This window comes from Melozone crissalis, unplaced genomic scaffold (assembly GCF_028551555.1).
Source record: "Melozone crissalis strain CALT ecotype California unplaced genomic scaffold, PUWL_Pcris_2 ptg000057l_1, whole genome shotgun sequence".
Classification (NCBI taxonomy): Eukaryota; Metazoa; Chordata; class Aves; order Passeriformes; family Passerellidae; genus Melozone; species Melozone crissalis.
The window spans coordinates 11,425,605-11,567,447 of NW_026535835.1; the positions used below are offsets into that span (position 1 = coordinate 11,425,605).

The following is a 141,843-nucleotide window of genomic DNA, read 5'->3' on the forward strand; positions in this document are numbered from 1 at the left end:
CAGGGCAAAACTGCTCTGACACTTCCTCTGGCAAAGAGCCCCAAGTCCTCCTCCAGCTGCCATCCTCACCCCTGTATCCCAATGCAGCCAGATTTTTTTCTTCTATCATTGCTGGCTTTTCTTTTTTTTTTTTTTTTTAACGGGGTGGGGAAGGAAGCAGAGGTGACTGAAGCCAAAACACAGCCCCTGAGGCAATGAACTAAAGGCAAGACACGTTTTCTAATTCTTGCTCAGCAGTCTCCTACATGTTGGCTTCCCAGGGACAGCCCCGAGCTGGGACCCCATGGATCTGTGTGATGCAGTAGAATGGAAGAGATAATACAGCTTGCACCTCAATTTCCTTTCTTTTTAGGGAATAAAACCTCTGCCAGTGAAGCACCAGGGATGTGCTGAGCCAGGCTCTGGGCTGCACCTGTGGCTCTGGGAGGGGAGAAGCTGAGCTGCTCCGTGTGTCAGACAGGGGTTTCCTTACCCTCCATCTGCTCCAGAAACTCTGCCCTCCTCCTCCCTGAGGAGCCCTGAAGCCCGTGTGCCAGAGGGAAATCAGCTCTGGGCTCTGCCAAGGGAGCAGCCCTGGCTCAGCAGAGGCTCTGGCAGGAAAGGATGGGCTCCGGATCCTTCACCCTGGGCAGGAGGACAAGGGCCGGCAGCCACAAGGAGGCCTCCTAGGAAGCACGTCTGCTCCATGGGAAGAGCCTGGAGAGGGGATCTGGGCACGCAGGGGCTGCTTGGCAGGGAGTGCTGGAGTGTGCTGTGCAGCCCGTGGAAGCTCTCCAGGAGCTTATGAATGAGCCATCTCCTGAGACCTCATTCATTTCACCCTAATAAAATTACCACTTTCCAAAGGGAAAAGCCCCTTTGGAGGGCTTCAGTCAGAGCACCCGTGGGACAGCTCAGCTCCGTGGGCCTGTGCTCGGCCTCAGGCCTGAGCCAAGGATTACAGAGCTGCTCAGGGGCCACTGCTGGATTTATGAGCAGCAGGACCTGCTCCAAACCCAGCACAGCTCATCCCCAGGTCTGACAGGGCACCAAGCACCACTGCCACAACCTCCCCTGGGCCTTTCTGGACTTGTGCCTTTTCCAAGCAGTCCATATTGAACTATAACCTTCCCCAGCTCAGCAAATCCACTCACCTTTATCCATAATACAAAACAAAACCCAAACCTAAAATAGCCCCCCGTATTTATGCTCCTGTATAGGCTGAGAGTTGTGATTTTAAAGAAGAAAGAGCTGTGTATCTGTTACCTGCCAACACCTCCTTATTTCAGTTCCTCTCCCCCTGCAGTGTTCTATTTTACTGCAGTTTAAAAACCAGGCAGCTCTCAACACAAATAGGAACAGGATGTTCTTCCACAGTGCAGAGCCAGAGGAAAACACGGAGCTGGTGCTGGCAGAGCTCCCCATCCCTGCTGTAGAGTCCTGACTCTGACACCTCTCAAAGAAGAGAAAACACCAACATTCAGACAAGTCAAACTTTGCCATGAACAATAAGCAGTGACACAGCCACCCCACGGGTGCAGAGCAAGGAGCCCAGGGCTGCTCTAATGGAGGCAGGAAAGGAAGGCTCTGAAGTCATCACAGTTTCACTAAGATGGCTTAAAATTCGAGCTTTAATTGAAATGGAAAGAAACATTCCAAAAGGATATATTTTTTATATATCTGAGTTACCCAATTTAGTTTTCCTTGGATGTTACTGCAAACATGAACATTAAATCAAAGCATCGACTAGGAGAGAACTCCAAGAAAGGATATAACCATTCCCTAGCACAGGGGATTGGGCTAAAGGCTGCTGTAGGCCACTGTCCAAATGTGTGATGCCCTGGCATGTCAGCTCACAGGATGTGAGCACATCCTTGAATCACCTGAAGCAGCTTCTGAGGACTGACTACATGAACAATTTCTGGCAAGTGTCTTCTCTGCCAGCAATAAATCCCAGCTCAATCCATATCTAAAATGATACACATTAGAGGGCATGTCTTTAAGAGCATTAAGTCAGCTTAAATTACTTGAGCAAAATTTTAAATACGTAATAGAAATCTAAAAAGGAGCAACAAAAAAAAACTGAGAGAGAACACCACTGCAAGAGTAATGCCAAGTTGTTACTTTTTTTTTTAAACAGATCTGTACAGCAACATAGCAAAGGATGCAGCGATCACAATTTCAACCAGACAGCAACCTAAGGGGACACTAATCCTCATACAGCAGAGCTGAAACACTCCCAACATTCAGATGCTCCAAATAATTTGGCTACCCTAATGAGCTCCATATCAGTTCTACCTATATAGGACATTTTGGTGTGAAAAAGTTTCTGTAAAGTTCCCTTTGTTTCCAGTGTTTTTCTTGTACAAAATATTACAATGATTTTTTAATATATATTTACAGACTTGCACGGCTAGAAAAATATAAACTACAATTGGGCTTGGCAAGCAGTTTCTTTTCTTTAAATACATGACATTTCAGGGCAAAAATTGTAGTGGTAACATCCCGCACTCCAAGCCCCTGCAGGGACAGCAGATCAAGCCTAAAATCCATGATTGCAGTGAGACACAGGAACACAACTCCTCCACCTCCTGGCGCAAGGAAGACACAAGATGGATGCTGTTTGTGCAGGTTACTGGCACAATACAGAAAAATCCATAACTGAACATTAAATTCCTTAATAACATTCATTAATTTCATAGGCAGGGCCTGTTAAAAAGAGGACAACCGATGTAACTTTTGGGAAAAGCAGACACCGAGTTCGCAGGGCGCGACACAGCCGGAACCAAAGCGCGGTTACCGTTCTGGGGGCTCTGCCCCCTGCCACCCCAAGGCTTGGACATCTTTTCCATTTAAAATTTGAGCAGAGGCCAGGGAGGACTTTTTGCTTTAAAGCTACAGTATCTGTCATTATGGCTTTGAACACCCCCTTCCAGGAGATGAGGTATCTGTTCTAGTGAAATGGTAACAGTTGAGCAAAACGTGTTTCAATGGACCACAAAACTCCGCAGGCAGGTGTGAGCGGGTCTCCTCGGGGGAAGTTGCCAAACCGAATTGTAACAGTGCAAAACAAGATTTTGTCTTTTGTTTTTTCTCTGCAGAAAGAGTAGTCAAGGCATCTAGGACATTGCTAGTAGTCGAGCCACCGAGCAAACCCTCTTTCCACCAGAGTCCTGTTTATTGACACCACCTAAAGGGAGGGGGGAAAAACCCAAAGAGTAGATAAGTGAACAAGCCACAGCAACAAACACTGGTTCTGAAAATTCCTAATCAACAATAAAAGGTTTATGATTAAAGAGTTTTCAGCATATACCCACCTCATCTCCCATCAAGTTCCACAGCTGTATCAGCGGCAGCCCTGTGACACTGTCATAATTTGTGACCTGGAAACACAAAAAAACATGAGTGTGCAGCAATTCTGGTGCCAAGTCCCTCACATGGACAGCCACAGCCACTACCAGAAGCACTTCAGAAGAGGTGAGCACTTCTGGACTGCAAGCAGGTGCTGCCTGCAAGTCTCTGGGACATCACCAGACGTCCCAGTGCTGCCTCTGGCCAGCTGCAGCCAGATCCCACATGTCCATGGTGTAAAACCAGGGAGGACTGGCAAAGCAGTGCACACCCAGGGGACCCCAGATCTGCTGGACACCAGGCCCTGCTGCGCTCTGTAACCATATCCAGGTTCCCTTCCCCCTGCCTGCATCACAAACAAGAGGGAACACTCATCCCTTCCAGTTCCAGGCAGTGCTGATGGGAGTTCCCAGCCCCAGCACTTCCCAGGAGCCAGGCTCTGGCTTTGGGGTTTATGTAACACACAGTGCAGGGCAGAGGACACCAGCAGTGCCCCCAGCAGCAAGGCTTCTCCAGACAGGGGCTGTACCTGTGCCACGAGGACAGCACCTCTGGTCATCTCACTGACAGCGGCGTCGGCTTCCGGGGAAAAGCGATCCTCATCTGTGGGAAAAGCAGAGCAGAGCAAACACATGAGGTCCTGCACAGGCTTTCCAGGCCAGAAAGGACTATTGAGCTAACGTTCTCTGTCCTCCTAGAGACAGAGATCCCTCACAGCCAGCTGGTCCCATCCCTGGGGCTGTTGGTTCTGCAGGGAAAGGAAAGGATGAAGACCTTCCTACAGCCACCAGCCACAATCATGTAAACAAGTAGCTGATGAATCAGGAGGCTTTAAAGACAGCAAAGTACATTTCTGCAGCACCTTGGAGCTGCCATTGTCATTCTGATCCTCAATAAAGCAAGCTCAGGTCCCTCAGGGCTTTGCTGACCCCTGGCACTGGGAACCCCAAGTGTCTGTACCACAGGTGCCCAGCAACTGAGCAGACCCAAGGACAAAAAAAGCAAACCAAAGTGTTTCCAGGCAGTGACTGACATTCTCCCAGTGCTTGCAGGCTTGGAGTTTGAACACAGAACTTTACAAATCAGTCATTTCAGGAGGAAAATGTCAGGTATCTGTGTGCAGATTAAAAACTAAGTTTGCATTTACAGCAGCTCTGTGACAGAAGAATTAGAGCAGCTACAGCTTCTGCACCTACACCCTGCCAGCCCTGCCAACTTGCTGCTTAGGACAGTAATTCATTGTCTCCTCCAAGCAGGAAAAAGCCTGAACATTTATCATCTTTCCCCTGGATTCTGACAGGTTATGCCATGCTAGCACATTTAGAAGAATACAATACTATTTTTCCAGTCCTTCCTCTTGTCACATCAGAGGCTGCACTGGCAATAGGAAGTGGAAGGTTTAGACAGAATCATGGCTTGGACACATCTGGCATCCATGGAAACCTGCAGGAGAAGGGCCAACAGTACATCAAGAGCTCCATTTACCTGGAAGTGGCACCACATTGTCAAGTAAAACTTCTGCTCCTTGGAAAGGTAGTGTTAAAAAATCAGACCTTAAAGAAAAGAGGATCAGAGTAAGAACAGGGCTTTAAATCACTCCTACATTCTTCAATGTGACATTGATTAATCAAATTGCTCTTACAGGAATTCAGTTTTAAATTAATGACAGTCAAACAAAAAAAATACAAATCAGACAATTCTCCCAGCAATCTAAGAGCAGCAATAAATTGTCTGATTAACATGCCAAGCTGGATCAGGCTCTAAGCAAAACCCACTCCACCAGGGAGGCTGTGCTGCCTGTTTCCCAGCTCTGGGGCACAATCAAATATTTAATGGGCCTGTGTAAGAAACCCCTGATCCAACACAGCTGTCCCAGACAGAGGGGCTGGAGCACAGAGAATCAGGAGCCTATTCCTGGCTCAATCAATTGCACTTCAAGGCCTCCTGAAGGCATCCTTTTCTTTTCCTCAGCTTCCACACTGAAGTGGCAGAAGCTGCCATTTCCTCTCCCCTCCCTTCAAAAAAGCCTTGCAGGCTCTTGCTGTGCTCCCAAGAACCCACACTCATTGCTGAGCTGAACCTTTCCACCATTTCCCACCTCAGCTGTGAAAAACCTTTAAGAATTCAAACCGTACAGAGTCCTGTGATTAGGATTTGAGGCAGACATGGCCTCAGGTCATGGGAGAGGATCTACAGACCTGATTTGCCTGAGTGTGTCAACCTTCACTTTATCATATCCTCCATAGTCCACATATTTGAGCTCCACCTCATCGGTCTCCTCGAAGTAGCTGATGACTTGAGCCCGGAGCCATGCCCCATCCAGGCCTGGAGCTGCACAGATAATGCCAACTGCAAAACACCAGAATGCAGAGAAGAAAGGCTCAGGATAAGTGGATTTCCAAAAATCAGCACTTCAGCCACGAGCAGGGCTGCTCATTTATCTATGGAGAACCAACAGCATTTCTTAGGCTGCTTCCATCTTCCTGCAACACCCCCCACAGCCCCAGCACACCAGGCCTGCAGCTGAGACAAAGGACTGGTGGGTTTTACTCTCAGCTCTGTCTGCCACAACCAAGCTGCCCTGCCCAGGTACCCAGTTCCCTTCCTGTCTCCACACAGGAATACACAGCCCCTTTCCATGTGATGCACCCTTCACAGCAGGTGCAGACACGGACACAGTGACACTATGAAGGTGAGGGAGCAGATCCACACTCTGCCAGCAGAAATACCCCAGATGCCAGGTTGACTGGAAATAAGCTGAGACAGGCTTGATCTCACTTTGAATTTCAACATGCAGCTACGTGGCTTGGGAGGTACTCCAGGGATGAGCAGGGTAAGGGAGAGCAGAGCAACACCTGTACTCTGGCAGCAGCTTAAAGATGAGATGACACGTGAGCTATCACATCCTCATCCAATGGAACTTCCCACACCTGACTCAGGGACAACAGGTTTGCACAGGAGCCCAGAACTTTCTCAACAGAACAACGTGTGAGCATTCATGACTTGCCTTCTACTGGAGTGGGCAGGGTTGGGATTTCGGGCTGGGAGTAGCAGGCGAACATCTGCTGGTCGAGGCTGCGCAGCACGTGGAACGTGGGGTGCGTGTGCTGCTGCAGGAACATGTGCCCTGCGTCCACCTGGTGTGCCACCACCACCTCCACAGTGACTCCATCGGGGAGGAACAGCTGCCACGGGGAGGAAAAACTGTCGTGAGTGCTGCTGGCAATGCAAGCTCCAGCCCCAGCACTGCCAGAGCCGGGACTCACCCAGGCGGACACGAGCAGGGAGTGAAGCGGCATCGGCATCGGCGGAGGGAGGGTGTAGATGTTGGTGAGACACAGCTCTTTGAACTTCTTGCCAATCAGGCTCAGGACTTTCTCCACTTGCTGAGAGGTCCCTGGAAGACAAGAAACCCATGGGAAGTCTCTAGCATGGGCATGCTGAGGACATCTCCAGTCCTGTCACTTGAAGAAATACAACTGCCAGGATCCTCCTGCACGATGTCAACAGTGTAAGTTTTAACAGGCTGCCCAGAGGAGTTTTGAAAAGCACTGGACTCAGAAGCCACTAAATCCATTTAAATTCCTTGCTCATCTAATTAAGTCCCCCAATAGACCATGAATAGAGACATATTCCACTCACCTTCGATGTGACAGACTTGGGAGTCACGGAAATAAGGTAGTGTTGAGACATAAATCTTGGCACCAGACGCTTGTCTCAGGTAGCTCATAAACCTCCCCTGTTTGCCAATCAAGCGGCCAACCAATTCCTTCAGGAAAGGGACAAGAAAGCAACAGTCAGGAAGGGAAACACAGATCAAACATCTCTGCCCTCTCTGCGTTACATCACCCACATCCTCAGCTCCCCTGTCACAGGCAGGATAAACACAAGGCAGTGCTGGACCAGTGCAGAGCTCAGGGGGTCTGGGATGAGTTTAGACCAGTAAGCACAGCTCATTTTGATAATCCCCTGTTCTGAATACTTGTGTACCCTCAAAGCCTCCTGGATGCTTTCAAAGCACTGGACTTCCCAGCTGGATGGAAGATAATGGGGAATAACAAGTTCAACCAGCACCATGCCCCTGGGTGTAGCCCTGGAGCGCTGCATGTTTACAGCTGTGCACTGGCTCTTCACCCCTGTGAATCCTAACGGGAGCAGAATGCTCCAGCTGTCCTGGACTGGCTGCTGATCTCCCTGGGATGGCACAGAGCCAGCAGCAGACCAGGAGGTGGCTGTGGAGGGCAGGATGCTGAGCAGGCCAGCAGCTGGTTACCTTTGGGACCTCGATTTCCCAGATAACGAAGTCTGGCTTGCTGGATCCTCCTTCCAGCTTCGCGTTCTGGCGAGCCACCGTCTTCCTCATGGCACTGCCACTGTCCACAAAATCCACACTATTTACATCTGAACCTACGAGACAGACACAAGCATTCAGACAGCCCCCGAGACCCACAGTTACATTGCCACCCCAAAGGGAAGGGCTGCAGAGTGACCCCAGTGCCAGGTGTGCCCACTGTGAGGCACGGTAGGGGGCTGCCTTTTGCCAAATTTGCCCTATATTTGAAGAAACAAGGTGCAAGAGCTGAAGTGCATTTTGCTCCCAAACCATCAGCTGATACCAGGAACATTTCTGCCTGGGAAAGGGACAAACTCCAACAGCCTCCTCCTGACCACATCCCCGATACAGCCAGTGTAACATGAGCTTGGTCCTTCCTCCCATTAACAAGCAGAAACATGAAGATCCTCACTTGCTTGCAAGTATTCAGACCATGCAGTGAGACCAAAGAGAAAAATGAACCCAAGAGCTGCTTCACATTTGCCACATCTTAATGGGTAACACAGCACAGAGGCCAAGGAAGGCCAAGGGTGCAGCTGTTGGCATCGGCTTTGTAGGCAAAGAAAAGATTTAAGACTCACAGCCTGGACGTGAAGGTCAGCTGGGTGACCTGCTGTCCAACACTGCCACCTTATCAGCTTTACCTGCTGCATTCCCCTCTCCCCACCTCAGTGTCTCAGTGCCACCAGGCTCCACAACTCATTCCTGGGCCTTCTTGTCACACCAGCACTCGCAACAAGGCAATACCTTCTCCTCCTGGCTTACTCTCACTAGTGAAAACATTCCGTGGGTTCAGTCCTTCATTGCTGGCAAACTCAACCCCCATGTCTTGCAACAAGAAGCGTTCCAACTGCTTTGTAGCAATTACTAGAGACATCCCCTGTCATTAAGGGCTGTTGGCACCACAGGGTCCTACAGAGGATTTTAACATCCCTCCCCAAGGTCACACAGGCTAATGTTTGCTCAGACAGCTTTGCATGTACTGTGCCAGGCACACATCATCCAGCATCTACAAGGGAAAAGCAGCACAGACAGATGGGGGAACTCCATGAATATTGCTCCCTGTTGGGATTTCTTGGCATGCACCTGCCCCTGCAAACAAAAAGGCTTCAGGGTAATTGCTCTGCAACCAGCTGATTCTATCAGAATTCATCAGAGCTCTGCTCTGGCTCCTCCAGCAGCACCTCAGAACCTGCTTCACCTTCCTGTCAGCAGCAGCCCACAAACAGGGGTAAGCACCCAGGGGGTCCCAGAGGTCACCAGAAACCACTGGAATGAGGTCTCACACCTGCAAGGTGCTCCCCAGCAATGCTTGTTCACTACATTTTCTGCCCCAGCAATGCTTGTTCACTACATTTTCTGCAGGAGGATTTTGCAGTCCCTTACCTTCTGAGTGATCTCCATCTGTGCCTGGAGCACTGCTACACTCCTGACTCAGGTCTGGCCCATCCTCTTTCAGGATCCCATTGCTGTAGGGCACCGTGCTGCCCTCGGGCAGCCCCGCAGCAGAGGGGGTCTCCCTTGGTACCAAGCTCTGCTCAGCAGACGTGTCTGGGGCTGAGGCTGTGCTCAGTGAGTCCGAGTGCTGCTCTGATGTGACAGACAGCACTGAGCTCTGCAGGGGCTCCTCCACACTCGCCCCACCTCCAGGTGTGTGTGTGCCATACCCAGAGTCCTCCATGGACAAAGGTGACTTTTCCAGAGAGTTCTCCACATGAGTCCGACCAACTCCTTGGGACTCCCTGCACACGCAGCTCTTCACCTGACAGTCCTTGGTGCTCCCCTGAGCAGGGCTGGCCCAACAGCCGTGTGATGAACAATCTGTCACACGCTGACCGTGCTCCCCTGCAGCCACACCCTCATCAGCTGCTGTGGCTCCCTCCACAGACACCTGAGCAGAGGCAGCAACACTCTCCATCCCCAGAGGAGCCTCGGCCCGGCTGGCCTGGCAGAGCCAAGGGGATGCATCGCCTGCAGAACCCGACAGCACTTCCTCAGTTGCTGCCAAAATGACCTTGGAAATTATCTGTATTGCTACCTGCTCAATTTTCTCAACTTCCTTGTCCAAACTCACTCCTCCAATCTTCTCTCTTTCCAACTCATCTCCTTTTGGCTGCGTGTCCTTCTGACACACTGGTAGAGCACCAGTGATTGACTCGGACATCTCTTCTTCCCTGGACTGCTTTGGACAGGTAGACTCCAAACTCCCTGGTAACACACTCACTGCAGAATCCTCGTGACCTGATACTTCAGCTTCATTCAGAAAGGCTTGTGGGGCACCGGCTTCTTTCTCCAATCCCAAGCAACAGGCTGTCACAGAGCCAGTAGCTGACTGCACAATTCCTGGCATCTGCTTTTCCTTAGGGGGCTTAAACGAAGACTCATCCGACTGCTCCGTGTTGCTGGTGTCCTCCGTGACTCCCAAAGACTCCTGTGTCAGGGGTGGCTGCTGGCCTTGGTTTGTCCCCGAGCCTTGCCCCAGCGCCATGTTCTGGTCACACTCTGAGCTCCCAGCGAGCACAGGGAGCGAGGCACGAGCAGGGACACAGCTTCCCTCTCCAGATCCTACCGATTCCAGCTGCTCACTGTCGTCCTCGCGGGGGCTGGGCCCAGCTGCTGTGGCTGGCAGGTCTGGGGGGTCCCGTGAGAGCTCTGGCCCCTCATGAGCTGGGTGCAGGGGAGAGGGCGTTGTCAGCCCCACGGGCAGCAGGGAGCTGGGGGCTGGTTGCTCCAGGCACTCCTCTTCTGACAACAGAGGCGCTCTCCGAGGGACACACGCTTCTGCCTTGGGACGTGCATCACTCTGTGATACTTCCTCCTGCTTCTCCCTTGCAATGGCTATTGCTTGTTTGTTGCAATAGCCCGAGTGTTTTTTTCTCCAGGAATAGATCCACCAGCAGCCAAGAAGCGCCAGCACTCCGGGAATGGCATACGGGACGAAATTGCGGAAGCGTAAAGCCATCTTACAGGGCTTCAGCAGTTACACCTAGGAGAAACAGAAACAGCATTAAAATAGTCCCAGGGAAGGTGGCAGGAGGTCCCATAAGTGCCCCGAGGTACTGCTATTAGCATGGTCAGGCTTGTTTTCCAGCTGCTCTAGAAATTCACATCTCTGCTCTACCAGCAGACCACAGAACAAGATCTTTACCCAAGATTAGGGATATCTGGACATGTCTCATCATTATGTTCAATGATTTCACCCCTCCTCACCTCTGCCTCACACCTCCACAGCTCAGTCCTGCCCCCAGGACAGCCTCCAGCACAGCAGGTTCCTCCAGCACCAGGCTGGGCTCCCAGCCCAGGGGACCACAGCATTCCATGGCAGGGGCTTGGCACACAGCAGGGCTTCCCAGCTCTCCCTTGAAAGGCAGCACCCCATTCCCGAGGGCTCTGGACTCTGACAACACACACTCCTATGAAGCCTTAGGAATGCAGCTCCAAAGTTTATTCTACATCCAAACTCACTACACTGACAGCTGCCACTCCCCTGACTTGAAAGCTGACAGCTCTCCCTTTTCCTCTGCAGGGCCTGTGACCTCCTTCCCACCTGGACAGCCAGCCGTGCTCCTTCACTGGCAAGCCTCACCCGAGTCACATGGGGCAGGGCTGCCATGCCTTCCCTTTTCCTTAAGGAATGTCTGCAACAGGAATGCACAGCTAAACTGTTACCACATCCCTTGCTGCAAAGCACTTACAGCTTATATTTTCACTGCACAGGAATTAAAGCAAAACACCACGTGTCTGAGGGTGCTTACACAGACAGGCTTTAATCCAAACAGCCCTCAAGACTCTTGCCAGCAAGGAACAAAAATAAAGATTGTTTTCAGGAGATAGCAAAATCTTAGAAATGGGAGCCACCCACTGAAAAAGAGCATTATCTGGCTCCTCTTTAGAAGGATAGTATTTCTATGACAAGAGAGGACAACCAAGGCAGTTGGCCCCAGTGTGTCTCAACCAAAAAATCCCTTCTGTTATCAGGACTAACACCCCAGCCACAGCTCCCAGTGCAACACTCCTTCGGGCCACAATCTCCACAGGAAGCTGATGACATTCTAGCTGAGGGACAAAACCATGCCTCCCTCAGGCTCAAACCCAGTGTCAGAGCCTCAGATAATCTCATATTCACCCCAGATTTCTCACCTCCTCCAGCCACACTCTCCATTCCACAGGAGCATCCACACAACTTCACCCACACTAGCTCAGACTCTGCCTTGCTTCCTGCAGGGCCCAGACACTGAGGCACACAAATGAATGAAAGCATGGCAAAGGCAGGGACTAGAAAATTGCTTGTTCAATCCCAAATTAAAGGTCAGCTGCAGAGACGATTTAAGTTCAGTAATATTCCCAGTACATCACAAATAAGGCATTTATGCTGTTCTACACAGAGACTTGAATGTCTACTGGACATTTGTATCTGATTAAATAAACTAAGTAACTAAGAAGTAACTAAATCCCAGTTACTCCCAGCCGGTTGTATGCAGTCAGGGAGCTCTGCTGAGGGTGAGCCCTCTGTTAATGGCAAAGTCTGGGATCTTAGAATTAAAAACCCAACAAACCCATGCAATACTGTGGCTGTTCTGTGTTTGGAAGCTGGCAAATGGAAAGGGTGAAGCCTCTACATCCCCAAGACAAAAGGTTCCCCTTTATGCTGCCCAGAACAATGGCACATTGTGAGCTGTGAGTGCTCATCTGCTGCGTGCCCAAGTTGTTGTAATTAATGCAGAACTACCCTACAAGCTGTCTCTCAGGCACACTACAAACCCAAATTAAAGTAGTTCACATAAGTCCATTCCCAGCAAGCATTCCCAATTAAACAGACAGCCCTATTATTATCTGATTCCCTACTAAGTTGCACCAACTGTCCAAACCATAGCCCCACACAGCTCTGCAGCACAGGGAGACAGTTGCAGGATGCCTCAGAGGGACAAGCCTGTCCTGAAGTCTGGCAGACAAAGCAGTTCTGTGAGTCATTCTGAACATTATCATCATTTAGGACACAGATCTTCACTGCTCTATGATACCTGGATGAGTGGGGACTGCTGGATTAGCTGATGGCTCCTTGCAAGGCTCATTTGATTTCATGTTTTTGATTTCTTATTTAAGCCAGAGCTGCATCACTACCAGGATCGTGTGAAACGGGAATTCCACACCCTGCCATCGGTTAGAGCAGGCTGAAAGGCAGTGGCTGGGCACGGGATGCCAGCAGACATCCCGGAGTGCTGGGTTGGCCGGGAAACAGCTCAGCACCAACAAACATCCCCTCACACAGACCTGGCAGGAGCTCTGGCAGATCTTGCCATGCTGGTCACAGCCTGGCTGCACGTGATGCCTGAGGACAGCGGATCAAACTGCCCATCCCAAGGGCTGTGACACCGCTCCATGTCCACTTCTACCCCAAAGCCACTGCCCAACCTGTCCCAGAGCAACCAAGTCATCCCCCCGCTGCCGATCTGACAGCCAGCTCAGGACTGCAGCGGCAATGGCATCATTTTAACACACTGGGGGAAGAAAGCCTGGGATTTTCCTGCCAGTAGCAGGACAGAAAATGGCAACTTGTCAAATCACATGCCCTCAAGCAGTGCCAAGAGGGAGGGAGCCTGGCCCAGCAGGGCCTGCACCCTCCCTCTCCGGGCAGGAGGAGCCAGCTGGGAAATGCAGCAGCTCCAGACAGGAGAGGAGCAGCCTGCAGCAGCCAGAGCCCCCAGAAAACGCTGCATCTCCAGCACCATTCCCAAGAGGCAGGGCCCCAACAGCCCTGCACCATAAATAGTGCAGAGCTCATGCACTGTATGCGCTCAGCCCAGCACCAGCCACTTCCACTTGCCTCTGGCACGCCGGGAATCCGGCCTAAATGTCACACCTATCATGGGCTGGAGAGCTGCAGCTAGGCCATGAGACTTCTCCAAACTGCTAAATAATTCCCTCTACACGTCAGGATGGGATCAAGGCACCAAGGGGAGAGCAGGGCTCCGTCAGCTCTCCAAATCTGTGTCCCGACTTGATTTATGGAAAACTGCTGGTAAAGAGCAAGGAGATGAGGACAAGAAAGAATGCACACATTACCTACCTGAGAAAAAAGCCAAGGACAGCCAATTTACTCTACTGGTTTACATTAGGGTCCCAGAGCAGTTCTAAGCCACCTTGTCTCCTGGCCAGGACACAGAGCCCTCAGCACTCACAGCCTTATAAGGTCAGAAATGTTCGCAGCACGAGGTTCCTGGGGACGCCAGATAATTCATTCTCCACGTCCGAGAGGAGTTCAGCAAGCACTTGCTCAGAATCTCAGGGCTTCCTACACACAAGGAGGTCTGTTCTGAAGGCGAGCTGGTTCGAGTCTCCACCAGGAGAGAGGCCAGGATGACTCCCAAGTGCCTGAGCCCCCATGCTCTGCAGGGACGTGCCCTCAGCCGGTCCTGGCTCCTCCGTTTCCCTCTGCCCCTGCACTTGAGAGGATCCAAACCCTGAAAGCTGTGGAAATCAAGGCTGGAATTAAAGCCCGTCCTAAAGGATCACAGAGCAAATTGGAAATGCAGCTTCAACAGCAAGGCCAGGATGCCTCCTGACAAACCCTGCAGATAGTGAAGCAGCACTTGGGAAATAAATACTATCTGGGTGAAAGAGAACTGGACAGGCTGGCATGGTTCAAACGAAATGGGACCACGTGGGCTCTTAAATTTTTCCATGCTAAAAATAACTGGTAGCACATGCTCTGCCTTATAGGAGACATAAGAACAGGAGTTAACAAAAACCTAAGGAACTGGGGGCCCTACTGTTAAGATTAAAATAAGAAAAATTGCTGCACTGAGACAGACGTAAGGACTTACATAACCCACCCTTGGCATGAGGCATATTTTCATCGAAAGCTGAACCGGCACGTGGCACTGCATTATCTAACTGCAGCTTCTTTGCGCTTCACACAAGATGCAGGAGGCAGAACCTCCACAACAGAGGGCCCTCCTGCCAGTCCTGCTGCAGCACGTGCTCCCAGCTGTTCCAGCTGCAGAGCACTGGGGGTTTCCTCCCATGCAGGTCAGCAGCAGCCCTGGCCTGAGCTTACAGGAGGGAGCTGTGAAGCCACAGCAGCCTGCCAGCCCTTGCATCACCAGGGTGTCCCTGGGCCACCAGATTCCACAGCCTCCCCAGCCCTCTGGGCAGCCAGCCTGGAGTACCCCCACCAAACCCAACAGCACCCAGAGCCAGGAGCTCAGGCTGCGTGACTCAGGAGCTACCAACACCCAGAGACAGGTAGGAGCCAGGCCAGCAAGATCTCAAACTGGGTGGCACTTGTTTTAAAAGAAGCCAACAGGGAAGTCTCTCTGTACTTAACTAATTAAAGGCAAGTGCCGTGCAGCAATTTCTGCTTCAAACAGTAGCACTGAAAGACTAGAACAGCAAGAGATAGCCCTTAAGCAACACCACCTTTTCACAGCCCAGTAAACATGGGCTATGAGCCCAAGGAACAGGCTCCTCTCTGAATGAAACCACCACTGAAGCCACTCCACAACCTTGGAATATTTAGGAACCAGCAGTCTCCTATTTGCAGAAGGATAAATTGCAACTTAAGTAAAAGGCTGAAAAAGCTGGTTGATGTAGAATTAAACTAGTGCTCTGGAACAAGAAACACCATTAACACCAGGCTGTCTTTTATCTCTGAGATAAAAACTGCTTTCAGTGTAATCAGCATCAGTGCTGTTCCTACAAGAGCTCAGTCCCCCTCAGCTGGAGCTGCCACACTGATTGTTGGTTCTGTGCTTTCCCCCACTCAGCAGCCCAGCCCTGGCCAGCACAGCTCCTGCAGCAGCCTTTGCACCAATGCAGGACTCAGAACACTCCTATTTATTTCCACACTCAGAGCTTTACAATAAAGAATCAGCGGGGCCAACCTGTAGGGTTTTTTAATACATGTTTTGGAAATTAAGCAGCTCACAAGGACACAAACACCAACCCCCAGCAACCCTCAGCATTGCTCTCATGGACTCAGGCACAACCTTGAGTGCTCCTGCTCTGCAGGAATGAACAGTTTGTAATTAGCATTAATCCTATTAGGTTATTGAGCTCCATACTGCTCTTGATATCTTATTACCTCCCTACTCCAGTTGTTTCATTATTTATAGTTTCCTCACCCAAGTTGGTTTCTGCCTGTGAATCCTCTACTGCAGAGAGCTTTTTCTCCACTTTCCAGAAAAGTCTTTCAGATACTTCAGCAAGAACCAAAAACTGCTTCTGCACCGCTCTACCTGTACCCCCACAGTACAGGTAAAGCAGCTGTTATTACCTTTATAACCTATCAACACATTACAAAGGTCTGCATCTGGGAAAAGTTTTATCTTTCATTCTCTCTGCATTTTCACTCAGGCTGGAGAACAGAACAAATTATTTCCCAGAGTTTCAGAAAAAACACATCCAATAATCAGCCTTTTGTGTTTGCTTCTATGTAAGGAAGCCAATGCAGCCCTTGCTATGGGTAACACAGGGTAGTGGCCACTACATGCACAGCTTATAAATGAAGATTTAAAAGCAGCCACCTGAGTCAGATGGCTGGCATCTCTATCAATTTCCACAGAACACAGACTAAACTAACCAAGGGCTTCCAATATACTCTGCACAGGAGACAAAAACAAGCTGGAATTTTCAAGGAGACAGGACGGGGAGTTTCCAGCAAACACACTGATAGGGCTGCAAGAGCCAGGAGGACAGAGACCAAACAGGTCCCCAGGTATCTGGGGAGCAGCAGCAGCTCTGCTCACGGGATGTTTGCTGGGCACAGCCACGAGACCTTGACAAACAGCTTCCCAAAACAGGAGCTGCACCAGGCTTAGGCAGAGAGCAAAAAGCACTGCAGTCTGGTTGGCAGCCTTGTGGCCAAGGCTGGGCTGGAGGAGAAACTGCAGAAGCACTCCGAGAGGAAGGGCAGCAATCAGCGAGGAGATGGCCTGTATTCACCTGTGCTGGGAGGGAACAGCAAAGGCTCCACTGAGAGCCACTCATGGGAAGGAGCAGGAAGACACCTGTGTGCATGAACAAGGGCTATGAGGAGTGGCACAGCACACGCCAGCCTCGCCACAGAGATCTCAAAGCTCCCCATTCCCGGCTCATCCCCAAGCAAAGCTAAGGCCTCTGATACCAGAGGCACATGAAAATCATGAACTTTTGCCAGGAACTGCTGCTATTTATACCCAGAGTCAAAAATCAGCCACAGCACATGGCAAGTTCCTCATCCTCAGTGCCAGGTGGGCAGCAGAGGTCAAAAGCAACCCCGACCAGGACAGGTCTGCTGCAGTGATTTGTTTGCTCAAGAATGATTTTAAATGGTCTTTTATGGAATATTCATCTCTGCTAGTAGTAATGTACAGGACCCAAAAATCCAGTTAGCTTCCAGCTGACAAAATGCAGGACCAGAATCCACAGAGCGGACAACAAAAAAAATGTACAGTGAACCAGCTGAAGACAGAACACCTGAAAAAGCAGTTTGGGACATGCAAATATCTCCCCTTCTAGCAATCCCCATGAGAAACAACTGCAACAGCTTCAATTTCCAGGAAATATTAAACACCTGAAGAATAAAATAGCTTTTTCTGAATATCTGAGTGTGGCTGCCTGAACTTAATCATCACTTCATGAAGTCTAACCAGCCATTTGCATTAAGAGCTCCACAGAAGCACTGCAGTTAGAAATCAGGATTTAAAAAAGACTAATCATTAGATCTGAAACATGAAACAATTATAAGTAATTAATGCTGCAATTAATGCTTTTTATTAGCTCTAGATGTTGCTAGGGGCAACTGAGGTATCAGCCCCAATCCTATTACAGGCTCCCTGGACGCTAGAAATACCTTAAATCGTTTTTTCACATGAGTTAAGTGCACACGAACAAGGAGAGGCACAGATAAGTGGGCTATGTTGCTTTAAAAGCATTATGCTCTTCAGATAACTGCTCCTGCAGAAGTGCACTTGCTCTCCAATCCCCTGCAGCCAGCCTGCAATGTTTTCAAAGTGAAGAGAGCGTCTCAGCCATCACAAATCCAACTGCTGCTGGCTCTGAGAGCCCTGGCTGCACTCCTGCAGCAAACTCCTGTCACAGTTAACTCCACAGGCAATCTGCACCTTTGGGAACAGACAAATCGTGGTGCATCCGAGCTGCAGGTCCTGTCACCTCACACCCTGGGCAGTCAGGGAATTCCTCTTCCCCCATTTCAGGCGTTGTGGAGTGTCTAGGTTAAAGCCAAGGCTTCCTAGGCAGTCCATAATTTCCAGTATTAGGATCTCAAAGCATCTCCAGCGTTCTTTAAGAAGGAATCTGGTTCCTTGGATGGGTTTCTAAACCAAGGCTGATTGGTTTAGAGCACTCCCAAGTACAAAACAGCTGCTAACACACAGCAACTGAGCTCCTGCAGTGCCATCCACACAGACCCTGCAGCCCCAGCATATCATTAGCTTCATGTCTGAGAGCAAACAGCCTGTTGCAGAAGATACTGCTACAATTGCAGTGAGAGACTGACCTGCATAAACCCCATGAGAGCTTTTAAAAGTCCTTCAAGAGCTCAATGAAACTTAAGCAGGAGCTGAACGACTGTCAGGTGAGCAAGGCTGGGACAGGAATCAAGGCATGAATGGATTCCAGTGGATTCCATCCTACTTCAAGCACTGCTCAAGCTCTACAGACTTTTCCCTCCTCACTTACTTGAGAGCTGTCATTTCCTCCAGTGCATTTGCACTGTGCAGCATGTGCAAGCACACCAGGGAATGGAGAATGAGACACAGTGAGGCTGTGCTGCCCTTTTCCAGAATCACAGGCCCTTCACCAGGTGACAGGTACAGCAGGTGCCTGCACAGCCCTTCGCCCTTACACAAGCAGCTCATTAAAGAATGAGGAGGTTAATTGACCCGAAGTGGGTCACACAGTGATCCCAGCAGAGGAGCCAGCTCTGTTCAGCTGCTCTGGCAGCTCTGGCCCAGCGCTCCCGAGGAGGGAGAGCCCCGTTCCTGGGTTCCGGGGAGCCGTGCTGCACTCCCCGCTCCACGTGCTCGGTAGATCATTCACAGCCACAACGGTACACCAGCGCTACACCTTCCGCAGCACCAGCCAATTCCTTTCACTGAGACAAAGTCCACGGGCCCGATAACACTCGGCAGGTGCAGCACAACCCCGGCAACACGGGAAGGCCCGACTTCTGCCATCCCACAGCCCCTGGCCTTGCCCAACAGGTGGGCTGCAGCCAAACGCAGCTTTTGGTGCCACCTCCTGCTGCTATGGATAACATCCACGAAGAGGATGCCCTTGCTGAGATCCCTGTCCATTCTGTGGCCATTGCCTCACGGAATTACTGGACTGCAGTAAAGAACTCGGCCAGGCACAGAACAAGTTGCCCACTTCTGGAGCAGGAGTTACTTAGATCTCCCTTGCTTCAATTAGGGGGAAGAAGAAAAAGAGAGAGCAAACAAGGATTCTCCCAGGAAAGCAAGACTACAAACATCACTTCCTCAGTAGCAATATAATTTAATTCCTCTGCTCCCACCTGTATTCCATGCTGGCTTACGGAACAAAAGGAGTCACTACAGCACATCAGAAGTTTTGCAAATAACACTTTTTACGGCCATTACCATAACACAGGCAAGGCTCGCCAGACCAGACAGCACAAGGTGCCTTAATCTTCACCGCGACTCCGCACTGCCCGCGCCACCGCCGGCCCTCACGGCGGGCGGGCAGCCCCGGCCGCAGCGCTGCCCTCAGAACGGGCGAACCGCCCCGGCCGCAGCCGCCCGGGACCGCGAGCAGGGCCCGGAGCGGCCGCTCACCACCTCCATCCCGGGAGCAGGACACAGAGCGGCTCCGAACGGCCCGCATCCCGGGAGCGGAACACGGAGCTACCCTGAAGGGCCCGGACCGGCCCCTCACCGCCCCATGCCGGGAGCAGGACACGGAGCTGCCCCGCGGGGCCCACACCGGCCGCTCGCCGCCCCGCATCCCGACACGGCCCCCGCCCGCTGCGGCACGGCCGGCCCCAGCCCACGGCCGCGGTCACGGCGGGGCCGGAGCGCTGACCTTGGGCGGCGCGGGAGCGCTCCCGCCACGGCCCGCGCGCCGGCACCGGGGCAGGCACGGCCGGGAGCGCGGAGCGGGAGCACCCTCAGCGCGCCCCGCAGCGCCGCCGCTGACAGCCGCGGCCGCGGGCCCCGCCACTCCGGCAGCGGGCGGGCGGCGGCCCAGGGCGGTACTTACGGATGCTCCGGCGCGGCGGCGGAGCCCGGAGCGATGCCGGGCCCGGTCCGGAGCGGTGCCGGTGCCGCCCCACGTGCCCCGGCCGGGCCGCCCGGCTCGGACATGCAGCGACACCGCCCCGCCCCGCCACGCCCCTCTCGCGAGAGCGCGGCGCCCCGCGAGACTGCCCCGCGCGCGCGCGCAGCCCCGCCCCGTGGCCTGAGGGAGCGGAGCCGGGGCCGGACCGCGGCCGGGATCGTTCCTGGGGCCGCTGCGGGGCGGGCCCGGCCGGGAGCGCTCCTGGGGCCGAGGCTCGGGGAGAGTCCGGACGCGCCCCCTTCCTCCCCTCCTCCCTCTCCCGCGGTAGTCGCGGGACGGGCGCAGACAGGCCCTGTGGGGCCGCCGAGGCCCAGCCCGGCCCGCTCCCGCCATGTCCCTCATCCCGGGCCTCTCCCGGCCCCTGCCCTCATAGGAGTTTGATTCCCACAGCCCTGCGGGTCCCCGCAGCCCCGCTCCCCGCTTGGCCCCGGGGTTTGTGCCGGGTGCCCCGGTCGGGCCTTGGGCACCTCCACAGGTCGCTGGGAATGGCTGCTGACACTGCTGCTCAAGGCCGCTGCAGCACCCTCCGCCTCCCGCCTCTGCGTTCTGCTGGCACCTTCGGGCTCGGCCCCGGAGCCAGAGCACCTCATTGCCTGCTAACACAGCCACACACGCAAACAGGTGAATGTGAGCTTTAGACAGAGTTTTACACAAACGTTTGGCCGGTGGTGACACATTAGTGAGCAAATATTAGCCAGGAGCTACAGCAATAGATTGGAACTGCAAGGCTGAACTAGAATGAGAAATGCAAATCTGTGTTCAGGCAAAGTTATTGCTCAGCTGCAGCAGCACCAAGTTGGAATTAATAGAGACTTTCCATGTTATTGTGTAGGACTTGTGACATTTCCCCCCAGGGCTTTTGGCATCCTTGCAGAAGATCCAGTGTGTGTGACTGGTTTCTCTGTCCCAAGGAAGCTCTGAGGTTTTGGGGGGATGCACAGTAGAGCAGCATGGCTGATCAGTGCCGGCACTGCCACGCTCAGTGGGCTGTGTGACAGCCGATTCCAGGACAGCTCTGGACAAGGCACTTGGAGGAGACTGGGAAATATTCAATGCTCTTCAAACCTGCCCGTTTCTTATTGACACGTGCCTGCAGCAGGCAGTGGGTATGTGAGATTGTAAATGAGTGACTTGGAGAAACCACAGTCATGGGCAGGATTGTCCTTCCTAAATCACTGATTTGTCCAAGTATTTTTCTGTGAAAAGTTCCTGATTTGCCTCTTATCTTTTTGTTCATAGCAGTTGGGAATTAATACTAAATACCCACTTAAAAACTCCAAATTGTGTCACACATGAAGTGGAAAAATCCATCGGTGTTGGGACTTTGCCCTTTCGATGTCCCTAATCTGAGGCTCTCAGAAGTTTTTCCGTTAGGAGTTCCCAACGGACAGGCACCCTTGGCTGTTGGGCAATCCCAGCGTGTGCAGTGCCTGCTGGTCAGCCACAGGGCTTTGTCAGGGTCCCAGGCCCAGCCTGTGTCACACACACAGGGACCAGAACTGCTGGAGCCTCCTGCGGCTTCATTCCTCACAGCCCGAGGAGGAGGAGGAGGGCTGGATGAGCAGCTCCTCAGCATTTGCACCGTGCCTTGCTGCACAGCCGGCTCTCCTGGGCAGACCTTGCTCTGCCAGTACCTAACTGGGGGTGGAAGCAGCAGAACAGATATTTCCAGTTTGTCTGAAGGACAGTGTGCTCTGAGAAAAAAAAACTAAAATACTATTTAATAGTTCAGGGGGATTTTCTTGAGCATATAGTTACTCCTGGCTATTTATAGCACTGTTATTTAAATATCCCAAAAGATCCTGTCATCAGAGGTTTTTTCATGATTCCTTTGAAGAACAAACCCATACTTATTTGAACAAGTCACATCATGAGAGTTGTTTCTGTACCCTTTCCACCCACACAAGCCTAGGAGTGATTTCCATTTGAGAGCTGGTTAAGCAGAGGAGCAGCCAGCTGAGGAGCCCCTGCTGCAAGGCACGAAGGACTCACACCTGAGAGCTGCAGCTCGGGTAGGGGGACAGGCAGGTCCTGCTCTGAGAGGGGCCCGGCTGCAGAGCTTGGCTCTGGCCCTTCGTTCTGTCACACAGGTGGCTCATCCATCACTCAGAGCTGAGTGCAGGGGTTCTGTCCCTGGCCTCAGAGGAGCCCAAGGGGAGGACAGACTCACATTTGGCCACGGTGTGACCAAGCAGAATCCAGTCCTACACAAGGACCTAAGGGAACAGGAATCTCACCTGGGACACTGCTGGGGCACCTTCACCAGCAGCTCTGAGCCATCCTGGGCTCAGCCATCGACAGCTTGCTTTTCCTCCTTGTGCAGTTTTCAGCTCCAGAACAGAATCCATTCCCCAAGTTCAAGTAAGTTCTGCATTTTGACTTTATTATTTTCCTTTGTAAAATATTTCAGCAGCATCAGCTGGGCAGGGATTTTGAAGCTATTTCCTTAGATAGAATTGCCTGATCCAACAGTGCAATTTTCCCCTAAATACAGTTTTTCCAACTGCATACATAACTAAAATAAGACTCTCCTTTCATTCCTTCCCTGTGGCTACAGTGAAATTGTGATCTCAAGTAGCAGGGAGGTTCCACTGTCCAAAAGAGGAACTTTAGGAACGTTTTTGATAGCAGTGATTGAGCACGTGCTGCTCAGGAGCTGGCTCCTGCCTGGATGCCACTCCAGGTCCAACTCAGAACTGAGGAACATTTCCTCTGAAGTAAAGAAAATGAAATTGAACAGTTCACACACTGCTGCTGTTCCACTGGTGCTGCCCCAGCTGGCAGCAGCAGCACAACAGGAATCACCTGTCCAGGTGTCTGCAGGTCTGTCTGTTCACCGTGCAGGAACAATAAGATGTCTCAGAAGAAGTCAATGCAGTCACACTTTAATGTGTCTTTACATCCTTTTACGATTCACAAAGTCAGAATATAAGTACTTAGACACTTTTAATGGGGAAGTAATGTATCCCCCTAAAAGAAAAATAGATGTGATTAATCATTTGTCAGAGAAGTTGCCTGACAGCTGAAACCTCAAGCTTCTAGGCAAAAAAAGCTCAAATAGACAAATTATACTGAATTGTTCTTTAAAGACCAAGCAGCTGTTTTATTACAATATTAAATTTACATTTTAAAAAGAAATATTCTGATTTATTATTCAGTTATGATAATCTTATTAAAGTGACATGAAATTCATGACAATGGGCTTTTTTCTTCCTCAGTCACCACAGGCAATTTCAGATCTGTGCAGGATCCCACACCCAGAGCAGCACCAGTCTGGGAAGACAAACCCCAGACACTCAATTTTAACTGGAATCTGAATTTCCCCAGAAATGTGGGGTGTTGGGCTCTGTAACTGGGCTGGGTGCCTTGGTTCAGCCCCAAAGAACCCACCCAAACTTGTTCCAACAGAGAGAGGACATCAGCGTCCACCACCTTCACCCTGCAGCCCCGGAATGACCTTCAAACAACTGGGAGCAGGTTGAATTTACATTTTACTTCAAAAAAAAAGGGGGAAGTACATACATGAGGGGAGAATGGGGTGAACAATAATTATCTGAAAGCAGGTTTCCACCATTGTGACCCACAGCTCCCAGCAGCCTGGGGCCAGCAGGCTCTCCAGGCTGGCTTTGACAGCACGGCCAGGACTGGCATCATGGAAACCCCTGGGAAGCTGAGGCCAATGGAAGCAGTGAGATCATACACAGGGTGAGTGTGTCGGACACAGCTTCTGCTTTAAATGATGGAATGCACCAGCAGGAGGGAGAGGAGTAGTTAACAGTTACTAACACTAGAATAATCAAATTTGTATGTTATACATATACAGCAACTAACTGCTTTACAAAAAAAGCAAAATAATACAATATATTGTCACATGTATTTACAGTGTAGTAAATATACTTTTCTGTCAAATTTTACACAAAACCTATTTACAGGTGAATATACTGCATAAAAAAAAAAGGTGGGACCAACACTCTGAGTGACTGTCTGTGGTTTGTTGCATAACAATAGGACGTGCTTTGTGACTTCGGAAAAAATTAACCTTAGAATGAAACAGAAAATGCCCTAAAACCTACAACCTGGGTCAGGTCAGAGCCAGCCCTGGCACGAGCCAGGGGCTCAGCCCTCAGACTCAGTGAAATGTTCCCTGTCCTGGGAAACCTCATGCATGGGAAAGCAGAAACGTCGGCATCATTACAGGTAGGTTATGCACTATTCAAATACTACTGAGTTATCTTTAAGTCAGGGAAAATACAAACACAAACAGAATGTTAATTGTCCTTACAGTACTGGGCTGTGGTCAGTGTGGGCAGGGAATGGGCTCTGAGCCAGGGGGTCACACACGCTCCCCGGGAGGGCGTTACATGGTCCACGTGTTCCAGTGGGATTTTTCTGAACTGTAAGTTTTCATGTCAGAGCACAGGGACTCTGGGGCTGCAGCTCCAGCCCTGCAGCAGAGCCTGGAGCAGCAGAGCCTGGAGCAGCAGGCACTGCCAGTGCCCGCGGGCTGCCGGGAGCGTGGGGCATTGGGGACCCTGGGATGGGGCTCCCTGTCAGGTCAGGGCTCACACCCACACTGTCACCAGCAACAACCTGCTGGTCACCAGAGAACAGAGCAGCAGGTGGAGAAAGGATGGAGCAGCCCGGGATGGGAGCAGAGCTCCCAGGGATGGGATGGGATGGGATGGGATGGGATGGGATGGAGAGTGCTCAAACAGGGAAAGAACAAAGGAAGGAGGATGTGAGAAAGAAAAAGAGGCAAATCCCAGCAGTGGCTGCTGGAGGGAGCAGGAGAGCAATGTACTGACAGTAAGGCACTCAACAACTAATTGCTGATGGGAGTTTAATCATTACACAAAGGCCATGGTTCCCTGGGAGCCAAGCACAAGCTTCCCAAGCACCAGTACTAGGAGACAACGTTCCTGTCTATCAGGGCCCATGATCCCAAATCCAACCTTGGCCAGCAGCAGTCCTTACACCCCAATTCACCCATTACCTGACACAGGTGTCTGATACCTCTGCCAGAGTCCAGGCCCTCTCACTGAACCTCTCACACAGGGAAAACTCCAACCAACTCCTTCCAGGAAAGAGGAAATTCAGTTTTGTTCACTGACTTTAGGAAGAGACCATTTTTTCCAGCTGGGACTGAGAGGCTGGAGTAGTTCTCACAGGGAAGGTGACTTTGATCCCTGTCCCCTCTGCTGCCACATCTCTGTGCTGCAGAGAACACAGCAGTCCTGATGGAGGGACACTTCTGACATGGGCGATGCACAACAGTGAAGGGCTTGCTCTCTGCCCAAGCCAAGTCAGTCAGGCAGTTCCTCTGGAATTACTGTTCCTGTTTGCAGGAGACCTGCTCATATGAGAAACAACTGAAAACAGCACACCACCTTTACAAGAGGTTGTTTTCCTCCTACATACAAATCCTCAGGCTTCTACAATTCCTTGTCCTCAGCAAAACAGGAAGGGCTGAAACCAGCTTGACTGGGCACAACACAGTGCAAACCCCAGTGACACCAGGGGTGGCTCCTCACAATCTGAGCTGTGAGATGACAATGGTTTCTAACCTGGGGACCCCAAACCCAAGGCTTGAGCCCCTGCTCTGTCCCTGAGCCCAGCTCAGCCTCGTGGCCCTGCTTAGACCCCACTCTGTGTCCCCAGTGACCACGTTCCTGCCCTGGCACCTGCACCACCCGAGTGAGGGATTTGGTTAATTGCACCAGTTCACCTTTCTAGCCTGTTTATTCCATGACTTGTAATTCTAAGTTTTCCTCTTGTTTTGGCAAACTACTTGCATATGAAGTTTGTGTTCATAGTTTTTCCAGGACTGTAAACAAATTAAAGAAATTGTTATTTTATGAATCAATACAATAAAGGTATTTTTATTTACATAAATGTTACATTGTTACTGTGTGGATACATGGGAATTATGTGCTCTAGCAATAAATTGGAACCCTTAATTGTACCATTCTCTAATAATTTAGCTGTGGAGTTTGATTTACTAAAAGCCACTAACGATTGCACTGGAGGACTGGCTTTTACCTAATGGATATACTTTTTTTTCCTTTAAAGCCATCGAAGGATTGTTAACTCCTACCCCAGCAGAGGGATGTGAAACCGGGAAGCGGATCTGTTTCTGAGCAGGAGCCGTGTGAGCCCCAGGGACACGGCCCCTGCCTGGACTCCAGCCCGCGGGGCACTGGCACCCGCAGCGGGACCAGCCCCGGCACGGGGCACCGCCGGCACGGGGCACCACCAGCACCGGGCACTGCTGGCACCGGGCACTGCCGGCACCGGGCACCACCAGCACCGGGCACCGCCGGCACCGGGCACTGCTGGCACCGGGCACTGCTGGCACCGGGCACCACCAGCACCGGGCACCACCAGCACCGGGCACTGCTGGCACCGGGCACCGCCGGCACCGGGCACCGCCGGCACCGGGCACCGCCGGCACCGGGCACCGCCGGCACCGGGCACCACTGGCACCGGGCACTGCCGGCACCGGGCACCACCAGCACCGGGCACCGCCGGCACCGGGCACTGCTGGCACCGGGCACCACCAGCACCGGGCACCGCCGGCACCGGGCACTGCTGGCACCGGGCACTGCCGGCACCAGCTCCTGCCCCGCCAGCCGGCGGCTCCCGACGCCACCGCAGGCTCAGGTTTGTGTGGGCCCCGCAGGAGCCCTGAACCCGCCCGGGAGGGGACTGCCCCTCCGCCACACCTCCCTGGGACTGGACACAGTGTCAGTTCATTTAAATTCATGTACCTTGCGCGGACGTGGCTGCTTCTGTCCCTGCTCGGGCAGCACAGGGGCAGCTTTGCCACACACTAGCCCCCAGAGCCGGGTATGAATCCATCCCATTTTCCCTCCATTCCCCACTGGATATTCTGCCAGGAGCTCTCGAAGGTGCACATTGTTGGGAAGGGCAGAACTAAAGCAGGTGCTACAATGACAGCTCGAGGCTCAGTTCCCAGGGATTTTCCCTGTACAACTTCCTCAGGGAAGATAAAGTACATCCAAAAAAGAAAAAAAAAAAAGCTTTGGGAAAAAAGCCAGTTTGTCCAGTCTGGTCCATGTACAGTCCAAGTGTGTGAAGCTTGGTCTGGGGAATGAGGGACTCCTGCAGCCTCCTTTTCCTCTCCCCTTTATTGCTAATTACCTGAAATTTAACCTAATCCACCACTTCTGTTAAGCTCCTTGTACTGCAGCTATCATGAACTTCTCAGTGTGGTAAAAAAAAAGTACACAGCTAAAATCTTATAGTTTGGATTAAAACCAGGGTTAGAGAAACTTCCCTGGCTCAGGAAGCCACTATTACCTTGAGGCGTGCAAACGGGGTTAAGGATCAACACTTCCCTTAGCAGGAACACCTGAGGCCAGAGCAGACATGGCAGGGCTGGGGAATGGCTTTGGATTGGAACAGGACGCGGCTCTGCAGCGCTACCGATCGCCAGCCTGGCGCGGGGCACAGGCGTGGCTCTGAACACGGCTGGAGCCCGGCGGGGGGATGAAGGAAGGCGTTAACTCGGGCAGCGGGTCAGGAGTTGATCATCTGGCAACGCGGCTGGATGGGAACTGTACAGGTCAAGTGCAGCGTCACACCCGGTGGAGGGCCCTTCGCGAGAGGCCGCGCGTGTCAGTCAGGTCCGAAAATAAAAAAATAAAATTAAAAAGCGACAATCACACGATCTTTTTGATGCTGTGACGCTTGAAGCTGCCGGCGCTTCGCTGCTTCTGCACTTGGCTGGCGGAGCCGTGGCGCATCCTCCCGCTGTTGGCGTGGCCGGCGGTGGGCGAGAGCTCCACGTTCTCCTTGTCGATCCCTGCGGAGACACGAGCGCCGGGCTCAGCCCCGGGCCGCCGGGATCCCGGAGGGGCCGCTCCCCCTGACGGCCGACCCCGCCGAGCTCCGCCCGCCTCCCCCGCGACGAGTTTAAAAAGAACCAAATACGATTTGTGACAGGGAAGGGCTGCAGAGCCGCCCGCTCCTGCCCTCCAGCCTGTGGGGCCGGCAGAGGGCAAAAGGAGAGTAAAACCAAGAAAACTTGGCTGTCTGGCTGGAAACAAGTCTGCTTAAGTGAAGGAAGGAGGAAAACACCAACCACCAAACTGACTCTTAATGAGTAAAGAAACGAATCTTAATGAGTAAAGAAACAGTTTCCTAAGGAGGGTCTTGAAAGGACACAGGCACAGAGAAACTGAGGCTGGGGCTCTTCATGAAAACTGCGCTGAGTTCAGCCTCACCAGGGGCAGGAAGACTTGTGGGGCTCAGGATGAGAATGGCACCAGACAGGTTTGTGCCCATAAACTTAGACCCTTCTGAGAAGCTTTGCATGTCCTCTGCAGGACCTTGTCCTTCAGAGCAAAACTCTGTTATGCTTTGCTAAAAGTCTCCCATCAAACAAACCTCAAAACTGAAGTGCTTTAGTGAAGGCCCCACACTGACACAACAGCACCACCCAATGCCAGCGTTAGAGCCCTCAGCAGTGGCTTTGGGCACTGTCACTGCACACCCAACAGCCCAGGGCTGGCTCAGTGCAGCCCTGCTCCTGAGCAATTGCTGCTCTTGAGACTGTGCTGTGAGTTAACCCCTGCAGCAGCCTCTCCGTGCAGCTGCCACACTGAGTCTGTCTGGGGAGTGCTCACCAACACCTCAGCAATGAAGAGCACGATGGGTGGTTTTATGCAAGAGGATACAACTACAATCAGCAGCAAAAATTAGGTTGTGTGACAGCAAATAGAAAGGTTAGAACAAAGTTCTGTTATTGTAAGTGACATATTCACAATTATGTGCAAGAAATTAACTGGTGTTGGCATTAGTGAGAACAAAGAACACCTTCCACACTCAGCACAGGGACAATGTGAGGGCTCCAGCCAGAGCCTGCACCTTCCTTTCCTGGTGTGGGTGGCAGCACAAAACTCCCAAACTATGCTGAGGACAGGGACAATCTATGGGCAGGAGCAAAAAACCCTCTTCTGCAGCTTTCTCTTACTTCTCCACACAAAGCAGAAATGCAGAAGCATGCAGCTCCTGATTTACTGCCCCGCTGTCTGCTGCAGTTTAGTCCAAACTCGTGTCTGTTTGCCCGTGTGTCCCTGCAGTCAGAGCTGAGTCCTGGCCAACCTAAGGAGCTCACACCAAACAGTTCATTTCAGCTTCACATGTGCAGCAGAGTGATTTCCATATTAAGCATCCCTCTTGTTACCAGATTTATTCTCAAGGCTGTGGGTGACTTTGTCATCCCCCAAGAAATGCACCAGCTTAGCACTTGCTGAAGCCATTCCCGTGTCAGAAACTGCTCCTCATGCCACAGCCCGGCCCTGATGCAGCTCAAGCAGCATTTCGTGCAAATATGATGAAAGAAGAGAGTACCTGGATGAGGCAGCTGCATGAAAACTGCAGACTTAGAGCAAGGCAGAGAAGCTTCACAGACACAGAATGAAAGAAATAAACGTAAGTGAATAATGTCCATGAGACTGGGAAGTGGAGGGAGAGGAACAGAGATGGTGACAGACAAAACATTTATAAACAATGATCCTGCATAGTTGTTTCCAGATGCAAGAAATTAATTTTTCATGTATCTGCAACTTAGTATTTGTAGCCATAATAAAAAAAACTCACTTGGCTGAAAATGTTTCTTTTAACAAAGTGCTGCTGAACACGTGGCCTTCACACTGGTGTTTTAAATTTAATTTCCAAGCAAACAGTGCTCAAAGTGCCAGCAGTGTGCTGTTTCAGACTCACTATTAACCTGAACAAGTTCCCTAGTTCCCAACTCTGCTTGTGGAGACTCTTAACCAGCCTTTGACAAAAGCCATCTGTTTGCACAGCACTTGGAAAGAATGTCTGACGAGTTGGATTAATTCCTTCCTCTCAGCTTGTAAAGGAAGAGGGAATGGAAAGTGGGGCAGAAGGAAGGAGGACATTTGCAGAGCAAAATGCTTCTTTCCCTTGCAGAGAGCCCAATCCTGCACCACCACCTCATCCTTGGAAAGGAACTGCTGGAGCCGCCACCGATGCTGTGTTCCAAATGGAAAGATGCTGCCCAGGATGTCCTTCCACACTGACTGCAAGGTATGTTCCCAAAGAAATCCCCGTTCCCAAATAATCCCAACAGCCTTGCCTTGCTCCTGCTGCTCCTCTGAACCCTGAACAAACCATCCCAGTGCCTGTGAGCCAGGGATCCCCTGCAGGGCACATGTTCCAATATAAGTGCTGCTGTTCTGATGCCCTTAATTCTCTTCCCTTCACATGGAGTGACCTGGGAGACAATTTTTGTGCTGGATAAAATCCAGGATCTGAATCAACAGGGTAACAGCTCAGGAACAATTTAATATTTGTTTGACTCCACAATGCACCAATGTTTGACACATTAACACATCCAAAGAGCCAAGGAGGCTCCTAAAGCAGGAAATTCCCCATTTCCCCCACCCAGATGGAACCAGAAGAGGCACTGACCTGGGGAGTGCTGGGAAGTGGCAAGTGAGGTCATGGAGTTGGAGAGATTGAGGTTTGCAGTGATGCTGAGCTGGCTCTGCACCGCTGGAGGATATGGAGAGGTGGGGGTCAGGAGAGATTCTTCACTGGTTTCCTCATCAATTCCAGGCAAATAGATGTCAATCAATGCATCCAGGAACTTTACGATGAGTTCTGCATAGTCTGGGATTTGGGTTTGCTGTGGGAGATGGGGGAAAAAAAAGTTGTTCCTTCCATTGTCAGTTTGAGCTTTGCTCCAGAGCTCACTCTCAAGTCCCTCTGTTTTGCCGGCAGATTTTCAAGAGCATTTGATGTATCTGTAAAAACTCAATTTGTGGCCTTGTCCAGATCAATCTAACTGTTCGCACTGCAGACCAGGTGTCAGTGTGATCTCAGTGTGTGGGAGCCCAGGGCAGGAAAAGAGGCTGCAGAGCCCCTGCCCCAGCCCCACACCTGGGCCACCTCCCTTGGGATGGCTGGACACACGGGCAGTGCCCCACTGGTTCTGCTCCAACACAAAATTTAGCCTCCTGGAATCATCACTCTTACTAAATTAACCCCTACCCTGTCAGATACATGTGATGAACTGACCCTGGGAGCAGGAAAAGCTGCACTCACACACCTGGCTGCTTTTACCCCACTTTGGTAACTTATCTATCACAGCACCTGCTGCAGGCCCAGGGCTGGTTGTAGCCCTGGAGGTGCCCCCGATGCTCTCTCCTCACTCATATGAGGATGATGCTCCTTATGAGCATCTTTGCTGCAGCACCAACGTGCCCAGAAAGGTCAAACAGCCCAGACCCCACAGAGCTCTTACCTTGGAGAAGGGGCCAGCAAACCTCCACAGCCCATTAAATCCAAAACCTGCAACAACAAATGGAACACCACCATGAAAGCCCAGCTCCCACCTGACAGAGAACAGAGCGCGCTCCCAGTACAGCACTTCTTTTAAAAAAAAGGAAAAATATTTACTCTGTAGATAGGATGTTTGGTATTGGGGTGGAGACTCCTCATGGTACACAACACTCTGCACAATCCCATGAATTGGATTCAACAAGTTTGGGTCCTGGCACAGCGATAAAAGGGTATTGATCTTGGAATCCAATAAATTATGCCTGAGGAAAGGAAAAGTGGCTTAGTTCTTGGTCATGAAATAAAATAAACCTGCAGTTCCCAACTGACTTTAGCAACCAGCACTTCAGGTGGGATTTTTGCCCCAGCAGTGATTTCAGAACACAATTCCCAACTCTGTTCCATGAGGACTCTAATGATGTGCTCAGGTCAGTTTGTGAACACCTGCCCACCTTAACTTCTGACAGCTGGGTTTCCTTTACACATATTCACTCCAGCAAAACTACAACAGGTGTCTAAAGAAACACCCAAAGAGCACCTGCACTAGGCTTTAAATCAGATTTGAAACACCTGGGGCACAAATTAAAATCAACCAGCATGGACAGACTGCAGCCTGTAACCTCCATGTAAGCTAGTGCCTCATAGAGCTAGTGCTCCTGGACCAGAGAGCTCTAAAGAAGAGCCATTGTAAAAGAAGAGTTATTGTAACCACAACTTCAGGTACTCACACAACAGGAAAGACCTTTGGGAAGACAACGCTGGCCTCTGCTAAATACTCGTAGAGGATGCGCTGGTCGAACTCGTCCGTGGTGTATTTCACCAGCGTGGCCTGCCAGGGAAGGAGCTGTTAGTGATCTGTGTGGTTACAGCCTTTGCTGAAAGGGTTCAACATTTCTGACTACCAGAAAGCAGTGCTAGAAAAGATTGATTTATGTCTCTGTTGAGAAACAACAGAACCAGTTGGCAACAATTTGTCTTTTGCCAATAAATATATCTCATCAGTTTTTTACACAACTGAGCGTAGCTGGAGTGGGAACTGCAGTGGTACAGCTGAAGAAAGTGCTATCAGACTGCACCTCTGACTAGTTAATGACTTTTAAACTGGATCATCCTGGGATTCAAATAATGCTCATTTCTTTTAAACTATAATGTATTAATAACCTTTTGTTATACAAAATAGTTTGTCATAAACTCAGCCAGGAAAAACTCTAAGGAACATGTTTGTTTTGCTGGGAGTTAAAAGGACATCAGAAAATAGCAGACAACACACAGAAGAAAGCTTACAAGAACTGTAAGCAGCAGAGCTTGAATTTTTGGGTCAGTCAGAACTTCTTCATCCAGGAGGACGTTTGACTCGGACACGGAAACTTTCCGGAGGTGTGGGTGCTGCTGTGGTGATATTCTCTGGGTTTCTGCCAGATAAAAAAGAGCAACTCATCCAGAGCAAAAGAAACCCAAAGCAAGACAGAATCAGGTTCTGCGCACCGGAGTCAGTCATGTGCAAACCTCAGAGCTCGCCGGCCTCGTCACAAAGGTCAAAGCAACGACTGCGTCGGAGTGCAGCAGCACTGCACCACTACATGGGATGTGTTATCAGATGGCAAACAAAAACCCCAATTTCCTCTTCAGTGAAATACAGGCCCAGGGGTGTAAGTACCAAATTTAGGGTCAGGCAGATACAAGAGAAGAACCCTGGTCTTGCATTGCAATTGGGGGTGAGGGCACAGGAAGCAGATGGGGGAGAAGATGAAGAGAGGCATTCCAGGCATCAGCTCACGTTCCATCTCCTGCAGGAATTTGCAGCTGGGGCTTATTAACTTATAGAAGGCCAAATGCTATTGATTTCATTGCACTCTTATATGCGGTCCTTTAGAGCTGCCCCTGATTCTGCACCTGTAAACTGAGCAGCTCCAGTGCAGCTGCCAAAGATATGAAGGCTGCACCCTGCAGAAGCCATTGCTAAGAAAAGTGCTTCTCCCTTACCTTGGAGTAACCTTGGTAAGTAAACACTGAATTTAGAAATAGCCCTTTGTATAGATATACAAAGCGTTTACAATTAGTATCGTTCTTAAAATGTTAGTCCTGTGTCTCACCCATTTCATAATCATTTTCGGCTACTCTCCTCATTTTGGGAGGCGTTGTGATTCCAGATTCCATGTCTTGCCTTTTAGGAGCCTTTGTGTCCGATATCAAATGGTCAAAACTTTTCCTTGTACCTAAAAACAATTTATCAAGCAATTAAAAACATTAAACCTAAATCCATACTCTAACTTTTTCTGATTTTCTGGCCAAGCTACTCCCCTATCTACCATGTGTTGACAGGAATCTGTGGACCTTTTCACCATTTTCAGGGATGGGACAGAAAATACGATCACACCATGCCGCTCTCCATCACAGCTTCCAGAGTGCTTCACAATACACAGGAGGGAGCATGCAATTAGTCAGGGGGGCATGCCATGGACTCCTGGCCCCCACACGGAATACACATGCCAGGACGTGGTTACTGAAAAGGAAGCAGGAAAGGGCTGGAATGAAGGAAATGCCCCTGTTCTTCCACCTGTGTAATGCCAAAGGGCTTCCACAAGTTCTGCAAAGCAACTCAGCTTGTTCCTCTGATACATGAGTTTGTTGTAAACATGATGCACTGAGAAGCCATGAGTACAAATCAGATTGTTTACACACATCTACCATGTTCTGGAACCATCTCCTCCAGCCCCAACCAGAGCACTCAATGGAGCAGCTAAAAATCCACCTCCTGGGTTTGCTGGAAAGGGCTGGGAGCACAAAACTGGCACTAGGCACCTTCGGGAAATGGAGTATCTTGTTTTCTCCACTTCAACATGCACATCTTGAGCATCGCTCTTGCTCCCCCCATCATGGCCAAAAGAACTGAGTCCTCTTTAACTGTCCAGTGCCCTGAAATTTGCATTTTGCAGAAACCACATTTATTCCTCTCAATCAGGAATAAGCCCTTAAAGCCAGAACTAATACAAGAACATTTTTTCTCCAGTAACGCTTCCCAGGGTATTCTGTAGACAGATCAATAAATTAGTTATGTTAATAACCTAGAAGCTTTTTAGTGTTGGCTTGTGAAGGCTGCCCCATGTCCAAGCTCATGGATTTCCGGGTGCGAGGGCTGATCTGTCCCACTGTTGGGTAACTGGCAGCCAGGTGTCTGTCTGACCCCTTGGGGGATGACCAGGGCTGGTGTTCCTTTAGTGTCCTGAAAGTGCAGAGAAATTCAATTAAGAAAATCTTAAAACTATGCTATTTAGGCAGAGGTTTTTCAAGCAGCCAAACTATCCTTTCTTAAACCCATCTTTCCTACCCGGTTAATTTCCCCAAAACACATAATAACAAATAGCAATTACTTTGCTTGCAAAGATGTCTGGGCTACTGAAAACAAACAATATGATGTGAATGTGATGCTGAAGGGATAAAAAATAAAGCCATGAAAAGAACACAAGCAAATCAGCCTATGGGGTAAGATGAAATATATTTTGTCATCAGCCACTCCAATCTCAGTGCTAAGAACAGAGATCATGAGTGAAGTGCTCCCTGTTGAGGACACAGGCTCTCCTTGGCACTTCCAGTTGATTTCCTGGCTGATCTCTCTGGCTGCACACAGGCTGTAACAAGGTGTCAAGGTTTCCCAGTGGCACAGACAGCTCCATGCCCTGGAGCTCTTAAAAGGACAAACAAAATGTTCCTCTAAAATATAAATGAGATTAAATCAGTCTCATAGAAAGATTTTAGCAAAAGGTTTAACAGCCTCCAGAGCAGTTAAGCTCTGAAAATTAAATCTGCATGAATTGCACATCCAAATTTCTGTGACTCCTGACCCCAGTGTAAGGAGGAAATTGCTCAGGAGCCCCCACAGCCCAAGGACTCAGCGCTATCAGTGGGGCTCAGCTCACTCACTACAGGAACCAGGCTTTGCAATGTGGGTAACTGATCTAAAAGTGAGACAACCAACCTATAGCTAGTGTCACTGTGATGGATGGGGAATGTGTCCATGGGAACATTTTCCATTGACACGTCTGTCAGCAAGAGAGACTTCCTGTGCTTGAGGCTGCAGCGGCTCCGCACCTCCTCCGACACCGTCAGCAGGGCTGCAAACACACAGCAAGGCAAGGCAAGGCAAGGGGAGCTTTCACAGCAGAACACAGTCAACAGTGAAACATTACTCCAGCCTCCTGCATTTCTTACAGGCATCAGCGTACCTTTACACCAACACCACTGAGCTGCAGCTACACCTTGGGGAATGTACAGATTAAAACCAGATAATTTAAAAAGAATTTTGTTTCCCATCCAGTTACAATGACAAGATTTAGAAATTTGCCGTCACATGGTCACAATTTCTATGTCCAGACCACTAGAAACTTGAAGGCTGTCAGGCATACACTGGATTATTTACACCAAGAAACCTCCAGCCTCCCTGAAGAAGTGCCAAAGCTGTAGAGGATGTCCTGTGCTGGCAAAGCCCTCAGCCCCCAAAAAACCTTCCCAATGTGCCCACCCTGACCACACTCCTGTCCACCAGTTACAAGTTTTCTTTGTGCTGTACAATTTTAACAAGCTGAACCTGAAGGAATCCCACAATAACCAGTCCTTTTCAGTCAGCTCAGACTGGAAAGGAGGTTTGGCTCATTACCTGCCAGGTAAGCCACGCTCTGGGTGTTCACCTCGAACTTGTCACAGTTCCTGTGTTTGTTAACCAGAGCAAGGAGTGTGTGCAAAATCCTCACTGTTCTTGCTACAGTGGTAGGGGAAGGATGCCTGTACCCTAAGAAACAAAAGATTGTATTTAACTTCTGAATCCATATTTATGAAGCACTAATATTTTGAAAGCATTTATAAATATTTTCCAGCACGTTCTCAGACATTCCATCTCAAGGGTAAGAGAGCACAGTGCTACTAGAAATGGCACATTTAAGACTAATTCTTTTTACCCCTCCCTCAAAACTGCATAATTTCAAATGTCTGTGCATACATTATATCTGTTATCTCACAAATCAGTCTTCTAAAAATCCCAGTGAGCCTGAGCACAGGCAAACAGGGAGAGATATTCTTGGAGGAAGAAGTAAAAGACTGCAGCAAATGAAGCTCTGCACCCTGTGACAGTTCAGAACTTTTAGCAGCAGCACTAAAGACCTTCACAGGAGACATATAAAGTAAAACTGGTGAAGTCCTTTAATACAAGAGTGTTTAATTCTGCACCTACTCTGTAATCCAAGTTTCTCAAAATCCATCACCCAATGTAGCCCCTTTATCTCTTGACTTGTTTTTATTCCTGAAGTAAGAGCCATCTCAAACAAAGAGCATTATGCACTCTTACCTTTCAGGAGATGTCCCACTAGTGCAAAGTTAAAGTTGGAGTTGAAATTTAGCCCAACAAAATGATCCATCTGTTTGCAGTGCCATTCCAGTGGTCTCCTGATCTCCATGAACACTTCTTCTGGGCTCTGACCCACAAAAACAAAATACAAGAGCACCTTAGTTGAAGTTACTCAGGACGTGTCAAGTTTGTTGGGTTTTTTGTTTAAGTGGCAGAACAGTTCTTTCAGAGGCTACAGGAAAATATCAAACACTTTCTCACAGATCACATCTGGACATTTCTGTTCCAGTTTCCAACAGAGTAATGACAACTTCTCTCCACACGTTTATCTGTGGGTATCACCCGAGTGTAACAATTTCTAATGCAAATTCAGGTTTAGTTCACAAGGACAAAGCTGGTTTTTCCCTTTTCTGCAGCTCTGAGGGCTGCAGGAGCGCAGGCTGTGGGCTCACCTTGTCGTTGAACACGCGCAGGCTGTCCAGGGTGTGCAGGTTCTGCTCCAGCAGGGCTGTCCCTGCCGAGTACAGGTTCACCTCATCCAGCTGCAGCACGGCCATGGCCACCCAGAACAGAGCCTTGTGCATAGGGGAGTCCTGCAGGGAGAGAAAGAGCCACCCCTGCCCCTTAGAGCCAGTTCCTGCAGCTGAAGGAACAACCAGGAGGGAGGGCAGGGCTTGTCCCCCTTGTAGCAGGTTTTGTCCTCAGCCACACCCATTCCAAGGGAACAGATGCTCACATGGACCTGTTAATGCACTTCACAGGTGAACAGTAGAAAGGAAATGAATTTCAAGCCTTGTTTGCACCTCCCAAGCCATTCCTGCTCACCTCCATCCCTTCCTTGCTCAGTGTCAGAGCCACCCTGCCCTGCACCAGCCTGAGCAGAAACGGGTCTGTGGTTCTCCACCTGAACATGGACTGCAGCTCTGCACACAGCACTGGCCAAGCACTTCCTCCTCAACACCAGAGCCACACACAGGAGGAACTGGCACCGAGCACACGCTGGGTGCCCTGAGCAGAGCTGTTGGCAGAGCAGGTTTCACTCACACCAGGAGCTGATTGTCCCTGCAGTGCCCCCGGAGCGCTCTGAGGCAGAGCCTGGCAGTGACCCAGGCTGGCTGAAGGAGCAGCCCCCACACGAGGCCGTGCCCCTGGCGTGCAGGGCAGCAGCACTCACAGCTCAGGCTGCACTGGAGCCTGGGGAGGAACGGGCACAGCCTGGGCACAGCCTTTGCCCAACTGCCAGGGCCCCGCTCCGGGAACAGAACAGAACATTCCCAGCATTTCTCAAGCCTTTGCACTGGTCCCACAATCTGCCACACTTCCCATTTGTGCTCCTTCCATGCATGAATCACAGTGAAGTGAGAACTGCAGAAACCCCAACATTTAACTTGTATTTCTGAGATCATACCCATAATCACAATTAACAACATACATTCTCTGTTTATTCAAAAGGGTGGTGATTTACCTTGTTAAGAAGAGGCTGCAGCTTGGTGAGGGCTATAACTGTGGCTTCTATTAGAACTTGGCTATTATAATTATCAGGGCCTTTTAAACAGCTCTCAAGTCCCTGTTTGAAAAAAGAGAGTAATTAAAAATACAACCATAATTACATTTTGCTTTGTAAAAAGAAGATCAAAGATCTGCACAGTAACTGTTTTTCTCAATTACTTACAAAGCCTGAGTTCATTTTAAACCAACTCTCAAGAAGTTTTCCAAATGGAGATATAGACAGCAGAAATAAATGTATGACTGCACAATGTACCCTAACAGTCAGGCTGCAGGGGGTTGTAAGAGCTGTAGAAAAGCTCTTTTATCATTTAGACACGATTCAATTAAAGTTTGTGTCTATAAAACTCTAATGAAATGCTTAAAGGACACATATTTAGTACATTTTTAACCTGCTGTGGAACACAACCTGCTTTAGAATGATGGAACATCATTGTCAGGCCAGGCACCTGCTTCAAAGTTTTCTGATATATATCAGCTCTTTACTATATTTACCTACCACACATGAGGTCATTCACTTCCTTTAAGAAAAAGGAAGCTATGCATCATGTGCATGCTGATAAATGCCACAACAGAAAATTTCTCATTTATTCAAATACTGACTGCTGGATCTACCTGTGTCAGGAGTTTTAAACTCAATACTGAGACCTATTGATACTCTAGAAATCACAGCAGTGATGGAACTTATTCAATTTAAATTCAGATGTCACCAAATCCATTTTAATTCAGAAGCCTGACCTACAGAAAGTGTATTTCCAATCAGTTCTACACAAGAATATGCTAGAAAAAACATTTATCCTAAAATTATGCCAGATTCTATATTTGATAGGAAAATAAAGCTAAAAATAGCCACTTTATGAGTCACAAAGGAAAACAGACAGACCCATATACCTTGCTGAGAATTCGGATTATTTGTTTTATTTGTCCATGAGACACTCGTTTACTTATACAGCCAAAGACAACCAATGCTCTTGGCTGCAGGGAGGGGTTGTACTGGAATGCAAACCTGTGAAGAAATAGAGCACATTGCATTAAACAACATATATACAACAAAATATACATAACAAAAAGATGAGAACTCTGGGTGTACTGCACAGGCAGGGAGGGCTCAGGGTTTGAAGTCTGACTTACTTTTGAGCTAGTTCAGTCCACTGGTCCAGCCACTTGCACGTTGGAATATCCCTCATACAAGCCTAAAGAGAATTAGACTATTTGAATAGATGTAACGTGGAGAAAATGTATTTGTACAACTGGGAATGTGCAGAGGTTTGGCTCTCAGAAATCAGCTGTTAACTTTCAGCAGGGAGGAGGCACATCCCCTGCCCCTGCTGCCTGTCCCTCAGGGCTCCCCCCTGTCCCCACACACCTCCATGATCTCCCTCAGGGCTCCCTCCTGTCCCTCAGGGCTCCCCCTGTCCCTCAGGGCTCCCTCCTGTCCCTCAGGGCTCCCCCCTGTCCCTCAGGGCTCCCCCTGTCCCTCAGGGCTCCCCCCTGTCCCCACACACCTCCATGATCTCCCTCAGGGCTCCCTCCTGTCCCTCAGGGCTCCCCCTGTCCCTCAGGTCTCCCCCTGTCCCTCAGGGCTCCCCCCTGTCCCTCAGGGCTCCCCCCTGTCCCTCAGGGCTCCCCCCTGTCCCCACACACCTCCATGATCTCCAGCAGGGCCCTGTCCCTCAGGGCTCCCCCCTGTCCCTCAGGGCTCCCCCCTGTCCCCACACACCTCCATGATCTCCCTCAGGGCTCCCCCCTGTCCCTCAGGTCTCCCCCTGTCCCTCAGGGCTCCCCCTGTCCCTCAGGGCTCCCCCCTGTCCCCACACACCTCCATGATCTCCAGCAGGGCCCTGTCCCTCAGGGCTCCCCCCTGTCCCTCAGGGCTCCCCCCTGTCCCCACACACCTCCATGATCTCCAGCAGGGCTCCCCCCTGTCCCTCAGGGCTCCCCCTGTCCCTCAGGGCTCCCCCCTGTCCCCACACACCTCCATGATCTCCAGCAGGGCCTCGGTGACCGTCTCCAGCGAGGTGAGGGCGAAGGTCTCTCGCTCGTAGGAGCCGGGCGAGAAGGAGCGGTCGCGGTAGCTGGAGCGGAACGCGATCACCGCCGCCGACTTCACTTTGCTGATCCCAAACAGCAAATAAAACTTGGGCAGGGAGAACTCGGTCAAGCTCAGCCTTAAAACTTGCTTGGTCTCCTCTGTAGAACAAAGTTGCACATTTTATATTGACTCCAGGGACATTCAAATGCACATTTCCCCCCAGGGACACAGCCAAGGTCCCTGTGCCCATTCCAGCACCGCTCCCTTGGCCACTGCCCCGGGTCGGGCACAGCAGCTCTGCTCTCCTGCCCTGACTGCTGAGATCAGCCACGAGGACTGGATTCTAGAGACTCTACACAGCCACTTGTGTAAAGATGTGGCTCGATCTGTTCTCCTCACAGTGATTCAGAAAATGGAAACCCAGAGTGTTCCTGCTCTGAAATACCGACAGAACTGGAAGTTCAAACTGCAGCAGACTCTGCTTTTGGCTCTGGCACTCACATGAAGAAATACACTTAAAGCAGAAGAAAATGATGGCCCTGCTCTGGCACTGACTATCTGTACAGTTCTGACCTTTCAGTTGATTTCAGTGTACTTCAAACCCACTGTGTGAGCAGGAGGCTCAGCACCCCGTGCATGAGAGCACAGACACACAGACACCTCTGTGTGTGTGCGCGCACACCCACGCTCCCTGCTGATATCTATAGACAAAATGAGAGACTATAAAAAAAAAGACAAGATCACATAAACTTTGAATTTTTCTTCTGCACAAAATTCAGCCTGGTTTCACATTGTGCTTCTGGGCTAAGAAGTGCCAAATTGCCAATATCAATTATTTTAGGACTGCTAAAATACAGCAGTAGATAAAATACCTGTTTTAATACTGTAAGTTCACAATTCCCTTATGTAATTGGTATTTTTGTTACCATGTTATGCAACCCTTCACAAGATGTACATGAGCCAGTTTTAGCACAGATGTATTTTCTCCTTTGCCTTACCAGAAAATCACTGGTACTTTCTTCTCTTTTTCTAAAACCCATTATACAAACAATTCACGCTAGGCACCTGCTCTAAGTAGGATATTTTTTAATTCCATACTCATTTCTTGTTGATCATATCCTCATTCTGATTTGTATTCATGCTGAACTACAACCCACTTTTTTCAAACTCTCAGAATAGTTTGCAGAGAAAGACAACTCAAATATTTGTTAAACAAATTAAGGAGCAATCAGCTTCATTGAAAATCCAAAAAAGCTCACCACTGAAGTGGAGCTGTGAACAAGTGCAAAGAGAGTGAATGATGTTGATGACGAGCCCGTGAGTGGAAGCTCTGAGGGAAAGGGGCCCCGTGGCCACCAGCAGAGTCACCACGTGGAAGAGGTAGGGCAGATGTGCAGCCACGTCCAGGGAGTTGTTGAAGGAGAGCATGAGCATGTACCGAGCCAGAATGGCAATGTCATCCCACATCAGGTGCTGCTCCAGCGTGGGTGTGGGGGACAGGCAGGTCTTGTCAATGATTTTACACATCCTCCCAATCACCTGAAAAGAGAGCAACCATTCTGTTCTACTCAAACAGGGAGCACAGCTCAGAATTTCAATAAAAACGATCAGCACTCTACTGCTTGGAATCTATTTTATCATGGCTTCTGCACTGTTGCCTGCCCTGACTTACCAGAAAGCATCTCAGTGTCACATTTGTAAATAACTAGAAATTCTCTAAAAGGAAATGAAGGCAAAGAGAGAACTCACTTTGCTTGACACCAGTTTGACATTGCCAGAAGCCAGTGCTACAGCTGTGTCTGCCATCACCTCAGCTTTGATGGAGCCCAAGCCCCCCGTGGCACTGGTTTTGATGAAACTGTCCAACACTACATCCAGCAGATCTGTTATCTGACAGAGAAAAAGAGTCAGATTAACTTTACTTTTGCACCACGAACGACCCTTTGAACAGCAGTAATTCATTTCTTTAGCTGAAGATGCACAACTGTCACAAACTGAACCATCCATGTTAGGGACTCGTTACCCTTCTGGCAAAAAGCCCCATGTAAATTTTAGAAGCATAAAGCTGAATTCCATTAGGTTTTACTACCAGTGATTCAGAACTAGAAACTAACTTTAGCACTATTTTTATTTCATGTTCCACTTTAAAGTATAACTCTTTATAAAATGCTGACCAGGAAGAAGAAACCTGATGTGGAGTGTTTGTTTACAGAGGATGCAGAAGCAGTACCTGTCCCAGGCTGCCCCATATCTTGGCCTGAATGGAAGGGTACATCTGCTTCTCGTTGATGGTCATGGTGATGAGCTTGTCCAGGATGGCGGTGACGCGCTGGCGCTTGGCGTCGTCGTTGTGCTTGCAGAAGCGCACCAGGTTGGACAGCCAGGGGGTCATGTACTCCAGGCACAGGTGCTTCAGCTCAATGCCTGCAACAAAGTGCTCATCACACACGGCCAGCACTGCCCCCCTTCATAAATAACTCCTCCTTCCAGTTTTAGTGCCTGAAACAATTACTGTCCCAGCTGAGCAAAGAACACCGGGCCAACAGAGAGGCTTCAAAGAGGCATGGCAAAAGGAGAGAGCAACAGAGCCAGTGAGGAAGCTCAGTTGACTAAGCTAGATCTAAAATCCTTTTAGAGATTAGTATCTTTTCAAATTCATGGTTGGCACTAACCACACTGGAGTTACTTACTGGATTTGCTGAATCCTGAAATACACTCCTCCAAGAACTCCAAGGTGAGGTGTGGCTCGTTTGCTGCAAGAGTCTTACTGATAGATACAATAAATAGTGTGTTGTTGGCAGGAATACACAGACCTGAAGTTTCCAGTAACTGGCCCTCAATCTTTAAATTAAAGGTACAGGTTAAGGCACATAGAAGATTATAGGCAGCAGACCTGTAACAAAGCAAACAATGTGATTTGTAAGAGCTTTCTTGTACTTTTGAACATATACATGTTATATACCACAGTACTGACATTTCAAAAATCAATTCAATGCTGCTGTAGTAGAAATTACATCTAAATTCCAAAACGTTTTCCCCTGGACAGGCTACAATTTGGAGCAAAAAAGAATTTCCTTGGAGAAATAGAAGAAATGATTCCTCCACTTGCTCTGAACAATTGCTGATAAGGTTACAGAGTATGTTTGAAGGGCTTTGTATTGGGTTTCCCAGAACACCATGGAGTTCCAGGAAATTCTAAATCTCTCCAGGTGTACCTTAGCTGCTGGGAGAGAGCCTGCCGAGCCTGGGAGAGCCTGTTCTGACACAAATCACAAGCTGCTCTAAGGGGTACAGCTCCCACGTTCTAAACCACGAAGCTCAACACCATGGAAATGGTATGTACCAATAAACACAGAGTGCAAAGCAAACTACTGCTCCTCATAAAGAGAAATTAAGTTTCCTTCACTCCTTCACTTCCTCTGACAGTGTGTGCCCTTCTTCACTCACAGGAACTCAATTATTTAGTGAGAACTGCATTGTATGGAGCCGTGGTTCTGCTCAAGAGGCTCTCCAGCAGTGGAGCAGCCCGAGGAGCCCCTGAGGAGCAGAGGAGCAGCAGAGCAGAGCTGTTACCGCAGGCTGGGGTCGGAGCTGCCCAGGTTGAGCAGGGCGATGTTGAGCAGCGTCCCGGGCACGTCCTTGGGGCGGATCTTGGTGTGCTGGGGGATGGAGTCGGGCTGCGACAGCTCCCAGCGCGTGCGGATGTGGATGATGGACCTGACGATGGCCTCGCACTCCTGGTGCATGAAGGTCAGCGGGGTGCCCTGGTTGGCAATGGTCAGGGTGAACTGGTTCTCATCCACCAGGCAGATCTCCTCGATCTCAGAGGCGTAGTAGATGTCGTTGAGGAACACGGTCTGGCCCAGCACCCGCGTGCGCTCCGCTGACGTCACCTGCACCGCGGTCGAGCCGACCTTGGGGACACAACAGAAAACTGCTGCAGCACCTCTGGGTAATCACACAGAGAAAACACTCACACCTACTTTTAGCAAAGATGAATGTATGAAATTTTGTGCTTCCTAATGGAGTGTACTAGAAAGCTGTGATTTCTCCTCAAGACAAGGGAGGAGAATTAAGAGACAGTAAAATCATATTCCAATCCCTAAACAAATATAACAGATCACTAGGAACAGCATTAAAAGCACTTACTTTAATAGAAACTTTGGTGTCTTTATGAGCCAGTTTGAGAGCATTGTGAAACACTTTCAAGTCCTCCTCCAAAGCCAAGGTAGCTGCTGGGAGTTTCTGCTGGTCGTGTTCGATGTGCTCTGCCAGCTTCCCTGGAGAGTCTATGAAAACAAGCCTTTTGCTCCCTTTCAAACCTGTCAAGAGCCTTTCATGGTATTTGGTGTATTCTCTGACCCAAGAGTTACAGTTATAAATAAAAACTGCTGCAACATTTTCATAAGCAAAGCCTGGAAAAACTACAAACCATTTAGAAAGAAAGTCTGTTTTAAAGCGATTACTGGGGCCAGCGTGTGTGAGGTCCACCACAATTTCATATGGCTTTGCATAGTATGGCTTCAGGGTCAGCAGCACGTGGTAGATCAGCAAATCCCCGTTGATCTGACCAGTCTTGAACCTGTAAGACAGGACAGACATGGCTGGGTGATGCTTGAGGCCCACAGCACAAACCCTGAGTGCCCAGGCACACCAAGAGCACCCCAGTCCTGCCCTGAGGCAGAGTCACCCTTGTGGCAGCCCTGCAAACAGGACTGGGCCACAGCAGGGACACCACACCGGCCTCAGGCACTGCCTCACGCTCTGGCCACGCTTAGTGCCCACGATGAGGGGGCTTGGATTCAACCCAGCTTCATCCTCAAGTGCCCCACAACCTCCAAGTGCCTCTAACTTTGTAACAGCCTTAGACATTCAAATCATATCTATACTTGTATGTGGAAAATGATATTTGTCTCAGGAGTCTTAATAACCAAACATCCACACCCCAACTTTTTCAGAGGGTCCAGAGCCACTCCAGTGACTCTACCCTGCAGCACTCCAATGCTTGGGGGTGTTTCTGAGAATGGTCAGTCCTCTGAGGAGGACAGAGGACTTGCCTACAAAAATACCTCTTTTCAAAAACATTCACATAATTGAGAATAGTTTTTCTCACTTAAAAGTTCTCTGAATTTTGAGATTGGGCAATGCATTAGCCTAAACGACATCTCCGGGTTCACACAGCAGACTGAATTCTAGTAAGAATTAATTAAAAATAAATTCATCAGCAGCTTATGAAATTTTAAGGTATTTTTAAACACCTGTCACTGTTCTGAGCTGTCATTAACTCTTCCAAGGCAAACAACAGGCTACAGAAGAGCTGATAAATGCTCAGAGCACAGGTGTAGCTTTAAGGGTTTTGGGACACTTGTCTTGATAGCACCTGAGTGCAGGACAACTCAGGAGACAGAACACAGAAAACTCATCTGCACAAGAGATTTCCACCCCCGTTACCTCCGGTGGTTCTGAGAGCTAAGTTGGGCAAGTGGTGTTTTTCCCCCAACATGTCATGGTAGAGCTGTTACCAAAGGAAGTGTGTCATAGCTGTGGTTTTAGTTCCCCACTTAGAGCCACATGTCATTGCAGTTACAGGTTTGCCTAAAAAACATCAGCACTGCCCAAATCTCCCTGCTGTACACTGATGGCTGCCTGCATCCCAGGAGCAAATATATGCACAAAGAAATCTTATTGCCAAAGGACTAAATATCTGAAACATCCATGTTCTGTCAACTACATCTTGGCAAGGTAAGTACACATTTTCCTTCTCCTATTTTAAGTTGTACTTCAGAGTTTCTTACATTTTGTAGAAAAATATATGAAAAGGTATTCTTACAGAAATTTGAGTAATTAAAAAATAGCAACAAACTGTAGACACAGTATCTCCAACTGAATCAGGGAAGCTGATATACTGAATTTTTCATCATGTTAAAGGTTATTCACAGTCAGACTGAGGAATTAACAGTGACAGTCACTACTTGGCTCTGTTGTCCTTGCAGTGCAGATCTCGCTGGGTACTGAGACCCTGTCAATATCCAGACACAAAGGGTTGAACTAAAAAGAAAACCAGCTCTTTAAAGATCAGTTCCTTTGCTCTCGTGGTTTCAAGAGCAGCCCCTCACAGACGAGCCCGCTGATTTGTAAGAAAAGCACATCTGGAGTGGGAGCCCACAATGAACACTGGGCTCAGTGTGCTGGGGCAGAGCTGGAGCTGCACCCTGGGCAGGGACAGGAACACTGGGCTGGCCCTGCCCGTCCTGCTCCAAACGGCTGAAATGTTACACACCCCAAGCTTTGCTGGGTTTGCTTTCCTTCTCCTTTCCAAAGTATGCTACAAGGAATCACCCAGGTCACTTCCACCATACACGCACAAAAATCCTGCCTGAGCTGTCGCTTATGACCAAGATGGTTTCCAGTTCAAATGGAACAAACAGGATTAAGCTCAGGATGGAGAACCATTTTATGTTATGGGTGAACTGCAAAGTTATAGACAGATCTTTTGTTGCTTCCTTGTTGTGCAAGGAGAGATCCCCTTACACACCAGGGGTATCCCTGCCTTCCCTTCACCTGTTCACACACAGGAACATCACTTCTCTGATGTTCCATATTTACCCACACACAAATACACTTTGTTACCTTTACAGGCAACAAACACATTTTTTCAAGAACAACCATAAAATCAACAATGTTACTTTTGGTCACTCCCTGTAGCATTTCAATTTGCACTATGCAGAGTGTGTAACACTCAAAGGAAACGCTTTGGTCTGTTACCAGAGCCAGAAGAAAGGCTCTGGTGGGACACAGCCTTGCCCTGGGAAGGGCAGGAGCAGCCTGCCCCACTACCTGGGTCACTGCTTGGCTGATTTGTCACTGCTAATCTGAGATAATTAATATTATCTTCGTATCAGACCAACCCCACTCTCACATTCCTACCCGCCAGAAAAGTTCAGGTACAGATTTGAATGCCACACAAATGTGAAACAGAACATATGAATGGTTACTCTCATTTGGATGATTATCGGCGGCGTTTTACAGAAAATGTCACAATCTGCAGAATATTTGGGAGAAAAATACAAGAAGTACATTTGTGATGAAGAGCTTTTTGTACAAAAAAGCAGAAAAACAAGAGAACAAAGATTTTCCTGGGCATTTTAAAGTACCCCAGACAGCTGTGCTAGGAACTACACACAGTTCACATTAAGTTATTGCTGTCCCTTACAGGAACATCTTGGGTTCAAGTTTTTCCCTGCCCATCTGTTCCCTGCAGGGTTCCCCTGCCTGGCCCAGGGGAATTCAGGGAGGTGAGAAGCAGCCAGTGATGTGTAACCTCCACAGGGCCTTTGTGTAAAGCAGAAGTGATGACCAGGTGTAACGTGGGCAGCTTCAGAGAGAAGGAACTCCCCGAGTCTGCCCTGACATCACGGAGCCCCCAGTAGGAAACACTTCTCTTTTTCTCTCCATGTTCTTTTTTGATCTTTGTAAGTTTTCTATAACCTCAAACTGTCAGAAGTTTGAGACAATCTATTCTTTCACAATCTGGGCACTTGAACTTGCCCTCCTACATCCCCCAAAATGAGGCCGTGTATTTTTCACCAAGAATCCTGCTATTCCCTGGGAAATCCAATCCAAACCTCTAAGAAGCAGCACCTGCTAAACTAGCACCCCAATTTGTATTTTTGCAGGGGACTCAACAGGAAGATGCAGACAATGAGATGCAGTAACCCAGGCCTGGCCTTTCCTGCCATGATCATCTTCTCCCTGTGGCTGCAAACGAGTGCAAACCACACAGGCTACCCTCACCTCAGAGAAGAAACCTGGAGTCCCATCAGCCAAAACCTCAGTGAGAGTCAGAACAGGACAGAAGCAAGCACAAATTCTCCTCTGAGCCTCAATTTCAGCAGCCAAACAACTCCTTCTGAAATGCAAAGTACCCTGCCATCCTCCTCCTCCACAATGGCCCAAAATCCAACATCTTCCCGAGCCAAAATACAAAGTACCCTGCCATCCTTCTCCTCCACAATGACTCAAAATTTGATTTCCCCTGCCCCAAGTGCAGTTTCCACCACAGGAGGATTAGAGAAAAGCAATAAACCCAAGAGCCCAATGGCCAAAGAAACCTGTGAAGACAATAAGTCTCTCATACTGATTTGCTTCATTATCATTGCAGTTCTTGTGCTCATCTGCATCTCCCTGTTTCTGTCCACAGTCATAGCAGCCAACAAAATCTCCTATCTGAAAAGAGCCCAGCAGGGCAAACGCAGGCCCAGGAGCAATGGGGACCTCCTGGCCACCAACAGCCTGTGGCCCACAGCAGCAGGAACGTGGCAGAGGATGCCCAAGGAGACAAGTGGAACTGAGCTGATAATGCAGGAGCTGGTATCAGGGAGGGATGCTGTGAACCAAAGGAAAACTGAAGATGAAACTACTGAGAAACTCACCAAAGCAGCAGATAATGAACAAGAAAGCAAAGAACCATCCCAGTCACACAAACCCATCTTAACCAATTTTGTAGTTGAGATTTAATTCACACTCAGGTAAAAATTCATCTTTTGCCTTTGTTACACCATTAATGTAAGGCAAAATCTTGTATTTCAAGTAACAGCAAAAAATCTGGAAGGCTAAATCCAGATTTTAGACGTTTTCCATTTATGCCACTGGGAATGCTGCAGCCATGTGTGGATCCAGAAGGCAGTAACACTGTGTTAAATAGCTTTCTGTAAGTAGTGTCAGGACTGGTTTTACTCCTTTGACCAGAAGTCAGGGTGACAGGAGCTGAACAGGATAAACCTAAAGGACAGAATCTGCCCGTGCTCAAAGAGCACAGAGGGGAACAGGGAACAGACTGTCAGTCTGATCAACACTCTGAACACTAAGATGCTGCACAGGCATAACCAAGTTGCTTTTCAAAGGAAACCATACATTAGTCACAACTCTGATTCAACCACTAACCCAGGATCTAGTCCCTCTCAAAATGCCCTTTTGGATTTTCCATCAAGAACTTCTTAAACCAGCTTAGTTACTTTTGAAGCAGACTGATTGGAACCATAATTATTGTGTTTCCACACTGACTATGAATAAATAAAGTTTGTAGTATTTGCTAGAATATAAGAACTTGTGCAATTTGTTATCTTCAATAAACTTGTAGTATGAGTTTTTTAATTGCTTGCATGATACTATTTCTCTAAGTCCGATGTTAGAAAAAACTAAGACCAGGCATCTTGGAATGTTTTATTGCTGTAACATTGGCTGGCTCAGGAAAGGTCTCTGATGACTCGCTGTGATTTCCTGCATCATGGAAACACACTCCACTTTCTCCTGACACCAAACAGAACATGCCTGGAGTTCCTTTCAACCACAACAACTTTTAGTTCCTTTATTCTCAGAGACCTGACCTTGCCACCGTGCCAGGGAGGTGCCTGTGGCTGCTGTCCTGCAGCAGAGCTTTGCTCTTTTAAGGAAACGTGAGAAGCTTTCCACAGGCTGCCCCTCGGGCTGAAGAAGCTCTGTTGCACTGCGGTTACAAGTGCTGAGGCTGCACAGTGCCAAAGCTCCAAACATCCTGTGCAGCTGTAACCAACAGCTGTGACACATAAGATGGTTGTACAAGTTTGAGAGGACCAGGATGACTGAATCCCCCACCCCAGTTCCACTGGATCACCCATTAGCTTGGCTGGCAGGGCAGGCAGAGCAGCAGCAGGACCACAGCACTGTGGCAGCCAGGACAGAGACAGAGCTCAAGAAATTCAACTGCCAGGCTCAAAGGTGGGCTGTGTGGTGAGGAAAACAAAGCTGGAAGGAGTCTGCATGCCTAGCCTAGAACTGGGAATCAGCTGTGGGGGTTGGAGAGAATGGGGAGGAGACAAAGAAACCAGACGAGAAACACCGGGTTAGTGTGAGGATGGGATCAGGATGTGTGTGTGCTGCAGGAGCAGGCAGAGTGTCAGAGAGAGAAGCAGTGCAGTCAGAGAGGCACAACAGGAAGGGCTGCAGAGCAATCTGTCAGTAGCTACTGGCAGAACACAATTGCAAAGTGCCATGAGACATATTTGGTGTGGGTTTCTTTCCGCCACGCAGCCTTTCCAGGCAAAAATGCTCACAGAGACCCAAGAGAGCAGCTTGGGTTACACTCCATGGTATGGACAGGGACAGACAGGGGAAGCAGCTGCTCAGAGCACAGCCCTCCACCAGCCATGGCAGCTGGTCACAACCCTGTCCACACAGAAAAACAACCAAGCAAGTAGGGACAGGCTGAGGGTGAAATCAGATAAATCAGATTTTGCCCTCTGCCTCTCATTGCAGCCACACAAGGGAGGATGTGCAAGCAGCCAGCATCCCATGACCACAGAGCTTTCCATGACTCACCAAGGAACCCAGGGGTGGTTTCCCACTAATAACCCTGAGAGCACAGCAAACCCACCACTGAATTACATCAGCCACTCCAATCCAGCCCAAACTCGCAGAGTTTTTGATTCCCACAGAAGAAACCGTAACTATTTTCTACAAAGACAGGCAAACAGGTATTTGAGAATTTCCACATCAATACACAGAGGTGCCTGATGTGGCAGGAGCCACAAACACCTTTCTGCAGAAGCCAGGGCGGGCAGATCAGAAGTTTGCCCGTGGGACAGGGGACACAGGATCTGATCTGAGATAGGAGCCCCGAGCTGCTGGCGCAGACGCTTCCTGCCGGGTTGGCAACTTCCTCCCTCTTGCACAAAGTTCTGCATGAAAAGAGCCATTTTCCCCAGCCTGACTGTGAGCACACACAGCCCTCCCGAGCCTCCCAACAACAAAGGCAGACGCTGCCTGCTTCAGAGAAGATAAATGTGCAGGTAAGGATCACATTCAAGTACTGAGCCTATTCTGAGAAGAGGGGAGCAGGATAAAAACTGAATAGAATCATTTTAACCCATTACAAATCTGTCAGAGTTTACATCAGGATGTTCTCTAATCATTAACTTACTGCTCATGTGTGTTTACACTGCTGCATTTAAAATTTAATTTTGTGTATTTGTAAACCCATAAAGACTCATGCATATTAATTTCCCAGAAATAGCTTCACAGGACTAGCACTATAGTAACTAATGAATTAGCTCAAATTGCATGAAAGTGACTTTAGAAGGAAAAGAGCTGTGTAGGGGATGAATTTTTATATAATTTATTTCATATGAAGACATTTAGAGAGCTGAACTCTAATCAGTACAGGAAAAAAAAAGTCTGTTTCATGCCAACAACTCAACATTTGCAAAATCTGCACGCAGGAATTTATTTATAAAATACTTTACCATTAGAATGCTGTGTCATTACAGCATAAGTATTTGGAAAACTTTTAAATATTTTGCTATGCTGAACAAATATGAGAACAGGAAATAAAAGTTTAAGAGAACTGTAAAAAGCCTTTTACTTCTGTCTCAGCTTATATCACAACAAGCCACTGCTTCACTTCTGACAGTCCTGTCTGTCAATGCTGCAGAGTTTGTTCCAGGTCCATAACCAATTACATGATAGTTAAATGTTATTTTGAAACCTTGTGAGGACTGCTCTGCCAATGCCTTTTTCTGATAAGGTGAAACAAGATGATAATAAGCCAGTACCTTCAAACAAGCCACTTTATTAATATGATCCATAATGCTGAAAATCTGCTGTTATTTGTAAAGTCAGTGCCAAACCCACTGATCATGCAGATGGGAACAGGCTTGAAATGTGAAATACTGGGGAGACTGTTATTTTCAGCCTGATGGTATTAACACAGAATGTCTGGTGGCAGTAAAGTGCAGAAATTCAGTGTACAAGTTACCACGTTCTACTTCTTCCCTGCAACAGCAGAGGACCCTTGTAAAGAGGCTGGAGGGAAATGGCCGGACGCCAGGCCATGCTGGCTGTGTTCTGTGGGGAGATCTGGAGCTCCCTGTCTGCAGCAGCACCCCAGCACGCTGCCAGGACTGAAAGCCACACGTGCCCCAGGGCAGACAGGCTCCTCCTGCAGCACCTGCAAGCGACCGTGCCCAGCCTACAGCAGGCTGCCACAGAGCCCCAGGCCTTCCCGGGGGAGGAGGAGGCCGGGGATGGCAGCTGGGTGGCAGCGCTGATCCTCGGCAGCATTCTGATCGGGATGGCGCTGGCAATCACCGTGATTCTCCTGTGGAAATGCTGCCTGAGGCCTCCTCAGGCCCAGTCCCACTGGGCAGGCCGCTCCCCCTTCGCCGACGGGGACACCTCAGACCTCTGCATGGACTCTGACCCCGGCACCAAGCGCTCTTCTGTCCTATTTATGCTGCCTTGGAGACTGAAACAAGGCACAAACTTGCAGGAGGACCCGACTGTCTCAGAGAACCCACCCCAGCACACCGGCAGTGCTGAGAGCGGGCAGCCGCCTCCGCCGGCCGCGGGCTGCTCCGGAGCCAGCCCTGCCCCTGCCCCTGCCCCAGAGCAGGAGCCAGCCAACCCTGCAGCTGAGGGCTGCCCTCCCCCAGACCCTCCAGCCGAGTGCTCCGACCTGCCACCACCTCCCGACTGGCTCAGGGAGCCCGCTGAGGAGCCCAGCTCAGACCCCAGCAAGCACTCGGCACTTCGCTCGGAAGCAGAGGAACCACGGCCCTCACCACCTGAGCCACTGATCCAGGAGATCCATGAAACACTGCCCCAGCCTGAACACCCTTTGTAGACTGCCAAATTCATTTCCAGAATACTCTATATCTTTCTTAAACCAAGTAATTTTCAGTAAAGTAAAAAAGGAGAAGTTGACACAGGCAAGAACGGTGAGGCCCCAGCATTTCCTTCACATTTCCCTGGTGTTTCCCAACTTCAGCTTTCACAGGAGAGAACAACCTGCTTCTGCCTGAAGCAAATTTCTGACTACAAAACAAATTGTGCCCAGTCATCACCTGCAACCAGAGATTCCAGAGGCAGAGTACACAGCTGTGTGTGCCAGCACAGCCAGACACAGGTAACACACACGTGGAGATGTCACAGACAGCCCAGTGTCAGAGGGACTCAGCTTTGCACCTGGGTTTGCTCCACTGGGCTGTGCAAGCGAATGCAATCACTTCCAGGACACTTCAATAAAGCTTTCTCAGTCAAAGACGTTTTGGTCACTTAAAGCTCACCTAAATATTTGCTTAGATACAGCATGCACTCAGTCACTAATACAAACTCATTTAGTGGTTCATGGATGCTACATTCCTTGGAGCTCCTGGTGTCCCACTGCTTTACACGCTCCTCTCTGGGCCCTGAGTACCAGCACAGCTCATCTCCCCCACACCAGCCTTGGCTGGGCAGCAGCAGGCTGGTATCAGAAGCAGATTTTTTTTTTTTAATCAGTATTGAATGATATATATATAAAGAAGCTGCTAGATGCAGAAGCTAGCTTCCCATGAGAGCTCTGCAAAATGGTAGAGTTTGCAGCTTGCTTGAGGAGGGAATAGGTTTATGGATGGAGTACAGAACTAAGACTTGCACACAATAAACTTCAGAATTTTCAAACTATCACTACTAAAGAGTAGTACATTATCCAAATGCAATTCCAGGCTGCTGTGTATACAATGGCCATAGGAAAATATATTTTTGATTTTCTTTACTGTTTACATAAGCTGTATGATTGGGTATGCCTAAAGAATAGCATTACAATTATACAAAGACTTTTGCAAGGCTCGTTCACATGACATCCTGTTAAAATTAACAGCACTATAAACAAAACATTATAAACACTCTCACTCTCATATTGCTTTGAGAAAATCAGATCAAGATTTCCTGTGGAAATCTGTAAAATCCTACAAGCTGAGCTATAATACACCTGACAACGCAGCAATCGCCTGATCCGAGGAGCAGAAAACAGTATTTTAAAATTATGACAATACATTCTGGCAGCATAGCTTAAAAAAGCTTAAGCTAGAAAGCCTAAATTCACATTAACCTCTATTACAGGAGGAGAGGTTAACAGAAGGCAAAAAGAAGCCAAGCTAACCTGCCATTTCAAACAGAAACGCGCACTGGGGTGGCAGCCTGAGCCTGCGGGGGGAGCCCAGTGTGCAGGCAGCCCCGGCTGGCCGGGAGCAGCAGCAGCACGGCAGGGCTGGGGAGCTCCTGGTGGCACTCCCTGCCCCGGCAGGTCCCTGCAGGGCTGGGGGCAGCCGGGCACTCCCTGCCCTGGCAGGTCCCTCCCTGCCAGGGCTCGGGGGAGCCGGGCACTCCCTGCCCCAGCAGGTCCCTCCCTGGCAGGGCTGGGGGCAGCCGGGCACTCCCTGCCCCAGCAGGTCCCTCCCTGGCAGGGCTGGGGGCAGCCGGGCACTCCCTGCCCCGGCAGGTCCCTGCAGGGCTCGGGGGAGCCGGGCACTCCCTGCCCCAGCAGGTCCCTCCCTGGCAGGGCTGGGGGCAGCCGGGCACTCCCTGCCCCAGCAGGTCCCTCCCTGGCAGGGCTGGGGGCAGCCGGGCACTCCCTGCCCCAGCAGGTCCCTCCCTGGCAGGGCTGGGGGCAGCCGGGCACTCCCTGCCCCAGCAGGTCCCTGCCAGGGCTCGGGGCCGGCTCTGCAGTGCCCACAGGATCAGGTGGTTGCGGAGCCGGGCGCAGCCGTACGATGCAGCTGAGACAAGCACAGCCCCCGGCAGCCTCTGGAGCTGCTCTCCAGAACAAGGCGACCTCTAAGCTCCAATCCATCACAGAAACGATGTGCTGATACTGCAGGACACCACGGTAAGTTTGTGCTTTTTGATTTTACTCACAAAATCCTACTACCAAATCAGAGAAGGAAACGGGAATGGAATTAGGAGCTGATGACAGATGCTTGCACCAGAAATTTGCTGCAGTGTCTGAGATTTCTTACTAACGGTAACTCGGGTTCTAAACATGTGTTTCCAGCTTTGAGATCGTAATTAACATTGTAAGGAGGAAAAAATGCTACAGTGCGTGTTAGCATGAACACTGGAATTTGGGGTTCAAGCTAAATTCCTACGATGTATTTTAACCAATTTACTTAAGCAAACAGCATGCCTGGATGGGGGGGACTGCTACATTACTGCAGAGATTTGTGAAGATCCAGTTGACAGCCATTTTTTCATCCTCTATAAATGAACACATTATTCCAAACATAATATAGGCTTCAAATCACTAAAAACAAGAAGCAGACATTGTATAACGTTTGGAAGAGACTTGCGTTTTCGGAAGAAAGCCCTCATTTGAGCTGGAGGGGGAAAGGGAGATGAAAAAAACAAGTCTCATTCTGCCAGACAACATGACAGGCTGAAGGGATGCTTTGTGAAGTCTCTCTTGAACAATTCTAAAAAGGACCGTGCCACAAAGGGGGTTATTGATATTTTTACTTAATTTCTCCTGCAAGTGGCCATTGCCAAGACAACCCTTATACGGAGATAAAATGTATTACATGGATTTAAAGGGTGTCATTTTGGTATATTTATTTCCAGGCAACAATGGAATACCAGATATTGAATACATCTACCTGTCTGCTGGTCCTTCTGGTTTTCATACCCACTGGTTTGGGTATCTGTCCTTCTAGCTGTAAGTGCTCAGGAAACGACAGGAATGTGGACTGTTCAGGCAGAAACTTAACTGTACTGCCCCAGGGACTTCAAGACAACCTTACATATTTAAACCTGTCCTTTAACCAGTTTGTAGATCTCGATCATCAGCTAACGAGGTTCACCAATCTGAGGACCCTTGATATTTCAAATAATTGGCTCAAGAATGTTCCTGCTCATCTGCCCAAGTCCTTATGGGAATTATATGCCACAAACAACAACATTAAAGTTCTTCAGAAACTTGATACAGCTTACCAGTGGAATCTTAGAGTGCTCGATATTTCCAGGAATATGGTGGAAAGAGCTGTCCTGATCAACAACACACTGAGCAGTCTCAAGTTTCTCAATCTCAGCAGCAACAAACTTTGGACAGTTCCAACCAATATGCCCTACAACATAGAGACAGTGGATCTATCCAATAACTTCTTGTCCCAGATACTCCCAGGAACACTGGTGAGACTGCAACACCTCACAAGCCTCTACCTGCACAACAACAAGTTCTCATACATTCCTGACAAAGCCTTTGACCAGCTCTCCCAGCTGCAGGTAATAACTCTGTACAACAACCCCTGGTCGTGCAGCGATAACCAAACCATCCCTTACGTGCTGCAGTGGGTGCAGGGCACAGCTGCCCGTGTGCTGGGGGCCCCCTGTGCCGAGCAGCCCTGGGTGAGCACCGTGCCAGCCTCGGGCCAGCCCACGGCCCTGGACTCCAGCGCCGTGATCAGAGGCACCAAGGCAGCCGACAGGGAGGCTTCTGCCGCGGCGCCCGAGCCCACCAAAGTGACCAAAACACACAAACAACTGAAAGCCAAGGAAGTCCCTCCCTTGGGGAGCCAAAGCCCCCCGGCCCTGTTCCCCGGCACGGACTCCCCCGATGGCCCCCAGGAGGCCGCGGCCACCCGCACAATCCTCGTCCAGGACTCCACCGAGGGCACCGCCAGCCTGGCCCCGGCCACGGGATCCTCCACCACTCCCATGACTTTAAGCATCACCAGTGGAATGCCAACTAACTACTCCAAGATGCCTCAAAGCACAACCACTACCTTAAGGAAGGAGGAGGCCACGCCAGGCGTGCCCTCCCGCGCCAGCCGCTGGCCGATGGGGCTGCTCTGCCTGGCACTGCTGCACGCCCTGGCCCTGGCTATGGACTAAGGGCTTGCACCCCGTGGAAATTACTGGGGTTATTCCTGTGATAACAGCTGGAGTTAACACATCCAGCTGAAATAATGAATGAAAGAAATTCAAAGTCCCGACTCTGATCTAAAGAAAGTAACAGTTCTTAAAGACGCGCACACTAATGTCTTGATACTAAGCTGCTACTTATTTTCATATGTCTTAATTGAGTACAACTAATCTATTATTTTGTTTTTAAAAATGTGCTTATTTTGTATTTAAATTTTTCATTTTACTTGCACAGAATAAACACATCAGAATTTTAAGTACTGATTTTACGTATGATTTTGTCATTGAACAACTGGAAAAAAACAGAAGGCCTGTATCATATCTGCATTGTCTTGCTTGACTTGCCAGTGAGCAATTCCTGTAATATAGCAGCACAGATTCTTTGTAAGTAATGATGACATGCAAAAGAAAGGGAAAAAATAAAGGAACTAAACCGAACTGTTTCACTAATCAGAAGTTATTCCTGAGCAAAATCGCTAGCATGTATATCTACGTTTGCTTCATACGTATTAGAGCATTTTAAATATGAAGAACAACAGTTTTGAATTTAGGAATTAAATATGACAATGCCATGATGTCTGCTAAGAGGGTGTAAACCGAGATGGCAACATGGTCCAACTTCAGCATGGGACAGTGGTAGGGGCCAGTATCCTTCTGCTCTGGCTTGACTTAGAGACCGCAGGCAAGTTATTGCTCTCTCCATATTAAAAAAAGAAAAAAAAGAAGAAAAAAAGAGATAAAAGTAGCGAAAAATGCCAGATGTTCAATGCCATGACACTGTCAAACACCAAGGAGTTATCTACCCAAATTAATGACCTGGAACTCCTTGACTTTATGTCAAGTGACATCCTGAAATGTTAATATGTTCTGCTTAAAAGAATACCACAAATCAGCCAGAACGTAGCAAACTACTATCAGTAAAATGAAACATCAGCTGATTTCTAACACAAGTCATGTAACAAATCAATTAAGCAGTTAGCTGATGAGCTGTCACTGAAACACTCCTGACTCTTGTGACTCCAAAGAGAAGGAATGCAGGCCATGGCACTGAACACGCCCAAATCCCTGCTTTCTAAGGGCGAGCATGGATGCTCTTCTCCTCGACATCTGCTCCGCCAGCCAGTAGAAATAGCTGCACGCATGGTTCTGTCCACTCTAGGAAAACTATTTAAATTATGGCAAAGGTACCTGATATACTACAGATGAAGTTTTGCAAACAGCATGAAATGAAAACTGAAGAACAAGTTAATTGAAAAAGTATTATCCACTTAATATTACAGATCTTATACAATGTTTTCCATTCATTCCAGGCCATTTATTTTCCAGTTATTGTAGCATGAAGGTGCTGCAAAACCCAGAAAACCTCACAACCAAGACTGGAGTCCTCTACCTGTTTCTCCTAAGGTGTCAATGGGGGCTGTAGATCATTTACAACTACTGGTGTCAGAGAAATGACAACTTTCCAATTGTGAACAGTATTTCTATAACCGGATACGTGTTTTAATTTCTAACAGTAAATGTTACACAATGGATTTGTACAGTTATTTCATTGGCATTTAAGTAAAAATAAAGTTATGTTTGTATTGAACTGAACTAGTGACTGTGCTTCTTTTCTAATAAGCAGAGTAAAACGAATAAATAGATAGCATTGTATTATACAAACCTGTTTGAAGCAGTCTTATGGGGGGAAATTATGGTTATATTAAATTGCACTATTTAGATACTGATGTATCTCTAATATTGTTAAGCAATAAACTGATGACACAACACTGTGACTATCCTTCCCCTTACCACTCTTTAGAACTTAGAAACACTGAAGAAGTCCCTGCTGCCACAGTCCCTGGACAGTCCCTGGGTTTGCTAAGTGTTGACTGACTGTAGCACAGCACCAACCTATTTCCCAAGCTCAGAACTCAGCAATTCCCAGGACTGCATCATTCTCTGGCCTCATCCCACACAGTGGGAGCAGCTGGGCTTGCAAGGCAGGACTCATTACAAAATGAGGTGCTGTGGCTAAACTGCTTGATTTGAGGAAATTACAGGAAATACTGCATGTGTCTTTGCTGCAGAATCAGTACAGGATGCTAAATTCCATTGCATTAAAAAACCTACAGGGAATTGACTTTAAGGCTCTGAGAATGTTTCACCCATAATGAGACAATCTGATGACCAGCAACAGGAAACACTGCTTTCCAGAGGTTATCTGGGGCAAACTGCAAGCCCCCAGCCTGAAGGACATGCTATTCAGCCTTCAAACTGCTCAGCAGGCTAAGAAAAGCCTGGAAGGGGAAATGGGGCTCTGGGGTTTCCCAAAAGCACAGGCAGGACTGGGGAGCTGGATGCAGACCCACAGCTGGCTGTGAAGTGAGCTGGACCACGGCACTCCAGGGCTCTGCTCCCTCCCAAACCCTGCCTGAGCTGCTGCAGCACCAGGGCTGCCTGCTCAGGCTGCTTTCAGAAAGGCAGACTGGAATGGAGGCTCCCTGGTATTTTTCTGGAATACGAATGAGTCGATAAGGCACCGGGAGGAGGCAGGAGTGTGGGAGTCGAGCACTTGTTGCTGAGCAACTGCGCAGCCACTCTGAGCTGAGCTCGGGGCCTGGGTTTGTAAACACCCCGTGCACTCAGACCTCCAGAAACACAGAATAATCTATTCCCGCTGGAATTGCTATCCAAAGCAACCACTCGGCACTTCAGGGCAATATTCAAAACACCCAGAAAAGCCCTGGCACACCCTAATAGCTGGGTACTCGCTCTGGAAAGGGTAAAATTGCTGTGGGGATTGCTGCGGTCTGCAGCAATAACTCAGAGGTTTTATTCCTATTAATTAGTTTGGGATCAGCCTTAAAACCTAATGGCAGTAGTTCAGGATCAATATTCATTGATTTATGGATCATTTTTGTAACTGGATAGGGATTAAAAACAGAAGAGCACTGGCTCCAGAAGCTGGGTTGTTGCCCAGGAAACAAAATGTGAAGATAGATGACAGAAGGAATTAAATTTCACAGCACAAGGAGGACATAAACTGATCCAGATACATCAGTAAAATGACTCAACAATGCCTTAGCAACAAGATCTTCAACTATAAGAAAAAAAAGAAAAAAAAGGGAAAAAAACCAACCCCAAAAAACCCCAGCCTGCTACAAGCCCTCAAATAGCCTGGCAGCTCCAATCTCAACAATTCTTCCACATTTCACACCTTGAAAACAAACACAACACCTGTCTCAGAACCAGAAGACAAACACCCCAAATAAGCTCCACTTAGCCACATCCCTGTGAGAAGAGATGATGCCAGAGCATCGTCCCAGAGCAAGCCCTTCCTGCTGGTTTGACAGGCAGCCCTGCCAGGATTCCTGAACTGTGCAGCTGCTGAAGACAAAGGTAATAACTCACCTAGCAGCAAGGCCCATGTTGCAGTCCAACCATATTTTCAGGAATATCCCATACCTGGATAAAATGTTCAGAAATCCGCTCCTGCCCACCCTCTCTGAAGGCAGGAATCCTTGGCTGACTGGACCATGACAGTTTTGCCCAGTAAGGCATCTTTGGATAAATTAATCTTTCTGCTTTTAAAGAAGAGGGAGGTGAGCTAGGCCTAGCAAACATGTGGTGCAAACTTGTTTTGATTTACTTCCAGAAACTCTTTCTCTGCAGATGAAATAACCATTTCTTGCTCTGCAAACAAGGAAACACTGCATGTCAGGTCTGCACAGAATACATAAGGATGCCTCGGAGCACTGCCAGGCACAGTCACTTTTTAAGATGGGTTATCACTACTCTCTGCATTTGTATGCCTAATTTCTTGTCTGAACAAGGCAGGATAACAATGCAGGCATTTTGTTTTACTTGACATGAAATAAGACTGTGTCTAATGGAACAAAATGGAGAAGGAAAATGTGGCAAGCAAGCAGAGTTTTTTAAAGAGGATTCAAAAGACTGCCTTTGATTCTAACTCTGTGCATGTAAGGGGATCAAACATTAGGGATCTTGCTGAAAAAAACGATGCTCCTCATCTTGTGTTCTTTCACTCCATCCAAAGAATCACCACTGATGACATCCTCTCGTGACAACACTGAAAGTGCCCCCCCAGAGCCACTGCACAAACCACAGAGCAACCCCAGCACCCCCAGGCAGGGCTCTGCTCCCAGAGGCACAAAATGCACCCGCAATGACCAGACCATGAACAGCCCAGGGGCTGTGCCAGCACCCCAAAGTGCCTGCTGATGGCAGGGCCGGAGAAATCCCAGCCCTGGCAGCGCTGCCACGGCCCCCAGGCCAAACCAGCCTCCCCAGGGCTGGAGCACACCCCCACCAGCAGCACCTCAGCACAGAGAGCAGCTTCAGCAGCTCACCCAGTCCTCAGAGCTGCCTCTGACCACACCTGGGGGTGAGCACAGGGATCTCCCTTTCCTCAACACCTCCAGGAATGACTCCTCTCATGAGTGTAATTACTTTGAAATGACAATCTTGCTTTAGGAAACAACTCAAAAATACCGTCAGCAAATATTAACAAATAAGCTATTTTCAGACGCTTGTTTGTTACCAAGCTGGTGTCTCTTACATACACTTGACACCTCTGAGTGACAGGTTCATTTCAAACTGGGAAGGTGAAAGGTTTCTTACCGCCGAGCGATGTAGTAGAAAACAGGATTGCCAACTTTGGATGTCCCAGCTTGGTAGAAAATATTTAATGTTTTCAGTGCTTTGAACTCCTCTTTCTCATGTACCTGATGCCTAAAAAGCAATACATTGACATCAACTTTCACAACTGCCTTTCAAACAAATTTTAAAAATCCCAGACCCTCTTTACTTCCATCTCTGAACAAAAGTATTAAGTTTACACAATCTTGAGTCTTCCTTAAATCACATATATTACCACCATTTCTCATACTCGGTTTAGTTTTTTAAATTAAAATCTACTCAGAAACCTAAAAGGTTTGTGTAGACTCAGCTTTTTTAATTCTCCTTTAAAACAGTCTTGATTGCAGAGAGTCTTAAGAACTACTGATATATCCTCACATGATAAAGTCTAGAAACCCACATTGTGTGTCCCCACCACAGTAATCTCCTTACCTTGTCATAAACTCTTCAAACTTGGAACTAGTGAGATTTAAGCTGGACCAATGTGTATCTGCCACAGGTTTGTGCTCAGGAGGCCCCAGGTAGGCAAGGAGCGTTGCCATCTTGTCAAAAGGTCGTCGTCCAACAGCCTTGTGGTCCCTACAAACAACATGTTCTCTGTCAGGAAACTCCTCCTTTACTCAGCAATTCCCACTATCCTTCCTCAACTGGAACAAGCTGGATTTTCTTTTTTAAAGTAATTATGAGAAATCTTCAATGATTACTGATATTCTTCTCAGTAATAACAGAAGTAACAGAAGGGAGCATTTCCAACTTTTAACAGCTTTAGGCTGAAGGAGGGGAGATTTAGATTAGATATTAGGAAGAAATCCTTCCCTGTGAGGGTGGGGAGGCCCTGGCACAGGTTCCCAGAGAAGCTGTGGCTGCCCCGTCCCTGGAAGTGTCCCAGGGCAGGCTGGACAGGGCTTGGAGCACGCTGGGATAGTGGAAGGTGTCCCTGCCCATGGCTGGGACGAGCTCTATGGTTCCTGCCAACACAAGGCACTCCAGGACCGTGCTGGCTCTCCCCTGAGCACACACTCACGCAGGGCTGCAGGCTCACCTGTTGCTGGACAGGTACTGGCCGATTTTCTCCTGGTTGTTCCAGAGCAGGCGGTGCAGGGCCAGCACGTTGCCGTCGCTGATGAACGACAGGCTGTGGTTGACGGTGTCGCTGGCCGGGCAGTCGGACGCGATGTCCAGGAAGAACCTGCAATTGCCAGCCAGGAGCACGCGTCAGGGCGGCAGGGACGGCGAAGGGCCGTCCTGCAGGGGCACCCCAGCTCTCCCTGCACACAGCACAACCCGGCTGCTGGCCCCAGGCCGTACCTTCGCGCCGCGTCAAAATTGCTCTTCACAAAGTCATTGAAAGGCCGCATGTGCTCCTCCTTCGTGAACAGCACGTGGTTGGCAATGCTCTGAAGGATCTAAAGGGAAAATCATGGTAGGGACACACAGAGGTTTAATGCATTACTGTTACAGCAATTCACACAAACATTTCTGCCTGTGAAGTTAAACTGGCAGAAACAGCTTATCTTCACTTGTTGTCTTGAGGTGTTACAACAAAAAGCCAGTAAGTCAAGTAACTTAAAATACACTCACTTGCAAAGTTTTTTGTTTCTCATACTTTTAAATACTAAAAACCAATTTACTTTTTTATGAACTTTAAACTAGGAAGATAAATCATCTTTCAAATCACAAGTTATTAAGTATTTCTCCTGGAACTTAAGGCAGGTAAGCAAAAGCAGTAGCACATCTAAAGAAAAATATGATTTCCCAACACTTACAATGGATAATATAGACAGACCAGAGAATTTGTGTGCCCTCATTAAATATTTTTAAATTTTTTTAAAAGAAATATGACCAAATAAGATAAAAGACAGGAAAAATCCCTTCTATAGCAGTGGGTTGAACTTGATAAATGCTGGCACTGCTACCCTCACTGTGCTCATAGGAACATCGGTCTCTTTGTAACCCAAATGAGAAGTTCAAGCGAAGGGCTGGAATTCCACTCTCTTATCCATCCTTTTGGCCAAGTGCTCATCCTCAACCTTACACTGCTGAGAACTCGAGCAATGCCACGATGCATAAACACAGCACAGACACTGCACCTTCAATAAACTGACGGCTGCTACAAAAACCTCCACATTCCCCCCTTTTCTCAGACTGGCCAAGAGCAGCACTGCAGCAGGTACACACACAGCAGGGCAGGCAGACAGGGGCTGGCTTCACCTTGGACATGAGCTTGAGGCCGCGCTCGATGCGGGGCGGCGGTTTCTTGTCCAGGATGCCCGCCTCGTACGGGGACACGATGGCGGGGTTGATGAAGCGCAGGAACATGGCGCTGCCCACGGCCCCGATGCTGTTCTGGGGGAAGCGCTGGCTCACCACCTGTGCACGGACAAGCACACACAACAGGCCTGCGCTTAGCACCGGCCAGGGGCTGCCACGAGCCCTGCGTGGCAAGCCAAGCCAAGCATTCCTTCCACACCGACCATGCGCAGCACCTCGGAGCGGCACTCTCTTGCATCCCAGAGAACCAGAACATGAGGGAAGGGAGCGGGGCTCTCACACAGCAGCTGCTCCCTCAGCCGCTGCACAGCTCCCGTGGCAGGGACGCGGCTGCCAGAGCCCCTGGCCGTGTCTCAGAGCTGGCCCCACGCAGGGCCCTGCCCCTGGAGGGACCCCGCAGGTGCCTCAGGTGTGCAGTGCCCTCCCCCAGGGCAGGGAACACCTTCCACCTACTGGGTCTTTGATCTGTGTGTTTGGAACTGCACACCGAGCCACGAGCCTCTCCAACAATAACACTGTGCTCTACAGCTTCAGGAGTCATTTTCCATTTGTGAGGAGGAGCTGTTTGCAGAAATACCCTTCAGAACCATCATCTGTCCACAGCAGGACAGAAGCAGCCAGAGCTGAGTGGCCACTGCACTCCTCTGCCTACACATACACTGTATAAAACCACTGAGCAGATTTAAAATATTGTCCTTTGCCATCCAGGAAAAAAATAATTCCCAAGAAATCTCTTTTCTTTTAGGAAATCAACTATGCATTACTAAGAGGAGAGTTGTTCTTTGGATGTCTCTGATTTAACTTTGAAAAGTTAAAGACAAAGCTTCCTGACAAAAATGAAGTTCTTAGATATTCAACATGTGGTTCTATAAAACATCAATATCCTTATGTGTATACTGTAACAAGTAACAATGGTTAATCAAAAGGAGTCAGATTCTTCCTTTCCACAGAATAAAATTAGCAAACTTGATATTGTCCTGTATAGTTTAAAATAAAAAAACTCCAAACAAATCCCAGTTTAGTAAAATACTTCAAAACATAACTAATGCAATCTCAAATCATGCTGCTCAAACCAGACAAAGCCATTAGTACAAAATACACCAAAAATCACTTTGGTTCATTAGGAACTCCAGTCAGTTACCTTGTGATGCAATTACTGCTATTTTCTTGTAAAATACTGGTTTGCCCACAACTTTTGCATTTTAAACATGATTACTATTCTGCTCAGTTACAGCAAAAATAACAGTATTTAATAAAAGTCTAGATTTCCATTCTGGTTGCTTCATACTTTGTATTTTGAGGTCACTGCCAAAGAAAAGAGTAAGTCTGAACTTTTAAAGACAATGCTCTAAAGCAACCCACAGATCTAAACCCGAACACAGCAAGTTACTTAAAATGGAAAATTTGTTTTTCTCAGGAAATAATACAAGTGCTAAACCTGGGGTTTTCCCACTTCATCACAAAGGAAACAGAGGACAACGTGTCAGAAACAAGTCCCACGAGCCTCTTTCGAGTACCCCACAAATATTAAGTGTTCTTTGCCCAGGATGCAAGCTCAGGTTATCTGCCAGAGTGTTAAAGCAGCTCAACAGACCCAGATTTTTCTCAAAACCAAAGGAAACATTTTTCTTCCATAATTTTTTAATTTGAAGATGGTGGCAAGACTAGAAGAGTCAGAATATTAAATACTAAGCAGTAATGTTAAAAATGTCTCATTTACTCAAATAGGCACACAGAGAATATTTTAAATCTAACTTAATTCCAGTGTTAATTGAAATGAAAGCTATTTTGTGCCAGAATTAGTAGAATGATTTTACAGTGAGGTCAAATAGACTGAAGTGAAGATATTTTGAACAAACAGCAAAAGATTTCTGTTGTGCTTTGAAAGAAATGGCTAATAAAAAGGTCTCCAAACTTACTGATTTTTTGTTTTCCTTTTTTTCTTTTACGGTAGCTTTATTCAGTAGAGAGTGGCAAGTTGCCTACAGAACAGAGATGAGCACAAACAAGTCACAGCACCAACTACATACAGCAACAAAAAACCAATGTTGACTTGTACAAAAATTACACAGTAAAATGTAACAAACATAACCAACAGAAAATGAAATATATAAACTAAAGACTGATGATGGAGTTTTTATTCCACAGTTTTATTACATCTTATTTACAAAGCACTAAATACAAAACAAGCAAATGTTGAATTTCAATCATTTCTACTATTTCTGGCTAGATTAAAAGTCAAACCACATCAATGTGCTCATGATACACAATCTTGGGCCTTAAATGGTGTATTCAGCTTTCAAATGTATTTTACCATCCCCAAATAATTTTAACAGTACAAATAGTAGTGTTATACCTTTGAAACACATATTGCTTTTTCAATTAAATTTAGAGTTTTAAATCTTCCCAATGTTTCTCTGTGTGTCCTTCAATTTGGTTAGACCTGTGAACCATCAGGGTTATTACACTGTGAGAGGTAACTGCCATAAAACACTCTCTGGACAAAGGAAGAAAGAAGCTACAGCCTACAGTTAATTTATTAGAGATTTTCAAGTCAAGAGATCTGACTTGATTGTGCTTATTTCTGCATTTCAGTGAGATGCAAAGGGACCCACTGTGTTTTACTTCCAGCAGCACCTGAGCAAAGCCCCAGCCCTCGTGCCCGGCTCCCCAGCCAGAGGCATCAACACTGCTGGGAGCTGGGGCAGGGCTGGGCATCCCCGGGAGCCTCAGCAGCGCCCAGGGCTGGGTGCCAGGCAGCACCCAGGCACCTCCAGAGGGTCACCCTGGCACTGAGAGCTCCCACACGTCCAGGATGGAACCGGATGAAAAGCAAACACCCAACCCAAAGCAGCCAGGAAAACCCTCTGCTAAGCAAGCTGGACTGAAACCTGTGCAGGACCTATGAGCATTTAACCAGTGGCACCTCTGCCAACCTTCCCCAGTAATTTCCATGAGTGGCTCCTGGAGCAGTTGTACACACACTCTACTCACTGGGATACTGCAGCGAGAGCAAAGTTTCCACCCTCCTTTCACAAGAAAACCCATGCATGCCTGTGGGGACTGATGGAAGAGGCAGCACAGATCCTCTGAGGAGGTACTGTGAGCATGCTTGTTCTCACATCACACTCCTGAACATACATTACCTGTAAGGAGCAGGTGAATCTGTCCCAGTAGCCAGCTATTGATGTTTCCAAAGGAAAACGCTCACTGGGCTCTGTTCCCAAACAGAAACACCAGCCAGCAAAGCCACCAATATCCAACCAAAGACACCGTTTCTGTGAGGTAGCTACAGTGATTAAAACTAGCTACTAATCATTTACAGAACACATCTGGTGAGCATTCTTTGCACAGTTACTTTAACACTCCAAGCATGAAAAAACCACAACAAAATTCGGTATAATGTATTCTCACACTAGTGCTTGGGATGGAACATGTTCACCTTTTTAAAAGGGAAGTTATCTTATAAAAATCACCTATTTGGTTCATACAATAAAAATGGATCAATGCCCCCAAATCAGATCCTGGTTGTACTTTCTTTCAGATAAAGGCTAGACCTCAAAACTCCCTGAAATTTTAAGTACAGAATGTTCATCACAAATAGTGTTAGTCAAACACTTGTACAGAAATCTAGTTGTTACTAGAAACAGTTAAAGTAGTAAATATTGAAGCTAAATATCAGTTAATACCACTTGTATATCTGCCAGTAAATACTCTCTTTTGGGAACAAATTACCCTTATTACCACAGACAGTAAAGGCAAGAATAAAGCCAACACACTTGGAAAGGCTTCCATAGAAGAATCTGTGGGAATGCCTGCTGGTGAGCACATTTTTAAAATTCCATTTCATGAAGGAATTATCAAAGTTTGCACAGAAATAATTGCTACCAATGGAGCACTGAAATGGCAATAATCTGACATATCCTGGAAACAGCCTATAAACCCAGTTCTGGGATGAGGTGTGGGAGAATGCAACATCCAATAACAGAAGGAACAACCAAGGCTGTGCGTGATACTTTCGGGAACACTCAAATATTCCTCTAGTTGATGTCTGTGACACTGTGGCCATGAAGGAGACCAATCTGCCCACTTCATTTCCTGATTACAAAACCCAAACAAATCAAAAAACCCCAAAGTCACTTTGCCAGCAACCCAAACACAGCCACTGTCAGGAAGAGAAACCAAAAGCCTTCAGAGGCTTTTACAGAGCTCTCAGTCAGGAACAAGGCTCAGCATCTGCACACCTGCTTCAGTGCAAGGGCTCACAGGAACAACCCCAGACCACAAGAGTCCCAACACACATTCCCTGCTCTCACTCCCAAGCTCTGGGGATTGCAGCAGCTGTCCTGATCACCCCAGCATTCCCTGTGCAAATGTGACAGGATTTTTGTTACTCATCATTATTTCACACAGGTCAGAAAATCCATTTGCTTGGCTTTGCTTTAGACCTGAATACAGACTTTGGCTGAAAAGGCAGAAATAGCTCTTCCAGAGCACCTCACTGAGACCACAGATCCAACATTCCACCAGGCACAGCATTTCTGTGACATGCTCCAACTGGACTGGAAACTGTATTCCCAGTGAGCCTCAAGGGAACTGCTACTCAGATTTTTAGCAGCAGCTGAATCCATCAGAAACACACAAGGAGATCCAGCAGGACACTGGGCTCAGCAGCCACAGGACAGAGCAGAGGAGCTGGGGATGGGTACCTTCAGTCACCTGCTAGCTGCAAACACAAGCCTTAAAACACCCCTAGGCCCAGTGATCAGACTGGTGTTACGTATCAAACATCTGAGAAGAGCCTTCAGAGATGCCCCTGTGTCTAGCACCAAGCTCCAAACTGCTGGAATTTCACAAACCAACCCCAAAGCTTAGGGGCAGGCAAGCACTGCAGGCATACCTGGTATAAACAATGGCACACACTGCGCAGCTGGGGTGGGAACTCCGAGGAGGAATTAATGATTGCCTGAAAAAACTTGTCTGTCATTTGCAAGAGACTCCTCTGGTTCTCTTCAAGGCTCTCTGTGGGCTCCAGCCTGAAACAGACCCACACATGTATGACCAGCAATCAAACACAACACAAGCTGCACTTACATCCTTGGTAAGAACCTCATTTCCCCTTTTTCTTATGGAAATACCTGTGATCTTTTACACAAAAGTTTCCATCGTTATTTTAAACCACATAAGGAACAAATAAAAGGCCATGTAAAACTCAGCAATGAAGAGACAGATATAGGTGGAATTCTCTCAGACAATTTATACAAACATGTGCATGCACAATTCCAACTGATAACTGCATTATCAGTTCATGATGGTTTAAGATTAGAAATAATTTTGATTTTTCTAAGAGTTAGAAATAATTTAAAGCAACAGAGCAAGAGGGCTGCAGAGACAATGTGTCTGGAAAAGTGAGAGGCACAACAGTATGAAAGCATAAGAGAAATATCTGCAACAAGGAAAAAGGAATGCTATTACAGAGAATGAGTGGGAATCATGTTTACAAATAAATACAATTGCTGCTCTGCTGCCCTGAATCTCAAACCTTGTTGGATCCACCTCAAAGCTGACGTGCTGCCACTCAGGGGATGTGATCACCGTCCGCAGCAAGGGTTCCAACAGCTTCTGCAAATATGTAGCACCATAGACCTGTGTGCAGGGGAAACAAGGACAGAGCCCAGATTGACACAGGAACCTGCAAGTTCTGGAAGCTTTCAACAGCCTGAAAACACTTGGGCTGCTTTGACATAAGCCAAATTCTGTAAAACTTGGGTTTGTATATTATAATCTCACCTCTGGAACACAACCAAGATCAATTTCTACAGCTATTTCCATTCATTTCCAATTAGAAAAAAATAACAACTGCATTAACCAACAGACACTCTTCCTTAGAGCACTGACTCTGCACTTCACCTCTGTTTGTACACAACTTTTTGAACTGAAATGGGAGCACAAACAAGACCTCAGAATTTAGCAGGAAGAGTCCTCCAGCTGGCACTGGCCCAGCATCACTCATACAATTGAACCAGTCAGAAAGGCAGAAGTTTAGTGCCAGAGGGATACCTACTTTTTAAGGGCCTGAGCATAAGTGTTCTACAAGATTCACTTCATGAAGTGTTAAAACACAAAAAGTTTTCCTGCTATTGAAGAGATCTGTACCAGAGGGAAAAAAAAAGAGATTATGTACCTTAAAACAGAAAGTCATTATTTTACTGGCTAAGCTGTTTCCTCGGAAGAGTGTTTGCATGGAGTCTGCCAACTCGACCTCCTTTGAGAACATATTCCAGAGGAGCTGGTAGAGCAGGTGCCGGGAATCAAAGAGTGTGACCAGGACACGAGCCAGCTCATCCTTAAAGGGAGGAGGAAGAGTTAATCTGACTCGCAGGGAGCCAAGTATGAAATCCCAGCACTATGACAAAACCACTGAGCAGTTTGCAATAAAGCTTTATGTCTGCTATGGGCTCTGGCAGGTAAATATCAAATTACATAAAAACAATCTCTCTGCAAACGTTTCCTATGCTACTGCTTGTCTCAAAATCTGCCTCAGGATATCCAGCCTTACAAGTTCATAATGGTTATCCACACAGACAAGCTGTTACTCCGCTGTGTAACAAAGCCCAACTCATCTTGCTAAAACCTAGAAGAGCAAACACAATTCTGTGTGCCTGCATCACAGCACACACCACCCTTAATAAATAACCAGCCCAGATGCATTTATTATAATAACTGTATATAAATTGTTCCTAGACGTTAACTAAAATGCAGTTTATCACCAAGATCTGAACTTAGATTCAGTACATTATTAAGAACACACAAAGGAAGGCTAGCTATTGTCAGTGGCAGCTGTGTTCTCTCTGTATCAGACTGTTGTGGCACTTTTTATTTCACGCCTTATTATTTTAACAAAATGTGGGAAATAAACCTAACTTACCCACTGAGAACAAGGCACCACATTGGCTAAAGCCATAGCAATGGGAAGCTCCCCCTGATCACCCATCATCGTAACCAGCTCCACCAATCTCTCAAAGCGATCCGCTAGCACTGTTTCTGCCAAGGTATCAAACTCCGTCCCCTGCTGCAGGATCTTGGTGAGGACTTCCATGAAGGTGGCTCTGGTCTGGAGGTCCTTATGATAGCCCAAGCCTGCGGAGAGAGGCGGCAGCAGTGAGGGGATGCGGAGGCAGGGGGCGGGCACCGGGCGGGCGGGGCGTTACCTATGGAGTGCATGAGGCCGCTGTCCACGTTGGCGTTGAGCAGGTTGGACATGGCCAGCACGGTGCAGTGCCGCAGCGACGCCAGCCTGCGCGACATGCCGCGCTTGCGCCCGCCCGCCGCCGCGCCCTCCTCCTCCGCCTCGCTGCAGTCGTTCAGCAGGTTCATGAACAGCGTGAAGTACCTGGGGACAGCCCTCACGGTCACAGGTGCCCGGCCACGGGAGCCAACACACAACGACCCCCAAATCCTCACCCACGGGAGCCAACACACAATAACGCCCTAATCCTCACCCACGGGAGCCAACACACAATAACGCCCTAATCCTCACCCATGGGAGCCAACGCACAATAACCCCCTAATCCTCACCCATGGGAGCTAACAAACCCCCCAAATGCTCATTCATGGGAGTCAACGCACAACAACCCCCAGATCCTCACCCATGGCAGCCAATGCACAACAAACCTCCCAAACCTCACCCACAGCAATCACACAACAAACCCCCCCAAACCTCACCCACAGCAGCAATCACACAACAAACCCCCCCAAACCTCATGCCCTCCCCAGGCAGCCTCCTCAAGGCACAGCCCAAACCTTAACTGTGCTCCAACCACCTCCCAAATCTGGTGTGCCCATTCTCCCCAACACTGGTGTGCCTCTATCAACAAATGTCTTCAAAGAGAGTTTAGGTTTTGTGCATAAAAACAAATAAAATACAGTATCAAATCGAGCTAATCCTTGCTATGACTGAAACACATCTGCATTAAGCAGAAACAAAGTCAAATTTTCTAATTATTTTTAAAAGAAAATGTTTCCATAAACCTACAAAGCAGAGATTTTGAAATGGGCCAAAGAGGTAATTCCTATTGGGATAATAAAATTATTTCTGCTGGAAGAAAAGCACAGTTTTTAATAAAGGTCATATAGGGCTTCTCTTCAGAGTAATTATATAGAGAAACAGTTAAAAGTCACTATTTACTTGAGAAATAATTGAGATTTTGCTTCCATCAACTCAACACCATCTCCTTCTTCAGGCTGGAGTGGAAGCCCAGCGAGAAGAGAGACCACTGCTTCCATACTCGCCTGGTCCAAATCTCTGAAAAATAAAATTTAATAAATATAAGTCACTTTTACTTATAGCTCTACCTGCAATCAAATGCTGTTACAGTGAAGAGTGCCCCTTACCTTGTCAAGCATTTCACATCCTCATCTGTTGCTTGATTAGAAGTTCCCATTACCCAGTCTGTCAAATATTCCACCATTTTGTTCCTGTTACATATAAACAGATTGTTTAAGCTTTGTTGGGGTCTTTCTACCAGTCTGTATCACACAATAAATTGTTACAAGTGTTCAGTATCACCACAGACTAAGTAATACTTAGATGCAGCACCAGGCTCATAATCATTCTGAAGACACACAAGGGAACTCTCCCTGTACCAGCAATACTGCTGTGACAGGGCTTTGGGTTCTTTTTTAACCATCAAACCAGAGAAAACTACACTTGCCCACAGTACTCTACCCTATCAGTTAGGTAATGCCATCCTTACCTAAATTTCATTTCTTGACAAAATGAAAGGTCATCTCTCCTCTCCATCATTACTTCTACCAACTGACAGAGCTTTGTTTTTATTTGAATGGCATGTACCAGATTTCCAAGCACACGCACATACCTGAAGAAAGAAGCAAAAAAGATTAATTAATTAATTACTTCCTGCTACTTCACTTCCTCTGCTCCAAGTAATCCCCTGCATCAGTAGAAAATTTCTTCTGGCCAAAACTTTCTATCAGTGTAATAGTGAACCAAAATCTGGCCTTCAGCTGGTTTTTAACCACTAACATCAATGTACAGAAAAGTAACCAGGAATGCCTATGGCAGTGGGGCCAAGCTATGGAATGGTCAGCTCTAAAAAGCAAAGCAGCCACTCTTCAGCAATGCACTTTATGCTACACACCTTCCACAATTACTGAAGCTGTCAGAACCATAAGGAGGATCAGAAAATCAGCTGCTGCTTCTCCATGGACACAAGCAAAAAGATATAAACTAAAAGGCTCCAACTCACTTCTTAAACATAATGCCTGTGTATGAGAAGGTCAAGAGAGCTCCTTACCTAACCAGATTCAGCATCATTGTCTCAATGCTCGCTTGGCCAAGGTGTTCTGAGCTCCCTTCTGTGTGATTGTCAAGCAAATTCTTCATTATAGCGATGGTTTGCTCTACAAATTGTGTGTTGGTGTCAGTTAACAAGACCTGCAGGATGACAATTTCTGGTTAATTTTTTACACATAAAACCAAAGAAAGAGTATTTGCCAAATACACTGCAACATTTCAAAAATCTCATGGACAAGCATTTTTCTAGTTACCACCAAGCCAACAGAATTCCAATACATGTCACAATTCAATATGTGAACACTGCCAGCCATAAGGATTCCACAAACAATCTCACAGATTCTGCACTCAAGAGTTCACTATTCAAGAATGTTAAATACAGCCTGGAGTCATAACCACAGTAATCATTAACATGTGCTGTGATGATCATTCTGCTCACAGGGGGTGGGCACAGAAGACAAACAGGGATCCACTTCAGTCACCCGGGGGAAAGACGGGACTGACACAAATGTAAATAGCATCACATGTAAATAGTATCAAATAGTGTCAAATAGTATCAAATGTAAAACCGTGAATCACCTGTCCTTGGGAATCAAAGAACTTGCTGATGGTATTCTTCAGTTTGTTGAAGAGCATCGGGTAGAGCGCCGGGCTGAGCTCCAGCCCCACCAGGTCTTTGATGTTGGTGCGGATCTGCAGCCCCACCTTCTCGTGGTTGCAGACCATGAGGGTGAGCAGGCGGTCGATGAATTTGCTGACCGGGGTCTCCACGCTGCCCTCGGTGGAGACCATGGAGATCATGGAGCCCTTGCGCTCGTTGAGGGGGCCCATGGGGGGGCTGTAGGTGGCCAGCCCCGCGCTGCTGCGGTGCTGCAGGCACACCCCGCCCAGGGCACACAGGAACCCCGTCATGTTGATCCACTCCTGCAGCGACTCCGTGTCCGACAGGTCGATGGAGCCGCCGCCGCTGACGTGCGACATGCGCCGCTTCACGATCGTCTTGTGCAGGCTCTCGGTCACCTGCACGCAGAGGTCGTTTGCCGAGTTAAAACTCAAATGCCTTAAAATATATAAGCCTAAAGACTTGTTTTCAATTTCAAAATGTTGAACCAATGGAAAAATTCATAGTCACCTGCCCATCTTCCATTTTGGTCTTTGGATAGTTAAGGATTAGTTTTGTAGCTTGTTCCCATTTTGCATGTGTATCCTCCCAGGCCTGAAAGAAAATAAGATATATCAAGACTTAACTTCAAAACTACTTGTAGTGACAATATCTCTGTGTTTGTTTTTTTAATATGCACACAGAGCACATGAAGTGAGAAGTTAGTTCACCTCTGTGTTGCCTGCAGTGGGGTGTTCAATGCGCCTCAATAATGCCATCACTCTCTTCTGAAGAGCTGCTCTCCCTGCAAAGGGCACAGAACATTGAACTAAGTTTTTGAAAATCCACCTACATCAAATTTGTGATTTTTGAAAGTAATTATTGAATTAAGGGGAACATATCCCCCTTACAGTCTTTAGAAAGTTAGCTTCTTGTTACACAATTGTAAAATCCTCCTGAGCTCAGTCACTCAAATTCCTTACACTTTCTAACAATTCTAATAACTAAGACATTCCAGGAAAAGCCAGAGCAGCAAGAAATCAAGAACTTCAACCTGTTTAAAGAACTCCAGCACAGGTAACAGCCTTTTGTCCAGGTACAAAATTACTTTAAGTGACTCATGACTCTCACCTGTTGACATCATGTTGCTCACAGATGCAAACTCCATGAAAGTGTTGTAGTTTGGCAAAAAATTATGCACTGAGACCTCATCTACTCCACATCTGATGTCGGCCTCCTCACAGAGGTGACGGAAGCAGGACATGGCCACCAGGACTGCCTCGATATCTGGGCTCCACAGGAACATGTATAAGGCCACTTCCAGCTTGGTCTGGGCTTGGCGGCAGATCGGGGTTCCGCTGCAGCCTGCGGTGCTCTCCTGGCAAACACACAATTCCCAGTGGGGAACACTGCTCGTGAACATTCAGCCCTGGCCACACTGCGTTTGAAACTGCTTTTGTTCTAGTAGGAATAAGCCATCCTAAAAAGGATCAGAGCTCATATATGCTGCCACAATGCTGTTTGCAATTGTAATCAAAAAATATCCGCCAACATTTAAACTGAAAAAATGTTACTTTGTAAAGTCTGAAACATCATTGTTAACCAGCACATTAACTCTAAAGGTAATTTAATTTCTACTTGCCCACAGGGTTTTTCTCAAATGTTAAAATTAACTATAAACATGTATTACTTACTATGGAAGAATTCCCCTTCGCTTTCCTCAGGGTAGCCCCTGGTGCACAGCGCATCATTTCCTCATGGTCAAGAGAAATTTGACTAGCTCCACTTCCAGAGACATCATAAAGGAAAAGGAAGTGGCAGGAACTCCTATCTGATTGCTATAAAGAGAGGGGATGAAAAGAATATATCAATTGATACTTTAAAAGAGTAAAAGGCATAGATCTGAGGAAGGTAAAAAGCTCTTGGACATTTACACAGTACTTTTTCCACTGCTTCACTCAGGGTGTTACCAATTTCCTTGTTTTAATGGTATCCTAGACTGATATTTCCCCAAAAGAAATACATTATTTGATACTTTAAGAATATCAGAAAGAAGCAAGTCAGAATTCTGGGACTCAGAAGAACCAGAGATGCAAAAGGAAACTTCCTCCATCCATAAGCATGTGTATTTTACCATTAACTACCTTCCCTTTTTCTCACCTTGGGGACTATTTCCCTGTATTAGGCAAAGAGGCACAAGGCACATGTTTCTGTGAAATGTTCCTTTTCCAGGCAAGTACAGCAACCTGTGCAGCCAAAGAGGAAAAAAAACATCCCGAACCTAACTTTAGTTACCCATTCTAACCAAGGTGCCTCACAAAGCAGAGAGGGAATTAGAGAACAGAACATGTAGGAGTAGCTACTTAATCTTTTCCAATCAAAAATAACCTGGTAAATAAAGGAAGTGACACCAACAGGGAACAATTCATGTTAATGATCCTAACAGGGAGATGGTAATGTTCACTTACTTTGTTTTTTAGCAGAAATTTATTCCTACAGATGAGAATCTCTCGCAGCCACTTGAGGATTTCTGTACTGCTGAGCATCTGATGACTTGTGAGCTTCTTGCAGATATAAAAAAGCATTTGTGAACTGCAGCAAAATGAAATTCAGCATCAGCCTTCTGATGGAACACCAACACTTCTGAAGGTATTACACTACATTTCACATAGAAATAGGCACTTAGAATGAACACCCTGTGCAAACACTACCCTGGGCTTCCAGCAGTACAACAGAGAGGTGAGAGTGTGCATGGACAGGCCAAGCTCCCCTGGGACCCTTCCCAGCGCCCGCGGCCTGGAGCAGCTGAAGCCCCGCGGGCAGCCCGGCCTGGAGCTCCAGCTCTGCCCGGGACAGAGACAGCACAGACAGGGCAGCACGAGTTACCTACACTGCTCTGACAACGTGTCAACTCTGCTCTGGAAGGAACACATCTAGGGATGTTCCTTCTTCACATCCCGCCAGGCCTCACACTCTCTGTTAAAACTGCCAAAGGGTCCAAATTAGCGTCAAGTGTGACGGGTTTTCCCCCCGCCCGAAGAGATCGTGAACTCCCTGTTGTTGCAAAGCTTTCCCAAAATACTCACAGCTATTTCAAAACAGAAGACAAATCAAAACAGCTATTTCTCTCATTTATATAAGTTAATTTACATACCTGATCTCCCAGAATGTTTCTATAGGAGCATCAGGATTCCACAAGTCAATGCTGTCCAACTGGTGCAGAACCAGCAAGGCCTAAAGCCAAAGAGAGTTATACTTAAAGACAGAACTTTACAGAGTACCTGAGCACAGGCAGAGAAACAGGTGCAGTCATATTCATTAACTGTTTTAAGAACAACAAAAGATATAAAAAGCATTTTCCATAGAACAGCAGGAGTTCATTGTTAGTCAGTGTCGACAGCATTTCAGTTTAGTCATTACTCCACGCTCATACTGCAGACGCAGAGGTTTTCCCTGGTATCTCTGTCCCAAGCCATGCTGTACACACACACGCACACACACACACACAGACTCTGCTTCTGCAGGAGAGGCTGTGGCAGCAGCAGTGCCCATGCAGGGAGCCCACCCAGGGCTGTGCCCCTCACCTCCATGGCCTCCTGGGCGATGTCGGGCATGCTGGACTGCGGCACCAGCTGCACCAGCCCCGTGATCAGCTCGGCCGTGCTGCCCTGCGAGTCGGGGCCCTGCTTCCTGGGGTTCTGCACGGAAACACACAACACAGGCTCAGCTGCAAAGCCTTCCCTGCTTGACCACACTGCTGACAGCTCCTGCAGCACTCCTGCTGCTGAACTAGGGGGATTTGGGGATCCTTCAGAGAATCTGTTATTTTATTTTTAATCCATAACACGCCTTGCATATCATGTCTCTGACAGAACTGGAATGTTTTTATATTAAACCATCACAGGCCTGAGAAAATGGAAGATCTAAGACAGTACTCATTGAAATGATGACTAATTTCCAACCTCCTTATTTTAATTTTCTTCTATTCCCCTCTCCTTCCCCCACCTTCCCCTTCAGAGTCACAGAACTTCATGCTCCCCCTCATTGTGTTGCTCTGATTCTGTAAAGTCTCTTACAGTTTCTTTTTCCTTTAAAACCACAGGACCATCATAACCAGAGAAAAAGATGAGTAGGAAGTGTCCTAGATGGTCAGGTGACCATTAATTTTCACTCATTTAGTAGCTTCAAAAGTAAATTCCACTATGACTGAACAGCATGACAGTAGGATTTACTTACACACAGCAAAAGCTTTGGATCTGCATGGATCAGTTTCACCAAGGACAACAGCAAGAACTTATAGCTTCTGGTTTCCAAATCAGTAGGTTTTTCTTTAAATTTAAGGCTTGTCATTTTCTCCTTAAATGTAAGGCTCTGATAGAAGAAAAAAGAAATGACAGTCTTCCTCAGGAAAGTAGTCAAACCTAACAGTTACAATTAAACATCTTATGAAATGTATTGCTTTTATCATCTATAATTCAAGAAAAAGTTTAAAAGTACACAAAACTCAAGTATAGTCACATAGCCTTCTAGTTCAAAATCCCCTCTCACAGGCAATCACTACTGTATCTTTAAAGTTCCCTTAACAATTGTTTCAGTAAGCTGCACGAAGACATAAGAAAATTTTTTGCAAAAGAGACAAACTGTGGCGAAAGAAAAGCAGAAAAAGTACCAAAAGGAATTACTGGTTATGTCTCTGGTCTGAGACAGAAATAAAAATAAATGTTTCCAACTTGTTCTGAGTACATGAGAGGGAATTCCTTCTAAAGGCAAAGTAATGTCTTTATTTTCTGCTACAGCCCCAGGCCAGATGCTTGCATGTTCACCTCAACAGCCTCTGGAAAATGAACCTTTCAATTCTAAAAGGCACACAGGGCATCACTTAAATATAAAAATCTGCCTTCAGCTGAAAAATCAGTGAACTACTCGTAAGTTTTGAACAAAAGGAGAAAGCCTTTACCATTCAAGGTAAATGATGAGCTATGACATGGTATGATTAACTTCTACAAGAAATTAGGTCTTCATGTTATTTCAATAATTAGTTATTGTGCAAATATATGGAATAAAACCTACCACATAAAGCATCTGATCAAGAAATTGATAGTCCAGTGGTAGAGGCAGCTAACTCTGTGCTAACCCTTGGTTTGCCACAGCTCAGGATTTCTAGGAGAGGCACGTGGCAAAAGGAAATGTGCTTCTGTGAAAGCACTTATTGCCTCCACACAATCCAAAGTAAAGAGTGTCAGTGAGAAAGACAAGCCAGGCTCTGTGCAGTGCACCAAGGAACCAACAGCAGCAGGACACTGACAGACAGCACCGGACAAGGACAGACGTGGAGGAGTTCAGCATCAGTGAGTTCAGGCTGGAAATGAGGAACCAGCTCTAAAGCAGAGCAGGGGCACGGGGCAAGAGCATCGTGCTGGGCACAGAACCAAGGGTGCCCTCCCGGGGGAAGGAGCTCCGCTGGCGCTGCCCGGGGCTGGCGGGCTCTGCGGTAACTATGCACAGAAAAGTCAGCGCAAGGAAGGGCTTTTCTGCGGTAGTTACGGGTCATACTTACAGCAGCAGAGGCCCAGGGCCATACAAAGCAGGGGCTGGCGGGCGTCTGAGCACGTGGGCAACAGCAGCCAGGCAGAGGGAAAGTGAGAAGCAGAAGACAAAGCACCACCAGTCAGAGCAGGGGTATTGTCAGGGCAACTATTCTCCAACAGATGAATACACACAGGTGAAAAGCAAGTTAAACATGGAGTAGCTTTCAACCAAAAGCATTGCGCTCATTTGCTCTCCTTTGAGAAGCCCAACAGGAATATTTTTATGTCTCATTTTAGGCTCTCTAAAACAACCTACCAAGACCACTTGCCACAGCAGAAGTCCTCAAGGAATGTTCAGAGGAGAATGCAGCAACACAGCTGTGTGTGGACTTACTGGAAGAATTTGGAGGAACTACAAATCTGAATTTACTCAAGACTTTCTCCAAGACAGCCAAGAATATTAAGTTTATTTCATAATGGCTGAAAAATCTTTTACTTTGTTGCTGTCACAAAGACCAAACAGTCAACTTGCTCAACATAAAGCAAGACAAATGCAGATGCCAATCATGGTAAAAGTATCACAGTTTTCAGTGATTGCCTTCACATACAGAATGCTTTGGTTTTTCCACATTAAGCAAGGATGGACATGTTAGCTGGCTATTCACAGAGCCAGAAAGCTTAAAATGGACAGTTAGCCACAGAGGACAGTTAGAGGACAAATACTTGTATGTAGCCAGTTTAAAAGCACCAGGAAAACTGAGAGACATTGAACTAGGAACAGCCAATCCCCCATCACTGCAGGGCTACAGAGCACGTGTGACTCCCTGCTGCTCTGTTCTTCCCCGCTCTGGTGTCCAGCGCAAAGCGCTGAAGAGGAGGGCAGGGCTGGGTGCCCCACGCAGGGCCAGGTGCCCTAGGGCTGGCTGCCCCAGGCAGGGCCGGCTGCCCCAGGCTTACCGGGGTCATGCGGATGGCAGGGTGCGCCCCGCAGCCCTGCATGGCGCGGTGCAGCGTGTCGCTGAACATGCTGCGCAGCTCCACGGCGTGGCAGTACACGGCGTCGATCCGCGGCCACCAGTCCAGCGCCGACTGCAAGGCAAGGGCAGCGCTGACCCTGAGCCGTGGCTCTCAACCCCTCACCCCAGCCCTCGCCCCAAATTCCCTGTACATTGTACCAGTATGCCCAGTCATCCTGCAAGCCCATTATCAAACCTATAACTTTAAACAGGCTGCAACTGAAGCAATGATTCCGACCTAGCTGCTCACTACAACGCTCTGCCTCCTGAACAGGCACCGACCCCGAGATGTTCTGCACTCACAGGATCTAGCCTGCCATCCAAATGGTATTTACTAAGCAGATATTGATCTGAACAGAACCCGCAGACACTGGGCTGATGAAATACTGCCAGAACTTACGTTTGTGATGATTCGGTGGAGTGAATTTACCAGCACATAATGAAATGTTGATGGGGAATTCTGTGCCAAGCAGATCTACAATAAAAATACATAAAAGCCACTTAGGAATATCTTTGTCTTTGCCATCTTTCTTATCATCCTGAAAAACATTCTGGAGCCTTTTTATTAAATTGACAAAGCTGTCAAATCTGAACAAGAGAAGCCTAATCAGCTGTGAAAAGATTTATCAAAACATGCAGGGATTTATTACTAAGGGATATTTATACAGTTGAACTCATTTATGAGCTTCAAGCTGCTGTTAGCACAGCTTTTATAACTGACAGATTGTCAATAGTATGTAGAGAATGACTTACCATAAGCAGTGTTCTTACCTTGAAGTGTTGGTTATTGTGAGGATTTATGCGGAAGCAGGAAACCAAGCAGTCAATCATCAGGTCTACATCTGCATTCTGATTGCCTCTTGAAAAAGGTTTGCTTGGGTTAAACAGCAAATTCTATATAATTCAGAAAAATATAAATATATAAATCAGATACCGTTATTATGCTTGGCTACTTTTAATAAAAAACTTTCCATTGAAAACCACTGGTATTCAATTAAGAAATTCAAAATTAAGTTCATTATTTCAAATTTCTTCACTGCAATAAGGAAATAGACATTCTTACCTTAAGATCTACTACCATGGACTGCACTAGCAGGAAAATGACAGAATTATCTTCCCAGTTGATGTACGTAGATGCTTTGCACAGTTTAACACAAGCAATAGCAGCACTTTCAGTCAGCTGCCTGCTCCCACTGTGTCCTGCCAGGGCCTTCCTGAGATTGTCCAGGAACAGCTTCTGCAGAATTCCAAGCAGGGACAGTTATAACCAGACACCGTGATGGCAAAAACCCACTGGATGCAGCACCCTGGAGGAATCCTGTCATTATTAAAGACATTCCCTTTGACAGAGCTGGGGCAATCAGAATGGCACAAGAGGTGGTTGTTCACTCTCAGCCCTCATGCTGCAGCCACATCAAACCCAGCACCTGTGGGGCTCACAGCCCCCTGCAGACCCCAGACCCTCAGCACAGCTGCTTGCTGCGGGTGGAGGCAGAGGAAATCACAGCACAGAGATTCAAATCTCCAAGGAAATGGAAAGTTCTGAAATAACTTTGTTTGGGACATACTATCTGTATGAATTACTGACAGTAAAAGAACGTATGTAAGGTGAGAACTTAAAAAGAGTGCATAAATTTACACATGGAATTGCAATGTGCTCTTGAAGGAGGAAAGACAAAATTAAACATCCTTGAAATACAGAATCAGCAAAACCAAGCCAACTCTAAAAACCAGAGCCAGAATTCATTCTCTTACCTTGTTCATTTTAGTTTCCTCCACCACATCCTTTGCTATATCTTGGATTATCTCTGGACACAGGACCAGGAGGATGATCTGCAGTGGCCACACTGCTGCTTTACGTTTCGTGCTCTCAGCAAAGCCATCCACTAAATCAAACAACTTCTCAGCACAATCTGCATAAAACATAAGCCCAAGTCCAATACCAGTTTTAACTATGAAGAGGTAAAGAACAGGTATAAAAGAGCAGAGGGATGGTTCCACCTACACAGAAGGAAAGTTCTGGTCTGCGCAATACTGACATGCTACTGGGGATCAAATGGTCTCAAGCCAGTTAAAGACATAGTTTACCTGAAAATATAAATTCTCCTCTCTTTTTCACTAGAGACAAGTAAAGGTGATGTTCTCTAAGTTTTACCCTGTATCAAGATGAAAAATATAAATTTAAAGAGTCTCCATCTTTTGGGGTTTATTTCTTTGTGTTGTGAAGCACAAAATGAATCTCGTTTAAGAGGGGAGTCAGGAAAGAAAACAGACAGGAACATACTCTTGCCTGCCCTGACAAAGGCTGACAGAAATTTGTTTATTTGCAGGCTGCACAAGGAGCAAAGAGGGCACAAAATGCAAGTGAATGCATCTGGTGATATCTGAGAAACCACCCTTGAACACTGTCATGTGTTATGCCTTACCAGCCATGTCAGTCTGGGGGGTTTGGTACAGCTTTGTGAATTCATCAGGATAGTTTTCCACCCAGTTCCAAAATGCCTGCAGATAATGGGAAACACCTTCACATTCCAGAGCTTCAACAATTTTACTGAATTACACATTTAAACAAAGAGAGGTTTTATTCTTAATTCTAATCACTCAAAATTTCTTGCAAAACATATTTGCATCAAAGGGAGGCAGCAATTTTTATTTTATAGTAAATTACTGAATTGCAACTATTGCTAAACTAGAAGAACGTCTACAAATAAGCAATGAAACAGAAGTACTGAACACTTACCTTCTCAAGGCTGTTGATAACAGCTAACTGAGCTACTTTCTTTAGAGCTTTAAACTTGAATACAGTCTCTGTAAAGATAAAATATTTCTGCATTTAGAACAGAAACTTGTTCTAAAAACAACACAGGTTATACAAGATAATTGAAGCACAAAGCAATTTTCAAATCAATATTTTAATAGTACTTAACTACTCTTAAATACTTCAGTAAATACATGACTGCTTGGAGTAAAACAGAGCAATAAACCCAGATATATCAATTGCACTGTGTCATCTCTGACTAATCAGATTAAAATAGAAATATTTCAAAACACAGGCTCAGACCATACCTTGCAAGAGTCGCTTGAGTTTTGAACAATCCACACTGATGTACTGTAAAAGTTCAATATCATGAACATCAGCATTATCTTCTGAACAAACAGTCAGTTCCTGCAATCTAAAAATACACAGAGTAAACAAACTTTTTCATCAGATCCTGCCAGACAGGTAGGAACACACCTGTGAGATTATATATTTCAATAGCAGGAGAATGTTCCATCATCTCAGATGAACATTTCCAGATTTAGAAATAAAAGATCTTGCACGATTAAGACTTAATATTACAGTCTTGTGCCATCCTCATACTGAAAATGGAGCTAGAAAACCAGTGATGATCTTACAAGATGTCAGTACCTTCTGTGGATTGACTGTGCCCAAGATTTGCCTAAATGCTCCTGTTATCCACCCTCCTGTGGCAGTAACCTTGTCATCCTTTCAACTCCACACTGAGGTCATGGACTCCTGACACCTTTAGGCTACTGCTCCTTCCCAGCAGGTCCTGCCCCAGGTAAGAGCTCAGAGCACAGCAGGGACTGAGGGTACTACTGGGTATCACCGCAGTGAGCTACAACCATTCTTGCTCCACATTTCTCTGGCCTGAGCACACAGGATGAAGTTTAATCACACCAGTTTAAACACAACAGCATCTTTTCACACTGCTGTCCCAGAGAATTTACTCAGCATCTCCCAGACACCAAGCCACTGATCACTGCAGCATCTGTTCCCACAAACTCGGAGTGCCACGGCTCCTTCCAAGGCTACAGATGTGTTTCAGACATGGAATGTGATTTCTAGTACTAGACACAAAAGCAGTTCTTCATGTCTTCAGTGCCAAGAAAACTTAACAGCCCTCGCTGGGAATGGGAAGGTCCCCACTGCTGTGCTTTTCATGCCAAAAATCCCCCAGCTGCTGTGCAAGGCCCAGAAATATGCCTAAACAGGAAACCCAGGTCAGGGATCAGCAGTGCTGACTGGCAGCAGGCTGACCCCCGTGGAGACCAGCAACAATTGGTCAAACATTTAACTGTTGCTGTACAAGCCATCTGCAAGGGAAAACAGGTTAGGGGAGAAGCACTCTGCTCCAGCTCAAAGGGATGCTGAGGGGGGCTCTGGAGCAGGGGAACAAACCATGCTACAGGCGTACAAATACACACAGATCCAGCCACTAGATTCAAGGATTCTCAAAAAGTTTCAACCGAAAAATGCTTCCAATAGAAGGAGCAAAAGAAATTGTTTCCATTTCCATAAGCAACAAAACACTATCAACCTACAGAATGAAACAACATTCCCCATGCTAGCTGCCAAGTCTATGTTCTTGAAATAAAGTTATTAAAGGTTCTGTAACAACTTAGAAAATACTTTAAATTTCAAATTACTCGATCATTTTAGACTGAATTCTAAAACACAAACATTTTCCAAAGAAATATATAAACATATGAGGAAAATATAAATCTTTGTTTCAATTAAATTGGCTCGCTCATTGCTATGTGACCATGTAAGGCTGCCCAAGCTCCATTTCTAATAATTCAAGAATGATGTCAACTGTAACACTGTGTGACAAGAGCTAAGCCACTTCAAGCACCTTTCAAAAATATCAAAGTACTTCAGTAATAAAAAGCTTAGCACACCACTCTAGTGGACTGACAAATGCTGAAGCATCAGAAGGATCTGGAACAGAGCAAAAAGAGACAATAGATGGAAATTTTAGGCCTGTCTCCCTTCTTACTTAGAAAAGCAGAAAATCCAGTTATTTTTACAGTAGATGTGCTGTGAAACTCAAATCAGAAGACAAATGGGTCTTTTCCAACAAGTAACAAACAGCCCAGCTGTTTGTCCCCTTCAGGCATAAGACAGATTTAACATAAAAGCTTCCTAGCAGGAAAACAATCATGGGGCTCCAGCAGAGTTGTGGACAATCACCAGTTTCCATTCCGAATTTGTAAGTAAATGGATACAACCATTAGCTTCGGCATTCTTTTTTTTTTTCCTAAGACACATTGCACCCACAATAACTTACTCAACTTTGGCTGCATTATCTTCACTCACCATTTTCAGTGGTATTTTTGAAAGCAGATTAAAAAAGGCAATAAATGCAGCCAGTAGTAACCCAGGATGGGGTTGAAATGGGTTCATTTCATAACCTGAAACCCAAGTAAACCTTTTACTCTGCCCAGTGAAAGGTTGAGGGCATTCCATTTGAGAACTACCGCATTAAAGAGTTGTAGTGTGTTTTTAAATTTCTTGTTTTGTTCCCCCATTTTATGTACTGTTCCCCCCTGTTCTTTGTAAAATGGTTCTTCCCCCTCCAATTTTCCCGCCACAGAGTCTTTGGCAGTTATGTTACTATGGTTACCCCTGCCCCTGTTAATTGTCAATCTCCCAAATTACATAACTGCTCCTCCCTTATCCCACCATATAAGTAAAGTTTTCCTCCTCCCTGGGCCCAGTCAATCACCCCCCACTCCTCCCTGCTTTCTAGAACATTCTTCTCTCTGGGGGTTGTGGTTGGCTGGTGTTCCGGGGCCCCTCCTTTGTTCTACGTTTATTGGATAAGTTCTTGTGTCAGTTTTCTTATGTACCTCCCCACATGCTCCCCTATTGGTTAGCTGGGCTTCCCCTCCCGTCTCCACCCCTTCCCTGTAAAACTCTTGTCTCCCCCCCGTGTTCGGGGCCATTTTGCTGTGGGTTTTTTAGCCTGTGGGTTTGCCCTGTGCTGCATGTGGGCTCTTCAATAAACCGACGTTTTACCCCCAGCAAGTGGTCGCCTCCTCTCTCGTCTCGTCCAGCGCGAACCCAAGTCCGCAATCCAGCCCAGCCCGAGGCCAGGACGCCAAGGGGGGCTGGCTTCCGATGCGCAGGGGCGTCGGCCGCTTTACCCCTTCAGCTAGCCGGACTTAGGGCCGTTTACGCCCTCGCGCGGTTTGGTGACCAACGTTGGGGCCGACGAAGTGGACTTTTGACCACGGACTGGGCCCTGCGGAGTTGGGATTTACTTACCCTCTGGACGCCAGACTACCCCGGGTAGTAGCAGGCTTCGTTTTAGAAGCACTGCTCCCCGGCGGGAGTCGGGACTCCTCGCACCCTCAGAGGACGACTCCCCGAGACGAGCGACCCTCGCCTGGTTTTTTCTTTGTCGCCGCTGCAGGATTGGTGAGTTCGGGCCCCGTCCTGGGGACTCTCCGGCTTCCCCTCTGCCTTTTTAACTTTCCCTAGGGGTATATGCCCTGCGTTGGGGACCTACCCCCCGCCTTCTCTCTTTGAGGTTTTTCCTCGCCCCCGTGCCGTTTTTGTTTTCTCTTCCCTTTGGGTGCCGGATTTCCCCAGACGTGGGGCCGGACCCATCACCCAATCTCTTTTTCCCTCCGGCTGTTTACCCAGACTTTGGGGCAGTGGGGGGGTCAGGGGCCGGCGGCAGGCGGCTCATTGTTTAAGTTCTCGTTGTTTCCCGGGCGTGCGGTTGCGTCATCAGAGGATTTTCCCCCTTTCTAGCGGTAGCAGTTTCTGCTCTAGAAAGGCGCAATGGGTGCCGGCTTGGGAAAATCCCAGAAGGAGGTTTATTATGTTGTGAAGGGTTTGTTGCTTGGGGGTGGTCAAAAAGCCCGCGAGCAGGAGTTAAAATGTTTAGTTAAGTGGGTATTTTCTAGGTTTCCCGAGGTCTCCCCGGAACGCGTAAAAGAGCCGCGGTTTTGGGCAGCCGTTGTGGCAAAATTAGAAGAGGCCATAAATTCCGGGGAGACAAAACTAGCCACCGTGGCGTATTGCGCGCGCAGAGTTCATGCGACACTCCGGGCGTCTGGGGAGCCTAAGAAAAGTCTCGCGGTTTCTGGTTTGTCCCCTCGTTCTCCTCGTTCGGTTGCCCTTGTCCCTCAAACCTTTTCCTCGTCCCGTAGGCATGAGCCCTCGAGGGGAATTTTGAGGGCCGACCAGAGGCAGGGGGTCCATCCTGCCCCTGCTCCCCCTTGACCGGCTCGGCCTCCGCCTTCGAGGAGCCCTGGCCAGGCTCCTTCTCCTCCCTTACCCTCTACCCCAGTCCCCAAGTCCCCCATTTCAAACCCCAAAGTTGTTCGGTTTTGCGAAGACCCTCAAAAGGGGTCCCTTGGTGCCCGAGATGGCGGCGGCCACGCGGCCGCTCCCGCCAGGGCTCTTTCCTCTCCTCCTAACCCTTTCCTCCCTGATGCCAACCCCTTCCTTCCCCTGGACCCAACCTCTTTTTCGGTCGTCCCTCCCCCATCTCTTCTCTCTGCTCCTTCCATTTCTCCGCCCTCCAATCCTCCGTCGGCTCCTCCCCAGGTTCCTCCCCCGGTTCAGCCCCCTGTTTACTCCTCCTCTGCTCCGCCTCCGAGCTTCATCAAGGAGGCGGAGAGGGGCGGTGTGCCGCGCCCACTCCCTCGCCCTGCCCCACTGCCAGACCCCGCCTCAACCTCCTCCAACTCCGGTTCCCACGCTCCCCCTTCCGGTTCTCACGCCTTGTGTTCGGGGTGGGGGGGGATGGATGACTGGAAGCCGGGGCAGGCGCCTTTATTGGAAGCCGCTCCGGTTACGTACCACCTCAGCGGGGAGGGGAGCCCCCAGGCCCAGTGGGTGCCTTTAGCACAGGCCCGGATTAAGAAACTGTGCAAGGCGCAGAAGGACTACTCCCGCGGGTTTGAATACTCCCGGGGTATGCTCCGGAATGCCCTTGCACAGGGAGATCTGGTGCCGGCGGACCTGAGGGCCCTCTTCTCCAGTTTAACAAGACCCATGGAGTTTAGGGTCTGGGTGGGGGAATGGAGGAGGGAGATAGTGGAGGTTTTCCCGATTCTTTGGGGGAATCCTTTAGTGTCTCATGACGCGGACGGTTTTGCAATTTCCCAAGAACATCTTTAGGGCGAGGGACAGTGGGCAGAAGGGGTAGCTCAAGCAAAGGCATTGTTCCCGCCTCAGCTTGTAGAGACCGCTAAGGCAGCAGAGCGGGCCTTTTATAAGCTAGAGGTGGTGACCTCCCAATGGGAGGACGATGAAGTCCGGCAGGGGCCGCAAGAGCCTTATGTGGTTTTCATCGAGCGCCTCTACAGATACGTGGAGGCGCAGGCGACCGGGGACGACGACAGGGAGAAGATGCTCTGGAGGATGGCGTATAGCAACGCCAACCTAAGTGTCGGAAGGCCATCAGGAGGCTCCCTCGGAAGTCCCCGGCCCACGGTGGAGGCCATGATAGAGGCCGTGGTAGGCCAGGTATCCTTACCATCGCGGCCTAAAAGAGCCTCAGTGGCTTTTGCGGAGGACCCCGAACCGGACTTCTTTGATACAGAAGCTGCCCCCGTTGCCGGGCCCCCAACACCCGGGTCCGGCAGAAGATCAACAGCCACCCACCCCTGCCACCTCTGTGGCAAGACAGGGCATTGGATGCCCCAATGCGATTAGATTATTTAGAGTATAGAAGGAAGCGGGAAAGGGAAGAGAGTAAGGGCACAAAAACTAGGCCCGGAGCGCAGCCCCTCCCTGCGCGAAGACAAAAATGCGGCAGGCCACTTAACAACAAGCGGGGAGGGAGGAGACGAGAGAGAGCTGCCGTACACACTGCCAGATTTGTCTTACTTAGTACCAGACTTGACACATACCTGTGGTATTCAGCCTACACCTGCGCTTAACACCATGTCCTCTGTTTCTCCCTACAGGCTGCAGCTAACTAGGGACTTTTATCTCCCTAGTAGTGACATCCAGCTGGTGTCTGTCGACCTGCAACACCCGAGTCGCTGGAGGAAACTTGGACGTTGCAGGTGGACAGTCGTCGGGGACACAAAGCACACACTGCGAGACATTCGCATCGTCCCTGGTCTAGTAACTACCGACCGGGACCGTTTCGCGGTAGGGCTGTACTGTGTCCGACCCCCACTCTTCCTCCCTAAGGGACAGATCATTGCCCAGGCTATTCCGGTTCCAGATAAAGATCATTGGAAGAACTCCGTGGAGAGGACATCGCCTGGAGAGGACATCGCCTCCGACAGTGGCCTGGGCACAGCTGGTGGGGAGGGAGAAGCCCCGCCTGACTTGTCAGCTCTCGTTGGGAGGGGACAAAAAGATCGTGAGGGGTCTTTTGGACACAGGTGCGGATGTGACGATCATTCCCTCTCGGGAGTGGCCGTCACACTGGGACTTGCAAAGCGCTGCGGGCACAATCTCAGGTGTTGGGGGCCTTCAATTGGCCAATCAATCTAAGAGCATTGTGCAAATTAAGGGGCCCGACGGGCAATTGGCCTCTATACGCCTGTTCGTTTTAGATTACACCGAGCCTCTCTGGGGAAGGGACCTACTAGCCCAGTGGGGAGCCAGAATTGACCTCCCAAAGGCTCCCCAGGTTTTTCGGGCAGTGGCCACTGAGGAGCGCCAGACCTGGAAGCTGAATTGGCTGTCTGATAAACCAGTACAGGTCTTGCAGTGGCCACTCAACAAGCAAAAATTAAAGGCGCTCAATGAGCTTGTTCAGGAGCAGTTACTGAAAGGCCACCTGGTGGAGACAATGTCACCTTGGAACTCCCCAGTGTTTGTCATTAAGAAGCCTAATAAGGACAAGTGGCGGCTCCTGACCGACCTCCACCAAATTAACGAACAAATAATGGACATGGGTCCTCTTCAGCCAGGGATGCCTTCCCCAGCAATGCTCCCCCAAAACTGGAATTTGGCAGTTATAGATATAAAATATTGTTTCTTCCAGATTCCCCTGCACCCAGAGGATGCCCCGCGCTTTGCGTTCACGGTTCCGTCCATCTTCCGCAAGGCCTTAAGAGCAGCCCTGTGATCTGCCAATGGTATGTCGCTTCGCTGCTGTCACCCATACGTACAGCCCTCGGGGATGCCGTCATCATCCACCATTACATGGACGACATCCTCGTGTGTGCACCCGACCACAGTCTGCTTGCCCATGCGCTTGACCTGACAACCAATGCGTTGGTTGCTGCAGGGTTCGAGCTCCAGCAGGACAAAATTCAGCGGATGCCACCTTGGAAATACCTGGGCCTCGAAATCACTAAGCGGACCATTGTTCCGCAGAAATTGGCTATTAGGACAAAAGTCCAGACCCTAGCGGATGTCCATCAGCTGTGTGGGTCTTTAAATTGGGTGAGACCCTGGCTAGGCATTTCAACTGAGGACCTAGCCCCCCTTTTCAATTTGTTGAAAGGGGGAGAGGGGCTGAGTTCCCCTAGGGATCTCACCCCAGAGGCAGAGGTGGCTTTGGAGAAGATACAGAAAGTTATTTCGGCCAGGCAGGCCCACCGTTACCATCCGGGCCTGCCCTTCAAATTTATTATACTGGGAAAATTGCCACGCCTCCATGGCATGATACACCAGTGGGACACCAGTGTAAAGGACCAGGGGCTGGGTGACCCCCTCTTAATTATAGAGTGGGTGTTCCTCAGCCACCGTCGGTCCAAAAGAATGACACGGCCACAGGAGTTGGTAGCCGAACTGATCCTCAAAGCAAGATCGAGGATCAGGGAGCTGGCGGGGTGTGATTTCGCATGCATACATATCCCAATTAAATTAGAATCAGGCCAAATAAAATTAAAGATCTTTGAAGAACTGCTGCAAACTAATGAATTACCTGCAGTTTGCACTAGATAGCTACACTGGGCGCATCGCAGTAGATCGGCCGGCCCACAAATTATTCAATTCGGAGTTTAAATTATCGCTGAAAAAGGTTCAGAGCAGGAAACCGCTGGATGCCTTGACAGTTTTCACAGACGCGTCTGGAGCATCCCACAAGTCAGTAATGACTTGGAAGGATCCTCAGACTCAGCAGTGGGAGACTGATGTTGTTGTTGTGGAGGGCTCTCCACAAGTTGCTGAGTTGGACGCAGTCGTCAGGGCATTCCAGAGGTTCCCTGGGCCTTTTAATTTGGTTACAGATTCTGCATATGTCGCAGGTGTAGTGTCTCAAGCTGAGTCTGCGGTTCTTCAAGACGTCATCAACAAAAGATTATTTGAGTTGCTTAACAGGCTCGTCGAGCTAGTCTCCCACCGCGAGCACCCTTTTTATGTTATGCATGTGAGATCACATACTGATCTGCCCGGGTTTATTGCGGAAGGCAACCGTTGTGCCGACTCTCTGGCCGCGGCTGCTGTTACGCAGGCCCCTCTCCCAGACGTGTTCGGCCAGGCTAAGATCAGTCACCAACTTTTCCATCAGAATGCGCCTGGCCTGGTCCGGCAGTTCAATCTGACACAGGATCAGGCCAAGGCGATAGTGGCCACATGTCCCCAATGCCAACAAGATCAGATGCCTACTGTGGCCTCAGGGGCCAATCCCCGAGGTTTGGCGAGCTGCGAAGTGTGGCAGATGGACGTGACACATATCCCATCTTTTGGTCGATTGTGTTACGTCCATGTCTCAGTTGATACCTTCTCTGGGGCTATCTATGCTTCTGCCCACACAGGCGAAATGGCAGCGGATGTCCAGAAGCATCTGCTTCAGGCATTCGCTGTCTTGGGCATCCCTAGGGCCCTAAAAACAGATAATGGCCCTGCGTATACCTCCAAGGAGCTGCGGAGCTTCCTGCAGCAATGGGGAATAGTCCATAAGACCAGCATCCCCTATTCCCCAACAGGCCAAGCCATGGTGGAGAGGGCCCACCAGAACTTTAAGAAGATCTTATCCCGGCAACAACCGGCAATGAAGGTGGAGACCCCCCACGTCCGGCTGTCAAGGGCATTGTACACGCTTAACTTTCTAAATTGCTCTTTTGACAGCCAAAATCCTCCAGTGGTCCGGCACTTCGCCAGTTACCAGCAGCTGCAGCCTAAAGCCAGGCCACCGGTTCTTGTAAAAGATCCGGAGACCTGGCGGACGGAGGGCCCCTTTGACCTGGTAACCTGGGGGAGGGGATATGCCTGCGTGTCCACTCCCTCAGGCCCCAGGTGGATTCCATCTAAATGGGTTAGGCCCTTCATCCCAAAACAGAGGACCAAGAGGGAGGCAGTACCACAGGTCCGGCAAGCTTGTTGGCGTCGGCGGAGGAAACCACACCATCAATCTTTGTCTTTCTCTCTAGATCTCCCCCCAGTTACAGAAGAGCCCTCTCCTCCAGCTTCTCCTCCACCCCTTGACCTCCTATGTCATGTTTCCTCCCATTCACCCCCTGCTCCAGCTCTTACCCCTCATATGTTTTATTTAAATTGGTTGTTCGGGGAAGAACCATTTTTGTGAGTATGTTATGTCTAACTGTTACCTTTTTGCCTTTTAGTACATCTCCCCAATTTACTTTTGAATTTTGCTCCCCTGATCCGCGAGCTGGTCCTGAGAAAATGACAGTGCCGGGTGCGAGCGCGTAACACCTCGGTCCCATGGAAAAAAGCGATCCCGCATCTGTAACCTCTCTTCGGAGGCAGTGAGAGCCGCTGATAGAGAGGGGCCCACCACTTCACCTGTCCACCATCCATGGGCCGATGGACTTTGCAAAGCACTTGGCAAGACCAGCCGCGGGTCCCTGCGTTTTAAGTTCATTATAGATTTTTCCGTTCATTTAATTTTATTTGTTAAGAAACGGGGAGATGTTCTAGTGTGTTTTTAAATTTCTTGTTTTGTTCACCCATTTTATGTACTGTTCCCCCCTGTTCTTTGTAAAATGGTTCTTCCCCCTCCAGTTTTCCCGCCACAGAGCCTTTGGCAGTTATGTTACTATGGTTACCCCTGCCCCTGTTAATTGTCAATCTCCCAAGTTACATAACTGCTCCTCCCTGGGCCCAGTCAATCACCCCCCACTCCTCCCTGCTTTCTAGAACATTCTTCTCTCTGGGGGTTGTGGTTGGCTGGTGTTCCGGGGCCCCTCCTTTGTTCTACGTTTATTGGATAAGTTCTTGTGTCAGTTTTCTTATGTACCTCCCTACATGTTCCCCTATTGGTTAGCTGGGCTTCCCCTCCCGTCTCCACCCCTTCCCTGTAAAACTCTGTCTCCCCCCCCCGTGTTCGGGGCCATTTTGCTGTGGGTTTTTCCACCTGTTGGTTTGCCCTGTGCTGCATGTGGGCTCTTCAATAAACTGACGTTTTACCCCCAGCAAGTGGTCGCCTCCTCTCTCGTTTCGTCCAGCGCGAATCCAAGTCCGCAATCCAGCCCAGCCCGAGGCCAGGACGCCAAGGGGGGCTGGCTTCCGATGCCTGCCTTACCCCTTCAGCTAGTCGGACTTAGGGCCGTTTACGCCCTCGCGCAAAGAGTATTTAAAGCGTTGGATCCTCTGAACAGCTGATGGCAGACAGAGGCTGCAGGCACAGTGCAGATGCTGTCCTGCCCCAGAGGGCTGGCTGCAGGCACAGTGCAGATGCTGTCCCTCCCTAGAGCTGCAGGCACAGTGCAGATGCTGTCCCGCCCCAGGGGGCTGGCTGCACACAGCAGTGCAGATGCTGTCCCTCCACAGGGGGCTGGCTGCAGGCACAGTGCAGATGCTGTCCTTCCACAGGGGGCTGGCTGCACACAGCAGTGCAGATGCTGTCCCTCCACAGGGGGCTGGCTGCACACAGCAGTGCAGATGCTGTCCCTCCCTAGAGCTGCACACAGCAGTGCAGATGCTGTCCCGCCCCAGGGGGCTGGCTGCACACAGCAGTGCAGATGCCAGCAGTCCGTACCTGGTGGAGATGCGGCTGAAGACGGCGTTGAAGTTGTTGCAGCTGAGCGAGAAGAGCACGCCCGAGGCGGAGCTGCGCAGCTCGGCCGCATGCTGGTTGCCCTCGCGGTAGGTGTGGATGAAGTGGCAGATCTCAGGCAGCAGCTGCTTCACCAGCATGGTCTCGTCCAGGCGCATGGTGTCCTTCGGTTGCTGTGGGCAGACAGCGTCCCCTGAGCTCTGCTCGGGAGGCAAAGCCTGGATCCACCTCCCGACCTGCACAGAGAGGCTCCTGCCCCAGCACGGCCAAACCACCCCACAGCTCCAGCCTAGGACACCAGGCTGATGGATCCCACTGGGCCCCAGGCTGATGGATCCCACTGAGCCCCAGCCTGATGCATCCCAGTGAGCCCCATGCTGATGGATCCCACTGGGCCCCAGGCTGATGGATCCCACTGGGCCCCAGGCTGATGGATCCCAGTGAGCCCCAGGCTGATGGATCCCAGTGAGCCCCAGCCTGATGGATCCCACTGGGCCCCAGGCTGATGGATCCCAGTGAGCCCCAGGCTGATGGATCCCACTGGGCCCCAGGCTGATGGATCCCACTGAGCCCCAGCCTGATGGATCCCACTGGGCCCCAGCCTGATGGATCCCAGTGAGCCCCAGCCTGATGGATCCCACTGGGCCCCAGCCTGATGGATCCCAGTGAGCCCCAGGCTGATGGATCCCACTGAGCACCAGGCTGATGGATCCCAGTGAGCCCCACGCTGATGGATCCCACTGGGCCCCAGCCTGATGGATCCCAGTGAGCCCCAGGCTGATGGATCCCACTGAGCACCAGGCTGATGGATCCCAGTGAGCCCCACGCTGATGGATCCCACTGAGCACCAGGCTGATGGATCCCAGTGAGCACCAGGCTGATGGATCCCAGTGAGCACCAGGCTGATGGATCCCACTGAGCCCCAGGCTGATGGATCCCACTGAGCCCCAGGCTGATGGATCCCACTGAGCACCAGGCTGATGGATCCCAGTGAGCAGCACCAGGCTGATGGATCCCAGTGAGCCCCACGCTGATGGATCCCACTGAGCCCCAGCCTGATGGATCCCAGTGAGCCCCAGCCTGATGGATCCCACTGGGCCCCAGGCTGATGGATCCCACTGAGCACCAGGCTGATGGATCCCACTGAGCCCCAGGCTGATGGATCCCAGTGAGCCCCAGCCTGATGGATCCCACTGGGCCCCAGGCTGATGGATCCCACTGAGCACCAGGCTGATGGTTCCCACTGGGCCCCAGGCAAACATCAAACCAGGTTCTACAGCAATACACGCTTTGCCCTGATGAACGTGCCCTGCTGCTCTGGGTGAGGATCAGGACAACACTGCCTGCCTCGGCTCCCCCTGAGGGCTAAAGAGCAAAGCCCACCCTCACTTCCCTTGGGGTAGGTGCTTGCTGGCCATATTTTGACTGTGAGTATTTTATATTAAAAATGAACCAAAACGAGGTGCTTCTCCCTCGTTCCTTCTGGGAATTGCTCTATATGAGTCAAAAATGGCTTAATTTCCCTGCAAAAGAAAAATCTAATTTTTGCCAGTTTGCACAGTGTGAGACATAAGGAAACTATTTACAGAAGAATTCAAAGTGAAACTTTGCTCTACTAAGAGCAAGTTTTAACAGAAGGGTCAGCACTAAAGCTTTCTAAAATTCTACCAATGAGTTTTCCATAGGGAATTGGGAAGTTTCAGAGACTCCCACTTAGTTGACCTGCGTCCTGTTGCCATGAGAACTTGATGAAACATTGAGCAAGAAATCCATCTGAAGATACCACAGAACACAACATGCTTTGTACAGAGCTTTGGCTCACTCTGATTTAACATATTCTGCCTCAAACTGCTCTCATTTCAAGTGACAGAGCAAGAAAGATTCAGCACAATTTTAGGCTATTTAAATATGATGATCTATAAGGAAAACCACTGTTTCAAATATTATGCATAGTAGAAATATTTAAAAATAACCAAATTCTGAAGATAAAATTCTGGTTCTTTGACTCAAACTGTTCTTTTGACTCAACACATCAAAGACAAAAAGTGCCAAAAAGGGGTGCTTTCCTCAGCTGTAAAAGCTGGAAATCGAATACAGCTTAAAAATAAAATCTGTTCTTGTTAAAAGAATAAACCACTGCAAATCTCACTCTCAGTGAAGTTTGGCTTTGCAATTGCAGCTCGGCACAGTAAGCTGTACAAGCAGCAGCACTCTCCTCCCAAAGGGACCAGCAAACTGCCTCGCAGCAGCTCTGACTGGAAAGCTCAGGCCTGCACTCCCAGTGGAGATTTGGACATGGTTAACTAATGTAATCTAGGAAACACCTGCAGAAATCATCTCTAGAGTCGTGGCAGCAAAGGTTCTGCTCTATATAAAAGCACATGGAAAATTACTTTAACAAATGAAAGTTTTAAGACATTTTAAAAAAACTCAGCCCTGTATACAGAGAACTAAGTAGCACAAAATGAAAAACTTGTACTGAATCCTCTGTTACTTTTAACGGGAAAAAGGACCATTATTTTAGGCAATGTAAAGCACCCTCCAAATCGTTAATGCATCAGTTACATCAACTACTTGCATTTATAGCAAGTTTTAGTGTTTTTAAATTGCATTAATCCTATTTTGCTCTAAATCTGATGAGTTTTTAGTACCAGTAATAACAGATACACAAGCATTTGACCTGTATTCCCCAACCCATTGGATTCCAAGTTAGAATTACTTAAGCAAGCCTACTCACCCCTGCCAGACATTTTTCCAGTGTATCCAAGATAATCAGCTGAGATAGATATAAATTCTTTTCAGCAGTTTCTCCAAATATTCTCTAGAAGAAGAATGGATTCATCTGAGACACAGATCTTTGACTTGTGATGTAATGAAAGGGAAGCAGCAAAGTGGCACAGTAAATTATGGCTCCATTACTGCTCTGGTTTGGAGTTTAGACATAAAGGCAGCAAAAGTCAAATTAAAATAAGAAGTAAAACCTTATCACTAAAGAAATATCTTAGTCCAGTCTGCAATGCCAAAAGCAATAAGGAACCAACAGCCCCTCACCTCCCCCAGGCCCACTGGCTGCTCACAAGTGTGGGGTCACCCTCCAGAACCTATTTAGGCATCAATCAGTGCTGACTCCTTTGCAGCTCTGTACAGGATGCCCCCCTGCAGACACAGGCAGGGTTCCCTGGGGTGCTCCAGCCTGCACCCAGCCCTGTGCCAAGAACAGGCACTGCCTCCAGCAGCATTGAAACAGCAAAATACAGCGGGAAAGACTCAACCACAACCACAGACAGAGCACCTGTCAGAGCCACCCAGAGAAGTTTACCTTACCCCAGGGCAGGGGTGGCTCACCCCAGCCCAGGTTTCAGCTGACACTCTTTCTGAGTGTAATGACTGAGTGTCTCTTGGCCTGGTCTGTTCCAGCCACAGAAACCCTCCCCAGTTGTTGCTGATTGCCACAGAAGCTCACACCACCACATGTGACAAACATTCAGACTTGCTCCTCAGGGCAAACCTTTTAATTGACACTTTCAGCTAGGTCTTGCCTCTCAGAATCTGTGTATCACATAGAGAAACTTCTTTAAACTGTACTGTTTTCTCATTTATCAGCCAATCACCTTGCACATCAACATGTTCCCTCATGCCTGTAGAGTTTAATTAAAATAAATTCTCTCTCCAAAGGGATTACAGGTAGCTTTAAGCAGCCTAAAATCCCTAGCAGGAGGGCAACCTATTTTCTCATTTTATCAGTCCTCTGCAGTTCCAGCAGATGCACATCCCTGTACAACTGACAGCCAAGGGCTCACTCCAAATAATGTCTCTAAAATCATAAAGAAAGTACTGCCAGAGGCTGGCCAGTTCTGTTACCTGTCTGGGGAGATTCCAAATGATCCCAAATTACATTGATTCAGAACTCAATGAACTAAACTTTTCTCATGGCAGAGGTTCTGACTGCAACTCATCTGGTTGTTAAAAAATACATCTATTTTATATATACACAGACACACAGTGAAACACCTAAGCAGCCTGGAAAATTCAAATAGCTCAAGTTTTAAATCCCTTCCCTGCCCCAAAATCCCAATGCCTTTCTGTGGAACATGCTCTGATGGATGCTGCTGGTAAACTTCAGAACAGAAAATAAGTATGTGTAAAAGGCAAGCAACAATCTGACTAAATTTCAAGTAATTCTCTACAGATTTTACAGTAGAAATAACTAACAACTATTTGGAAAAAAAATCACCAAACAATTCAAAATTAGAAAACTTACCATGTTATTAACATTTTTTAATATATTGGTGAGACCACTGATGACCAGGGAAAACTTGTACTTGGAAATGTTGATGAGACATTCCTTGTTGTGCTCCGTGCTGACTTTGGTGTGGGTATTCTGCTGGCAAGCCTTGATTGGAAGCTGCAAGAGAGAACTGCTATAAGCTTTTCCACACTGAAATTGACAGCTTTAAAGATGAGTTAAAAACTTGAGACACACCAGAAACCACCTTGAAAAACATTCAACAAGAGATAACAGCGAACACATCATTTCATCTTCTCTACATTCATCTTTCCATTTGTTATCTATAAAACAAAACACTTAAGCTCACCTGTTCCTTTTTCTCAACTGAAACTGAGAATATTTTGTGATAAATTTTCTACAACCTGGATGTCAAAGCAATCAAAAGGAGCAGAAAAATATAAGACAGAATTATAGGAAAAGAGTCTTTATTTTAAAAATGGGCTTAATAAAGACCAAAAACCTTCCAAGAAGAAAATGCATCTTGGGACCTGAGGGGAGGGAAAGCCCAGAAGGTCCCAGAGCAGGTGAGCTGGAAGGCAGCAGCTGCTCCATGCGTGTCCCCTGCTCTGTCCCAGGGCAGGACTGGCCAAGGAGGAGCCAGCGCTGGCCCTGCAGCCCCCATGGACACGGTACCTTTGGGGTCCCCCACAAACACCCCCAGTGCTGAACCTCAGCCTCAAACACGCTTGGAGCACCTGTGAGCCACACGTTACCTGTCCCTGCCCAACAGCCAGTGGTAAGAACTAGACCTGAAATCCATCTTTGCCCAGAAAGAGAAGATTCAGAGCCACTGCACGGCCTGAGATGTTCCTGCTGCCGTGTGAACACTGGGTACTTTGTTTCCTCTGCACCCAAATTCTTCAGGGGTCACAAACAAGTCACTTCCCAGGCACACACCCACTCCCCCTGCCTGCTCCCATCCACCACTCTTCAAAAACAATCCCTTTACTCAGGATTTATATTTTTTAAAAGCAAACTAATATAGGAACATTTATGCCATTTGTATTTGAAAGTGTGACCTTGGAATTCCCTATCCATAGGAGCTTGAATTGCCACTAAAAGTTTTAACCAATTTTGACCAGAATTGTGAACAAAGGTATATTCTGAAAGACAGCAATAGCTCAACGGAAAGGCCATGTGTAATATTTGTGCGTTAGAAAAGATTATCGGAGAGAGAGAGAATTTAAGAGTAGGTAAAAGAAGGATTCCAAGGAATCACAATCAGCTTTACAGCTGCAAAGTGCCTTGGGAGGCCCCTGCCAGGCCGGGGGCTCTGGAAGGGCACCCTCCCCACTGCCCCCTGCAGCCACCTGGCACCACCTTCTGCTGCCCAGAATGAAAGCGCAAGATGAATGGCACTGAAGAGCCCCAGCCTGGAGCACCTTTGTCCAGCAGCTGTGAATGCAGCGTGCCTGAGCCAGCCTCCCCTGGTGGGAAACGGGCACTGACACACTGTCCTGCCCTGATGCCACGGGTGACTCCTCTCTGTATGAGCTGAGCTTTGGGGTGGCTTCAAGCTCAGTTCCTCGGTACCATGGACTAGGGTCCCTATGGACACGGGCTGGGTCTTTCCCAAGAGAATGGCTGACTGTCAATGAACCTGTGACTCCTGGCAGCTCGGGCTGCAGGGCTTCACAGCAGCGTGAGGCGCTCCAGGGTGCTCCCTTACCCCTGGAAAAGCACAATAAACAGCATTTATGACTCAAGCTTTGTTTTCACTGTCAGATGTTATTTCTACAATACATTTCTGGAAGTCATTGGAGGATGATAGATACATTTAATTTAAAATTTCACTATTGCTAGTACTTTATATTTGAATTTTCAAGTCTCTGTGCTGACAGTAGCAGCAAAGCTCAATACCACTGAGTGCTAAAACTCTTGAGAAGAGCTTCTCAAAGAAGCTGTGTCATAGATCTAGTTCTGTGTGCTCCCATGCCAGAGAAACATCACATTACACGCTTCTGGAGCTTCCTGCCACAACAGCCACTACAACAAGGTCACCTAGAAGTAAAACTGCTTTTTATACTATCATTTAAAAAAGGAAACTATACAAAAAGGAAATATTAGCACAGTTATTTTGGGGGTTTTTATTTCTCAGCTCTTTTCTTTGTGCACTCTGACATGCTGGAACATTTTATTTCCCCTCACAGAATGCAGCGACAGTGCTGAGCAACTAGAGAGAATCTATTTTATTTCTCTACAAATATCCATTAATCTAAACACTGGGAGTGGGAGAAAGCTGAAATTTTACTTTCATTGACTTTTGATTCTCTAGTCTAATGCAAGAAGGTCCAATCTTTTGTTATATGAAGATGGACATTGGTTTGGAACCACGATCACTGACAGGCCTGAGTGTCTGTCAGTTGTGCACTCAGGCTGTTGAGAAAAACTACACTGAGCCATGGATTTTGCTTTATCACTTGTAATTAATGAACACAAAGTTAAATCAACTCTAGTTAGTTGGTACTTAATAGTCTGGAGAAACACACAATATCTAGGAAAAAATCCCCACTGCTATCCTTAACAGACCCAAAATCCACCTCAGTTCACCCTTCCAAACAATCTCTTGGAACTTTTCAGCAGAACATAACACACACACGTACTGGTGACAGAAAATCCCCACAGCAGCACCCCTCCTCAGCATCAGCACTGTCAGAACCAGACACAAATCCCTGTAAATCCACAGGCACCTTCCTCCCCTCTATGAACACACACCTGCTAAAGAGGCACTATCCCTGAAAAGAGCCTCACAGCCCAGCCTTCCCAAGTTTCAAAACTTTCAGAAGATTTTATATAGGATGCTCTAAAGATAAAGCATTGTCAGAAAGTGAACTGGAAGTCGGTGCTGTGACCAATCCTGCCAACACAAACACTGTGCCAGGTGAGGAAGGGCCGTGGCTCACCTGGACACTTTGAGCAGCTCCCCATGCAGCCAGGGCACACCTGTGGCGCTGGGCATCTCCCATGCAGCCAGGGCACACCTGTGGCACTGGGCATCTCCCATGCAGCCAGGGCACACCTGTGGCGCTGGGCATCTCCCATGCAGCCAGGGCACACCTGTGGCACCGGGCATCTCCCATGCAGCCAGGGCACACCTGTGGCGCTGGGCATCTCCCATGCAGCCAGGGCACACCTGTGGCACTGGGCATCTCCCTGCCGTCCCTGGGCCCCAGCCTGTGCAGAGCAGCACCTCAGGGCAGATCCCCTGCACACACCAGAGCCACGGCAGGTTCTGCTCCAGGAAGATGGAACAGCACACCTTGTGCTGCAGGCAGGGCTCCAGCCTGGCTCAGCCCCAGCCCCTGGGCCATTCTGCCCCACACACAGCAGCTGAGCCAGCCCAGCCTCACCTCCCAGCACGGGGACAGCCCTGGGGGCACAGCCAGCACAGCACAGCACACACCTCACAGTACACCCCATTACTACCAGGGATGTCCTAACAAGGCAGGAGGAAAACCACAGCTGGTACCTGCAACCACTGCCTTTGCAGGTCTCTGATTCTGCACAGATTTCAAACACTGTGGAGAAAAATCAACGGGAAGAGGGAATATTTGCTTTAATTCAATACTTTTTAATTAAAGGGAAAATGGAACATTACTACTGACTTCCAGTTTTTATGCACTTAACTGACAGCCATCACACCTCATGAACTGCAAATGGGAAGCCTAAACCAAAACCCACATAACAGAAGTCTTCTTTCTTTAAAGCATATCAGAATCACAGAACCACAGATGATTAATGGTGGAAGAGACCTCTGAGATAGCTGAGTCCAACCTTGTGACTGATCCCCACCTTGTCACAGCCCAGAGCACTGAGTGCCACATCCAGTCATTCCTTGAACACTTCCAGGGATGGGCACCCCACCACAATAACCACTTACATGGCCACAGTTTATAAAGGATTAATAGTTTTTATTACATCTGATAGTTTTAAACCAATCTAGGTATAAATGGTTTGGGCAGTCAGACTCCTCCAACTGTGCTCACAACTACTCAGTGCAGGGCCAGCCCTCCTGTGATTTCACATTGTAACACACTTCAAGCACTAGGAAAACACAAAACATAAAACTGGAAGTGAGTATTTCCATAGGAAAAACAGAGAGAATTTTATTTTCCAAAGCTCTGACTATGTCTGAAATCACAGGGAATTCCATGAATTTCCAGGCTCTTTGTGCTATTGCAGTCTAATTTTATCCTGTTCACCCCAAGTTTTGAAAAATGCAGTAACTAGTACTAGTAACTAGTACTAGTACTAAGGGCAGGCCCTGCTGAGAGGTGTCCCCACGCTCTCTGTCAGCATGGTCTGGTCCCACAGGTCTCACCTGCTGCAGGTGAGGGCTCAGTGGAGCACAGGGCAGGACTGGCAGGAGCTCCAGGATTTTTTCTGTGAGCAGGCACTGGTTAATTCACAAAACTCTGCCTGCCAGTCACTGCAGGCCCACAGAATTGTACACACAAAAGCACATTTTGGTTAAAGCAGCATTTTTAACAATAAACAAGAGCAGACCAGAGCAGACTGGTTTGCCCTGATTTCCCTTGTTTTCAATACCGATTAGCATCCTCTCAGCTCGCTGCTTCATCTTTCCTAAAATGAATTCAAGCACTCAGCAAATGAATGAAAAGCCTGTCTACATCTGTAAATTGGGAGGAAAGATGGTTACACTTTCCTTCTTTGCAAAGGAAGGAAGAAACCCTGGAAAAGTTTGTCTTCTCCTGGGCAGGAAAACCAAAACACAACGGAGCTGAGCTGCCCCTCTCCCCCTCCTCACTCAAACCCACTCCGGCATGCCAAGCTGCTCCTGGTGCTGAACCCACAGGTCCTGCATTCAGGCACACACAGGATGCAAACCCTCACAGCTGCATGAACCACTGAAATAATCTGCATATATTCAGTGTATTTTGATAAGACATCACAACTGTGACTGACAACGATGCACTTGATGCATATTATCACTCTAACTCCACTACTTCAGCATCTCAGCTTTCTTACTACCCAGAGAGGACTCCTCCCCTACATTATCCATAACCATGCCACAAAACGTACAGAAAAATAATTCTGTTCTAAGTTTGTAACTCCTAATAGGTGCTGGCAAGCCAAATTCCACAATATACACAACAAAGAAGAGGAGAAAGCCCAGCTCTTTTAAACACCAGTACATCAAGAAATATTTTCTTGCATTATTGAGAACATAATGAATCCTATGTTTTCTAAGCTTATGGAAAAAATGATCTATGACTCAAGGAGGAGAATAAGGTAACTATGCAAATGTGTCTATAATATATTGCAAAAATTTGCCTCATTATAATGTCAAAAGATAAAGTTTGATATTTTCCTCTTCAAAATAAACTTCATATAAATGTGAAAAGAAACAGCTTGTTTTTCTTGCACCAGGCCACATCTTTCTGCAGGGTGCTAAAGCCCAGCAGCACTGAGGGACAGATGCAGCACAGAACAAGGCTCAGTCTGGAGGAACAGCTCCACGTTTTTGATGGATTTACAGCAAGCAGGGTCTCACAGAGCTGGGACTCCTGGGACACAAGGGCTGCACTCGCAGTGTGGCAAAATGAGACAAACACCACAGGAACTGATCACTGTGCCTCAGGGGAGCTACCTCAGCCAGGAAAGCACCTTGGGAGCAGGGAAGGAGTGTAAGCTCCGAGCTTAGCCCCACGGGGAGTCACCCACCTAATCCCGGTAAGCAGTTCCTGCTGGTGGATCAGAGAAATGTAAAGTCTAAGGCCAACAAATCCCTCTTCCATCCATTCAGAAAATCCTTCTCGGAACTACTAGCGCTGACTTTTGCAAGGAGATGTAAATATCCATCCCTGCAATGGAAACCAGGGGCCGGAACCCCCTCGTGACGCCTCAGGGGCTGGGGCTGCACACCGACATGGCCCTGCACCGGGGGCACGGGCAGCGCCTCCAGCGCTCCTAACCCCGCTCTGAGGCCGGCTCCCCTCGGGAGAGGCGGATGATGCAAAGCAAGGACGCGAATTTCACAGCACTGTCCACGGAGAGCAGGGACACTCCGGGAGAGGCGGGGGAGCAGCGGCGAGGGGAGCCAGGCCCCTCCTCACGGCCGCTGCCGGCACAAGGACGGATGCGCCGCACCTGGAGCGGCTGGCCCGGCAGCGGCGGGACCCCGAGCGGCGGGAGCGCCGGGCTGTGAGGGGCTGCGAGGGCAGCGCGGCCCCGCCCCGGGTCCGCCCGGCACAAAGGGCGCCGGGGCCCCGGGCCTCGGCCCCGGCACGGGAGGGGGGCGGCAGGAGCGGCGCTGCCACGGCCGCCCCATCCCGGGGAGCGGGGCCGCTCCCCCGCCGCGCGCCCCCGGCCCTCCCCGCGGCCCGGGGAGGGGGACGCGCCGCCGCCCCCGCTACCTGCTCGTCGAAGCGGTTCACCACGGCCTGCACCCACTCCACGGGCTTGTGCGCCGCCATGTCCCGCCGCCGCCGCCGCCCGCCCGGGGAGCGGCGGGTGCGCGCGGGCGGTGCCGGTGTCGCGGGCCCTCAGCGCGCGGGGCCCGCCATGACACCTCACCGGAAGCGGGAGCGCGCGCCGCCCCCGCCGCCGCGCCCGCCGCACCAGGGGCACACCGAGCCCCGCACTGCGCCTGCGCGCCGCCCCCGCCCGCGCTCGCGCGCTCCTGCGCCTGCGCAGCGCCTGCGCAGGGGAGGGGCTGGGCGGGAGCGGGGCGGGGCCCGACGAGGGCGGGGTCGGTTGGGGCGGGGTCTGGCGGGGCGGGGCCGCCGGGGGCGGGGCCGGAGGAGGCATGGCGGGGGCCTGGAGACCGGAACGGACACACCGCCCTGGGGAACGGGCACATCGCCCTGGGGAACGGGCACAACGGACACACCGCCCTGGGGAACGGGCACATCGCCCTCCAGAACGGGCACATCGCCCTCCAGAACGGGCACAACGGACACATCGCTCTGCGGGACGGACACACCGCCCTCGGGAACGGGCACACCGTCCTGGGGAACGGGCACACCGCCCTGGGGAACGGGCACACCGCCCTGGGGAACGAGCACACCCCTCTCGGGAGGGACACACACCGCCCTGTGGCACCGACACACCGCCCTGGGGACACAGCGTGCCCCTCCCCGCGGCGCTCCGTGTGCGCGCCCCTGCCGGGCCGTGGCCGCTCCCCGCACACCGCGCCGCGGCCGGGGCCGTGTTCCCCCTGCGGGGCCATCTCCGAGCGCCGTGCGTGACTCATCCCCCGCAGGTTCGCTGGCTCTGGGACGTGCAGCTGCATCTTACCTTCCAACATAAACCCAGGTATTTCCATAAATTCACTTATTCTGTTACGTTCCGAGTCTTCGCTCTGGCACTAACTTCAGATCCGAGCCTGGTCCCACCAGCCCCTGCCAGCTCTTTACTCGGTGACTCAGAAAAGGAGGATGAGCACAAATAAACATCCACTTCCACTTTCCTTCTTGGGAATGTTAATTTGTTTTCCTTCTGTGTAGACAGAAGCACAAAATAATGTTCTTTCATACCAGAGTCACGTTGAAATTCTGATGATATGAATAAAGACGCAGCTTGAGGTGAGGGCTCTGGAACAGTGGATTTAAAATTGGCAGAAGGACTGGAGAATCAAATGGAATTTCTGTCCCCCCACTCAGTCAGGGCCTTGATGTGACTCAGAGACTCTTGCTGTTATCACAGCACACAGGAATTATTACCAGCAACAGCTAGATCAAATTTATCCTGAGTTAACTTTCCCTGTAAATAATGAGCAATAAAAATCCTGTAATTTGGATTTACAGGATAAGCAGTTCCATTGCATTCCAGCAGCAAATCCAGGAATCTGGGTGACAGCAAATTTTTGAAGAGCAGATGTTTTATAAAAGACAAAAATCAATTGGAAATATTTAATTTAAGGAAAAAAGCCCAATTAATCGGTTGAAGAATAAGGCTTTGTCCCAGGGAGTGGTGCAAAGGCAGAGAACACAAAACACCAACACCGAAGGTGCAGAGATGAACACAAAACCCCAAGGGTTCAGTGGAGCAGAGCCCTTCCCCAGCAAGGTTTATTAATTCACATTAAACCCGAGGGCTGGGTCTCCCTGCTGGGGCAGAGCCGACCCCACTGGGCCCTCCTGACACGTCTCCTTTTCCAGCAGTTTCTGATTTGAGCCCTCAGTGTCCCACAGCAGCCAGGCAGGAATTATCTCCACTGAAGGCAATCCAGCCAAATCTTCACAGGGATCTTCGCGTTCTGCCAAAATCTAAACAATAATAATTCGTGTAGGGGCAGGAAAGGACTTCAGCTGACTGATATGGTTATGAAAAACACGTCCCTAAATGCCAGAAAGAAATCAGGGTGATATGATTAGATAAGAGAGAAGCACCCTGGGAACTCCTGACTGAGGTAGAAAAGGACAGGCTATTTCTTCCCTTCAGAACGTACCAAACAAAACAAACACTGCTTCTTCCTGCTTCTGGCAGTGCTTTTCCCATAGTAAATCTAAAAGCAAACAAGATTTGCTGCAGTATTCCCAGATTTTAGACACAGGGGTAGAATGGCAATGTTGGACATTCTCATAGTGTTCCCCCAAACTCCATGAAAAATTCCAGCCAGTACTGGAGACCCATTCTGCTGTCCCCAAAGCCCCACAACAGCTCTTCTATTGATTTTTGTGCCAGAGCCCCCCTGATTGTGCCCTCCCCAGGCAGAGACAGGACAGTCTGTGACTACCAGCTGGGAATTGTTGGAGAATGAGCCTTTCCAAGTTCCCCAGCTCCTCAGAACTCTGAGGGGTGCCACCATTTCTTCTGCAGCTCTTCACAAACTCCCGCTTGTGGATTTTTAAGGACACTTTAGCAAGAGCTTTTTTATGCACTTCCTTAAGCTTCCATGTGAACTAAAATAAGGAATTGCAGCCTAAGGCATCCACAGAGTGTTGCCAGGTTCTGCTGTGAATGCCAATGGCTTTTCCTCACTAAGACTCTCCCAGAGTGGCTGTCAGAGTGGCACTAGTGGCAGGAGTCTCTTGGCACAGGGAAGTCCCTGCCGTGTCTCCATTCCCCCTCAGCAGAGGTTCAGAGTCTGCGCAGCCAAGCCATAAAGTGTGAGTTGGAAATTTATCCACGTGGGAAGAGTCCCCCTTGTGAAATTTCCAGCCACGGATGCTTTCAATCCAGCCAAAAACGCCCCTTGAATCACTTCCTTGGAGGTATTCTGGCACTTCTGCTCTTTGCCTGGGCTGGAAGGTGAGGAGGCAGAGGAGAAGGTCGAGGCATGCATGGGAAATGACCTGGCCAGGCCTGCAGGAAAACCTCAGGGAGCTCTCAGCTCACCCTCTGTCCTTGCTGGGAGTGAAGGTGCTGATCCTGTGTCACAGATACCATCAGTTAACAGCCCCACCTCCAATAAAGTCCCCTTCAAAGGCAGAAGCTCTGCAGCATTTCCTTCCTTTCTGCTGCATTTACCCTTTCAGATTCAGTTCATTTCATGAACATCACCCACAGTGTACCCAGGAGATCTGGGCCTTTCTGGCATATACCTGAACTGGCTCTTGGAGGTGACACTTGGCTTCTTGCCAGAGAATAGAGAATTTTTCCTTTCTCACATCTTCTGCTTTCCTTATTTTGTGTTTTAACTCAAATTATTTATTAACCTTTTTTCCTTCTGACTTCCTGAAGGCTGTTTCATCCTTTGATTTTCTTCTCTCCATTCCTCCCATTCCAATTTCTCATTTTCACCGGCATTTTCCAAACACTGCAGCAGTGGCTCAAACATGCAGAGTGATACTTTTCAATTTCTATTTAGCTTTGGTCCAGAAAGCTCCCATCCCTTCTGGAGGCATCCCTCTGTAAGGCACAGGTTTGATACCATTCCTGAGGGACGAGGTGTCACTGGGGGGAAACCGGACCAAATCTGCCATCCAAAAATATTTCCTGTTCTTGAGAGAAGTCAAACAAACCAACCTGAGTAAGGGAGGAAGGAAGGGAGGAAGGAAAGGATCTGCCAGGTTTTAGTCAGAGGTGATTTAACCTTCCTAGCTTCAAAGCCCTCGAACCCCGCGGGTTTAAGGCGGAGCCGGGGCAGGTCCCGAGCAGAACCCGGGGCAGGTCCCGAGCAGAGCCCGGGCAGGTCCCGAGCAGAACCTGGGGCAGGTCCCGAGCAGAACCCGGGGCAGGTCTCGAGCAGAGCCCGGGCAGGTCCCGAGCAGAACCCGGGGCAGGTCCCGAGCAGAACCCGGGCAGGTCCCGAGCAGAGCCCGGGGCAGGTCCCGAGCAGAACCCGGGCAGGTCCCGAGCAGAACCGGGGCAGGTCCCGAGCAGAGCCCGGGGCAGGTCCCGAGCAGAGCCCGGGCAGGTCCCGAGCAGAACCGGGGCAGGTCCCGAGCAGAGCCCGGGGCAGGTCCCGAGCAGAGCCCGGGCAGGTCCCGAGCAGAACCCGGGCAGGTCCCGAGCAGAACCGGGGCACAGCCCGAGCAGAACCCGGGGCACAGCCCGAGCAGAACCCGGGGCACAGCCCGAGCAGAACCCGGGGCAGGTCCCGAGCAGAACCCGGGGCAGGTCCCGAGCAGAACCCGGGGCACAGCCCGAGCAGAACCCGGGCAGGTCCCGAGCAGAACCCGGGCAGGTCCCGAGCAGAGCCCGGGGCAGGTCCCGAGCAGAACCCGGGGCACAGCCCGAGCAGAACCCGGGGCACAGCCCGAGCAGAACCCGGGGCACAGCCCGAGCAGAGCAGCCGCCCCGGGACGGCCGGCACAGCCCGGAGGGAGCTCCCCGCCGTTCGTCCATCAGAGGGCATTAGAGGCCGCTGAAATACCTCGGGTCCGGGCTGCCTGCCGAGAACAGCCCGACTGTGAGCTCCTGCTCTGCCGTGAGCTGCGTCACGGACTCACCCCGCACCCGTGGATATACAGCAAAACGTGAAGAAACCTTTTCTTAAGAGCAAACCACGGGTTTTCCTTTGTGTTCTCTGCTTCCCCGTTCCTCCCTGACGGCGACAGGATCTGTTAAACAAGGGCAGTGTCAGCAAATGATCTGACTATTAGGGTTTATGTAAAATACACTCACATCGGAACTTCCATCCCAGAAAGTCCAGTCATCAAGGGATCATTCAAACTGTAGCACGATGTTTCACACAATCAATTCTAAAAGCAAATATTTCTGTTCCAGTAGAAATCTCATTTGGATGCAAAACACCAGGAGTTTAATCCCTGGCACTTGATCTGATAAAAGGAACAGTCTATTATCAGGGCCCCTAAGAGCTCAGATATTCTAATTGCACTTAATGGAACAGTATATTTTCTGAAATGGAGGCTGATGCCTGCACGGCAAAGGGACACAGCCCCGTTAGTGTCTGCCCATTTGCCTGGGAGCTATAAACAAGCTCTTTGTCGCGTCCCAGTTGAAGTTTGTTTGATCGCAATCACTCCCAGTGTATGTGTTCGTGTTCTAAAGACTTCAGCAGAATGAGATCATTTTGTGTATCTACTTTTCCCTTCCTTAGTGAGTAATGCCATCCCCACATACGACAGTCATTGCAGAGGTTAAGTTACTTAAATATTGTAAAGCAGTATTTTAATTGTTCTGGATGACTAATCAGTTCAGCCTAGATTAGAACATTGCCCCAAAGGATAATTCGAGGTTATCACTTCCTCTGCCTGACATTTTGTTTCCTTTCTTGTTTATCACACCACAGGGTCAGCAAAAGGAGCTTTCAGCTTGTTCTTAGTCTTTATCTCCTCTGCATCCTACAGTGGTACCACTGCAAGCAATGCAGAATTCTCCTAAAATCACATTAAACGTGTCTCCAGAAAGCCTTCCAGTGCCTGGTGATCAGCTCCCAAAGGCTGCTCAGCCCCAAGCAGACCCACCCAAGGAGCCCCAGGGAACGCCCATCACCTGGGGACCCCTGGAATTAAAACCAGTCTCAGTTTGTACAATATGGGACTGGGCCTGACACTTGTCCCCCTGGTACGGTGTAAAAACTTGTGCAAGTCCCATCCAGTTCAGAGGCATGATTTCTCAGTCAGATCAGCTGATTTTAGACCATAATCACACAGTCTGGGAGCCAGGATTTGGGTTCAGTACCATCAGCACACCCATCAGGCGTGGCCTTTGTTGGTGGCACCACAGCACTGCTCCTGCCAGTTCACCCTGACCAAGGGGCTGGGGCAGAAATGGGATTTACTGGCACAGGTGGAGTCAGTGCTTAGCAAAGACCTGCAGGTTCACACATGGGACACCTGGACTTTATTTTAACTTACCTTAAACACAGGTGCAGTGCACTGGGGAGCAGAGCCACCAGAGCAGCCTGGCCATCAGAGATTGCCTTCCCTCCTGCTCTGTCTCCTGAAGTACTGAGCTTAGGGGAGGGACTGATGAGGGAAAGGAATTGTCTGACGGAAAGGTAAGTCTTTAAGAATTGGGAAAATGTCAAGACCAGAATTGAATTTTCTACTTCTTAAACAACCTCTGTGTAAGCCTTGTGTCAGCCTGTATGAATTTATGAATATAAAGACTCTTTGTTACTGAAGAGTTTTTCCCCAACTGCTGCTCAGTTTCCTCCCCATGACTCATGCCATTAGCTGATGCTGCCCTGTTTAATTGCAACTGCTGCTTAAGCCCACACAAGCTTTTCTAAAATAAAACCTTAAAAAAGCTTACTTGCAGGAGATATCCAGCGGTTTGGATGGATGGTACATGGCAATATCCTTTGGATAAAACATGTGCTGCTTTGCTGGGCTTCTAAATAATGCTGAGCAGCACAGAGGCCTTGGTCATGGTGTCCTTGAGCTGTTGATAAATGGAGCTGGAAACTGGGGATAAAGCTTACCCCAGGGCCATGCTGCTCTTGTGAACACCAGGGTTACATTTGCACTGTCCTGGTGAGCTCCCAGCTGGTATCCACACACAGATCCAGTCCTTGTATTTGTTTTTTTAATTCTCTGGCCACATGGGCAATGACAATGTTGAAGACTCACACTGCTGGCCATTTAATAACTGTCCTTGCCCCTGACCCTGACCCTGTAAGGGCTCATTAACCTGCTTTGCATTTTTGGACTCGTTGCTCATTGTGGGTGTGATTTTGCAGTGCTGCAGGTCCACGGATTCCCCAAATATCAGCATGTGACTCAAAAGCAGCAGTGAAACAAAGGCACCACCTCTGCCTTACTTGCAGTCATAACGGGCATTAAGAAACAGCAAGAAAGCATTCCAGAGCTGCAGAGGGCAGGGAAAAATGCCAAGCTCTCTCAGAGTATGCAGTATGACAGGAAAAGCCAGCTCCAACAGAAAGAAAGGCAAGAGGGCAACACTCCCAGGCTCAGTAAGGAAGGAAAGGAAAAGGTTACACCTGTGTAGCACACGAGCTTCCTCCAGCTAAATCGTGCAATGGAATTGCATTTTAAATATTTTCTTGTGTTAAACTGGCAGGATTCAAGTGGTCAATTCATCTTTTACTTCCATATATGGATCTCAAATTAAAAAAAGAAAATTTCACCATTTTTTTGACAGAGTCATGGCCTAACAGCTTTCAAATGCAGCCCAAAAAAGGGCCTGGATTGAGCCATGTGGGAGCAGATTGCCTTACACGTCAGGCCTGGCAGGAATGTGCTCTCTGTCCATGCCTTTAGTTCTCAGTAGCCTTTTCCCAGGGACCAGAGCATTCCCAGAGCATTCCCAGTGTTCAGCCAGCCATGAGCTCCTTGTTCTGCAGCTGATCCCTGTGTCCATAGGTCCAGCTCATCCCCCATTTATGACACCTGGCAGAAAGGTTCACTGTGCTCCCCCAAATCCTGCTTTGCTTTAGTGGGGAACCTAGTAATCTTACTTGTTACACATTTTGTGTGCAATCTGCGCCTTCAGGAGAGCTACAATGAGAGTATAACCAGAAACCTCGTCAGCTTCTTTTGGGAAACATTTACAAACAGACCCAGAGAACCTGGGTCCTACCTGTGTACACACTGCCCACAGACTGCTTGCACAAGGCAGTTACTAGCTGCCAACTGCTGCATTTTCAGTGCTAGTGGCAACACTGAGCTTTTACTTTCCATGCTACTGAGGCTGCTGGGATAATGGAGCCCATAATTACATCCAGCCACTCGTTAGAGCTCAAATTACAAAACCGGATTTCTGTGCCAGACCTTCAGGAAGTAAGCCATGGAAGGAATCTCACAAATAACCTGCAATTACATTAATGCAGAGGGCAGGGCCTTCCCTTAAGAGCTCTCAGACTCGCTGGAGTGACCCTGGCTGGCTGAGCAGAGCCAGACGAGCAGTGCAGAGAAAGGTGATGCAGGAGGTGAATTACACAGGCACAGCCTCTGCACCCAGGGCTGCTCAGGAACACACATAAAGAAACAAAGCCTGTGCTGTGCTGTGGGGCAGCCAGACAGTGGGGTCTGTGGTGCTGTGGCTTGTTCCTTTACCCTGTGGAATGGCTGTGCTCTCTTAAGGCACATGCACATGGTCACGGCTCCATTTGCAGTATGAGTTTAACTGTGTCTCCTCCCAGAGTGGTCTGGCAGCCCCAGAAAGCTGTGAGCAGAGCAGCACTGCACAGGAGCGTGAGGAACAGAGAGCTGGGCTCAGCCAGACCTGAGAGGCCATCACTGAAAGGTACAGCACGGCCAGCTCTGCTGGCAGCTCCCTCCTGTGTGTCTGTGCACGGGGTGTCCCCTCCGAGGGTGACGCCAGCCTTACCTGCACACACGGGGCAAGCACAGCCACCCTTCTCAGGGTACTGCAGAAGGGAAGGGTCTGTGTTCTCTCCTCTTACTCCTATTTACAGCATTTTCACAGCCCACAAATGGGGACTAGGAGAAATTTGCTTTTCCAACCTCCACTTTCAAAGAATGTCCATTTCTCTCAGATTCTGCACCTCCTCTGTAGCCCTCTGCCTGTGTTCCCTGTAGCAACAGGGCTGGACACAAGCCACCCAAATATTTTCAAGCTCAGTTCAACACCAGCTCAGGTCCACCTGGAGCTGTTTGATCTGTGAGCAAACACTCTTTATCTATAAGCAACCTGCTCTTTCCCAACTGCCCGCAGCAGGAATGCAGCCTCGGCTGTTTCCAGGCAGAGGCTGTCACACACAGCCCTGCAATTCCCAACAAGCTGACTTCTTCTGTCCTGGCTGTTTTATTGAGCTGTTCTACAGAATGTAGGGAGTCTATCCCATTTGTTCTTCCCATTAAACACAACTTGGTTTCCTACAAATTGACTTTATAGATGATTTATTGACATTTACACCCTCCATGCCATTGATTTTCCCTCTGTTTGCGCAATCCTGATAGTTCAATGCCAAAGCATAAAAAAAAACCCAAAAAAACCAACAGCCAAAAATAATCTTTCCCTTCCATTGTGAACATGTTCAGCAGTTTATTACTGCTTGCACCCCAGGTTAGCAGCAACCACTGCAGAGTTCTGCCTTGGGTCAGATATTTTAAAAAAAGGTAAATATTTCATATTAACACAAAAGCATTTGGGTTTGGAACAATTCAGAACATTCTCTGCTGCCTTGTGATCTGTACACTCAGAGCTGGCCAGAGCACAGCCCTTTTTCTAACTTGTTATGTGACTGCTTTGAATTCCTCTGGTCTTACACCAGCTTCCCAATCCCAGCCTGTTCTGGCCAATGCCTGATGGGCCCAGGAGAGCTGAGCACCCGGCTCCTCAGCACTTGCAGAGCTGCCTTTGCCCCTGCCCTTCTTTAGGACAGCTCAAAACTCTCAGTGTCACTTCAGCCATCTGGGATAAGACCTCTTGTACCCTCAGAGGGTAAATTTAGCACAGATATTCCTGCAAGCAGCTCCCTTACAAGGCACCCGTGGCTGGCTTACAGAGAAGGGATGGTTTGAATCTAAAAGGAATAACCCCAAACTTCTGTCTCTGTTATTTCAGTGCAGCTACTCATCGTGGAAGCACTGAATTCCCCACATACACTGAGCCATCTGCTCTATTTATTATATCCAAAGACGTGCTCCAAAAATTGTAAAATCCCAACGAGACCAAAAAAAAAAGAGAAAAAATTCCCATGGTCTGATATTCCATCTGTGCAACTTTTCCACTGCACACTCTTCCAGCAGACCTTTGAAATTAACCCTTGAGTACCAGATGTCCATCAATTTAGAATCACCTAAAATTCTTCACAAGAAGCAATGGTAAAGAGATCACAGAGCAATGGACAAAAGGGGAGAGAGGAATGACAGCCCAGAATTCCAGGAAGGGAGGCAGCCTTATCTGGTGCCTGTGGGAAAATCACACAGTTTTGCTCCTGACTGCTCCATGATGACCCTGAGAAAGTGGCCTCATCCCCCTGTTCCTCCTCCCAGCTGCTGTTTGTCTTGTCTGTTTAGACTGCAAACTCTCCAGGGCCATGGTGGTGCCAACACTGCTCACAGTCAGCAGGCACAGAACAGCACGGAGGGGAAATGGAGCAACAGCTTGGTGCCAGCCCAGCAGCACCCCATGGCACTGCTGCACGAGGGGGGCTTGGTGCCAGCCCAGCAGCACCCCATGGCACTGCTGCACAAGGGGGGCTTGGTGCCAGCACCTCAGGGCACTGCTGCACAAGGGGGGCTTGGTGCCAGCACCTCATGGCACTGCTGCACGAGGGGGGCTTGGTGCCAGCACCTCAGGGCACTGCTGCACGAGGGGGGCTTGGTGCCAGCACCCCATGGCACTGCTGCACGAGGGGGGCTTGGTGCCAGCCCAGCAGCACCTCATGGCACTGCTGCACGAGGGGGGCTTGGTGCCAGCACCCCATGGCACTGCTGCACGAGGGGGGCTTGGTGCCAGCCCAGCAGCACCTCATGGCACTGCTGCACGAGGGGGGCTTGGTGCCAGCACCTCAGGGCACTGCTGCACGAGGGGGGCTTGGTGCCAGCCCAGCAGCACCTCATGGCACTGCTGCAGCAAGGGGGGCAGGAGGCACTCAGGGCCAAAACTGCTGAGAGTTTTGAAAATGCATTTACAGACCAAGAGCTGGCAAAGCCTCGTGTGCAAGGTCCCATGCACTCTAACAGCTCTTTGCAGGGCTGGGCTGTTGCTTTACTTGCATGTTGAGTTTTTAACCTTTCAGCTTGGGGGCAGCTGTCACTTGGACTAGCATCACGGAACCCCAGAATGTCCTGGAACCCACAAGGATCATTGAAGTCCAGCTCCTGGCAGCACTTTCCTGTCTCAATCCTCTGCTGCTCACCATTCACTTCATTGCAAGCCCTTTTCCTCCTCAACCTTCTTTGCCATCTCCTTCTTTCTTCCATTCTGTGTTTTCCTTTCACCTTCTCTTCTCCCTCCATGGCCTGAGGCTGAACTTTCTCCATCCCCAAGAGGTTCTCAAACAGAAGCTTGTGAATAATTAACAGTGTAGACTAAAAATAGCAGAATTTTTAATGGCAAGCACTATTGCACAGATGAGCTACCTTGGATTTAAGTGTGACTGGATCTAACTGTTACTAATTTGCCAGGAGTGCTTTATAGAATGACAGCTGTGAGGAGGAGAAACATCACTTGTGGGCCTGAAAAAGAGAAGACAAAGCAGAGAAAATGTGTAGAACTGAATTCACCATGTCAGAATACAGGAGTGTGAAACCAGCAGATCCTGGTGCTCCAGCAGCCTGGGGAAAGCTCCATAGCCTGGAACCCTGAAGGTATTTCCAGGACAGGCAAAAAGGACAAAAGCCCCTTCACTTGTGAAAGCTTATTGCAGTGTGCAAAGACTTGATGGAGAAAGATGGCACCAAGTTTGTGAGCTTCCCAGCTGAGCAGCCCTGTGGAGGCTTGGCAGCTGCATCCCTAAAGGAAGATAATGGAAAACCCATAAATCAGCCTGAGCCACCCGCTGCGGGCCCTGGCAGTGTGTGACAGCCTGGATCCCACAGCCACACCTCACCCAGGAAGAACTGAAGAATCACCCTGCATATGCCACTTGCCAGGAAAATAAACACAGCAAGTCCCCAGGAAGGAAAGTGTGGTTTCTTTATCTCCTCAAGTGTAGACTGCATTTCGGACAGATCCATTTTACTGAGCAGAGCGGATGAGTTGGCAGCTTGCAGACGGAACACAGCTTTTCACCCCTCCCCTTCTGGCTTCAGACACAAGGACAAGCCCTTCCAGCCCTACCCAAACAGAGAAGGTGCTACCAAGGTCCCCAGGACAGCCTGTGACAACAAACAATTCCTAACAGGCTTGCAAACCCCTCGGGTTTTACATATCCCTTTCTGCCTTTGTGTCCATAACGCACAAAATGTGGACTGGAGAAAAAGAAGTGAGAAAGGCAGCAGGGTGGTAACACCCCAGTGAAGCTGAGTAAGCCAAAGCTGCAGTTTGCTGGCTGTAAGAGCCCCCAGGGTCAGCCACGTGTGCTGGCTCTGAGCGAAGCTCAAACCCTCCTGAGAATCCTTACGTGAGTCAGCTCAGCTCTGGGCTGGCCTGGCTCAAACATCCACAACCCATGAGCAATTCCAAGCAGCATTTCACAATATTCACTGGTTTCAAGTCTGCCTTGCTCCAAGGAGTTGTCCAGGGATTAACTGCAGAGAGCTGCTCAGGGCTCTTCCCTCAGCTGGCAGTGGGGAACGGACAGAGCAGGAACAGGATTGTGCTGTTTCAAATAAGTGCTAGGATGTGCTAGGGGAATTTATACAAACCAGCACTGATCCATGCTAGGGCTCACATCACCAAGAACATGCCGAACTTCTCCCTGCTCCTTTCTTTGACATTGTCTCACTGCATAATTTAAAAAAATGCTGTGCTGGCCCAGCTCACACTGGGGTAATTCCTGGCTCTTGCTACAGCTGAATAGCTGATCCCATGGCTATTGCAACGTGCCTGCCAGCGAGGCCACTGCTTTGGAATGAAATCACAGTTATTATCTGCAGTTAATTATCCTGCTGCGTGCTTCTCTGGAGTCCATAGGCAGAGCAAGGAAGAGTCACTTCGTTGAGAAGAGGGGCAGAATTTAGATATGCAAAAGGAGAAAAGAGGTAATGGAAGGAGAGAGGGATGTATAGAGATGTTAATACAAAATCACAGAGAGCAAGGGGCTCTCAGGGTGTCTTTCCCCAAGTTCCTTGTGAACTACTTCATTAACAGCAAGATTTTATCACAAACCTGACGCTGCTGGATTTAAATGCTGAACTACACTCATATAGAAAGTAACATTACAGAGCAGGAGACTCCTCCAGCCCCCGAACCAGGGAGGCGCACAGCGGGAGGACGGGGTCGGGCTGCGAACCAGGCCGGGACGGGCAGCGGAGCGGGGCAGGAGCGCGAACGGCTGCGGGTGGGCAGGGCAGGGTCTCGAGAGGCCGGGCAGGGCCGAGCTGGGCAGGGCCGAGCCGGGCAGGGCGGGCAGAGCCGCTCCCCCGCAGCCCGGCCCGGCCCCGCTGGCGCTCCGCTCCCCGCCCCGCCCCGCCGCCCGCCGCCGCCATCTTGCCCAGCGTGCGCCCGCCCGTCCCGCTCCGTGGCAGCCCCGCAGCTCCTCAGGCCGCCCGTCCATGGCCAGCTTTCCTCCGAGTGTCAACGAGAAGCTCATCGGTGAGAGGGGGGGCGGGCAGGGGCAGCGCGGCTGGGCCCAGGCTCGGGCGCGGCGGGCGGGCGCTCAGCCCATCCCGCAGCACGGCAGCGCGCTCGGGGCTGCCCGCGGGGAACGGGCGGGATCCCGGCACACGGTGCCGTTCCCGGCACACGGTGCCGTTCCCGGCCGCCGGCCCGTTCTCGCGGCCATGGGCAGGCGCGGGCCTGGCGGCATCGCCCGTACCGTACCGGCTGCGGCATCGCGCACAGCTCGGTCAGCACCGCGTGTCTCCCTGCGGGGGCTCAGCCCTGCTGGGTTATTCGGTGACACCGGGGCCCCTCCCGATGGCGGTGTTCGCCGTGAAACAAAGCGGGTGACGCGCGGGTGCCCGTGCAGTCGGTGCAAGGCGCGGCACGGCTCTCCCCCCCTCACGGCTCTCCCCCTCTCACGGCTCTTCTCCCCTCACGGCTCTCCCCCCCTCACGGCTCTCCCCACCTCACGGCTCTCCTCTGTCCCCCCAGCTCGGTCGCGCACGGTAGGAGAGCTCCTGGCCCCCACGTCTCCCTTCGACAAGAAGTGCGGCAGGGAGAACTGGACGGTCGCGTTCGCTCCCGATGGCTCGTACCTGGCATGGTCACAGGGACATCGCATAGTGAAGCTGGTCCCCTGGGCACAGTGCCTCAACAACTTGTAAGACAAACCGCTATGGCTTTCGGTGCACCTGGAAAACAGGAGATAGCTTCAGATCGATTAAAACGCATGTATTGGTCTTCTAGGCTTTGACACCTTGGGGAGAAATTAATTCCTTAAAATAACAGCTGTTCTTTCACTTCCTATGTGGCCAGCAAGAGGAACAACTATTGCAACCTCACAAAGCCTGTGGAGGAGTGACTTGTGAATCAATTCACACACTCTAAAATAAGAGGAAGTTCGAATGAAAAGGGAATTTAGAGACGTGGGGAGATCTGGCCCTTTACACTTCCTATCACAATGCTGTTTGGCTTTACCTTTTAGGAATTTACTTAAAGGCAGACCTCTCTCCTTATCATCCTTGTTCGAATGCAAGTGGAGTTCCAAAACACACATTTTATTGACACATTCAGGTTGCATGTTAGCAAAGCTGGTAGCTCACCACTGCAGTTTTGTAGATGGTTATATTTCTCTGACCCATTTTTTCCCCCTTTTGAGGGTGGTTAATTGTTTTCCATGTGCTGGACACTCAGTAACTCTTTAGCAGAAAATCCTAGAAATTTTGTGGCTCGTTTTTCTGTAAATTGTTCAGAACTGTTCAGTTTTGCAGTAGGTTAAGTTAGTATCTTGCTCTCCATAGAGGTAAAACTGTATACACAGTATTAGTATTATTTTGTGTTGGAAGGTTTCCAGGTGCTGGTCGTTTTTCTCAGTTACCAGAAAAGGCCACTTTTATAATTTTAAAGTAAAGATGCACCGTTTTGCGCCTCAGAGATGTACATCATGACAGCTCCCAGGTTTCATCAGACCTTGCAGAAAGGTTTGTTTTTGGCTGTACCTTGTGCTGCAGCGCGCTTTGTGCTGTTTCAGCCTGCTGCACGGCACCAAGAATGGCGCGAACGCGGCCGGCACGCGGCTGCCGCGGCAGAGCAGCGAGGGCAGCCAGAAGAACAAGCCCTGCGAGCACGTCATCGACTGCGGGGACATCGTGTGGAGCCTGGCCTTCGGCTCCTCGGTGCCCGAGAAGCAGAGCCGCTGCGTCAACATCGAGTGGCACCGCTTCAAGTTCGGGCAGGACCAGCTGCTCCTCGCCACCGGCCTCAACAACGGCCGCATCAAGATCTGGGATGTGTACACGGGTGAGTGCGGAGGAGCTGAGGGCACAGCGGGCGTCGTGAGCTCAGGGACACGCGGGGAGCGCCCAGCCCGGCTCCTGGCCTGCCCCAGGACACCCCAGCACTGCCACCCTGTCCCTCAGAGCCTTGTCCAGATGCTCCGTGTCACGCTCAGGTGCCAGCTCACACTTCTTGCAGTGATAATATTGTTGGTACACACCAGGAGTCGGTTATAGAATTGTAACTGGGAACTGAACCTTCAATACAAATTCAAAATACTAAAAAAACATGAGCTCCTGCAACTAGAAGTAACAAGAAACTGCCAAAGGAACAAGAGAGGCATGTCATTCTTTGAGATGTGAGAGATGGAAGATGCAAAATAATTAAATGTGTGCATACATACATTGGTTCTTTACTCAATAGTCTTCCTAGTTTTACCATGCTTTAAAAGCATGAAATTGCTGGTTTATGTTGATAAGGACCTTTAATTTTTTTAAAAAGAAAATGAATTACTTAAAAAGACTGAATCTAAACTTAGGGGCTTTCAGTTTTGCTGGTAGCACAACTGTTCGGTTGGAGAAAACGCAGTTAAGAAAAATAATGACTGTTGAGTAATCTGTCCTTGTAAATTGAAGCTTGGAACAGGTATGTCCATCAAAAGACAAGTCTTGTCTTATTTCTGAGGTTCCAGTATATAGATTTTGTGGCTTTTCCAGGAGTTACCTCTTGATACAGGAGAATGAAAGGATCCATGTGCTGCTCATTATAGGTAGCATTTCTACAAAGAAAATTGTATCTACACGCAGTAATTTTATATTCAGTACTTGTATCCATAAAGCATTTTATTTAGGTGTAATAGTCCTCATGTTAAATTGTGGTGTTCTCATGTAACAGGAAAACTCCTCCTTAACCTGATGGACCACACAGAAGTTGTCAGAGATTTAACCTTTGCCCCTGATGGCAGCCTGATTCTTGTGTCTGCGTCCAGAGACAAAACCCTGCGAGTGTGGGACCTGAAAGATGATGGTAATGTCTGGGCTTTATCTGCTCCAGTACCTGAGAGAAGCACCCATGTACTCACCTCTTTTATTGCTCTAGACTCAGTTTGGTCAGGATTGCTTAAAAACTGAGTATTCGGTTAGTCACTCACTGTGCACTTGGAATTCTTTAGTCACTCACTCTGCAGCCCCTTGGAATTCCTTATCTGCCTGAAGCCTGGAGGCAGAAGCAGGTTTTGGGCTAAGAGTGCATGAAGTGACCTTTCTGAATAGGGACATGGAAGTAGAGGCTGCATCCCAGGGGTTTTATTTCTGTGTAGAATGACTCTGCAAGAAGTTTGGCAAAATAATACAAAATTTTGCAAAGAAATAACTAACTTGGAAAAGATTTCCCATCTGAAAATTAACCAATCCTTACAGCAATGCCTTTCTGTTTAGGAAACATGATGAAGGTGCTGAGAGGCCATCCGAACTGGGTGTATGGCTGTGCATTCTCTCCAGACTCCTCCATCCTCTGTTCTGTTGGAGCTAGTAAAGCAGTATGTGTCAGAGTTTCTTGTTCCTTAATTCTCCTGAATTGTGTGCATAATCATTTTAAATCTAAGTAACATTAAGCTTGTGCTCGGTGTCATGAACTTCTAATGTTTGATGATGATGTGAAAGTGCATGAAATTAAACTGGCAAATGGTGCATTGAGACCCTGATTTGTGAATGGAACTTGCACTGCTTTTAGTTGAGGAGGCTGTGAGCGTGGAGAAATAGGTCTGCACAGGGTCATGGCATAAAACAAAGACCACTAAAGCTGCCAGTGTTAAAAGATACTTAGATTAATGCATAAAACTATTTCGGTTTTGATTTTGTCCTTCCTATTTCGTGCTCAATGAGAAAGACTTCCCAAAGTTGTAGCCAGACAGGGCATCTCCTGCTGAACAAAAACATTTCTCTCCTACCAATGGCAGTAGTACTTGAGAGTTAGAGGGAAGAGGAGCACACTGGTTTTGCTTCCATCCTAATGCCCTGCTAGAGAACTGAAAGCAGTGCAGGTAATGCATGTATGCCATAAGCTACTCCTGGCACTGAAGAGTTAGGGCGGAGCAGAAAGGGAGTTCAGCCTGGTTCCAGGGGCTCTGTAGGCAGTGTAGTGCAGCCTCAGAGGCCCAGCTGAGGCACTGGCCATCACTCCTGTGGGAGTGCTCAGAGGCATTGTCCACAGCGGTGAGCACAGCCGAGCTCTGGGGTTTGGCTCTAGTGGAGCAGAGGGGGATGTGTACATTGCTGTCTGGAGGCTGTGTGTTTTCCATAAGCTTCTTGCTTTCCCTGTCACAGGTGGTGGCAGCAATATTGGTGTGATTGAGTTAAGCTGGCACCACTCTGAGGAGCACAGTGGTGTTGGCGGGCAGAGAGTGGCAGCTCTGGCCGCCAGCCCGGCGAGCTGTACCGTCTGTACCGTAGGACGAAGTAACCTTGCCCTCGGCTGCAAGGGGTCCTGTACGTACGCAGGTGCTGCTCCATGTCCACTGTCTGCTTGCTTGCTTGCTTTTTTTTTGTTGTTGTTTTTTTTTTTTTTTAATAATTTTCACAGCAGTGAAACACACTGACTCCTCAAACTTAGTTTCCAGTTTCATAGAACGTTGGGGTCTCCTTGGAAAAATTAGTGAACTATTAGTGTTCATAACTGATTGTAAAATGGTTTAGAGTTAGGCGGTATGGGAGGCACTCAGGCTGAGTTTGTTTTGGTCAAACGTAAATTTGTCCAAGTTGTCAGAATTTAACCTGTGCTGTAAAACTGTCAAGGGTAAAATCAAGGCCACTAGTGAGCTCTTTGAGGGACCTAATAGCCTTTGCTAAAGACTTATATTCCTGTAAAACCATGCTGCAGTGCATGGATAGTTCCTATTAAGTCATTCTGCACAGTCCTTGTTTTGATAATATATAATATAATATACAACTGCATGTAAAATACGTAATATTTCATGAATTCTTACAATACGCTGTGCAATTAGTTGGGTAAATTGTAATATTAATGTTGTTTGTTACTGTTGACTTGATTTTAAATGACTAAATTCTTTCTAATAATGTGGTTAGACTTCCCTGTTGTTTTGCCACAGACATAACTTTTGGCTGTGAAAATTCTTTTTGCTTGCAGTATCTGTTTCTCTTCCTAGGCTGACGTTGGTGATCCAAGCAATTGTAAACAAGTGATCTTAAACTCAAAGGGATGCCACTGGAGTAACAATATGTTAACCTTACATTTTCTGTCTGTATATTTCTTAAAATTTTGGTAGTTACGGAAAAGAGGGGACTGTAGAGTTTAACCCTATTTATTTCTGAATATTTTAATAAAATAGTTTTGTAATATATGAATTTCAGTAAGCTACATGGTTAAATTGTGTTGCCTTTATCTTATATTTTGGCTTATTTTGTTAATAACATTTAACAAATTTGAGTTAGAACTTGCATGTCTGCTTTAATTATTTTTTAAAAAACCTTGATTTTAATCTGAATATGACACTGAGCATATTTCTTAATTGTAGTAATTCATAATACCTGATTTTAGTGTAATCCTAAATAAGACTAGCTATACTTAAAAAAACAAATTAAATGCTTCACTGCCTCTCTGAGCAGAGCTATAACATCAGCTGATTTAATTGCAGGTTTTCCTGTGGGATATGGATAAATACTCCATGCTACGGAAACTTGAAGGCCATCACAATGATGTTGTAGCTTGTGAGTTCTCTCCTGATGGAGCGTTACTGGCTACTGCATCTTACGATACTCGAGTCTATCTCTGGGATCCGCATATTGGAGTGATCCTTAGGGAATTTGGGTAAGTAAAGCACTCAAATCTGGGAACTATCTCCCAGAGTGGACTTGGAAATGAGCAGTGGCTGATGGAAGTCGTAAAGTGGCAGAGGCTAGAGGTTGTTCTTCCATCTGAGAGTGAATTTACAGCACTGGTATTTTAAGGTTTGAATTACACTGAAGAGCGCGCGGCAGTTCAGTCCCCACTGCTGAATCCGCAGCGAAGCGATCCAACGCTGTTTGTTTGTGAGTGCCTGAGCTCTGCTGTCCTGGCTGTGTCCCTGTCCCTGAGTCTGTCTGTCCATCTGTCCGCAGGCACCTGTTCCCCCCGCCCACGCCGATCTTCGCGGGCGGCGCCAACGACCGCTGGGTGCGCTCGGTGTGCTTCAGCCACGACGGGCTGCACGTGGCCAGCCTGGCCGATGACAAGTGAGTGTGGGCACGGGGCTGCTGCCCCCCTGCCCTCTGCCCTGGCACAGGAGCCTCTCAGCACTGTCGCAGAAAACACCCGCTCTGATAACTTCCTGTGTTGTCCTTCCCCCTCAGAATGGTGAGGTTCTGGAGAATTGATGAAGAATACCCTGTACAAGTTGCACCTCTGAACAATGGACTCTGCTGTACTTTCTCTACTGATGGCAGTGTTCTGGCTGCAGGGCAAGTACAGACTTCTTTTCCTTTCTAAAATATGAAGGTAACACAAGAGATTGAAAACAGTGGCTCAGTGTTCTGAAAATCTTCAGTTGTGACTTGCAGCCTGGTGCTTCTGACTGGTACTGTTTGTTTAAACATGCCTGGAATAGCAGTAAAATCAATCAGCTGATAAACTCATTTCTTATCTTTAAAAATAAATATGCGAGAGACCCAGAACATGAGGATTGGAAGAAGCCCATCAGATAGCTGAGGGCAGTTGTTGTGTGTTAGGTGGCACAGCAGTAGCTGCTGGGAGATCTGTTCCCTTTGCATAGACAAGTTGCTTATTGTGCTGCTGCAGCTTACAATAGGAACTGGAGTAAATCAGGATCCTAGAGCAGCTGGAACTGAGCACCAGCAAGTCCCCTGCCTAGTTGTGTGTGTTGGTAGCAGGCTGAGCTGGTTCCTGTGGAATAACCTGGAGGCTTTTGTGGTTTTGTGCAGGACCCAGGATGGCAGCCTGTACTTCTGGGTGACCCCGAGCCAGGTGTCCAGCCTGCAGCACCTGTGTCGCATGGCCATCCGCAGGGTGATGCCCACCAGCCAGGTCAAGAACTTGCCTATCCCGGGCAAAGTGGTGGAGTTCCTTTGTTACCAGATCTGAGTTATTTGAGAAGAAAACAAGCAAACGAAACCAACAACTGGGAGGTGGCCCAGCTGCTGAAACTGGCTACAAACACTTTACAGAATCCTCAAACTGTACAGCCTTTAAGCTTAAAACTCTACAGGTTTTCAAGAGCTATTTCAAGTGATAACCTAAATACTATTTTATCAAAATGCCTGACAGGTAATTTTTTTTACTATTTATAGAAAACACAGTAGAAGTATTCTGGTGTTCTCAATTTTCTAAAATGTAACTGTGAAAACATGTACATATATAGACGTAAGCTGCTACATGTTATCAGTGTACCTTTAAAAATTGCTTGTATGATTTTTCATGTGTCTCATGTATATATTGCTTTGGTAGAGCCATGATGCATCTGAGCTGTAAGTGGAAGGACAGCTGTTCTGGCACACTGAGGTAGGAAAACTATTGACTTACACAGCAGTTAAGCTTCCTTCTGTACATTGGCTGGGGTGCAGAAAGCTGCCCCCCAGGTCAGACTTTGTGCTAGTTTATTTGTGAGAGGTACAGCTTTGTAGAGAGCAGTGTGTGGGGAAGGGCAGGAGGTTAAAAGGGGTGCAGTGTATCTGATGTAACCCAGGACCATGCCTGAGTCAGCTGAAGGCCTTATGCTCCATAGCAGCAAACCAGGTGAAATTTCAGTATTGGGCAGTGTTAGAGAACTATTTCCTTACATTTCTGAAAATCTGACTACTGTATTTTTGCCTGATACTGTGTCTGTAATGAGAGACATTTGCAGACTCAGTTTATTATCCTTTAACCCTATAATATCTGTTTGGGGGTGATTATTGGTTAATGGCCAAAGATAAGCAAAATACTTGGTTTTGCCTTCTGTTATTTATCTGTACCTGCAGATATAAAGAATGTATGCATTGCATAAAATGCCTGATTATATATATTTTTGTTGAATTTTGTATTAAAAACTTGTATAAAAGTTTTTTGGTGTCTCATGTGGTGACTGATTTATCAGCACTGTCTGGCTGCAGCGTTCCAGGCTGAGCTGGTGAGGCCTGGTTTGTGCTTCCAGACAGATGCTTACAGAGCTCTAAAGCCATGACAGTGTTACAGGCATGTGTGAGCTGCAAATCTGCCTATTTAAGCCCCTTCATGAGCTGAGCTAAAGCTAGGCTTGCCATGAGCCTGTTTCTGCAAGATCACAGTTCCACCCTTGGAACTGCAATGGGGGGGTCTTGCAGGAGAGCCTTACTGAAAGGTCCCCTCAGGTTGTGTTCACCAAAAGCTCTGATTTATGCAAGTGGAGGAAGAAAACAACATCCCAGCTCTGCCTTTCACCATCTCTGAAAGCTGCTTCTGCCTGCAGGAGTTCCTCTGTTTGCTCTAACCTTTCTCCCAGGACACAAATGATAGTGTCAGACCAAGTACACAAGCTTTCCTCATTAGTGAGGCTATTTATAATCATGTACCACGTTTACAAGCCTCCTCCTGCCATGGTGGGACACCACAAGGTGAGGCCTGATGGCCAGCATCCCCAGCAGGTCCCAGCTGTGAGCACAGCTCAGAGCTGGGCCCTTCAGCAGGGTGAGGCACACGGCTTCTCCCACCTGTGTTTAGTAACCACTGTTGGGGGAAAGGGAACAAGCAAAGGACAACACCATGGAGAAACTTCCTGCTGGCTGAAGCTCCAGTTTTCTCTGGAGTGCTCTGAAAGTTCTATTTTCCACATTCACATATGGCATTTAGTTGAATCATGAGTGAATAACACTGCTATTGTGTGGGGTTTGTTGTTTCAGTGCTGGAGGACTTCCATTGAAGCAGTTTAGAAATAGGGTGGATGAATCCTGTGACCTTTTCCTTATATATTACAATAGTCTCATAAAGGACAGGGTTATGTAAGATCCCATGGGAAATCTGGTAGAGATGTCAGGCAGAAACTGTTTACCCACGTAATTATTTCAGATCAGAGCCACCTGAGTAAGGCAGGCAGAGGGTTTCTGTGGGATGCTGACTTCTGCACAAGGACGACTTTGTTTTATAAACACTGCTCCACACCCAAATCCCACTGCAATGAGCTGGATCAGAACAGCCCTAATTATTGATGTACTAGAACCAAAAGAAAGCCAGAGTAAACTTCAGATAAGTCATGATAACATTGGTAGTTATCAGCAAGGTTATGCCTTGTGTAACCAGCTAATCCAGACAGAAGTTCTGAGGCAGATATGATTTATTTCTAACATGAGATTAGAAGCTCCTGAATGCTCACTTCTATTACAGCTGGCTGAGTGCTTTGTTGCATCAAGGAGAAAAATATTTATTTATGGGCTGTAATAAGAGTTGCTGTGCTGGGGTTCCCTGACAGAAATCATAATCCCTCTCCCTCTCTGAGTTCACTTCTCAGCCTACACAAACTCCTGCTGCCCCCTGCACACTAACGGGAGGAACTTCTCCCATTTAATTGGAGAGTTCTGCCCACTTCTTCAGGTGCTCCTCTCCCCTCCTGCTTCAAAAGGCAAGCACTTCTTTGGGAAGACTATCTCAATCTGCTTCCTGATATAACAGCAATCGTAGTAAAACTCTTGTACCAGAATAAATGCCAGGATGGAAAACTTCAACTGAAATTAGATGGGGAAAAATCTATCAGTATGCATTATTAACAGTGTAATTCAAACCTGGGGCAACTGCCCACGAGCCATTAGGGTGTTTGATGATATTTATTATGACCAGCTCCTTGTGGTCACTGCAGAAGGAACAAGCCCAGAAGAAAGACCTAAAATATTGCTTCATCTTAATTGCATCAGAGGAAAGGAAAAAACCAAAAAAAAATTCCAAGGTCCACTGCAGATAAGAGCAGTGAGAAGAGTTTGGGCAGAACTTTGGTCCTGATGTGGCATGTCACAAGACTGGGACAGGGGTTTGCTGCTGTGCTGGTTTCTGTGAGCTCACTGGCACGGGAGGAAAAGGAGCAGCTGAGGAAGTCCCCTCCCTGCCTTCCAGCAGGTCTGTGACACAGCCCCAAGGCCACCTGGCCTCCAAGGCAGGTGTGAGCCTGCCACGTGGTTTCCTTCACGCTGATCCCAGAAGTTCAGATGGTTCTGATCCTCAGGTGAAGCACCTCCAGCTGGCAGGCTCTGAGGGCAAACAGGAACTAGGGGTGGCATGCTGCCTCTGGGACTGTATAAATCAGCGCCAAATCTGGCTGCACTTTGCCATTTCTCTGACCTCAGTGCTCTCATAGATGAATTTGATCTGCTGCCTAGAGAATCCTCTCCTGACTCTACTCCAGCACAGCATTACAAATAAAAATCTAATTAAACAGATTCCACCATGGTAATCATCTGCAACAACTGACCAGGCTCTAATAAAGCATATTCATAGCAAAGGCTTGCAATAAAGCTGGGGAAGTTTGAGATACACACATGTACATCTCTGTGGGTCGATGTGGGGGTGAGTGCCTCCATCCAGGTGTGCCTAACTCACACACAGCGTAACTCCCTGCCAGGGGTCACTCTGGAGCCTGGGAAAAGCTCGCTGCTTGCACAGTGACAACACTGCACGGGGTAGGCAGTGACTGGGAGGGCGTTTGCCTCCTGGGGGAAGGTGCAAAGGCCCCTTGGCATCCCCAGGTTTATTGATTGTGTCCACTGGATCATGAGACACTAGAGAAGCTGGAAGTGGACTGACCTGCTCACAGCTTTGTGTTTGGTGAAGAGCTGCCAGGGTGGCATGTGGCCAACACAAGTGTTGCAGCTTCTGCTGGAACCCAAGATGTCCATCTGTGTGCATGGAGAACTTCTGAAATGACACTTTTCCTATGGAGCTCTTTGCCCAAGGAAACTCCCCTGAACAGGGATCCTCATGCATTGCCTGGGAAGACATTATTCTGTGCACTGTGCTGTGGTGAGAAGGATTTCCTCTTTTTAGTATCACTTCCGTCTAGTAATTCATAAGAAACATGATGTTGAGGGTTTTTTTAGTGTATTCTTTTCTGGAATCTATAATAGTTCTTGGCTTCAACAGCAGATATTATTAACTACTTATTATTCAGAAACAAACCAGTATTCTGACTCACCAATTATCTTAAATCACACTTTAAACAAAACATAACTCAGTAGCACTTATGGAGAAATGTAAGGATAATAATATTTGGAGTATTTATGGGAACATGGAAATGTTTGAATTATCTTCATTTGTGCACTACAGTAGTATCCAAGCCTTTAATAAAGAAGTCTCTCTAATCCAAACAACTCCTAAGTTAAACAGAAAAGAGACAAAGGTGGGAGCAGAAAACATAATCACTCACTTAGAAGTAAATAAATGAGGCACAGAAAGGGATTCTAAAGAAAACTGTGGCCAACCTCAGAATCTGGTTTTCCTCCCTGATGTGGTCAGAAAGTCCCTTTGGCACAGGCCTATCACGCTTTCCAAAAAAATGCCAAATGTAAACACAGTTCCTGACGGTCAGTGTGCAGGGCCTGCTCCAGAGGCTTGCCCTCATTCAGCACAGATGCTGTTCTGCTGCTGCCTCGATTTTCTCTGCCCTTTCAAACTCTGGTCTTGTGGTCTCACACCAAGTACCAATGCTCTTAAATGTTCAATTTCCAGAGCAAAGGGATCTGAGCTGAATCCCTTCTCAAGGCAAGAGAAGCCTTGAGCAAGAAAATTCTGTTGTATTTCTAGAAAAATGTTTGAGAACAAGATCTCTAATTAGTTCTGTTCTTTCCTCCTGGAAAGCTGGAATTGGTTTGGCTTGTCGCTGTACCCTCGTGCCTGGAGAGAAAGGCCTGGGAGGGCAGCAGGGGGAGGAAATCCAAACCCCTTCCTCAAATCCCAAATCCTTCACCGGCCCCAAATCCCGGGAAGGGCTCCGGGACCGTGCGGGCACCTGCCGGGTGTGCGGCGCCCTCTGCCGGCCGAGCGCGGCACTGCGCACCTGGGCACGCCCGGTTCTGCACACCTGGGCACGCGCAGTTCTGCACACCTGGGCACGCGCGGCACTGCGCACCTGGGCACGCGCGGTTCTGCGCACCTGGGCACGCGCGGCACTGCGCACCTGGGCACGCGCGGCTCTGCGCACCTGGGCACGCGCAGTTCTGCGCACCTGAGTATGCGCGGTTCTGCGCACCTGGGCACGCGCGGTTCTGCGCACATGGGCACGCGCCCCGATCCCGGTCCCGGTCCCGATCCTGATCACCGTCCCGGTGGCTCCCGGCTCCGGGCAGGCGGCCGTGGCGCTCTCCGCTGGCTCCCCGTGTCCTGCAAAGAGCAGGAGCAAAGCGGCTCCTCCAGCCTGCAATAACCCCCACGGCACTGTCTGCAGGGGGATTCGCAGCTTGGCCCGGGTTTGGAGGGGAGATTCCTGCAGCACCTCCACTCTGAGTCATATCGGTGCCTTGCTTCCTGCTGCAGGTCGAATTTGTCAGCGTTAGAGACAGAAAATGAGCTGGTTGGGAATTTCTGTTCTCATCAGGGTGCTGTGCTCTCATCAGTGTTCGCTGCAAACAGCAGCACCGAGCATGAAAGAGTTCTGCCAAGGCCGGGAGACAAACCTCGGACTTCTTTTGTTCCTCCTGCTTTAATCAGAAAAGAGCCAATGCATGAAACACAAGGAGCGCCAGAAAAGCAAACAAATGTAGGCCTTTGATGCTTTCTTCCCTTGAACACATACCTCTGTCAGCTCTTCAGTCTCTCTTCCCTTCAGAGGCTAAAGGTCAGAGGGGCCCCTGTGAACTGCTGCCCTGGGAGAGGAAGAGGAAGGAAGTGACAAATTAGCTCGGCTTTCCAGGCCTGTCTTGATCCACTGGTGTGAGTCACCAGAGCGTGACAGCAGAGGCTGCACCCTGGCATCCATCAGCACTGGCTTTCCTCGGCTGGAGCTGCTCACATGACATCTGCAGCCCTGCTCCCCTGGGCCTGTGAACAGTCCTGCAGCTCTCTGGCGGCTGCACTGCAGAGTCCTTTCACTGGGGAGTGTCAGCAGAGGTCCAGCTAAACCTGCTTATTCTCATCGCTTCTGGGAAGACCAGACTGATTCCTGGCTTAAGGAAGAGTGCAAAAACTGCTCTTCGAGCAAGTAATGAAGAATTACTTACTGAAACTGTCCTAAACACAATAAAGCTGCCAGTCACCACTTCAGAGGCTTCCAGCTTCAGAACAACTGTGCCTTGGACATTCTCACCTGCCATTTACTCCTGCATGTCGTGACCCTCATGGCCTCGCTCATAACACATCTGAGCATCACCTGCTTGGACAACAAAACACCTTTGGGAGGTGGAGAAGTTCTGGAATATGTTTGAAACACAGAGGAGCTGCGTACCTTACCCAGAGTCACACATGGAGTGTCACACCAGAGATGTAAGCACAACTTTGCTTGGTTAAAACTCCATTATGGAGGTTCTCCAAAAGAAATGAGGCTGCCTGCTGGAAAGAGAAGGCAGCATTTTAATGATGCCCTCTTTCTCAGCAAATGTGCTGAGTATTTGGTAACTCTTAATTTATTAATTCAGAAAAAGAATTAACAAGACTAGCTAAACTAGTCAAATAATAAAATGTCAAGACTTATGGAAGACACTGCTCTCCTTGGCGTTTTTATTGAGGCACAAGAGTGGTCTCCACCATTTTTTTTATTACTTAGAACTTTTGTTTCTGTTCTTGTGCTCAGGACTTGCTTGCTGGGCCAGAGAGACTTGCTGTGTCTACTGGAGGTCAGTTTCTTTAAATAAAAAAGTAATCCAGATCAATGTGGGATTACAGGGCACGAAATCTCCTCCTGGCTAAGCAGGGTCAGTGTTCTTGCATTACAAAACTGCCCTGAAGTTTCAGTTTGCAGTGAAATGCCTGGCTCCTCGCTGGCTGCTGTGCTCCCCTCCCAGCCCTGAGCTGTCCCCAGCACTGTTGGGGCTGAACTCAGCACAGACCATGTCCAGCCCAGGGGGTGTGCTCCACATCCCCCACACCAGCAGGCACCCAGAGGAGCTGATTCCATGCTCTGGCAGAAGCAGGAGCATCCTGCTCAGCCTGAGGCTCAGCAGAGGCACTGTTCAAGCAGTGCTCAGAGCACTGCAGGAAGAATCTCCCCATCAGGATTCCCCAGCACTGGCACGGAGGGGGTTTGACCGCAGGATCCCCACAAAGCTGTGGCTCCACAGGAAAGGGGGGATGCCAGGAGTGCCTGGGGGCACAGGACAAGTGTGCATTGTGGCTGCTGAATCTGCCTGCTGCAGACAGACTGCTGCAGAGCCCTGCGCGGCTGACAGCTGGCCACCAGCCTGACGTGACTTCAAAGAGCAGAGCTGGGCCCAAGAGATCCAACATCCTCTTCCTCCGACAACACCTGGGCTTTAGCAGCAGCCACCCCCACGAGCTCCTTTTCCAGAACAGAGATGCTCTGACCGACACAACAGGGGCTCCAGACAAAGCTGCACCACCAACATCAAAGTCAATTCCTACTGGCAACTGAACCTTTGAGGAAAGTAGGATACTGCAATGCAGGACATTAGTGATGATTTTAGAAGAGCTGCATTTAAAATAAAAACAACAACTTCAACGACAGGAAAACAAGGAAGGGAAAGACCCGAAACGAAAGTTCTCCAACAGAGACTATGTTACTGCACAGGACTCCAGCGATAAGACCCAATTCCACAAAACAGCCACCTGAAACAGTATCTCAAGGGCATTGTTACTGTGTCGTTGAGATGGTCTGAGGTCACTCCCCACATTCACCTCCCCAGTTCGGCTCTCCGTAGGGATGGACTGGGTAGGTGGAAGGATAGGCACCATTCCCTTCAGGTTGCTCTCAATCACTAGGAATGTATTTCATTTCATCTTGCCCACAACCAGAAACCATATACTCTCGCAGGCTGTGAGAGAAAGTAGACTTGACAAAGATTTATGCAGTGAGTCTGTTAAGAAATTATACACACCTCTGCTATTTTATAACACACAAGGATGGGTTTTAAATGTTTTGTGGCAAGAATAATTTTCTTATTCTGGATCTGTCTCTAACTATATTCCTTAGTGATTCAAACAGTGGGGAGGCAGACCACGACTGAGGCTTCCAGGGCAAAGCCATGAATAAATGCATAGCACAATGAAGAGCAGAATATTTAGGTTCATAAATGATAGGCCCACAGGAGATGCAAGAGGCTTGTGTAAGCAGGACTCTGTGAGGGGAGCAGCTTGCATTTGTCCCCACTGTAAGTGTTCCTCGTTCATGAAACAGCCTCTGCACAGATGGGGCAAGAGGACAGGGAGCACAGGCTCTCAGCGTGGTCATGCTGCTGTTATTCTGCAGGACTGCTCTTGATTGATGTCCATCAAAGCATGCAAGTCCCTTATCTGGGCAGAAGGATCTGTCTCCAGGCTGGTTTACAGGAATCACGCCCGTGGCTGCACGATTCCCTCTCTCGCTTTGACAGGCGGCTCGGGGCGGGGGAGCACCAGCGTGTGAAGTTAATCTACCGAAAATTAATCTAACGAAAACAGCTGTCTCCGGCAGGATTACCGATTTTCATTGCCTGTGATGCTCCGCAGCTCCCGCAGGAGCCCCGGCCCAGCGGCTGCAGAGGGCACCAGAGCGCCGGGCAGGTGCGGCTGCAGCCCGGGCTGCGAGGGGACAAGGGACAGACAAGGGACAGCCCAGGGTCCCCGCAGCGCCCCGAGAGCGCCGGGCAGCCCCTGGGGAGCCCCCAGGGTGTGACAGGTACACAGGCCTGCCGGGGGAGCCCCCAGGGTGGGACGGGCACCCCGAGCCTGCCGGGGCAGCCCCCCTCGGTTACCTCAGCACCATCTGGCATCGCTGCCGCTGCTGCGGAACCAGGGCCGCGGCCGCTGTGCCAGGAGGAGAGCAGGGATTTACAGCCCCGGGGGAGCGGCTTCATCTGGGTACTGGCTGCACGCCAAAACAAGTAGCAATAAACACATTGGCCCAACCGGCTCAGTTTCTTACTTAAGTAATTTCCCGGACTGAGAGAAAATGCAGAATTGCACAATGTTCCTGGGCAGCTGTTTTCTCCCTCTTGTGTCACTTCAAGGCACAGGGGATGTCACTAAAAGTGACATAAAATGCTGAGACCATATCCTTTGGCTTTTGATAAATTCAGTGAGTCTGTGTCCCTCCTTGGCTCACGGGAGCATGCTCTGCACATAACTGGGGGAGAATGGCATAAAAACCACGCCTTGGTTTGGGCAGAAACAGCATTGGTTTAGACAAAGTCAGCTGGGAGCTTTTGCAAGACTTTGAGGCACTGGATGAGGTCCACAGGGAACAGGAAATAAGCACTACTGTAACATCAGTGCTCCTTGTTTGCAGCCTTCACTGCGAGCTGGCAAGCGTTCTGAAACTCCTATTACAGCAGTGTTCACACTCCTTTATCCCAGCATCTTCAAACAGCCCCATTCTGTGCGAATACTGGTGACCATTTTACTGTGATTTCCAAGTGCTGAGATCTCCGCCCTGCACAACCCAAACATGTCAATATTTCAGATTTTCACCTTAGTTTAGCAAAGACGATCCTTCATTCCCAGTGACAGAAAAGCACTGCATTTTCTCTATGACCTCATCATTGCTCTCTTCCTGACATCACTGCAGAACAGTTGCCGTCCAGGGCTGGGTTGCTGGGGTTTATTTTTCCCACTTTTAAATCGGTAAGAACTCCATTGTTGCTACAGATAAGCAGCCATTTAGGGTTATTTGAGTGCAAACTGCAGATAAGAGAGTGTCTCCTGAAGGCTTTTGTTGTCTCTTTTTGCCAGCGGCTTTTTGTTTCTCCTATCTTTATGTATAAGCTCTCTGAGGTTGCTCTGTGTGTGAGGGAAAGTACAGTGATCACAACTGCTTCCACAAGTAGTTGGGAATCTGTACTGCCCTTGGGACTTTCAGCCCCAATTTGCAAGTCTCACTTCCATGGTGAGGCCATTAGAACTTACCAACTGAAACACATCTTCCACAGCCCAGGAGGATTTAACGTGTATAATCACTTGTTTTTTTCCTCTTTGCCAAATATTTTCAATCACAAAACTGATATGAAGAGCTGACCTACAAGCACTGTTCCTGTGTGCAGATAAGCTTCTGCTGGAGTTGCAGCACGATACTCTGCCTTTCATCTCAGTGTTTGCAGCTCTCTAGAGCAGCAGGGAGGTGTTGAGACCATCCAGCACACATCTGGAGAGCCCAGGTCAGAACCTTCTGTGACACCTGACTGCATTCCTGTTCTTTGCTATCACAGCCCCAGGTAATAATCAGAAGGGAGTGCCCAGCCACAGCCACGTGAGGGATGAGCCAGTCCAGCCTGTTTCCTGATTTTCAGGGTCAACAATTTCTTATATCATTCCACACTTACAGAGCATTTCCCAGATAAAACAGCTGCATTCCACTTTTCAGTTCTGCCACAGATTCAGGCAGACACTTTTCTCCCTGCCTTTCCCAGGTCCTGCAGGACTTTGAACAGCACTTGTGTCTAAAGGCAAGTTTAGGGCTTGCGTACTAGGGCTTGCCTCCAAAAAGTACTCTACGTAGCAGTCATCATGATAAATTACCTCTAATAAAATAACCAGCCTTCTCCAAAACCTTGTGAAAGAGACAGTTAGGTAAGTTCTATCAGCCCCAGTTTACAAGGAGATCAAAGGATCACCTGTGAGATGTGCCCAGAGCTACATGTGGCACTCAAGGAGGAGGCAGCCAGTTCTGCCTTCCTCTCCTCTGCTGTCCTCTCCACAGCATGCTGCCTCCAAACCCAGCCTTGGGCAGCACAGCCTCTCCTCAGAGCCCTCTTCTCTTCACCTTTCTACATGGCAGATTTTCTTCTTTAACGTGCAGGAAGAGGCACCTGAGCTGCACTGGTCTCTGAGGGGCCCACCCTTGTTCCAGTCTGCTGCACCACGTACTAACCCAGCCTTGCATCTTGCTGGGGCTGTCTAGGGTGACCACTTCATTCTAGAAAATGATACCCTGGGGGAAAAAATCCAAACCGAGCAAGTGTTTACTATTTCTACCTCTCCTAGTAGTCTTACTATTTCTTCTTGTGGTATATTTTCAATTTCTATACATCCATATACCTTAGAAGCACCTGTTAAAAAGAAAGGGTTAAATAGAAACAGTGTGTGCAGCAGATGTGCATTGGGATGACTTTGCTCAGTATTACCCCTCTCCATTATTCACAAGCTCCTGCCAGTCTGCTCTCAGCAGGGATACCGTATGTGGGATTAAAGGAAGAAAGGAAACAAGAACCAAAGTCAGGTTTCCCTGGCAGCACAGTTTATGTGCCTTCCTAATGTGCTGCTTTATCTGTCTAACTGAATAGCAATAGCTGCTGCAGAAGAGAAAAATAAATTATGCCTTAATTAGGCACTTCTTGGTTGCTTTTCTAGTGCCCCCAGGGAGGCAAGGCTGTGTCATTCTAACTCCATCCATTTAGGAAAAAAACCCCATGTACTCTTGGGACCCTTGGGAATATTCTGGAAGGCACAAAAGCCCCTGGCACACCCAGCACCCTGCAGTCCATGTGGGGATTTTTCACTTGCCCAAATGCAACCCTCTGTGTTCTTTTCTCAGCTCAGCTGCTAATGCATAGCTTTACTTTGCCTTCCCCTCTGTAATTCCCAATTGATTCTCTGGGAGCAAAGCTACTGTGATTGGGAATGTCAGATCGTGCTGACTGCAAGAGCCTGGATAACCTGACTGCTCCAAAGCTCCAAACAAAGCATTTCTAACAGGAAAGACGTTGCTGAGAACCTTTCTGTGGTGTCTAATCAGCAATGAGTTCACACTACCACTTGGCATCTCCATCGTAAGATTATTTTCCCCAATCAGGCAGGGATTTAATTATCACTAATACCTTTACCCTTCTATGATATTTGTTTGAAATAAATAAATAGTTTATTAGGGAGTCACACAAGCTGCCTTGCTGTACCCAATACTTTCCTACAGGCAGGCAGCACAGCATGTGGAGCAGAACTCTGTGTGCCCCAGCTCCGTGCTGAGAGCACAGCCCACCCCTACCTGCACACCTCGTGCCCCAGGACATCACTGGTTTGGACTGGGAGCTGTCTGTGCAATGACTAAAGCAATCACAAGCCAATCTGGATTAGTCCCTTTACACATCACTGTGTGGAAAAAGAAATGCATTAAGCCTGGCCTACTAAAGCTGGGTCAAAATGCTTTGACCACATCACAGTAACAACACTTAACAAGGCAAAATGTCTCCTGTCAGAGGCTATTGCCAGCCCTCCCCACTGCTGCAACAAGCCAAGCAGCAGCTTGTTCTCCTAGCACAAGCTGACCTCCTGTGCAGCCAATATCTGAACCATATTGTGTGAGGAGAGGGAGCTGGCAGCACTGAATGATGCAATCCTGGGAGCACACTGAGCGTTAGCACTGCCAAATGCACCGTCCTGCTGGGCTGGGAGGCTCGGGGCTGGCACCCACCTTTGGTCTGGAATTCTTTGCAGATGGCTATGTCTGCTCGGCAGAGGGCAGAGGCAAACCCCACTGGGCACTCCCAACAGCTCTGCCCTGTGGCAGAGGGGAGATGTGAGCACAAAGGCACCTGCTCCCCGGGGCTGCTGTTTGCCACATGGGCCACGGCTGATGAGCCCAGCTGGGCAAATTCCTCTAACAACTGGTGATGGTGGAACTGTCCCGGTTTGAAGGGTGCCAGAGGCGTCAGGATGTGGAGGGACTACAGGGAGCATTGGCTGAGCTAAAATTCCCAGCCTCACAGCACAGGTGATCAGCATGACATCTAGGACAACCAACAACTGCTAAAATTCTACAGATGTCTCACTTTTTAACAGAAATGCAGAATGGAAAAGGACCACATGGGTTCTTTCATGGCTTGAACACCTACATAAAATTATTAGCAACTCTTAAAATCCTGATTATCCTTCATGAAAATACTTGGATGCTTGTGGGTTTGATATTTCTGATTTTCTATCTTAAATGTGAATTTCTGGGGGTAAATTACAGTGTTTATGGTTTGAGGAGAGATGCTTTGTTTCATGTTTTGGCAAAAGACAGGCAATACAATTGAACAAGGCTCTTGAATTTGGAGGAGTTTGCAATGGGGGTTCATGGATGGATGGGAGCTGGAAGCATTCTATCAAATGCCCTGACCACAGTCTCATCAAAGGAACACCACAACGAAGCATTAAAGTGCAGTATTCTGAGTTGTGACTTCACTAAGCTCAGTGAATATGTGGAGTAACCCCACTAAACCCACGGATTCATGTTTTATTTTGCCCATTGTAATGGGCAAAATTTGACCTTTTGAAAAGGGTTCTGGGAAGCACAGATGCGGATCACATCGACCCCTTTCATCTTCTGAGTTTATTCCTCAGTGCTCTCCATGGTTTAAACAGACATGTCAGACAGAGGAAACATTCTCATCTCTGGTTCGGGGGGGGGCAGACAGATGAGATGATTTGCCCATGGCTATACTTTCTGAAAGAGCCAGGAACTGAACCAGACTGGTCCAGTCTCAGTGTCTCAACCACAGGGTCATCATTCCCTGCCTTGAAATGGTTTCTGAAATCATGCACTGAAGTATGGATATGGACGTCAAACTAACTCTGTGCTTATGCAACATTCTGAATACGGCCACTTTCCTGCACTGAGCCTTCTGTCCTTACTATGATCAAACACTGTAGTCTTGTCAGGCCATATTCCCCCTCAGAACCACTGGGACCTGCACCCTTTGCATGGCAGAAGCAGCAGCCAGGGACAGCTGCCTTTTCCTTAGCTGCTGAATTCTCCCATTCTGCACTCAGAGCAGGGGTAAAACATACAAGCTCCTGGATCAGAGAAAACTAAACTATAAGTATGAGGGAAAGTGGTAAGGGTTTACTTTGTTCTTTCCTGTCCATTTGTCCACCATGAATGCAGAAGGTTTCCTATTTGGTGCTGTGGGGTAAGAGCCAGAATTTTCAAAACTTTGGCTCAGCTCCTGCCAGCATTCAAGTTCTCTTATCTTGCTTCCGGTGCAAACTATTTCCAGAGATGGTGCTATTGAGAAAGTCAATGACTGTGATGGAAACTGAGGAAGAAGAGTGAGCAGAAAATCAGGAGACTGAATTCAAATGCTCACAAGAACCAGCCAAGACCATTCTCTCCTCAGACACTCTCAGCAAGATCAGGGTGTGCACTCGTGCAGAACTGGGGCAGCTGAGCCCCAGCAAGCTGGCAGTTACTGACAGTTTCTCCTTTCAAAATGAGAAACTCAAGTCAACAGTTAACGTAAAACTTATGCCCATTTGATTTGACAAAGACTTTTACTGTGTTTGAGTAAACTGCAAGTATGTGGCTCACTGTTTTCTCTGGCATCATCAGAAAAAGGTTTATCTGCTTGTATGTTTGTTCTTGGTGGGTAGTTTGGGCAGCATCTGTCTCCTCTGTGAGAAGATAAGCATATGCATGAAGCTCTGAGCCCCCATTTAGAGGAAGATTTGCACAGTCCTGCACAGCAAGTTTGGGCTACCATACTCCTCACACTCAAGCTATGCGTGCTATTAGCTGGTTAATTAATGGGTGCACTAAATAGCTTATGTGTTGTATGGATGCCATAATCCACAGGCTGAACTGTACACAGAGTTCAAGCAGGGATTAGGGCAGTATATGCCCTTAAAGGTGAGGTGACTTTCAACAGAAAAAAGTAAGTCAGAAATATTTCTTTGCTGAGAACCAAGGTGTACAGAAACAGCCTAAAGACATCTCTTTTTATGTCTCTTTCACCTGACAAACTCCAGCTGGACCAAAATCGTTCACTATTTATAAATATACCATCAAGTGAAGACTCCTGGTACAAATGTCTAGTGACTGTCCACACCCTAATGGAACGGGAGCATCATTCTGTGAATACAAACAGAACCTTGCTGGCATCTCTTCACACCACCACAGTCAAAGCAGCAAGAATTTGCAGCTCTCAAGTGCTCACAAATCAAAACACAAACCTCCTTTATGTCATGAATTTGGCCTACAAATTGTCACAGAATAATAAGGAGTAGGTTTTTCTCTTTAACTTCAGAGCTAAGACTGCAGATTCTTCCTGCTGCTTTTGTTTTCATTGTAGTCTGACTTGCCCTGTCCCTCCAGGCTTTGTTTTAAAAAACTGCAATTGTCCAGTGGAAGCTCAGTCACAGTTTCTCTGTGCCCTTCAGTATTTTCCTCCTAAACCTGAATTTCAAGCCACTGGCTACCTTGAGACCTGACCCAGTTCTACACAGCATGGCACACAGAACTCTTGTTCCCAGGGACAGACACTGACTTGAACAGAGCTCTGAGCACAGCTTGTCTTGCAGCTGTGGTCTCTGCAATACAAAATGAAAGGAAGGGGTTAAGTTTTTTAGCTAGTTCTGAAAAATAGGGTGCCACTGTGAGACAGAATTAAAATGAGAATGAATCCAGACTGCAGTTCTTTAGGATACATAGTGTTTTCTATAAATCTAATTTTGCATCTTCCCTTCAAAATCCCACTCTGTCTTTAACATATATTACCAGTATTATATGGTTCTACAGAATTCTCATTAAGCATAATTAAGTAATGTCATGAAATCTAGTAGATCAGGAACCAAGATTTTCCCTTTAAATATGTTTCTCCCCTAAACAACTTAGCACTACTGTAATCACTGTGAACAAAGAAAAACTGCCAGACTCTAATCAGCACACAGCAGGGATGGGTCATGGACACATTTATCTTCCTTCTCACAAGCCTCCCCTGGATAAAGGAAATGCCCTAATACTCAAGGCATCTTGGACACCAGATGGCTGATTATTAGACATTTTATGAAGAGGAAGGAAGTAAAGAGAAACAGCCTGAATTTTCATGGTACTGTAGGGATAGGGGAAAGGAGGGTGGAACAAGGACTTAATCCAAAACTTACTGGCTGGGAAGACACTGATTTCAAAGGACTTTGAATTGGAAGGAACAAAAGATCTGTGTTTGTTTTTCCTTCTGCAGATTAATTCTCAACTCATCAAGAGTGAGAATGATTGATAGTTGCATGAAATGTCCTTTCTATTATCATACTCTAAGGACTTCCTGCTGAGCCTTTTTTTTTTTTTTTTTGTAGCAGACAGGTTTACGTTTCTAAATATTCTTCAGAATGTTGTAAGCTTTCTTTAGACTGTCTGCAGGCTTTTCACAGACCTGGTTTCCAAGAGCCTGACTCAGTAGAGCAGGATCAGGCTGTGAGGCCAGGAGGAACAGCAGAACACACAGGCAGTTGCACACAGAATTCCATCTCCAATGAAGGAATGCCACAGGCAATGCCCCTCAGAGGCATCAGGGCAGTCCCTCCACTCATATCATTTGGCCCAGCCTCTTTTACAGTGTCTCCATGTTTAGAAACCTATAGAACTCAGCTCCTTCCATTTTATCTATGGCAGAGTTCTTGCAGCTCTTCCAAAACAGAGCTGTCAGTGCATGCAAGCTCTCCCCAGGGACCACTACATAACTGAGATCTACAACACATGCACCAGAATGCTTCACAAAAAGATATTTCCTGGATGTTTCACAGGTGGAAGATGGCAATAGATCCTCCCGGGCCCCATCATGCACAGCAGAGGGATACAGCTACATCAAACGTGCAGGTGGATCTTGGGAAGAATGTGGATACTGGATCTAGTGGTCTTTGTGGTGCTGCTCCTCCCATGGGAAGGGATGTGGATTATCCAGCAGACCCTGATGAACCCAGGACAGCATTCCTGCTAGGTATGTAATGAGAGACATAATGTGGTGCTTGAGAAATGGCTGTGGTCAGCCCACTTGTGAGGCACTGCACACACAGCTGTGGAGGAAGGGTTGCCGAACTGGAAAGGAGGCCTCCCACAGAGCAGGACAAGAGCTGGTGGTAAAATCTCCCCGCAGAAGTGGCTGCATCAGGAGAAGTTGGGTTTTTTTTCCTTTCACCAGAAAAACTGGCATTGATTCAGAGCTGCCAACAGGCACGGGGCACGGGGGTGGGAGGAGTTTGTTCTCACTTTGCTAATCAACATAACTCGGCTGGCAAAGCCGAGGAGCACAGGACAAGGCTCAGCGGGGCTGCAGAGCAGAGCCTGGGCCCGGGGCCCTCCCAGAGGGCTGTCACATCAAACGGATCCCGCACGGGAAGAATGGCAGCAGATGATTAACCCGCCCAGCTCCTCTCCTTCATTTAAACACCAAGAAAGGGCTCTGGGGAATGAAGCTAATAGCCATGTGGAGTCCCAGCTCCAGAATCATAATGATGGACCCGGAGCCTTTTCTCACCCAGATGAAAGAGGGGCTGTTGTGCTGCAGTTCA

At 48.6% G+C, this 141,843-nt stretch overlaps 5 protein-coding genes across 7 annotated transcripts; 3 read left to right on the forward strand and 2 right to left on the reverse strand.

Annotated features, from left to right (window-relative positions):
* Nucleotides 1-1,596: 1,596 nt before the first annotated feature.
* On the reverse strand, nt 1,597-19,968 carry AKAP1 (A-kinase anchoring protein 1). Of its 2 annotated transcripts, none has more exons than XM_054287324.1 (11): nt 19,883-19,968; nt 9,050-10,649; nt 7,604-7,737; nt 6,973-7,099; nt 6,597-6,727; nt 6,338-6,515; nt 5,529-5,679; nt 4,816-4,883; nt 3,860-3,933; nt 3,297-3,362; nt 1,597-3,169 (listed from the first exon to the last, which is right to left on the reverse strand). In XM_054287324.1, the coding sequence occupies exons 2-11, from the start codon at nt 10,623-10,625 to the stop codon at nt 3,110-3,112; spliced, it is 2,565 nt and encodes an 854-aa protein (XP_054143299.1). In that variant the 5' UTR covers nt 10,626-10,649; nt 19,883-19,968; the 3' UTR covers nt 1,597-3,109. The 2 variants fall into 2 exon arrangements, with proteins under 2 accessions (XP_054143299.1, XP_054143298.1); XM_054287323.1 differs by lacking the exon at nt 19,883-19,968 and adding an exon at nt 13,731-14,294.
* Nucleotides 19,969-26,582: 6,614 nt separating this feature from the next.
* On the reverse strand, nt 26,583-104,678 carry NF1 (neurofibromin 1). 2 transcript variants are annotated; one of them, XM_054287471.1, is made up of 58 exons: nt 104,586-104,678; nt 98,182-98,325; nt 96,658-96,741; nt 93,903-94,093; nt 83,317-83,423; nt 82,991-83,058; nt 82,677-82,752; nt 82,006-82,163; nt 81,314-81,487; nt 81,022-81,144; nt 80,651-80,725; nt 80,192-80,323; nt 77,943-78,077; nt 77,291-77,404; nt 76,861-76,940; nt 76,175-76,298; nt 75,401-75,544; nt 74,838-75,084; nt 74,438-74,511; nt 74,238-74,321; nt 73,685-74,125; nt 73,107-73,246; nt 72,546-72,668; nt 72,184-72,267; nt 71,978-72,094; nt 71,001-71,182; nt 70,718-70,929; nt 69,974-70,135; nt 69,332-69,435; nt 68,690-68,825; nt 65,709-65,771; nt 63,730-63,888; nt 62,827-62,924; nt 62,561-62,707; nt 61,951-62,097; nt 61,501-61,611; nt 44,317-44,749; nt 43,741-44,081; nt 42,858-43,060; nt 42,398-42,591; nt 41,917-42,057; nt 41,427-41,706; nt 40,111-40,325; nt 39,267-39,328; nt 39,027-39,141; nt 38,095-38,196; nt 37,082-37,222; nt 36,630-36,756; nt 35,946-36,077; nt 35,268-35,403; nt 34,357-34,514; nt 33,385-33,507; nt 32,576-32,703; nt 32,020-32,120; nt 31,412-31,554; nt 31,257-31,303; nt 30,422-30,638; nt 26,583-27,785 (listed from the first exon to the last, which is right to left on the reverse strand). In XM_054287471.1, the coding sequence occupies exons 1-58, from the start codon at nt 104,643-104,645 to the stop codon at nt 27,643-27,645; spliced, it is 8,502 nt and encodes a 2,833-aa protein (XP_054143446.1). In that variant the 5' UTR covers nt 104,646-104,678; the 3' UTR covers nt 26,583-27,642. The 2 variants fall into 2 exon arrangements, with proteins under 2 accessions (XP_054143446.1, XP_054143445.1); XM_054287470.1 differs by lacking the exon at nt 65,709-65,771.
* Nucleotides 47,860-48,684, forward strand: EVI2A (ecotropic viral integration site 2A). Its single transcript, XM_054287473.1, has 2 exons — nt 47,860-48,154; nt 48,218-48,684. Exons 1-2 carry the CDS (start codon nt 47,860-47,862, stop codon nt 48,682-48,684), a joined length of 762 nt encoding a protein of 253 aa, XP_054143448.1.
* Nucleotides 54,394-58,470, forward strand: OMG (oligodendrocyte myelin glycoprotein). The gene is made up of 2 exons (XM_054287472.1): nt 54,394-54,850; nt 55,579-58,470. Exon 2 carries the CDS (start codon nt 55,585-55,587, stop codon nt 56,845-56,847), a length of 1,263 nt encoding a protein of 420 aa, XP_054143447.1. The 5' UTR covers nt 54,394-54,850; nt 55,579-55,584; the 3' UTR covers nt 56,848-58,470.
* Nucleotides 104,679-117,602: 12,924 nt separating the features above from the next.
* Nucleotides 117,603-125,551, forward strand: WSB1 (WD repeat and SOCS box containing 1). Its single transcript, XM_054287364.1, has 9 exons — nt 117,603-117,714; nt 118,216-118,384; nt 119,255-119,523; nt 120,394-120,525; nt 120,936-121,036; nt 123,152-123,324; nt 123,615-123,728; nt 123,846-123,953; nt 124,434-125,551. Exons 1-9 carry the CDS (start codon nt 117,675-117,677, stop codon nt 124,591-124,593), a joined length of 1,266 nt encoding a protein of 421 aa, XP_054143339.1. The 5' UTR covers nt 117,603-117,674; the 3' UTR covers nt 124,594-125,551.
* The last annotated feature ends 16,292 nt before the right edge of the window (nt 125,552-141,843 follow it).

What these genes read in the sequence shown, in the direction of transcription:
- AKAP1 (XM_054287324.1), bottom strand. Translation starts at nt 10,625, where the DNA reads ATGGCTTTACGCTTCCGCAATTTCGTCCCGTATGCCATTCCCGGAGTG. An exon ending in CCCTGCTCGTGTCCGCCTGG is followed by an intron (nt 6,516 to 6,596) that starts GTGAGTCCCGGC and finishes TCCCCGTGGCAG; the next exon opens with CTGTTCCTCCCCGATGGAGT. An exon ending in CCTGCCCACTCCAGTAGAAG is followed by an intron (nt 5,680 to 6,337) that starts GCAAGTCATGAA and finishes GGTGTTTTGCAG; the next exon opens with TTGGCATTATCTGTGCAGCT.
- EVI2A (XM_054287473.1), top strand. Translation starts at nt 47,860, where the DNA reads ATGCAGACAATGAGATGCAGTAACCCAGGCCTGGCCTTTCCTGCCATG. An exon ending in TTCCCGAGCCAAAATACAAA is followed by an intron (nt 48,155 to 48,217) that starts GTACCCTGCCAT and finishes CCCCAAGTGCAG; the next exon opens with TTTCCACCACAGGAGGATTA.
- OMG (XM_054287472.1), top strand. Translation starts at nt 55,585, where the DNA reads ATGGAATACCAGATATTGAATACATCTACCTGTCTGCTGGTCCTTCTG.
- NF1 (XM_054287471.1), bottom strand. Translation starts at nt 104,645, where the DNA reads ATGGCGGCGCACAAGCCCGTGGAGTGGGTGCAGGCCGTGGTGAACCGC. An exon ending in TTATCAACAGCCTTGAGAAG is followed by an intron (nt 82,753 to 82,990) that starts GTAAGTGTTCAG and finishes CATTATCTGCAG; the next exon opens with GCATTTTGGAACTGGGTGGA. An exon ending in TGGTGCCTTGTTCTCAGTGG is followed by an intron (nt 70,136 to 70,717) that starts GTAAGTTAGGTT and finishes CCTCCCTTTAAG; the next exon opens with GATGAGCTGGCTCGTGTCCT.
- WSB1 (XM_054287364.1), top strand. Translation starts at nt 117,675, where the DNA reads ATGGCCAGCTTTCCTCCGAGTGTCAACGAGAAGCTCATCG. An exon ending in GATCTGGGATGTGTACACGG is followed by an intron (nt 119,524 to 120,393) that starts GTGAGTGCGGAG and finishes CTCATGTAACAG; the next exon opens with GAAAACTCCTCCTTAACCTG. An exon ending in GTGGGACCTGAAAGATGATG is followed by an intron (nt 120,526 to 120,935) that starts GTAATGTCTGGG and finishes CTTTCTGTTTAG; the next exon opens with GAAACATGATGAAGGTGCTG.